General features: G+C 37.3%; 4 protein-coding genes, 1 long non-coding RNA gene, 1 other non-coding gene and 1 pseudogene across 24 annotated transcripts; 3 read left to right on the top strand and 4 right to left on the bottom strand.

Moving 5' to 3' along the window:
- Positions 1-8034: 8034 nt before the first annotated feature.
- LOC104609147 (pentatricopeptide repeat-containing protein At5g48910 pseudogene) lies at positions 8035-10446 on the bottom strand (annotated as a pseudogene). Its single transcript, XR_016079559.1, has one exon. The product of XR_016079559.1 is annotated as a pentatricopeptide repeat-containing protein At5g48910 pseudogene (transcript).
- A 2126-nt stretch (positions 10447-12572) lies between these two features.
- LOC104609146 (extradiol ring-cleavage dioxygenase-like) lies at positions 12573-37737 on the bottom strand. 4 transcript variants are annotated; one of them, XM_088893344.1, is made up of 6 exons: positions 37465-37737; positions 37281-37358; positions 34614-34682; positions 15750-16244; positions 13131-13501; positions 12573-13007 (listed from the first exon to the last, which is right to left on the bottom strand). In XM_088893344.1, the coding sequence occupies exons 4-6, from the start codon at positions 16080-16082 to the stop codon at positions 12815-12817; spliced, it is 897 nt and encodes a 298-aa protein (XP_088749470.1). In that variant the 5' UTR covers positions 16083-16244; positions 34614-34682; positions 37281-37358; positions 37465-37737; the 3' UTR covers positions 12573-12814. The 4 variants fall into 4 exon arrangements, with proteins under 4 accessions (XP_088749470.1, XP_088749472.1, XP_010273681.1 ...); XM_088893346.1 differs by lacking the exon at positions 15750-16244; XM_010275379.3 differs by lacking the exon at positions 34614-34682.
- A 45601-nt stretch (positions 37738-83338) lies between these two features.
- Positions 83339-96293, top strand: QWRF8 (QWRF motif protein (DUF566)). Of its 3 annotated transcripts, XM_010275377.3 has the most exons (8): positions 83339-83653; positions 83841-83906; positions 85408-86868; positions 89086-89205; positions 90070-90186; positions 90310-90399; positions 94949-95056; positions 95901-96293. In XM_010275377.3, the coding sequence occupies exons 3-8, from the start codon at positions 85534-85536 to the stop codon at positions 95976-95978; spliced, it is 1848 nt and encodes a 615-aa protein (XP_010273679.1). In that variant the 5' UTR covers positions 83339-83653; positions 83841-83906; positions 85408-85533; the 3' UTR covers positions 95979-96293. The 3 variants fall into 3 exon arrangements, with proteins under 3 accessions (XP_010273679.1, XP_010273680.1, XP_010273677.1); XM_010275378.3 differs by lacking the exon at positions 83841-83906 and having other exon boundaries at positions 83368-83653; XM_010275375.3 differs by lacking the exons at positions 83339-83653; positions 83841-83906 and adding an exon at positions 84637-85272.
- Positions 96294-108452: 12159 nt separating this feature from the next.
- MEF29 (Pentatricopeptide repeat (PPR) superfamily protein) lies at positions 108453-124016 on the top strand. 5 transcript variants are annotated; one of them, XM_088893892.1, is made up of 5 exons: positions 108454-111438; positions 112243-112282; positions 112530-112634; positions 112857-113001; positions 123815-124016. In XM_088893892.1, the coding sequence occupies exons 1-3, from the start codon at positions 109201-109203 to the stop codon at positions 112565-112567; spliced, it is 2316 nt and encodes a 771-aa protein (XP_088750018.1). In that variant the 5' UTR covers positions 108454-109200; the 3' UTR covers positions 112568-112634; positions 112857-113001; positions 123815-124016. The 5 variants fall into 5 exon arrangements, with proteins under 5 accessions (XP_088750017.1, XP_088750018.1, XP_088750019.1 ...); XM_088893891.1 differs by having other exon boundaries at positions 108453-111438; positions 112243-112634; XM_088893893.1 differs by lacking the exon at positions 112857-113001.
- Positions 112669-112774, top strand: LOC148789742 (small nucleolar RNA snoR97). The gene has a single exon (XR_016079896.1). It is a non-coding gene; the product is annotated as a small nucleolar RNA snoR97 (small nucleolar RNA).
- Positions 124017-124177: 161 nt separating the features above from the next.
- On the bottom strand, positions 124178-125422 carry LOC148789741 (uncharacterized). Its single transcript, XR_016079756.1, has 2 exons — positions 125068-125422; positions 124178-124985 (listed from the first exon to the last, which is right to left on the bottom strand). It is a non-coding gene; the product is annotated as an uncharacterized LOC148789741 (long non-coding RNA).
- Positions 125423-132060: 6638 nt separating this feature from the next.
- LOC104609140 (L10-interacting MYB domain-containing protein-like) lies at positions 132061-141411 on the bottom strand. 9 transcript variants are annotated; one of them, XR_016079853.1, is made up of 7 exons: positions 141055-141327; positions 140711-140772; positions 137743-137796; positions 137006-137356; positions 134646-136916; positions 132899-133279; positions 132061-132823 (listed from the first exon to the last, which is right to left on the bottom strand). XR_016079853.1 is itself a non-coding variant. In XM_088894016.1 (5 exons), the coding sequence occupies exons 4-5, from the start codon at positions 133262-133264 to the stop codon at positions 132134-132136; spliced, it is 1056 nt and encodes a 351-aa protein (XP_088750142.1). In that variant the 5' UTR covers positions 133265-133279; positions 137743-137796; positions 140711-140772; positions 141055-141411; the 3' UTR covers positions 132061-132133. The 9 variants fall into 9 exon arrangements, 4 of the variants coding, with proteins under 4 accessions (XP_088750142.1, XP_088750141.1, XP_088750143.1 ...); XR_016079852.1 differs by lacking the exon at positions 137743-137796 and adding an exon at positions 140920-140982 and having other exon boundaries at positions 141055-141315; XR_016079854.1 differs by lacking the exon at positions 137743-137796 and adding an exon at positions 140920-140977 and having other exon boundaries at positions 141055-141315.
- Between the last annotated feature and the right edge of the window lie 2768 nt (positions 141412-144179).

The raw sequence follows: 144179 nt of genomic DNA, 5'->3' as shown, positions 1-144179 counted from the left end.
CATTTAATCAAGAATGAAATTATGAAGAAAGACTGAAGAAAATCCAGAAGCCTATCTTAGCAAGCAGGATGTAAATATAGTCATTTTCTCTTGGCTCGACAGTTACAACTTATAAAGCAAAGAAAATCATGTACTCTTTGCATGAAAGAGAATTGACCAAAAGAGATTATCAGTGCATTTTTTTACCAGAGTCTAACCTCATAGCTTTGGTTAGCAAAAAGATAAAAGAATGAAAAGAGGAAAATGTCTTCAGAAAATAAAAAGAAAAGAAAAGTTTAAGAACTCCAATTTGTAGTTGAGAAAAAAGGTTTGTTATCCTTCACTTAGGCTAATGTCACCTCGGTAAGTTACATTTCACTTCTCAAAATGAGTATTAAACCAATTATTAAATTGACAGACAATGAAACCTAAAGTTATGCCATTCAGAATTTGAGCCAAAAATATTATGAAATTTAATGGTTTGTGCCATCTGTCCACTTGTGAAAGCAAAATACTAGCCATACAAGCATTCAAAATTATTGATCAGCAAATCACAAGTTTTAAAGTCTGATATACCCCTTAGTTACCAAAGCCCCTGACCCCTGCTTTATTCTGTCATGACATGTATGTGAGCTGCTAGCATTGCTCAACTGTGAAAGTAATCCTCTGATTGTATACAAAATTGATTGATTTTCAGTTGATCTTGTGGGGTGAATTTGAAAACCACAAGTAAGAAGATCCCTGGTGAGGGCCGATAGCCTGAACAAGCCTGTGGCACTTTTGATTGAAGGGGAGTTGGAGAAGTTTGATACGTTGGGGGAAAAAATAAAAAAGGAAAAAGGGTGATTGTGATTCCTCAGGAATAGGTGATAAGCCAATTGTTATGATGGAGGATTCGGGTGGAAGTCTGGAATTAAGAGTCTTGCGGATAGGGACGTGCAGGTTGCCTAGGCTTGGGCTTATTTTTCTTAGGTGGAGAAGCTTTTGCCGGAAAAGCCTTTGAAGAATTCGAAAGAAGAAATGTGGAGAGCTGAAAGAAGACACGAGAGAGATGGATTGAGGGAGAAGGCCAGGAAGAGGAGCTCAATGGGGAGGAATAATTTTGGCGTATGACAGTTTTCTGGAGTATTTCTTTGTTCTTTTTTGTGAAAAGAGGTTCATCTTCTTTCGTTAGTTCTTGTTGTTTCACTTGGGTTGGATTTCTTGCTGAAGGTGAATTGTTTCTGTTGTTGGGGACTCTTGCTCTTCTCTCAGGTGATCTCTTATCAACTTCCTCTTGTATTCTCTTTTTTCTTTATTATCAAAAAAATAATAATCACAAATAAATCAAAGCCTCACATTATCTGGGATCAAAATGACAATGTTGGGAAGAAATCAGTAACTGCGACCAAGAAAGCTCTGCAGATCACCAAATCACTAATTCAACCACCTGGTCCTGTCCTAGTTTGACAGCACTGGTTGGAAGAGGAGCATAGTAAACACAACCCCAATCTATTATAATTGGACTGAAAACGTAGACCTAGAATCAACTTTATTATTAATTAGTGGTTGGATCAAACATTTCTTCAACAATAAGCACTTGCTAAGATTCCCAATGGGTTCAGTAATCGGAGATGTGGCAACTAATGGTGAAAGAGCTGAAGCAAGACTTGCAGCTTATCCACTCGAGGGAAGAATTGCAGAGAAGATGTAGGAGTAACAAAATAATCCAACTTTTGAATACTTCTCATTATAGAAGATTAAGCAACCAAATCCAAGTTATATAAATCACAGGTATTTTTTTATTAATCTCCATCTGGAGGAAAGTCCAGAAATACATAATAAACACCAACCTCAAATTTAATAGGTAAATTTTATAGTTAGAAATACCAACTTCTCAATCTTGGGAGTCCCTTTTTTCTTCTTCGAAATTAGGTTGTTTCTCTTAGCATCTTGCAAGAGATCTACTTTCCTTTCTCTTTCATTCTTAAGAAACATAGCTTTCATCAATAATTGAAATACTTATTCCTTAGTTTCCAGCTAGGTGATACAATGAGTTATTTCCATTATATCATATACACAGAGAGCTATGAGTTCTATATGATGTCATTGAAGGTAACCACCCAGAAATTGAAGTCGTGTCACATAAGTAAAAGCTAAATATGTGCAATACGGTGAATCTATTGCCACCAGAGAGCAAACAAGTTTAGAAACAGACAAAATGAACGGACTATCTGAGAACAATAATTTACATTATAATACAAGTAAAAGAACTGATATGTTCAGGAAAGAAAAAGCAATAAAGCCACAAATTGAACTTCATATTGAAACCACTGTCTCTGTTGTTTTAGAAATAAATTTTGAAAATAATAATAACACACCTCAACACATCGGATCTGTGCAGAAAATAAGAAATTCTGCCAACAAATACCTTCACAGAAAGGGAACCAAGGGCAGTTTAAGACACCATTACTACGTTCTCCAAATATATCATACATTGCACAATACTTTTCTAACTAACAAATATTTGAAATATAGAACAGCACCAAAACTTTTCTAACTAACAAATATTTGAACCTTCTTCTCAATGGCATATAAATTATACAAACCCGATAACAAAGGCCAGCTCCAAAATAAATTACAAGGCTATTAAGTGACACTATTTTTTTTTTCTTTTTCAGGCTTTTGATTTCAACACCACAATCTGCATCTCAAATGATTTCTTTTCCACACTCGTATCAGAGGAACACTTCACACATCTTTGCAGCAGTATTCCACCATGAAGAACCACAAATAATGAGCAAAAAAAAAAAAAATCTGGTAGCATGATGGAAAAGAATTCATAGAAAGGCAAAACAATATATAAATTACAAACTCATACACAAGGAAACTCCCAGGGTATGAAAACAGCTAAAGCCGTTTAATTTTGCATAAATGTGCTAGGAGTTTGCTTACAAAATTTGTTCCTTCCCCTGCTATGTACCTTTAATTTAATCAAATAAGATTATGAGTAGTAGTAATAGCCACAACTTAAACTGGACATCAAAAGAAGCTGTGCACGAGAGTTCTCTACAGTTGGTAAAGGTACAACTGTCTCTGCATAAATAGGACTTCAAATTAAATTATACCAAGAATCCAGTATCTCGATATATCATGGTATTATTTAATGATGCATACTATAACTACTTTTGTACAACATGTAAAATGAAGTATTACAAATTTTAGGTTCATCAAATTAGTGAGATGCTATTCCATAATCCAAAAAGCTAAGCTGAGAAATAATAAGACCATGAGCTGAAAAACACCGTTAAGGAAACCTTCTGCAATTCTTTCCTTGTCTCTTTTCTCTAAAACAGTCTCTTCCACTTCTCTCTACTCAAATTCCTGTATGAGTTTAAGAAAACCCAACCATTTCTCATATTGATCTCTTGTTATCAAGGCCAAGGAGGAAAAGTTTATGAAGAATACTGTAGTGAGAATGGGCCGAATGGGCCCTAGTGTTCTTTATTTCTTTTAAGTAGTGTTTAAAAGTTATGTTTCTTAGTTGTAGGCCTTATGGGCCTTCTTTTATTTTCTTTAATTATCTCTTTAGTGCTGGCTGCCCCATTAAGGGCATCAAAGTAATTGTCTCAGACTTAGAATTATTAATAAAAGTGATGAAAGGGGGCTAGAGAATTATTAATAAAAGTAATGAAAGGGGGCTAGAGAAAGGTTTGAATTTTTCTTTTCTCTCTTCCCTTCTTTTCTTCTTCCACAACCTATTGCTGAAACTTCTTTCCTTCTTCTTTCTCTTCTTTCTCTTCTTCTTTTTTTGTATTATCTGAATTACTGTAGGTGTAATTTTCAACTTCGTATCAGAGCGGGTTCTCACTTTCGACTTTTTTCTCCTTTCTTTGCCCATACATAGTGTGTATGGAGAACTGATTGATTGATCAATCAGCTATTTATGTAGCTCAGTTAGGAAGGTTTTTGAGAGTTTTGTGGAGGCTTTTCATCCTTAGTTGAAGCCCAGGGCAGGTTCTTGTGAGTCTTTTGAGTTCTCAAAGCATTGTAAGAGCATTTATCCTTTAAAAAGATCAATTATTCCTTTTAATATTGATTACTCTGATGTGTGGGGGCCTTACCATTTACTATGTATGAGTGGGTATAAATATTTCATCCTATTTATTGATGATTTTTCACAATATATTTGGATTTACCTTATGTTCTCTTGGGCTGAAGTAACTAAACTTGTGCAGTAGTTCCATGAATACACTCACTCAGTTTAATACCCGCATCAAAATATTCCGATCAAATAATGCTAAGGAATATTTTGAGAATGACCTTACCTCCTATCTTGAGAAGCTTGGGGTTATTCATCAGAGTTCTTGTGCCCACACTCCACAACAAAATGGATTAGCAGAGAGGAAAAGCAGACACATTGTGGAAATTGCAAGGAGCATTCTTTTTGCTACCCATGTTCCTGTGAAGTTTTAGGGTGGTGCAGTTTTAACAGCTATATACCTTATTAACCGCATGCCTTCTCGAATCTTAGGGTTAAAATCTCCCTTTGGATTCCTCTTTCCTAATGTTGAGATTTTATCTATTCCTCTAAAGGTCTTTGGTTGCACTTGTTATGTCCACATTTCCAATTCCAAAAGACACAAGTTTGACCCCAAGGCTCAGAAGTGTATCTTCCTTGGTTATGCCTCACAAGTTTGATCCCATTAGTGGCACCCGGTTTGTTTCCATGGATGTCACCTTTGTAGAGTCAATTCCTTTTTATAGCCATCCTTCTGAGGGGGAGAGATCTATCGAGTTGTTTTCTTCATCCCTTCTTTTGCCAACTCCAGTTGAATCTTCCATTGAGCCCTCCACAGTTGCCCCCGTTCCCGTAGTGAGATCTTTTCAATTGAGGTCTTCCACTCCTGCTCCTCCCCTCCTCCTACTAGTCCTCTAGTTGTTTCCACTCATCCTATTCTCTAGGGGTGGTACCAGCGGCAAAGGCTAAAGCGAATATAGGTTGATCCCACACCTCCAGTTGAGACTCAAGCACTCCTCCCGATTACTAAAGAGAGGCAATGTCCATCACCTCCTCCACCAATACCCTCGTTTCTAGACCTTGACCTACCCATTGCTTTGAGAAAAGGTAAGAGGAAATGTACAACTCATAGTATTTCCAAACACATTTTCTGCAGCTTGTTGTCCCCATCCTAGTACACCTTTCTAACATCCATTTCCTCCCAACCATCCCAAAGTCTATTTCAGAAGCCTTAGCCACACTAGATTGGAGGGATGCTATGAGTACTGAAATAAAATCCCTTCATAAAAACAATACTTAGGATATTGTTGACTTGCCAGATGGGAAGAAACCTGTTGGGTGCAAGTGGGTTTTCACTATCAAGAATCATGCAGATGGGTTAATTGAGAGGTATAAGGCTCGACTTGTTGCTAAGGGATATACCCAGGTATATGGGAAAGATTACATTGAGACCTTTTCTCCAGTTGCTAAGATGACTTCGGTGAGAGTTCTTTTATCCTTAGTTGTGAGCTATGATTGGCCTCTGTATCAATTTGATGTTAAGAATGCATTCCTGAATAGTGATCTCACTGAAGAGGTATATATGTCCCTTCCACTTGGTATATATGGTAAGGAAATGCAGGGGAAGGTGTGTAGATTGAAGAAATCACTTTATAGTCTAAAACAATCTCCACGTGTTTGGTTTGACAAGTTTAGGGTTGCTCTTATTCAGTTTGGCTACACTCAGACTCAATCAGATCATACCCTCTTTGTTAAGAAAAAAGACACTCTGGTGATATTCCTTATAGTTTATGTAGATGATATTGTGGTTACTAGCAATGATATAGAAGAAGTTAGTGCTCTCAAAAAGTTTCTCAGTTCTAAATTTGAAATTAAAGATTTAGGGGAGTTGTGGTATTTTCTGGGCATTGAGGTTGCTAGGTCCAAGGAAGGTATCTTTATTTCTCAACGAAAGTATGTGCTAGACCTTCTTACTGAGACTGGAAAACTTGGTACTAAACCTGCCTCTACCCCTATTGATGTGAATCATAAGCTCTCAACTAATGATGGAGAACTTTTAGCTGACAGGGGAGTGTTTCAGAGATTACTGGGAAAACTTCTTTATCTATATATGACTCGTCTAGACATTTCATATGCTATGAGTGTCATCAGCCAGTTCATGCATGCTCCTAGAGAGACACATATGACTACTGCAAAAAAGGTGTTATGCTACCTTAAGGGAACCCCTGTGAAGGGTATATTATTTGCTAAACATAGACACATGAAGATAGAAGTATATACAAATGCTAATTGGGTAGGAAATGTGGATGGCAGGAGATCTACATTAGGATATTGTGCTATGGTAGCCGGAGATATTGTTTCTTGGAGTAGCAAAAAGCAAACAGTGGTTGCTAGATCTTCATCTAAGGCAAAGTATAGAGCTATGGCCCATGGTGTTTCTGAGTTGATATGGCTTAAATCTCTCCTTAATGAGATGGGTGTTTCATGTGGTGAGCCACTAATGTTGTATTGTAATAACCAAGCTGCTATTAACATTGCTCACAACACAGTTCAGCATGATAGAACTAAGCACATTGAGGTAGACAGACACTTTATATGGGAGGGAGTGGCTTTAAGAGAGGTGTGCCTACCTTTCATTGCATCAGAAGAGCAACTAGCAGATTTTCTAATTAAGGGAGTCCCAAAGGCAAAGCTTCAACATTATGCAAGCAAGCTGAGCATGATTGACATCTATGCTAAGGAGTGTAGTGAGAATGGGCCGAATGGGCCCTAGTGTTCTTTATTTCTTTAAAGTAGTGTTTAAAAGTTATGTTTCTTAGTTATAGGTCTTATGGGCCTTCTTTTATTTTCTTTAAATATCTCTTTAGTGCTGGTCGCCCCATTAAGGGCATCCAAGTAATTGTACTCACACTTAGAATTATTAATAAAAGTGATTAAAGGGAGTAAGAGAGAGGTTCAAATTCTTCTTTTCTTCTTCCACAACCTGTTGTTGAAACTTCTTTTCTTCTTCTTTCTCTCTCTCTTTTCTTCTTTTCTTTCATTATCTAAATTACTGTAGGTGTAATTTTAGACTAATATAAAATGAAATTTGTTGCACATTATCTAATTCTTCTTGGCCATGCAAGGGCTTTTGAGATGATCTTTATCAGGTACATAAATAGAGTTGCATCCGCTATAAACAATGTATATGTACAATAGGCTAGGAAGCCCAACCAGAAGTAAATACATCAGCCATTTGTACTGTTGGAACTTGGAAGATGTAACAGCAACTGACGCTTTTGCTACTGATTGGGTTTAGTAGCCCATTGTACACAGGCAGTCCTGTGTTGTTCACGAATCACATAGGTGGTTACACATCTGCTCAGCCTGTTCCAAATCAACATGAACCAAACCTGTTACAAGAAAATAATGAACAATAAATTCCTGTACGGATGTACCTCACTCAGCTGTTCTCCTACTTGCCTTTGACATCTCTGCTCCATATGCCATTCATTCTTTCACTGCCCCATAAAACTCTTCTTCATCTATGTCTTTGGAGGATGCTAGAAACTTAATTCAAGCCTGAGCTGTCACAATATTTGCATTTGCTCAACCTTTTCAAATCAACCCCAACCAACTACGTACAAAAACTACTTTATTTACGTTTATTGGATTATACATTAAAAATTGGCCCAAGACCACAGATAGCCAGGACCAACGTTCAGAAATGAACCCTTTTAAGATTTTATACACTAAAAATTGACCTAGTTCTCTGCTGTCTGCTCATACGGGTGATCCTGGCAACCAGGTCGATCAATTCCTTGGATAGTCAAAGAACAATATTTCAAACTGAGTACATAAGTGATATGAATAAAACCAGCTGTATTAGTTTTTAGGTTTCCAAACTTCAATAGTCAAAAACAATATAAGAAAAGTTCCAGATGGTTACAAGAAAGTCTTTATGACACATGAGTAATGAGTAATACTGAGCGACTCTTCTTGAGAAGAGTTTGTCACTTGTTCACATCCATATCAGACAACACTTGCAGCAGTTCAACTTTAGAGAGACCAATGGTGAAAACACAACAATATATAGGTGCACTTACTTACATGGTCACTTATTGTCATGCACATACCACAATTTTATGTATCAACTAAATTTACGATTCAAATCGACAAAACATATAATAAGAAGAATTCTAGATTGGCTTTTTATGTCATGTTTACAATTAAATAATAAGGGAAGGTGAAACAGGATTCATGTAGCCAACCCTATATGGTTGGCATAAGGCTCAGATGATGATGATAATAATGTTTCTGACCATCAAGTGGTGCATTAGGAATGCTAAGAACTGATATATGAACACATTCTTTTATCAATTCAATGACCTTGTGCCCAAATCTGTGTTCCCATATTCATGTACAAAGGAGGAAGTTGTTGAAGCTAAATGAATGGCAGCTAATTTCTGAACTTGTGGTCACTCAAATAAATATCTTTTTATTCATCAATTTGTTCTGTACAACTCACTTTGCGGCAGGCATGTATATGAGCTACTGTTCAGGCTCATAGGAGATGTGCCCTCTCATTTCACTTTCTATCTTATTCAACATTTTATATATCTCTTTCCTTCGTGGGTGAATCTTATCACCCACAACAAACTCATGGATTTCACCATCTACCTCTATCCAACTTACGCCAGGGACCTTCCCAACTCCCCTATCCCCCATCACTCTCCTCATTGCACTGAAGTCTTCCCATCTGCCAGAGCTGGCATATAAATTAGAAAGAAGAACATAACCACTTCCATAATCTGGCATAAGCTGAATTAGTTTTAGTGCTGCAACCTCTCCAATCTCAACATTTCCATGGTTCCTACAAGCAGATAGCAATGTGCCCCAAATCACAGACCCTGGTTCCATAGGCATATTCTCAATAAGTGCTTTTGCTTCTTCAAGAAACCCTGAACGACTGAGGAGGTCTACTAAGCACCCATAGTGCTGTATCCTGGGCTCTATATTATAAGTACTTCTCATAAGATTGAAATGCTTCAAGCCTTCTTCCACTAGACCCCTGTGGCTACAGGCATTCAAAACACCTATGAAGGTTATGTAATTGGGCTTCACGCCAGATACCTGCATTTGGGAGAACAACTGTAAAGCAGCCTCAGCAAATCCATGGACAGCAAAGCCTACAATAATTGAAGTCCAATGTCCCACATTTCTATTTTGAATGCCAACAAAGACTTTCAAGGCATGGTGGATGCTCCCACATTTCGAATACATATCAATTAATGATGCACCGAGAACACCATTAAGTGATAATTCATGACGGATTATATATCCATGGACCCGCTTGCCCAAGCTGAGGATACCCAGATCGGATATTGCAGAAATGGCGCTGACCAGGGTTGATTCATCTGGCCTCAGCCCTGAAACTTGCAACTCTGCAACGAGGCTAAGGGCCTCATAGGGTAATGACTCTCGTGCGTACCCTGAAATCATTGAATTCCAGGAAACAAGGTTTCTCTGAGGCATCTCGTCAAACAACTTGCATGCAGATTCAATGTCACCTGACTTCAGAAACCCACCAATCATGGAATTCCAAGAGACAATATTCCGACCCGAAATCCCTTCAAACACTCCACGAGCACTTCTAATCTTCCTACATCGAGCATACATATGAATCAGAGAATTCTGCACAAAGAGGTCTGATGCAAAGTCAGTTTTCAACACGAAGCAATGCACCTGCTCGCCTTCTTCAATAGAGGCCAATTGAGCACAAGATTTGAGTACAAAAGGAAAAGTGAACTTATCGGGAGCAAGGTCGTGAAGCATTTCGTAAAACAGTAAGAAGGCTTGCTCGGGTTGATCAACCTGGGTGCATGCTCTGATGAGAGTGTTATAGAGGAAAGAAGAGGGTTCGATAGTGTAATCAAAGACGGAGAGAGTGTAATCGACATCTCCTGATTTGGGAGAAGAAGATTGAAATGAGGAACAACACGACTCAACAAGTTTCGTCGCCACGGTCGGGTCGTATTGGAAGAGACCGGTTTTGATCGTTTGGGCGTGAAACTGTTGGACTTCTTTAACGGTGGTGCAGCGGTGGAGAAGTGGAAGAAGCGGCGGTGGTAACGATGGGAAGGAAGATGTGTTCCATGGAAGAATGCTTTCAAGCGCCATACTTTTGGAACCGGAGCAGTGGCCATGGAGAGCACTTAACTAACCAACGACCACGAAACAAACATGCACTGTCTTCGATCCGAACCACTGGATGAAAACTCGGATTCAACTCAACCGAGTTGTTGAGTCGACATTTCTATTTCTTCATTTTATTCATTTGTAATTCTTTGAACCTTTATTGTAATTCTTTACTCATGAATCTTTATTAATCCGAATTGTCTTGTTCATGAGTAATAATACAACACGTAACAATTTTTCGTGACTAATAAAGATTCCTGACTAATACACAATTGAACGACATTGTCGGACTCCACTGATGGCCTGATGTACTTTTTATTCTCAATAAAATGGAATAACAAATGACATATTCACTTTATAGCTGTTTATTCAAACTTAGAAAGTTGGCCTGATTCAATCTAATGTTATCCAAGTTTCAACTAATGCCCAATTACTTAATGGGTTAATTATAATGCAGTAGTTAAATGCAGAATTCTGAATTACAATCCCCCATAGTCTATTAATAGCCCCCCTATAAATCTCATTCTGCCCTTAGATTTGGCATTAATCCACGGTCTGGATTCATCCTTCATACGGTGGGGCTAAAAAATTCTTACCTGAACTGAACTAATCAATCATTCTCCCGCAGTTAATTGATCAAGCAATCGAAGACCACATCAACTGTATCACTATCTAGTCAATCAATATTAGGGGTGTAATTAAGTTATGCTGAATTGAGTATTGGGTTACTCAAGCTGGTTTTGATTCAAAAGTTCAGAACTCGAAATTTGACTCAAGCTCGATCAAGTTATAAGTTTCCTAGACGAATTTGTTTTAATTATAAAATAAAAATAATAATGTATTATCTAATGCTAGGTATTACAAAGCTTGAATCCAACTCGAACTTGATTATCTGCAAATTGAGTTTGAGGATTTAGTGGACCAAGCTTGAGTAGCTCACGAATAGGAGCCCAACCCTAGGCTCGCTTACACCTCTTATCCATAGTCATGATCTGATTGCTTGGGATGGTTGAGTATTTTGAGAAGTATAGCCAAACTCATATTTTCTTGTTTTTCTCTCTCCTCTTCTTCTACATCCTTCCTACCCAAAGCAAAAGTGAACCAAAATTTACACTTTGTTTGATTTGTGTTCCCATGCATTTGTATTAATGCAAATAAAATTGCACTGCAAACAAACATAGCCTAAGGCTTGAGCTCAGTTTGTTTACAATGCAAGTTTTATTTGCACTAAAGTAAATATAGGGGAGTGCAAGAGGGATGAGTGCAAATTCTTCAAAGTTGATTTTGTATTGTTTGTTTATGATAAATAAAAGGGTAAAAGACTTAAATATACCATAAATTGACTTATACGTGCCCACAGTTTTTCAAATAAACTTAAATATACCTTGTGACTTTTACCTTTCATTTTCTTTTAAATTTTTAAAATATATTCTCCGCTTTTCAAACTCATGTGGATGGCAGGCATATGGGGATCCCCCTCTCTCTCCTTTCATGTGGGTGGTGGTTGGAGTTTACTGCAAGCTTGTAAACTCCACGTTTCAATCTTAACGCTTTAAAGCCTATTAAACTTCTGTTTCAATCTTGTAACCCATTTATGTTTAAGCTTTAACTCTTGTGAATTGAAAAGCTCTGTTTTACTAGTTTTGCCTTGCATTTTTGTGCGAGATCAAGTTGAAGTTTTGAAAGATTTAAACTTCAATTACCCCCTAAAATGCAAAGGACACATAATTATGTTCAAACCAATTATTTACTTCTTTATTACTTGGAGCATGATTCAGTTAAACAGAAATGGGCCTGAACTCCAATATCACCAGAGGATGAAAGAAACGGTGGAAAGCTCTGTACCAAAGAGGAAACCAAAGTTTCCTGAATCATGGTTATTCCTCATTCATTTTGGGGAAGAGGATGTCTAATGGCAGTTTAGCTTTTGATTATGTTACACATCCTGATTAATTCAATGTGGTACAATCATTCTTCATTAAATGAGCTAGAATTTTCCCAATTAGGTCCCATATGTTAAAAAGGAATAGAAAGGACAAAAAAGAATTTTAAAAATTTAAAATGAATTTACAGGTGACTGTTTTATGATAGAGGGTATGTTTAAGTCTAATGGATCATCCCACAAGGAACATTTTAAGTCTGAAAAACCCAAGATATGTTTTAAATCAATTTATAAAAACTAAGGGTATGTTCAAGTTTTTTAATTACCTTAAATAAAATATGAAGTAAAATGATGCAATCATCACTTTATGTAAAAGAGAATGGAGACAAGATGAAAGACGACTGTTTCAGAGTAAAAGTAGGATGTGAAATGATGTGATCTCCACTAATGATAGAGAATCAACGTAGGAGGAAGGCGGCTCAAATTTTGCATCAGCTTTGTAGATAAAAAATTTGCAATACCAACAGGTGCAAATGAGAAAAAAAATGCAAATCTTTTAGAAGGTTGAACCGCAAATCATAATCACAAATAATGGATGCAAAGTTGAACCAGTTACAAATTTTCCATCCGGTTCAGATAAAAACTGCAAACAGAGCCTAAACATTGCTTTTCAGGTGGGCGCTTCGTCCAAAATGGGCACTTAACAGATTTCAAATTTTATCTATTTATCATACAAGAACATAAAGGCACTGAATAACATTAGCAACCAACGAACATCACCAAGCTGTTGAGAACCGATAAGAGGCGTAAGAAAGAGAACCCATACTCCAGCTATGGTGGATAAGTTCTGCATCGGCATTTTCACCTGTGGCTCCTAGAGCCACATGCAAAGGGTACAAATGGTCTGGCCGTGGATGAGCCATTTCCGCCCTGGGTGCTTTCACCATGTAGTGATTCACGTCTTCATGTCTGTAAATAGTTCGTCAGGGAAAACCAGAAAGAAACCATTCTTAAAGAAGACATTATAAATGCCATGACTAAATCTGGTTAGTTACTACTTAACAATGGTAATTTTTGATGAATGCAAATTACCTTCCGTCTATGAGAGATTCTTTGAGCCATGTATCGAAGTTCAGTGCCCAAGGAACAGCCGAGACATCATTAAATTGAAGGGCCCTCAAGTTATGTGTGGCACTTCCAGAACCAATTATCAGGACCCCTTCGTCTCTCAAAGGGGCCAATGCCTTGCCCATTTTGTAGTGATAGGTTCCATCCTGATTTGTTTGGATGGAAAGCTGACATATTGGGATATCAGCTTCTGGGTACATGAGCATGAGCGGGACCCAAGCACCATGGTCAAGCCCACGAGCATTGTCTTCCATTACATGTTTGAAGCCAGCCTCTGTAAGCAATTCCTTCACTCTCTTTGCCAAGTGAGGTGCGCCTGGTGCCGGGTACTTTAGCTGGTAATGTCATGATGGGAGTTAGAGTTTGTTTATAAAGTGTAATAAATTCATAAGATTGCTCAATCACAGAACATGAATTCTTTACTTTTACTAATTGTCCACTTATTGCATATCAAGGCCATTACAACCACGACCCATTAAATGTATCAAATGTTTTACCAAACAAAATGTAGGCTTAATTGGCAAGTTATGGTGCCTTTGACTTTCGGTTGTACAACTATACATTCAACATCCAATTTTGTGGCCCTCTGATCGGTTTTGCTTGAGAGAACTCAGTTACCTACCTGCCCATGAAGCCATCAGTGGATGACCCAACTGCCCTGTTTTTACAAACAATTATGATATTGAATTTACTACAAGCTGCACAGCCAAAAGGTCCCATGCTAACGGACGGATCAGATTATCAGAATTCAAAAATATCACATTGTTTACGATTATTTCTAAAGAAAGTTTCCAAAATGGGAACCATCTGTCATGGGCGCTCTGTAATAGGGAGAATACCAAACGCAATAGCAAGGGAAAATGAAGAGGATCCCACTAACATGTTCTTTGACAGATACCTGTATCAGCCCTAGAGGTGTAAATCGGGTCGTGCTACCTGTGGCCTGGCACGATTTTCGACTAGCCCAGCACAACAGCACATGAGCCGTGCTAGACCAGGGGTTTCAGGTCCATGGACCAGCATGGCATAATTGTGCATACCATGCCGCCTGTGTGTCAGCATGGCCCAGCACGTGGTACAGCCCGCAACAGGCCAAGTGCAGCCCGTTCAAGAAACTAGCCGTTGGGGCCCTTGAGGCACCCCCCAAACGGCTAGTTTCAGCTCTTTTAGGGGTTTTTACAGAAATACCCCCTCAATCAATAGCTATAAGCCTATAAACAACTATATGGAGGGTATTTATGTATTTTGGCTTTAGGGGAAAAAGACAATAATGCCCCTCTAATAACTATATCTTATATAGCAGTTAGTTTGGGACTTTGGGGGCATTTGAGTAAAGTGATAAATGACTTTATAATGACCAAAATACCCTCCAAATCTCAACAACTAAAAAACGACTAGTTTTTAAGGTATTTTAGGCAATTGAATTATTTTCAATTCCTATAAATAGTCATATCCTCCACCATTCTCATCACACCAATTCAGCAATTCTCTTCTCAATTCTCATACTCTCTCAGTCTCTCATCCCATATAGTCTCATACTATCACAAACTTTGTAATTTAGGAGGAGGTTTTGAGGCTTCAACCGTTGAAATCAAGTTGAGATTTTGAACTGATAATCCAATCATCTGGGTAAGTGCAATTAGGTTAATTTTTATTTTTTAGAATTAAAAAAAATGGCCGGCTCCACTCCTCAAAACCAATTCCCCAACATTAAGTTCACTACTTCACTAGCCCGATTTGGAAAATATTTAAATTAGAGGAGGTTGAGGGAAAGGGAAAAAGATTCGTTTGCCAAAAAAGTAGGATTGGCTTTAGCTTCAGTAGTAAGGGTAGTACTGGCCACTTGGGCGGACATTTGCTATTCCATGAGAAACAAGAAAAAGACATCTACTTTAAAGATATGCTTGATGCTGAGGATAAATTACAAGATAAAGGAGGGCATAAACACTTACTACACCTGATGAAGTAGATGATTAAAGTCAAGGAGATGGAGTAATTTTTTCAATTTTATTTAAATTATTTCAACAATGTAATTTTTATTTTCAATTTGTAATTTTTTATATTTTAAATGAAAAAAATCCTATTTTTTTCCAATTTGTTGTCCATTTTGTATTTTGGCAAGTATTTTTTTCATTTCTTTGTTAGATTTTTTTTCAATTTGTTCCAAAAGAAAGTTAAGTATTTTAGTTTTACTAAACAAAAAATTTAAATATCAAAAAAACAGTCTGGGCCTTTTTGGCCCGATCCGGCCCAATCCATAACCCCGCCCGACCCAGACCCACTACATGACATGACATGGGCCCGCACAGGCTCGTGACGTGGGTTGTGCCAAATTGACCCCCAAAAATCCCAGGGGAGGGGAGCATGGACCGACATGGGCCACATGCGGGCCGAACCAGCATGGCCCGATTTACACCTCTAATCAGCCCCCAAGAAGCATTCACAACACCCTTCAACAACTTTTGACAACTGAATAAAATTTGAAGGGGCATATCAGGAAAGTAAATTACAATAGTTCCAACAAGTATGAGAGAGACACCAACTTCCCATATTTTGACACCTAGAACATGGATGGGGGGATACCTGATACATGGGCTTAGGAAAGCCATAGAAATCATAGATGGTATTATGGGGCCCAGAGATGACATTAACAGTAGGTACAGAGGTTTCCCAATGACCAGAGATGACCAGAATTGACTTCGGTCTCGGTGTGAATATCTTCTTCTGCCATGATTTCAAAAAATGTCGTGCTGGTAGTGAATCATCAATTGATAGCATTGGCGATCCATGAGATATGAAGAATGTATCCATGACTCGATTCTGTGATGATCTCTCACTCTTATGAAGAAGAACCAAGTGAGAAACACAAGCAAATAAAGTGATGAGAACTAGAAGAGTGCAAAAGCTCACAGCCATGTCTATGGATTCAAAAGAACGAGGCAGGGCTTGTGTAATAGTTTTGGAACTTGGAGAAGAAGGATCTATGACTTAGATAGGCACTTTGTTGTTGAACTAGTTGAGCCACTGGAAAGTTGGTTCAAAAACTGCTGGTACCCAACAAGTTCCACCTCAGATCATCTGTGTTTCCAGAAAAACAGAAGACTATTAAACCACTTAGGCTTGCATACAACCTTCTCTCTCAGAATATAAGAAGGAAATAGAACATGTAGGAGGTTTAAATTAGCCCTTAGAACCTTCAGTTAAACCTCATTTTGATTATAGGACAAAAAAAAAAAAAACAGAAACACAGCCACATATGCAAAGGACAAAACTATGCAGTCTATGCTTGGTAAGTTATAAAAGAGCACCAAACTAGACAGCTACATGCAAGCAGGCAATGAACTGGAAAATAAAAACAATTTGCATTTAGCTAGAAATACAGAAACACAAATTTCTAGGCTACTTGCACATGCACCATAGACTGAGGTAGATCATGAAAAAACATATTAGAAACTTGAGGTTAATTGAAACACATCCATGTAGAAAAGAAAACAAGCAGTACACACCTGAAGGAAAAGGTTGAGATAACACAAAATGTAATTTCAAACCACCCCCCCACCCCCACCCCAAATTCACAAGAAAAAAAAAAAGAATAAGAGGAAAAAAACTCTAGAGCTGTATTGAAGCTCAAAGAGTATGACACAGGAGATTCAACATGTGCCTGCACTTGGAAGAGCAAAGAAACAAAAGGAAATCAGGCCAAACCAAATATTAGTTCTCCAATTGTCAATTCTGTGCATCAAGGGGAAATATTAATGGATGAAGAAAAAATATATTAATTTCTGAAAAAAGGATGTACTGATAGGCGTTTGATTCCTAGAAGCTTTCTGATTCAAAACAAACTTGAAATGACAGGTACAAATTAATAAAATAGAGGATTAACATTACTTCCTCTTCAACTGTTTTGGGAAAAAGAAATGCCAAGCAGAAAGTCGGTGATACAACTGTTTGAGCAACTGTCCAACTTGAAGGTTAACCTTGGGAAAAGCTGTGTAGTGGGGGTGAATTTGGAGGAGGGAGAGATCAGGGAGAGTACTGAAGTGCTGGGGTGTGAAGTCACGGGGTGGCCTCTGAACTATTTAGGATTACCATTAGGTGATAATCCCAAGAGAGAGAGCTTCTGGAACCCGGTGATGGAAAGGTTTGAAAAAAGATTGGTATCCTGGAAAAAGAATTACCTCTCTCTTGGCAAGAGAATTACATTAATTAAGGCCACGCTTGCTAACTTACCCATCTTCTTCATGTCGGTGTTTAAAATCCCAGTGAAGATTGCTAACAGATTAGAGAAGTTAATGAGAGATTTCCTGTGGGAGCCGGGAGAAGAGAAGAGGAATCATAGAGTTAGTTGGGAAATAGTGTGCAGGAGTAAGTCGTGTGGTGGTTTGGGGCTTGGGAGTATTAGGAGAAGGAATATGACTCTGTTGAAGAAGTGGTTGTGGAGGTTTCCTATGGAGAAGGAGAAGCTATGGGCTAGAATAGTGGCAAGTATTCATGGGCTGGAGCACAACGGATGGGACGCTGGAATCAGAGCTAGGATCATAAGCAATTCTCCTTGGAAAGCCATTCATGACCTGCTACTAGTTTTCATTCCTAATATCAGGTATGACTTGAATTCCAGTAATTCCATAAAATTTTGGGAACAAACCTGGGTGGGGAGCGCCCCTCTAAAGGATCAGTTTCCGTCTTTGTACGCTCTTTCTGATTTGAAAAATGAGCCGATCTCGCCTTTCACCACCCCGTCCTCTTCCACTTCTGGGATTGGGTGGAACTTGGGTCTAAGAAGGGATTTGAGGGATTCAGACTTCAACTGTATTTCAAGCCTTCTTGCAATTCTTGATAACGTTGTCTTAGACCCCACTAGGGCGGATTCTAGAATTTGGACACCTAACCCCAATGGCATTTTCTCTTGTGCTTCTCTCTTCAAAGTCTTAAGTCAGTCCACCAGTCCTACCCTGTCCCCTTTTCCTGTTGGTGAGGTTTGGTGCAAAGCTATACCTCCTAGGGTTGGTAGTTTTTGTTGGGAAGCCTATCTGGAAAGAATCAACACTGGTGATCTACTCCAAAAGAAGAGACCCAATACTTGCTTGTCACCTCAGTGGTGTGTTCTGTGCAAAGCAGATGGGGAGACTGGTTTTCACCTAATGGTGTCGTGCCACTTCGCGAGGTCGTTGTGGGATTGGGCTTTCTCCTTGTTTGGATGCAGCTGGAATCCCCCATCAGACATGCAGGGCCTTTTCGCCCCCTCCTTCTTCAGGTGGCGGTTAAAAAGGGGAAGGACAATGTGAAGAGGACTAAGGGCTGTAGTATGTTGGGCACTGTGGGAAGAAAGGAACTCCAGGATATTCTCAGAAACTCAGAGAGGGACAGCAGATTTGAGGACTATCATACAGTTTAGGGCGGTACAGTGGCTGAAATCTCTGGAAATATTCACAGATTACACTGTGGATGACATGTTGAGGAAGTGGGGTGAAATTGCAAGTTGCACGCAGACCAAGTCAGTACTGAGTGTGGCTTGGACCCCCCCCACCTAGTGGATTCTTGAAATTAAACTTTGATGGATGCAATAGGGGAAACCCGGGACAATCAGGGATCAGGGGTGTTTTTAGAGATGAAAATGGGGCCATCTTTGCTATGTTCTCAGGCCCAATTGGAGTGGGTGACTCCCTTAGAGCTAAGATATGTGCAGTTATGGAAGGAGCCCGGAAAGCTAAGGAATTGAACATCAAGAAACTTATAATTGAAGGGGATTCAGAGGTGGTGATAGGGTGGCTGACCAAAGAACAAAATGATCTTTGGAAGTATAACAATGAGAAGAGGGAATTCAAATGGCTGGTGCGGGAGATGGAAGTTAAGACATGTTGGATTAAGAGATCAGCTAACTCCCTAGCTGATGGTTTAGCAAAACTAGGGGCAGAAAGGGATTCCTTGTTTTGGGCTAAGTTGTAATGTTAGTGTCCTTGTATCTTTGTATTTTCTTCTTTCCTTTCTTGAAGTTCTTTGTGACTCTTGGAAGATAAGTGTGTTTGTCTTCCACTTGTAAATTTTCTACTGATGAATTAATGAAAGTGTTATTGATCAAAAAAAAAATGCCAAGCAGAAAATTCAGTGGAGACCTCATAGTTTTCTAGAATTACAGTGAGAAAGTAATTTCAATTAAGCATCACATAACTTCTATTAGACAATCTAGTAAAAAGTCCAATAGTCCCATTAAAAAAGAAAAACATGATTCTGCTAAATCAGTTACTCTTCTATCTGTGTGTGTGTGTGTGTGTGTGCAACTGCCCAATGCAAGTGCACCAGAGGACTTTACTACTTTGTTCAGCCAAAATTTTTCAGGCAAGCGAAGAAGAGAGGAAGATTACTATGGAAAACAGCTAAGGCAGCAACTATCTGGACTCTCTGGGAGGAAAGAAATGAAGGATTGTTCAAAGAAAAGTCAAGGAGCATGGAGGACACCATTGAAAGCATAAAGATCAAAACGGAAAACTGGATAAAAACATTGGAAGCCTTCAAATTGGTGGCAGTGGATGATGTTATCAGAGCTTGGTATTGTTTTCTTCCAAGAAGAGAGAGAGAGAGAAGAGAGAAGAGAGAAGAGGGATGTTAGAGTGAGCCGAATAAGGGCAGTTTAGTCTTTGTACAAGTAATTAGAGACTAATTACTATTAAGGGGTCGACTGATAGGGTTAATCAATCAGATTCGACAGTCCCTTCATTTTCCTTCTTCTCTTCTTCTTCTTGCTGGTTCGGGTTACTGTAGCAGCAGTCGAAACATGGTATCAGAGCAAGGTTCCTGACCTACTTCAGTTCGTGAACATCTCAGCAGTGTCTGTGACCTCTCTATCTTCGTTTCTGGGCTGTCAATGGAGAAAGCTGGTTCGTCCTAGGTCTGAAACATCTCAGCTTGTCTCTCTCTGCTGCGCATAACCTTCTTCATTAAGAAAATGACTTCAGCAGTGAATGGTTGGTTGAAACTCTCAAAAGAAGGTCAGTTATTCCTTCTCCTTGTGCTGCTGGTATTTCTGGGTAGAAAACCTTCAAGAACCTGCGAGTACTGATCAGAACCTAGAGAACTAGGTTTATTGTTGCCCTAGTTCTTGGAGAAAATCCCAAGAACGGGCTGTGTTTACAGTAGCCGAATGGTGTAAGGGCTGCTGTAAGTGGCCGAATTGTGCAAAGTGTAATGCAGTGACCTAGCTGAGTTCTTTGTGGTCGTGTAGTGCCCTCTTAAAGGTGTTAAACAGGTCTGTACCGGGTGTAACAGATATGACTATGTGGTGGTGCTTGTGATGCACAATCCTTGTTGAGTGGTTGTAAGAAGACTTGCATGTGATTAGTAAGTGTTGAATTGATGTTTATGTGGTTCGTGGTGTTGTGAAATCAGTAGTGGTGTGAACAAGAACAAGGTTAGTGTACCTATTATTGTGCTTAGGGACTGCTATAGGTGCTGGAACATCAAACTCCTAATAACAGCACTCAGTTGGTTGTTGGGAATTCAGGTTAGAAGCAGCGGTGAAAGAGTATCATGGCAGCAATGGGAGATGGGTATAATGATCAAAAACCTAGTGTGGTAGTTCCCTTTGACTATCTAGGTGTACAAATAACCTCAATTAAACTGAATGGTGAGAACTATGTTCTATGGACCAAATCGGTGGAAGTTTTCCTCAAGGCAAAGAGGAAAGTGAAGCATGTAAAAGAAGATAAACCATCGGCTGACTCTCCAGGGTTTGATGATTGGGAACAAGTGGATGCTCAAATCATCACCTGGCTATGGAATAGTATGGAACCAAAAATTAGTGCCAACTTCATGTTCCTAGATACGGCTAAGGATATATGGGAACATGCTAAGAAGCTGTATTCTGGACAAGATAATACTACAAGGGTATATCAACTTTATCAGTAATACTTTGATTTGCAACAAGGAAACAAAACCCTAGAAGAGTACTATGCCTGCATGAAGAATATAAGGAATGAACTCAATGTTTATCATCCCCTCACTCCAGATGTTAAAGTTCAGCAACAACAGAGGGAACAACTAGATGTTACAAGATTCTTAGTGGGGTTGAAATCGGAGTATGAACCAGTTAGAGCCCAAATATTAGGGAGGTCTACTCTTCCTACACTTGAGGAAGTATTTGCACGGCTTCGTAGGATTTCTTTGGGGCAGATAGAGAATCCCACACAGTTTGATAGATCAGCACTTGTGCCATCCAGAGGAGGTAGACGTGGTGCAGAGGGGGAGGACATGCCTCTAGAGGAGGCCGTGGTAGTTTCATGTTTGGCCGGGGTGGTGGTCGTGACTCAGGGGGAGGCCGTGGCAAAGGAAAGAGTAACTCTGCAAGGAAATGTACCCATTGTGGCAGGGAAGGACACTCGGTGAATTTCTGTTATGATCTACATGGCCCTCCCTCTAAATGGGCTAATCATGCTGTAGCTGGTGAGGTTTATATCAGTGATAGTAAACCGGAAGACCTAACTCCCTCCACATCTACATCTGCTTCTGGGAGAGAGATGGTAAGTGTACCGCGTGATGAGTATGAACGGTTCCTTCAAACCACTTCACAGCATACCACTGCTACTCTGCCCCACTCAGGTATTGCTTGCATGTCATCTAAAACCTCTCCCTGGATTATTGACTCTGGAGCCTCTGATCACATGACCGGGACTCCAGGTGTGTTCTCTTCTCTTTCTGAAACTTCCACATCACAAACTGTTACACTTGCCAATGGTTCTTCATCTCCCATCTATGGTGTTGGTAACGTTGACATGGTTTCTCTTTCTTTATCATTTGTTCTATATGTACCTAAGTTTCCCTTCAATCTTATGTCTGTTAGTAAATTAACCAAGACTCTTAACTGTTCTGTTACCTTCTTTCCTTCCTCTTGTGTTTTTCAGAATCTCAAGACGGGGAAGAAGATTGGTGGGGGGCATGAAGCTGGTGAATTGTATTATCTTGACAGTGGTGGATCCTCAATTGCTCTTCAGACTTCACTTACTCCTCTACAGTGGAATTGTCGACTGGGACATCCTTCTCTCAAGGCACTCAAGATATTAGTTCCGTCTTTGAATCATTTGTCAGTTTTACAGTGTGAGTCATGTCAGTTTGGGAAACATCGCCGTGTTTCCTTCAGCCCTAGAGTTGAAAGTCATATGTTGAGTCCTTTTTCTTTGGTTCATTCAGATGTTTGGGGCCCGATCAAGATAGAGTCTTATAATGGGTACAAGTATTTCGTCTCTTTTATTGATGATTGTTCAAGGATGATATGGATTTACTTAATGAAAGAAAGAAGTGAATTATTCTCCATTTTTAAACATTCCATGTTGAAATACGTACACAATTTGGTGTTCCAATCAATGTTCTTTGTTCAGATAATGGTCGTGAATACTTTCTTACTTCGTTTCAACAGTATTTAGAACAGCATGGCATTATTCATCAAACCTCATGTGCATCCACTCCTCAACAAAATGGGGTGACTGAACGAAAGAACCGTCAGCTCCTCGAAACTACTCGATCTATTCTTCATCATATAAGTGTTCCTAAACGGTTTTGGAGTGATATTATACTCACTGCATGTTTCCTCATTAATCGGATGCCCTCCTTCATTCTTAATGGTCGGTCCCCCTTCTCTATCTTATTCCCCACTTTATCTCCATTTCCATTAACTCTTCGTGTCTTTGGTTGTGTGTGCTTTGTTCACAATCTGAGTCCTGGAATAGACAAGCTAGATGCACGCTCCATTAAATGTCTTTCTTGGCTACTCTCAGACTCAAAAATGATACAAGTGTTATAATCCCATTACTCGGAAGTGCTATGTCTGTCCAGATGTCACCATTTTTGAGTTTGTCCCCTTCTTCTCAGGACCTGAAGCACCTTCGTCTCCACCCTTACCTCATCTTCCACTTCCTGTCAGTGATCCAGTTCCGGATGTTCCTATTGGAGTAGACTCATCTCCTCATTCAGTGCAAATCACTACTGAACGACCACCAATCCGGAAAGTGTATACACGTCGAACGACACCGGCCCCTCCTCCAGCTTCTACCTTATCTGCGGATCCTGTCATGGCTCCTGTTGCTGAACCCTCAGAACTTGACCTACCCATTGCCTTACGGAAAGGTAAACACAATTCTACTCTCCATCCCATTTCTAATTTTGTTACATTATCTCGTCTTTCCGCCTCACATCGTCAGTTTGTTTCACTTTTGTCATCTATTTCCATACCTAACAATATCCAAGAAGCTCTTACTTCACCTGGGTGGCGACAGGCAATGGAGGAGGAACTCTCTGCTCTTCAACATACTCAAACGTGGGAGCTCACTACTCTCCCACCTGGTAAGCATGTCGTGGGCTGTAAATGGGTGTATACTGTTAAATACTTGCCAGATGGTAGTGTGGAGCGTCTGAAGGCCAAACTCATTGCTAAAGGTTACTCACAGTTGTATGGAGTGGACTACATGGAGGAATTCTCTCCGGTAGCTAAGATTGGCTCTGTTCGTGTGTTAATTTCCCTAGCAATTATGTATGATTGGCCTCTGTTTCAGCTTGACATCAAAAATGTCTTCCTTCATGGTGACCTTGTGGAGGAAGTATATATGGAGCAACCACCTGGGTTTGTTGCTCAGGGGGAGGATGGTAAGGTGTGCAGACTGAAGAAGGCAATTTATGGGTTGAAACAATCGTCGCGTGCTTGGTTCGAGAAGTTTAGTGAAGTGCTGAAGAGTTTTGGAATGAAGCAATGCCAGGTTGATCACTCAGTGTTCAGCTATGACTCAGAAGCTTGAAAGATTTTATTAGTGGTCTATGTGGATGATATTGTCATTACTGGCAGTGACAAATTGGGGATTGACAAACTAAAGGTATTTCTGCAAAATCATTTTCAAACAAAAGACCTTGGGACATTGAAGTATTTCTTGGGCATAGAAGTTGCCAGGTCAAAAAAATGTGTAAATTTGTGCCAAAGAAAATATGTTCTTGATCTACTGGAAGAAACAGGACTGTTAGGTGCAAAACTGGCTGAAACCCCTATGAAACCAAATGTTAAGTTGAGCAGTGATACAAGGGAAGTATTTGAAGATCCTGGAAGGTATAGACGAATAGTGGGGAAGCTGAACCATCTGACTATCACGAGACCAGACATCTCCTTTGCAGTCAGTGTGGTGAGCCAATTCATGCAGAACCCTCGTATACCTCACTGGGATGTAGTTCTTAGAATTGTAAGGTATTTGAAGGGAGCTCCGGGCCGTGGGCTAATGTATAAACCAGGAGGAAAACTTGAAGTAGTTGGGTACATAGATGCAGACTGGGCAGGCTCAGTGAATGACAGAAGATCTAATACAGGCTATTGCACATTTCTTGGAGGAAATCTTGTGACGTGGAAGAGTAAAAAGCAGACGGTTGTGGCTAGAAGCAGTGCTGAAGCCAAGTATAAGGCCATGGCACACACTACCTATGAATTAGTGTGGTTGGGGAATCTCCTACAAGAAATCGGGTTCCACATGGACCTATGAAATTGTACTGTGACAATCAAGCTACACTCCATATCTCATCCAACCCTGTTTTTCATGAGAGAACAAAGCACATAGAAGTTGATTGCCACTTTGTGAGGGAGAAGGTTCTTGCTGGAGAGATAAGCACAGAACATGTGGGCTCGAGTGATCAGTGGGCAGATTTGTTTACAAAAGCTCTAAGCTCAGGGAAAGTGAACTATCTATGTAACAAGCTGGGATTATATGACATATATTATCCAGCTTGAGGGGGAGTATTAGAGTGAGCCGAATAAGGGCAGTTTAGTCTTTGTACAAGTAATTAGAGACTAATTACTATTAATGGGTCGACTGATAGGGTTAATCCATCAGATTCGACAGTCCCTTCATTTTCCTTCTTCTTCTTCTCTTCTTCTTCTTCTTCTTCTTCTTCCTCTTGCTGGTTCGAGTTACTGTAGCAGCAGTCGAAACAAGGGAGAATGATGTGTGAGAGTCAAAAGGTTGGGTTGGCAGTGCCCAGCTTCTCATTTATAATAGCATGATGTAAAAAATAAAAGATAAAGAAATTACAAGTATGTCCCTAGCGGCACACCCTAAAAATAAAACTTAAACAAGAGAAAAGATCATGCTGACAGCAGCCTAGGCTGATAGCATTCTAACAGTAGAAATAAAAGAATTAAATCCAATAATACTCCCCCTCAAGTTGGGCTGAATATATATATCATGCCCAACTTGTCACATTGTGCCACAAGCATGGAAGCCCTTTTGTGAGAACATCAGCAAATTGCTCCTTGGATTTGACATAAGGATTATAGATTTCTCCCTTTTCCAATTTTTCTCTTATGAAGTGCTTGTCCACTTCAATGTGCTTGGTCCTATCATGTAGGACAGGATTGCTAGCAATTTTAATAGCTGCCTCATTGTCACAGTAAAGGGACATAAGGGTTGTGAACAATAACCTCAAGTTCCCCTAAAAGGTTCTTCAGCCAAAGAACTTCAGCCACCCCATGTGCCATAGCCCAATACTCCGCTTCAGCACTTGACCTTGCAACTACACTGTGTTTTTTACTTCTCCATGTCACTAGATTTTCTCCTACAAATGTATACTACCCACTTGTGGACTTTCTATCATCCACAGCACCTGCCCAATCAGCATCTATATAGACTTCCACTTTCAGATGATTATATTTGTTGAATAGCAACCTTGTTCCTAGATACTTCTTCAAATACCTAACAATCCTCTTTGTTGCCTCCATATGCGGTCTCTTAGGGGAATGCATGAATTGGCCTAGGACCCCAACTGAATAAGCAATATCTAATGTATCATGGACAAATAAAGCAACCTTTCCACTAACCTTTGAAACTGTTTCACATCTTTCAGTGGCTTATCATCACAATCTCTCAGTTTATGATCGACATCCATAGGAGTATTTGTTGGTTTTGCACCTAACTTGCTTGTGTCCTGTAACAGATCTAGGATATACTTCCTCTGAGAAATGTAGATTCCCCTTTTTGAGCGGGCAACTTCAATTCCAATAAAGTACTTTAGGGGACCCAGATCTTTCACTTCAAATTGAGAGACTAGGAACTCCTTCAACTTTTGTATTTCTATGTTCCAATTTCCTGTAATGATGATATCATCCACATACACTATCAACACAGCAACGTGTTCCTAACATCTCTTCACAAAGAGTGTGATCAGATTAACGTTGTTTGAAACCTACTTGTTGAACTGCCATATGAAATTTGCTAAACCATGCTCTAGGAGATTGTTTTAAACCATAGAAAGACTTCCTTAGCTTGCACACCTTATTTTCACTTCCTTTGGCATAGAAACTGTTGAGACCCAAACACCCCCTCCAGAACCCACTAGGGGAGTGGAGCAGGCCGCCACCTATCAGCCATTCACAAGAAGACAGAGGAGCCAGGCAGCAGAGCCCCAGAATTAGTTACACTCAGAGTTGGTTACTCTGCCACCTGAAGATTTTCAACCCAAGTTATCTGCCAGAGTTAGTTATTCAGAAATCAGAGAATATTCCCTATGATATTACACCTGTAGGCCAGCTATATAAGGCCATCATCACATAATGAAAGCAATGAATGATTCTCCCTAAATTTTCCTCTCCCTGATTCCAGTTTCTTCCTTCCCTCCCTTCTCTCTTTTCTCTCCATCTTCTAATTCAGAAGGTCAAGCCTCCCTCGAAGAGGTTTCCGAGGTGAGCGGAAACTCACCAAGTTGGTATCAGAGCAAGGTTGCAGACCAGCTATGCCGCAGACAAGATCCTCTACCATGGAAGACAGAGTCGACCAACTTGAGATTGGGTTCCATCAGGTACTGAACGAACTCAGGGATCTCAAGGTGGTCATCTCTAACCTCGCCTCCCAACAACAATCCGGCGAGACCAGTCATCCAACAGGGGCCGATGCCTCTGTTTCCGGTAGCCAGGGAACTGGGGGTTACCCCGCCGGAAAGGTTACTAAAATCAATTTTCCCAACTATTCCAGTGGAGATCCCATTCCTTGGATTTTCAGAGCAGAGAGATTCTTCGAGTATCATGAAACCCCTGCACACCAGCGCATCGCCATCGCTTCCATTCACCTAGAAGGAGATGCTATTCTCTGGCTTCAATGGTATCGACAAACCCATCCTCAGGTAACTTGGGCGGAGTTCACAGAAGCCCTGTGCATCCGTTTTGGGCCGACGGCGTTCGTGGATTACGACGAACTCCTCACTCGACTAAAACAGACCGGGACAGTAGCAGACTACCAACTCGAGTTCGAAAGAATGGCGACCAGGGTACATGGATGGTTGGAGAAGGCTCTGGTAGGGTGTTTCGTGGGAGGTCTCAGAGAAGACATCTGCCTGGAAGTGAGAGCTCTTCGACCAGCGACAGTCATGGCAGCGGTGGGAATGGCTCACTTGCAAGAAGAGAAGATGGATAGCATGCGCAGAACCAGCAAGCCTTCCTAACCGAATGTGAGGGCTCCCCAGCGGACCGAACAGCAACCCATGAAACAAATTGGGGATTCTCAGAAGCCCATTCTGTCCAGGCCCACTGTGCCCTTCAAGCGCCTCTCATGGGCTGAGATGCAGGCCCGACGCGAGAAGGGCCTCTGCTACAATTGTTATGACAAGTTTGGACCGGGCCATAAGTGTCGAGTCCAGCGAGTGTTTCTCCTTCAAACAGAGGAAGAACCGGAAGAAAACGTAGAAGACTATGAATTGATCTCAGTTGAACCAGAACCGGGGGGAGCCGAGATCTCCTTACACGCCCTCATGGGCCTCAACCCTCTTCAGTCCATGCAAGTAGAAGGTTGGTGGGACGATCTGTGATGATCTTGATTGACAGTGGCTCAACCCTGAATTTCATCACTTGCCGATTAGCAAGGCAACTAGGTATGTCTATACAACCCACTCCACTCTTTTCAATCTATGTGGCTAATGGAAGTCAGTTGACATGTGATGGTGTGTGCAAAAAGGAAAGGATCCTTATACAAGGCCACTATTTCGTGGTGGATCTCCACCCATTGGATTTCTCAAGGGCTGATATTATTCTGGGAATTCATTGGTTACGTGGCCTAGAGCCGGCACTATGTGATTGGGCCAAAATGACAATGGACTTTTATCAAGATGGTCAAACTTGCCATCTCCAAGGGGTGCGACCTCCGAGTCCCCAAGGTGATACTGTAACTTCCATATTACGGGCCTCCAAGGATACTGGACAGCCCTTATTTATGCACTTAGGCATGCAGCCCACAGCTCCAACTTTAAACAATCAAGGCTGTGACCAACCCACGGAAGCCCAACACGAGGCACTACGATCGATACTCGATCAGTTTGTTGATGTGTTCAAGGAACCAAGCCAATTACCTCCACCCCGGGCCCATGACCATCAGATACCCCTCTTACCAAATTCTAAAACGGCCAATGTGAGGCCATATAGATACCCCTATTTCCAGAAGCTAGAAATTGAGAAGGCGGTAAGAGAGCTAATGAACAAAGGGCATATACAAACCAGCACCAGCCCATTTTCATCCCCTGTACTCCTAGTAAAAAAGAAGGATGGTAGTTGGCGGTTTTGTGTAGATTACCGGGCCCTGAATCAGATTACAGTGAAGGACAAGTTCCCGATACCCCTCATTGATGAACTGCTGGATGAGTTAGGAGAAGCACAGGTGTTCTCCAAACTGGATCTGCGATCCGGGTACCATCAGATCCAGGTTCACCAGGCCGACATCCACAAGACCGCTTTCCGAACCCATGATGGCCATTATGAGTTCCTGGTTATGCCGTTTGGGCTCACCAGCCCCCTCCACCTTCCAGGCCCTTATGAATGACATTTTCAGGCCTTTCTTAAGGCAATTTGCTTTAGTATTCTTCGATGACATTCTGGTTTACAGCAAGGATTGGGGCACCCATATGGAACATCTGAGACTTACTCTCACCACTCTAAAGGAACATCAATTACATGCCAAAATGACCAAGTGTTCTTTTGGACAAAAACAGATACAATACTTAGGCCATGTGGTTGCAGCAGGGCGGGTCATGGCAGACCCAGAAAAGATAGAGGCCATCCAAAAATGGCCCAAGCCCACTACTGTTAAGGCTCTCAGGGGTTTCCTTGGGCTTGCAGGGTATTATAGGCGTTTCATTAAGGGGTATGGGCTCATGGCCGCCCCTCTAACGCGCCTGTTGAAGAAGGATTCTTTCAGATGGGCTGATGAAGCCCAACGGGCCTTTGAAGACTTGAAGACAGAAGTTTCGAGCCCTCCAGTCTTTATTCTTCCAGATTTCACTCAGCCCTTTGAGATTGAGTGTGATGCCTCAGGTGCAGGGGTGGGGGTCGTCCTGATGCAGAAGGGATAGCCCATTGCTTACTTCAGCAAGGCCTTATCAGCCGCCCACCAGAACCAGTCCACTTATGTCAAGGAGATGATGGCAGTGGTAATGGCAGTCCATAAATGGCATACCTATCTATTGGGACGCCAATTTATCATAAGGTCAGACCAACGAAGTCTGAAATATATAGTAAAACAAAGAGTGCACACTCCAGAGCAGCAAAAGTGGCTGAGTAAACTGATGGGCTTCGACTACCGAATAGAGTATAAACTTGGGCCTGCTAACAGGGTAGCTGATGCCTTATCACAGGTAGAAGAGCTGGCCCAACTAACCTACTCTCAGCCCAGTTTTCCCTTGTTTGAAACCATAAGGCAAGAAGCAAGGACTGATCCGCAGCTACAAGACATTAGGGAAAAATTAAGGCAGAACCCTTCCCAGGTTGCAAGGTACCAAATTGTGGGACCATAACTCTTCTTCAAGGGACGGTTCATGATTGCTCCAAATTCCAGCCACAAAACTGAACTATTGAAGTTGTTTCATGATTCCTCCTTGGGAGGACATTCAGGAGTGCTAAGGACTCTAAAGAGGCTCAGCAGCCACTACCATTGGGTAGGTATGCGCAAGGATGTGTTACACTATGTATCTGAATGCCAGACCTGTCAACGGCAGAAATACTCCTCACAGTCTCCTACGGGCCTCCTACAGCCCCTCAAGATTCCAGAGCAAGTATGGGAAGACCTCTCCATGGACTTCATCACCGGACTTCCCCGTTCTTTAGGGAAGGAAGTTATCATGGTAGTAGTTGACCGTCTCACAAAGTATAGCCATTTCTCTGCCCTGCCTCACCCTTACACCGCAGCAACGGTGGCTGACATCTTCATACGGGACGTCACCAAATTGCATGGGACACCAAGATCCATTGTATCGGACCGTGACCCTGCCTTCCTAAGTTCATTCTAGAAGGAATACTTCCGATTGCAAGGAACCCAACTGCACCCATCCACAAGTTACCACCCCCAGACGGATGGACAGACTGAAGTTCTTAATCGGTGCTTAGAAGCCTACCTGAGGTGCTTCATAGGGGAGAAGCCCAAACAGTGGGCTCACTGGCTTCCGTGGGCAGAATACTGGTACAACACAACTTATCAGTCAGCAGCAGGAATGACACCCTTCAAAGACTATATGGCAGAGAACCTCCTCCCATATTACCTTATGAATTTGGGTCGGCTAAGATGGCAGAAGTAGAGACTCGCCTACTGGCTAGAGATGAGATCCTTAGACTGCTCAAGGCCAACTTGACTAAAGCCCAGCAAAAGATGAAAGCCTACAATGACTCTCACCACTGCCCACTAGAATTTCAGATAGGTGATTTTGTCTACCTTAAGCTCCAACCTTACCGCCAGGTCTCAGTGATGAGATAGGCTTGGCACAAGCTAGCTCCCAGATATTATGGGCCTTATAAGGTGCTGGAGAGAGTGGGCCTTGTTGCTTACAGATTGGACCTCCCTGCTACCTCAAAGCTACACCCGGTGTTTCACATTTCACTTCTCAGGAAAGCTGTGGGGAATCATACCCCCATCTCACCGAACTTACCCCAATTTACAGATGAAGGGGACATTTACACGGAGCCTGTCAAGATTGTGGATTTCCGATGGGTTCGGCGAGGAGGGCAGGTGGTGCCAAAAGCCAAGGTTGAATGGGCCGGTCTGCCTCTAGAAGAGGCCACATGGGAACCTTATCTAAGGCTGAATGAGAGGTTTCCCAACCTAGACCTTGAGGGCAAGGTCAGTGCTAAGGGGGGAGGAACTGTTGAGACCCAAACACCCCCTCCAGAACCCACTAAGGGAGTGGAGCAGGCCGCCACCTATCAGCCATTCACAAGAAGACAGAGGAGCCACGCGGCAGAGCCCCAGAATTAGTTACACTCAGAGTTGGTTACTCTGCCACCTGAAGATTTTCCACCCATGTTATCTGCCAGAGTTAGTTATTCAAAAATCAGAGAATATTCCCTATGATATTACACCTGTAGGCCAGCTATATAAGGCCATCATCACATAATGAAAGCAATGAATGATTCTCCCTTAATTTTCCTCTCCCTGATTCCAGTTTCTTCCTTCCCTCCCTTCTCTCTTTTCTCTCCATCTTCTGTTTCAGGAGGTCAAGCCTCCCTCGAAGAGGTTTCCGAGGTGAGCTGAAACTCACCAGAAACCTAGGGCTTAAACCATGTGCACCTCCTCCTCCAGATCATCGTTTAAAAAATGCATTCTTTTTTTTTATCAATAACACTTTCATTAAATCATCAATAGAAGATTTACAAGAGGAAGACAAACACACTTATCTTCCAAGAGCAACAAAGAACCTCAAGAAAAGGAAAAAAAGAAAAAAACACTAAAGTTACAGCTTAGCCCAAAACAATGAATCCCTTTTTGCCCCTTGTTTAGCTAAACCGTCAGCTAGGGAATTAGCTGATCTTTTAACCCAACGTGTCTTAACTTCCATCTCCCACACCAGCCACTTGAATTTCCTCCTCTCATTGTTGTACTTCCATAAGCCATTGTGATCTTTAATCAGCCACCCTATCACCACCTCTGAATCCCCTCCAATTATGAGTTTCCTGATGTTCAACTCCTTAGCTTTCCAGACTCCTTCCATAACTGCAAAGATCTCAGCTCTAAGGGAGTCACCCACTCCAATTGGGGCTGAGAACATGGCAGAAATGACCCCATTTTCATCCCTAAAAACACCCCCAATCCCCGATTGTCCCGGATTTCCCCTACTACACCCATCAAAGTTTAATTTCAAGATTCCACTAAGTGGAGGGGTCCAAGCCACACTCATTACTGACTTGGTCTGTGTGCAATTTGCAATTTCACCCCACTTCCTCAACATGTCATCCATAGTGTAATCTGTGAATAGCTCCAAAGATTTCAGCCACTGAACAGCCCTAATATGTATGATATCCCTCAGATCTGCTGCTCCTCTCTCAGCTTCTGAGAATATCCTGGAGTTTCTTTCTTCCCAAAGTGTCCAACATACTGCAGCCCTTAGTCCTCTCCACATCGTCCTTCCCCTTTTTATCCGCCAAAGAAGGGGAAAAAAGGCCCTACAAGTCTGATGAAGGATTACAACTACATCCAAATAGGGAGAAAACTCAATCCCAAATTGACCTCGCAAAATAGCAAGGCACCAGTAAGTGAAAACTAGTCTCCCCATCCGCTTTACAAAGAACACACCACTGAAGTGACAAGCAAGTATTGGGTCTCTTTTTTTGAAGTAGATCACCAGTGTTGATTCTTTCCAGATAGGCTTCCCAACAAAAACTACCAACCCTAGGAGGTATTGCTCTGCACCAAACCTCATCAACAGAGGTATTGCTCTGCACCAAACCTCATCAACTGGTGGACTAACTTAAGACTTTGAAGAAAGAAGCACAAGAAAAGATGCCATTGGAGTAGATCACCAACGTTTAAAAAAGGCAATCTTTATATCCAGTTGATGCAATTCCTAGTCAAAGTTTGCAACCAATGATAGAAGAACCCAAATTGAGTTCATCTTAGTTATTGGAGCAAACGTCTCATCATATTCAACACCATAGACTTGAGTGTACCCTTTAGCTACCAACCTTGTTTTCTACCTTTTAATTGTCCTATCCGCCTAGTGTTTCACTGCAAACACCCACTTACACCTCACTGGGTCTTCCCCTTTTGGATGATCCACCAACTCCCATGTTTGATTCTTATGGAGGGCATAAATCTCCTCTTTCATAGCATCTATCCATTCATGAAATTTTAAAGACTTTGCAACATTTCTAGGTATGGGGGTGCTACCAACTGCAGATAGGAAGGCACAGTGAAAGGGAGAAATGTGATCACAGGAAACATACTAGGTAATGGGGTGTTTGGTAGTGCATGACCTGACTCCCTTTTTATGAGCAATATGAATGTCAAGATCATCCACAACCGAAGTAGGAGCCAAGGCATCAATTGGTGTAATAGAAAGTGTTGAACTTACCTCCTAGAAATCTGAAGGTGTTGGTTACTCAATGTTTGGTGGCTCCACATCTTTGTCACCTTGCTAATTTCTACGGTGTGTACGTTGAAAGACACGAAAAGGAGCAAGGTCCGAAATAGAAGGAAGAGAGACTTGATGGACCTGGACCTACTTCTCCTCTTTCACGTTACTCTCCCCATGAGGAGAAGTAGGGAAGAACAATTTAGACTTAAAAAAACAAGCATCCATTGAGACAAAGAACTTATGAATAACGGGATCAAAGCATCGATAACCCTTTTTGTGAGGAGGGATACCCCAGAAAGATACAAGGAAAAAATCAAGGGTCCAACTTAATACGAAACGGATATAAATCATGGACAAAGGCACGAAAACCAAACACCCTCATGGGAATGGAAAATAAGGAGACTAAGTTAACAATAACTGATGGGGGCCTTATAGTTCAACACTCTGAAGGGCATGTGATTTATGACATTAGCAGCAGCAAGTACAGCATCAACCCAAAAACATTTGGGAACAAACATTCATATGTAACATCATCCCTCAGGCTACCTCAATGAGCTGTCTGTTCTTTCTTTTTGCAACACCATTTTGTTGTGGTGTTCTTGTACATGAGCTCCTATGAATAGATCCATGAGAGGCAAAGAACTCATTAAGCTCACCATGGAAATATTCTTTCGCATTGTCCGATTGAAAAATCTGAATTTCAACATGAAACCGTGTAAACACCATCCTCTGGAAATCTCTGACGATCTTTGGAATTTCATCGCTGCTATGCATGGGAAATACCCATATATAGCAAGAGAAATCATCAATCAATGTGATAAAATACTTATACCCGCTCTCCGAAGTTATGGTAATACCCCCACACATCAGAATACACAATATGGAAAGAAAAACTTGATCTTTTATTACTTGAATGAAATATTGTTCTACATTACTTGATCAACTGACATGTTTGACAATGGAAATCTAACACTGAACATGACTTAAATAAGTAAAGAAACAAAGACTTCACTATTTCAAAAGACACATGACCTAACCAATTATGCCACAAAAAAAAAATTAACTCTTAGTTGACTGACTATGCAACTCTAAGGATGACACCAAGAAACCGGCCTTGTTGTCAAGAGTGTAGAGAGCATCCACTAAGCTTCCTCTACCAATCGTCCTCCCATAAGTTAGATCCTGAGAAACACATGAATCAAGAAAAGTTTACATTCAGTTTAAAGAGTTTGTGATACTACTATTAAAAAGAAGATTAATGAGAAGCTGAAGGATATGCAAAACATTATTCAAGTTAAGTCCATGAGGAAGGGATATTGATCCTTGACCTATAATAGAGGAGAATGATCCATCTACAAGTCCCACCTTATCACTTCCTAACAAAAGGTTATAAGACTGGAACAAGTTTGGCTTACCGGTCATGTGACTTCCTAAAATCTGTACTCTAAGAGGTTCATATACAAGGTTTAATCCCAACAAAAAGGCAAAAACCCACTACTGAAAAACCAGCTTCTTATAGGCTCTGGTATTATCATCATGTTTCCATTCTATAGCCTGATAGTGGTCCAATTCCTCCTATACTGAGATAAGGGATGAATAGTAGGCTAACAAGTTATGGTTCCCCTGTTTACAAATTAAGGATTCAGCTTGTAACTAGTAGATCTTGGCATAGTGCCTTGGCTCATAATAGGTGGTTTTGGCATGTACCCATATCTCACTCGCATTGTCAGCACACATAAAGTTCTTCTTCACATCAGGTTCCATGGCTACAACAAGCCAAGACATCACCATACTGTTTTCTCGGTCCCACCAATCATGTTCAGCAATCCCACTCTTGGGTTCTTTCACTCTTCCATTTATGTAACATTCCCCTTGCTATTACATAAAGTTTAACACCTTAGCCCACTCCAAGTAGTTTAGGCCATTTAAAGGAGTGATTGGCATAGGATACATCATAGTTTCAGCTCCCATACCGGCTGTACTACGGGTTGATGTAACCCCAGATGAGGCAGAATCATCATTTGCCATTGGTAGAGGCAAGTCTACAAGTCAAAAACAAAGACTGCAGGTGCAAAAGACCAGTCCTCACACAACTACTACCTCTCACAGTCACAATTAGGGCACTAAATCCCACAAACTAATTTAGAAGTAAAGAACTCATTGCTAAGGTCTACTGGTAGAAACTAAACAGTCCAGAAACAAAGAGAACACTACTGTAATCTACTACCAGTCCAAAAAATTTAAAAAATGGTCACCATTGGACTATACACTTCACACACCAATCAATCACAGCACATACATGTGACAAAGGGGATCACCACCCCTGTACAGCACCTGTAGGAAGGTGCAAAACCACGACTAAGCCTTCACAGCATCAACCAAAGGAAAAAAGGAAGCTTCACAGCATCAGCCTCCTACTACTAGGGTTGCCTTGGTGCTACGACCAAGGAAGAACCCAGAAGAAACAGAAAGAAGTGGTTAATCAGTCCAATTAGGGTTTCTTGTCTTCACTGTTCAAGAAATCGGAAACTGGGTTGAATGGATATGATTCAGAGGAAAAAACAATTCGTACTGCCCAAAGTTGCACTCTAATACCATGTTTTCTTCCTAGAAGAGAGAGAAGAGATAGAGGAGAGGAGAAAAGACAGAAGAGAGGAGAAGAGAAGAGGGAGAAAGATGTGCGATAGTCAAAAGGTTGGGCTAGCTGCGCCCAACTTCTCATTTATAATAACATGATGTAAAAAAATAAAAGATAAAGAAATTATAACTATGTCCCTAGCGGCACACCCTAAAAATAAAACTTAAACAAGAGAGAAGAACATGCTGACAGCATTCTAACAGCAGAAATAAAACAATTAAATCCAACAACAGGTATGAAGTAGCAAATTCAGCCACTGTCAAAGACAAGGTAGTCTTGGACTGGAAGCCTCCTCAGCCTAACAGACTAAAGTTAATCTTTGACGGAAGCTCTATAGGAAATCCCGAACTATAAGGAATTGGAGGAGTGTTCAGCGATGATGAAGCCATGAAGGGAAGTGGTAACCCTGTTTTCAGGGCCAATAGGAGTAGAGGACTCGGCAAGAGCAGAAATACAGATTCACCGGCTTTGGTGCAACATAATAACCGGGAGGAAGTTTTGTATCATGGTGATTATCAAAGGCAAGGGAGAAGGAAGAGGAATCCCCTACTCTCCAGCTCAAGATCACATAAATGAAGATGAAAAGCCACAGATATAAAAGAATAGAATGGCAAGAGCTCTAAAACACAAATAGATAAACGTTGCAGACTCAAGAAAAAGAAAAGGTCAGGAATAAATGGAGAAATTAATAAGACACCAAAAAAGTAAACCATTATGTCATGGAGTCCATTATGAACTGTTAGATTGGAAATTCTCAGAGGTGGCAGAAGCTCTTAACCTCCTCCCTTCTTTCTGGGATAACCATTTTATATGATTGAACAGAATAAGAAAGGGAAAAACCTAAAGTTCAGGGATCCAAAACCTCAAAGAATCAGACCCAGATGTATCAAAATAAAAACCTTAAAGCTGTTGAAAATTACTCAAATAGAAGACTGACTAGAAGAGAAGGTAATCAAGATTTAACTAGGACATGCAAAGTAGTAAGAAGCAGGAAAAAGAATGTCAACAGCATATAAAACACAAAAAGTCAAATGTGAAGAGACACATATCAAAACAATTGTAATATAGAGCTAAAGAAGATGAATCAAAATGCCAAAAACACAACAGATAGGGGTACAAATACCATGGGTGGGCACACTTACCAATCCAGAGCCTCCGGAATATGCCATCCTAATATAATTTGAAAAGACATATCCAGAAAAGTTCAAGCTATCGAATACCTAAAAATCCAGAAGGTTCAGATTATAGTTAATGATTTTTGTGCTCAACAAAAAAGGAAAGAAAACAATAAAAAATCAACTTTTGGGAATGGGAGAGGTGAATCACCTCTATTGTATGCTTGAATCCGAAGAGAATGTTTCGAATGGCTAGAAGTTGAATGTACGGGAGATTGCTCCTCGGATCTTCCTTTTTACTTTATTTCCGGAGACGCCGAGGCAAACCAAAGCTAGAGTCTCCTTTTATGGCTTCTTTCTGTTCAAGAGTGGAATAAGACCGGTGGCTGATCTTGGAAGGATGTATAGAAGTGAAGACGCTATTGAAGCGAGAAGTTGGTCAAAGTAGAACAAAATGAGGGTCTTACCAAAACAACAAAATGAAGATGGTGAGGTAACTCGAGATTTAAGATTTTAAATAGCAAACTAAGGGAATAATTAGATAATTAATAATTATTTTTAAATAGTTATTAAAAATAATTAATAATTAATTAATTGTTTTATAATTTAATTTTTTAAATAATTAATAATTATTTATATTTTATATATTATTTTTAATATTTGTTTTACAAAAATAACAATAATTAATTTTAAACCAATGAACAACCCTAGTAGGGACCCATTCGATAAAACCAACCAAACTAACCAACTTGACTCAACTTGACCCAAGTTGGTTAATTTTCTAGTATTTTTGGTGGATTTTGATTTAATAATTTCTTAACTTGACCAAGGTCAATTTCGTTTTGACCATTTCAACCAAAACCAAATTAACCCAACCATAAATATATATTAAATATAAATTTTTTAATATGAAAAAGTGAGAAATTCCTATATTTCTTAGTCTAAAATATTTTATTTTGTAAATTTAAATTTTTAATTTATTTTTTAATTATATGTATTTTTTAAGCTTAAATCTTTTGAACCAACCAACCAAACCGATATAACCCGAGTCAGTTGGTTTCACTAATGGTCAATTGATTTCGGGTGACCTTTCCAACCCGACTAGGTCAATTTTATTGGCCAAACAAACTACAACTAAACAAAACCAACCCGTGAACACTCTTAATTTCAACTAAACTAATAGTCAATCTCTAATAAATAACAATATTTTAATATCCAATAATACAAGGTTTCGTAGATTTAGGTTCAAGGCTGGGGTTGAAGGGGCCTTTCTAGTTAAAATGCTCTCAAATTTGGGGCTTTAAAGGATCGACTTTAAAGGGAAGCTACCGACGTTCAGCGGATTGTCTCAATTGGAGTATGCTTACTTGGGTAATAATGAATTTGATACGATCCCTTCCGACTTTGTCAGCCTTACTAGTTTGTAGGTCCTCTCTTTGGATAACAACCAATAAAAAGGCATCTTATGGCAAAATCATCTTGCCTAAACCGAAAAGGGCATTTTCGACCATAAAAGGGTAAGTTAGGGAATTTTGAAAAATATAACAGTCATATAATGTCACATATGAATGGTTTAGGCAATTGTCATAAACAATAGGGGTGGTGCAAGACAATAGTTAAATAGTAAGGTAGTAGGGTAGTTTAAGAAATTTGCCCTATTTATAATTACGTTCTCCCATTTTGATTCAAGAGTAGAGTATCGGCAATGACATCAATTATAGCATGGAGATATGTAGAAACTATATTCCCTTAAATGTGATGTAAGCTAATTTTTTAAGGAAAAATTCCCGATTAATACCTTGTACTTTGGGCCTAGTGCCACTTTGGTCCCTAAACTTTAAAATGCAACAATCCAATACTCGAACTTTCAAAACATGACAATCCAGTATCTGCTATTAACTAGCTGTTAACCAGCCGTTAAGTGGCATTTGAAAAAGACACAAATGCCCTTCAAGTATCATCTAATTTTCTTTATCAACCATCTAAACATTGACAAAAAATTAACAGTTCCAAATCCTTACCTTTTCCATTCAAGAAAGTTGGGGTCACCAGAATGCCAACTCAAGCATGACCCCAACTTTCTTGAATGGAAAAAGGCATCCGAGTCTTTTTCAAATGCCACTTAACGGTTGGTTAACAGTTAGTTAACAGTAGGTACTGGATTGTCATATTTTGAAAGTTCGGGTACTAAATTGTCGCATTTTAAAGTTCGGAGACCAAAATGGCATTAGGCCCAAAGTACATGGTACTAATCGGGAATTTTCCCTTTTTTTAAAGCAACAAAACTTAACTAACTTACCTTAAACCAACATTTTTTTCATTAAATTCCCTCTTTAGCCTTTTAATCACCAATCAATGACTTCTTTAATTTATTGGTAAATTGTAGAAGACCTCATTCCAATTTTTCGAAAAAAACATAATTAATAATCAATAAAAGAAATAATAAAGTAAATATACAAATTGCATATCTTAAAAAGACCATAGACTTTGTTAGCAATTATAATTAAAATGCATGTTTTTATAAGATATCCTAAAATACCTCCTTATAAACAACATTTTGTGTGGAACCATTTGATTCATTTTCTTTATTTTGTATTAAAATTTCCAGTCCAAATAGAAAAAGTCACATGAGATATAGCAACATATAGAGTTGTCCACGAAAAAAATATGTTTTGGTAAATAGACATCTACATGCTACATTATGTGATCCTACTAATCACAAAGAAAATTGCAATCTTTTTAACATGAATAGTCATTTTTTATTAGTGAGTGAGAGAACAATTCTTGAAATAAATATACTATTCCATGCATTAATCCCTACACATGATGACTCTATTTCCCATCTTTTCAATTATTAAGCAAGTTTCATTGTGTAAACCAATTAATTTATTTAAATTTCATAGAAGGAATACAAGAGCCTCAATTTTTAATTTTAAGTGGTGGTTTGGAAAACCGGCTTTCATCACTTATTTTTTCAATATGAATGGCCAAACAACTCTGTGAAAGTAACTTAACCGAATAACTTCTTTCTTTGATGGGTCTACAACTAACTATTTGTTTGAAAAATGTACTATGAGTGTTAGATGTGTTATTATTTTTATTTTCTTTAATTAATTATTTCACAACTATCATAAATCTTTTACCAAAATAGGAATATCATATACCAATTTTTGCATACGCTTAGAAATTGGTCCATAAACAAGGAAGTTAGTTTTGATTACAATTGAAGATCTAGGTGTTTTTGATTTCTTAGTGAATGAGCATTTAAAACAGCTAGTCTCTTTATGATAAATAGAAACTAATATGTTTTGTGATTACTTTATTTTTATTGTAAGGGAGGATAGGACATTGCAAGTTGAGGCCGTTTTTTCTTTTCAAATACTTGTAGTAAGGATGTAGTTCAGCTATTGTTATTGATATTGTCCAATCCAAGGTGCGCCAAATTGAGGATGCTGTCAGATAGCTAATTGGACGAGGCTGAGGTAGAATGATGAAGTCGTGTACTGAGGCTATCTACAAGTACAAGGAGGGTTAGAGGCCTGAGGAGTTGTTCCCCAGATAGGCATTCTAACTCTCAAGTCAATAGAAAGACAGGAAATTGGGACGAGCAGAAAAGAGTAGGTTTGTCTAAACCGAGGTGAATGCAATGGATGCTAAAGTGAGTCGAGGGTCAAAAGTCCTTTATCTTGAGGAGGATATGCCTATATATAGCCGAACACCCATTTGTAGTCAGATTAGGCCTGTAGGGTTATCGGGATGAGGTTACTCACCGATGTGCTTAGAGGGCTCCCCTTTTAATTTCCTTGGTAGAATACATTTCCATGTCCGTGTGAAACTCTTTTCCTTGGTCCACCCATCTGCAATGTGGCCATGTTGTACGGTGCTAACATGGTCTAAGGAGTTCTACTATAGAGATTGACATGTGGCATCCTAGAATACCTCAAACACTACCCGAACAATTATTTCAGTAGGAGTTTCCTTTCTTCTCTTAGGTGATGTCTTATCACCTTTCTTATGTACCTTCTTTTTCCTTTTTTAATGAATTTTTAGTTTACTTGAAAAAAAAAATTCCTCGACGCAAGTTTATATGTCATCCTAATAGGTAGCGGTTGAAAGTGAAATGACTAGAGAAGGAAGGAGGTTTCACCAAGGCTATGTTTGGTTTGAAGGAAAAGGTAGGGAAAGGGAGGGAAACCTTTAGGCTCCGTTTGGCTTGTGGGAAGATTTGGGTGGGATGGGAAAAGATGGGATGGGACGGGATGGGAAAGTGTAAAAATTTAACTTTCTAGTGTTTGGTTTAATATATGGAAAATAAAGGAAAAGCACTGTTGGTTCTTTGCTGGAAGAAGAAGAAGAAGAAGAAGAAGGTGAGGGAAGAAGACGGGAAGAACAGGGAATAGGGAAGCATTGTTGGTTCACCACCATAAAAGACTATTGGTTCTTTGCCGCTGCCTGGTTCTTCGCCATTGCCTGGTTCTCTTTGCCGCTGCCTAGTTCACTGCAGATTTGGTGAAGACGGGAAGAATAGGAGTGCCCCTCGCAGATCGCCGCAGGATCTGGTGAAGACGGAAAGAAGGTGAGGGAGAAGAGAGAAGAGGAAGATGGAGGGAGATCGCCACTACCCCTTGCACTGGTTCCTTGCCAAGTGAAGAAGAAGGCCAATAACGGTGATTCTTTCGATTGTAACAATGCTTTTCCAAATTTTTCCACCAGGGTCCACGGTTTTGGTGCAACCCCAAATTCATGATTTGGGATCTGATATCCCACATTTTTCTCATCCCATCCCTCTCTTTCCCTCAAAACAAATGAGAGAAAAAGGAATATTTTCGAAATATTCCATTTTTCTCATCCTCATTCCACAAACCAAATGGAGCCTTACCTTGTATAGGTTTCCCTGTCTTTTCCTTCCTTTCCCTACCTTTTCCTTCAAACCAAACTTAGCCCAAAGGTCTAAGTAGAACGTATTATAATAATGAACTTATTTTAATTAATAAAATTTACGATTATGTTAAAAATCTACTTAGAGATATTAAGCTAGATATAAAACGAGTGATGATTGAAAGTGAAAATGCAAAAGGAGTGGGAATGGGTCTTACAGGCTAATGGTTAATTGTTGATTTATAAGTCCATTGGAAACCTTGTGTTTACATTTGATAAGGTCATTTCATTTAATTAATTATTAATTTATTTTATTTGATATGATTTTTGTTAATTAAAAACCCAAGACAATATAAATTTCTTACTCGGGCCAACCCAAGTTGCACCCCTAATTCAATGCACTGAAACCCTCCTAATTCCTAAACGGGCTCTTATCACTACTCCGCCACTGTGTCAGCAGGAATACTCAAGTCAAAACCTTGGATTCCGGCTTTGAGTCATCTGATTGGTTTTACCATCTTGAATTGGGATCTGTTCCTCACACAGGGTGTCTCACACCGATCTTACATGTACATCTCATCATGCATTGACAATATTTCCTATAAAAAATAATATATAAATAGGGGAAATATTCCTAATGCATGGTGAGAGATATGCCCATAAAATTGATGTGAGGCACCCTGTGTGAGGAGCAGATCTCTACCATCATAGGTTTTAGAAATGTTACTGATTTTTTTTTAATGGCACGAGGAATTACACAAGATGATGGTAGAATTTTGTAGGGAGAATGACCAATCAGCCCATATCAGAATTTTATAGCCCCAAAATACAGGAAGAATGCATCATGAACGGAATTAATGTCAAATTCACGAGTAGGATGTGGTTTAGGGGGGAGAGGGCTAGAAGTGAGGGAAGGGGGCTGGAATTCAGAATTCTGCATCGTGTGTATCCGTACTTGTTTGAATTCTGTAATCTCAGTTTATTGAACGTTTTAGTTGATTGAGGGACATCATCACCACCAACTAGTCAATCAATACTCATTACACGGTTGGTTGCGATGACTGAGCATTTTGAGAAGTGTTGCCAAACCCATAGGACCCCAGCTGAGCTCTCTCGGACCTTTTCTGACTATTTCCCAGTCCAACTGGATTGGCCCAGCACTTGTCTAATATAAGGTAGACTTGATCAACCCATGATTCCTGGATGTATAAAACAATTATGAAGCTTTGTCGTCTTATATTCCTATTTATTTTTTCATGGAAGAGTTTCATTTTTTTCCTCTTTTTTTTTTTTTAATTTTTTGCGCGATCCACCCATATTTGTCAAAAAAAAAGAAAAAAGAAAAAAGAAAAGAGGCCTAACAATGGCAGGCTACTAGGTTTTGGGTCGGTTTGCCAAGTCTTGAACAATAACCCAAGTCCATAGTAGAAAATACTGGCCCAACCCAATCTAAGAATGCTTAGAATTGAGATTAGCTCAGTTCTTTTCTTTTAAGTACTTAATAGCCCAAATCCATATTCGAAATTACCGGCCCAACTCAATTAAGATTGTTAAAAACTAGGTACAAATAACCCTTTTGGATGAAAGGTTTGTTTTGTCCATTTGAATAAAAAAACAATTTTGCCCAGTTTTGCTTCTTAATACATGTAACGAGTCCATTGCCCAATTCGGGTACAAGGGAAAAATCATCCAAATGTAATTGATCCAAATCTGGTTTTATCAAATTGTATCTTGTAACTTGGACTAGGGTAATTGGGTACTGTTGACAGTCCTAATCCCAATTTCTCTATCTCTACATATTTTTCTTCTTTGGACTACAAATTGTAAGTATGTTTAAGGGGAGGACACTGACAAGAAATGAAATGAATATCAACACCCTGGATGGTCAATGTATATTTTGAAACCTAAGGATGTTTCTGAGTGGCGTTTTCATATACAACTTGGATTTGATGCCGCCAATTAGGGATGCCAATGGACTGGATATTGGTCCAATATAATTTGGTCCAGTATGTGTCCATTATAGAAGGACCAGGTCCAATTCAATTCAATAAATATTTTGGACCATTCTTGACTGTCCAAACTGTTCAAAATGGTTTCAATTTAGTCCATTGAACCTGTATTCTTATCTTATGTTAATGGACCAGATATCGGTTCAATATGATCCAGCCTAATATAAATTCATTAATGGATCGAGTCCAATCCAATCCAATAAATACTTTGGACCATTAAATCTGGACTGCTTCGATTCAATATATTTTATTGGTCTGTCCAATCCATTCAAATTGATTTTGATTTAGACAGGTCCAAATCAAACCTGGTCAGTTGACACCCCTAGCCCCAATCCAAGCCCAAACTAGACTAGAATTTTTATACTACTTGGGCATGGACTTTCACCCATTAGGCTGGGCCTGGGCCATAAACTCCATGTCTATTACTTATGGGATAGGCCTAGGTCTAGCCTTTTTATAAACAACTCAGACCAAGCACATCTCATACATACATACATACATACATATACATATACATATACATATATATATATATATATATAATAACTACCCTATGCACTGTTATATTGTACTTCCTAGGGAGAAAGTTGATATTTACATCACAGAAAGAAGAAAAAGAGTTCTTCTATTGTTTGCACATGCAATCTACATATATTAGGGAATTAATTCAGATCAATTCGGTTATTCTAAGAATCTTATTTTTAGGCTTGGATATATAAAAATTACTGGAACTATTTTTTTTTCTGGCTCAAAGTTCATTATGCTTTGGAATTAAAAGAAATTTAGCTTAAAAAAGAATCATTTTTTAGCTTAAAAGTTATCCTTTTTGGACCTAAGGGTGTAAGCGAGCCAAACCATTCATGAGTTACTTGAAATCGGCTCTCAAAATACTTGGTTCAAGTTTTGCAATACTCAGTTCGAGCTCGAACAAGCCTAATGGAGCTTATAATAAAATATGTTTTTTAATTTATTTTATTCATAATATAAATAAATATTATTTTTTATATTCTTTAATATATAATCAAGCTTCCAAATAAATTTTTATTTTTAATATTTTAATGTTAATTTATTTATAATTGGTTCAAGTCAAGAATTTGCAAGTATCATCATGTAGGAAACTTGAAACTCAATCAAGCTTGAGTTGAGTTATAAGGTCCAAGTTTTTTGAATCGAGTCAAACTCAAGTAACATAATACTCAACTCGACCTGGCTCGATTACGACCCTAATTGGGCCCAAAATATAATTCTCAACCACATTTTCTTGGCTAAAATTGTGGCGGCTGAATTATTTTTTTCTGCTGCTTCTTCCTTTTTTAGACAATACCGCTAAGAAAATCCCATGGGCTTCTGTAGAATTTAAATGGTCTGGGCTTGCATCAATTCTTACATTGAGAATGGGCCTCAACCGCATCAATACATTCTTAAAAATTGAATTACCGTAAGTCTTAGTTTGGAAAGAGTACAAATGTGAATATGTACAGCATAAATACATATAAAATATAAGGTTTTGCACTCTACATATTTGCATTTGTTTGTACTCCTTTCAAACTCAGCCTAAATAAATAGTTAACTAGTATGTTTCTAGATGAAACAATGCTTTACATGTTGAGACTCTTCACTTGTAAACTTCAATTCAATCTTGGATCTCTCCTCGGAGAGTTAGGGCCTGTTTGGTTTGCAATCGGAATCGGAATCATCTATTCCTATAAACTGTTTGGATTAGATAAGAATGGAAATGAGAATTAGAATAAGCAGAAATAAGATTTTATTTCCAAGAGAGAAATAGGAAAAGACCATTCCCTCAAATGAGAGAATGTCAGCAAGAATAAAAATGAGTTTCAATTTCACCCAACAAAATAGTTGGAATCACACTAACCCATTATGAATCCGATTACAGAACCCTATTTCCGCGAACCAAACGTTGTAAATTGGTCTTAAGAACTTTTTAATTTTCTAATCAAATGGTCAAAGAATCAAATACGTCCTAAGCAAAAGCAGAAACATGTATTCAGTTTTGGTCGGCATCCACTGAATTTTATAGTTTCTCAAAACAAGGCCCATAATCTTAATTTAATCCATATGAACACGGATGGATGTCTTTTCCATCCCATGTTACCCCCCCTCTCTCTCTCTCTCTGCTTCCCCACTCGATCCAAACACACCCTCGTTGATCTAACGAGACTACTAGTGACAAGTAAGACAAACGGTTAGCTCCTTAAAAATGTCAATGAACAGCAGTGGGACGTGCAGAACATTGGGAAGCGTGTTATGTACTGCCACCATGATTGGGTTGACATTGTTCAAGCACATGTAAGGCCCGTCACTTGGCCCACCTGTTCTCTTCCGTACAAGCTGTCAGTGTGAATCCCATTGGCCATTTCTATGACTCCGGATTAGTCTGCCCTCGTCTACCCATAAGCAAGGTTCTAAATATCGGTAGAGAGAGTATCAGTATTGTTTTTTTTTTTTTTTTTTTTTCTATTTTTTTTTTAAATTGGTTCAGGGGCTGATTTAAGGTTCTTTTACTCTTGAATCGATCAAAACCCTGATACATTTTTTATAGAAATGTATTGAGGTGCTCCCAATACGATACATATTAACCGATATGTATCGATACTTTGAACCTTTCTCACAACACACTACCCCTATATTGGAAACATCTCCCTGATACTATGTAGGAGATGAGATATTCTCCTGACTGCATTGATATATGGGTAGATGTGGGCAAGAGATCCGGACTCCATTTCCATACCAACAGTTTTAGAGTTTGATAGAAGGTGGAGTAGATCCAGATGTTTGAGCGAGATTCCAATTTGGTTATAAGCAATGTAAGTATCTCAAAAGTGGTGATTCCTTTTTTAGACATGTATTTATACATGGTAGTTAATTCCACTCTCAGAAAAGAAAAGATAGAAATGGTTACCTCCACTAAAAAGGAAAAAAAATAAAAATGCATTTCAAATGATATAGGACCGATAAAGTGGGATATCATTGAGAAATAAAACTTAATTTAATCTCTTAAATTAATTAATAAATCTATATATAAAATTATAAAAATATCAAATAAAATAATAGTCTAAGTTTACAACATAGAAAATGAGTGTCAAACAAAATTTATTAGAATATGTAAATAAAAAACATATAAAAATTCTAGCCCCATACTTACTACAGGGGCTCATTCTGTAATTTTAGAGGTAAACTGTTCGATCCGTGCAGACCCAAAACAATCTTTAGAGGTAAACTAGTTGATCCAATCAAACCCATAGCAATTTGTGTTATCGCGTGTGACTTAAACTACGTTCCTAGCTCTATCATTTGGTTTTATATCATTTTTTAGAGAAAATTATTGATTCCCCCACCTCCCAAATTTTCACTGTTTGTAATAGTGATATGTGGGGGAATCGGTTACAATTCAAGGAAGATAGTGGGTGATAAATGGGGTTGTAAAATAAAATAGAAAAATAAATAATATTTATAAGGCGGCGTAGAATATAATTTTCACTTTTTTAAGAACTTTGAATTTATTTTAGGAGGATGATTGTACAATTATAATTAATTAAATTCTGGATGGACCTGTGCTTATTCAAACTCAAACCCGACCCGATGGATTTTTCTACGAAGGGGCAGTCGCTTTAAATTTTATTAATTAACTCCAAGGGACCTTTCAACCTAGGAGTTCCTCAATAGTTTTTATTCTCTAATATGCCCCTTCTTGTAAAAGTCCATTGAGCTTGAAGCCTGTATAAGCATAGGCTCATTCATACTTTGTGCTGAAATTTAGGCCTTATTCGTTTCTAACACCTACCTAGGTAAATGTTTCCTGCAACATTTACTAAGGTAAATATACTTGCCCATGTTCTTGATTTTTAGATTCGCAAGTAAATAATAAAATGACATTTTTATTTACAAAAAATAATTATGGATAGCTTTACTATGGGACCCATTGCTTAATGCAAAAAGAACATGGGAAGTTGGTCAATAAGAAAAAGTTACTCATTGACCAACTTTCCCATATATATTTACCTAGAAACAATAGGGCCTTAATTGATTATAATGAAGCGGCAATGATTGAATATTTAATCACTTAGTTATCATCTCAACAAACCATTCAACCTAAAAACTTAAAATGTTAAGTGGGGTTCTTGTATAGATTTTTTTAACTATCACTAATTAACCATTATCAAAAGAGAAATAGATTAAAAGAGGGGAAAACATAGCCCGCCCTACCGATAATACATAATACACAATGTCACCATCTCAACCCAATCTAAAGTCCCTTACTTAAACAGGAACTCATTGGCCCTACTTGGCGTGGACCCAAAATTAAAATGTTACTTGTTCTGCACTTTCTAATCCAACCCGGTTTTACCATCTCAACCCGAGGTTGTACTTAGAATCCAGCCAAATCTAAAACAATCTAAGCTAACTTAATAATTGAATTGGTCCGAAATATGACCTCATATTAAGTTTTCCAATTGGGTATAACTTGCATTCAGTTGCAAAAAGCCAAGTTTTATCTTGGTAGAAAGATTCCTATTGCCTACAACCTTCAAGGGGACAGGATTGTCTTAGTGTATATAATCTCCGATCTAATTAGTTGTATTTCTGTCCATTTAATGTCAGTAGAGGGTTCATTAACTCATCTCATCTAATCTTCTTTCTTTAATACATTTGACCAATTATCCACCGGTGTCTAGTCACTAAAGGGGTGTTGGCCAACGTGTATAATTTCCATGGTTTTTAAAACTGACTTGGTGATTGAACCGGCCAGGGTCCGGTTACTGGGTCAAATGATCCGTTCGTTCGAGCTGAAGGTTCGGCCCATTCTAACAAAAAGATAAAAAAAATAGAAACAATTAGAAAAAATAAAAATGGTCAAAACTGTTTGAACGATTAACTGTCCGGTTCAGTGGTTCCTGACCAAAATCAACAGTTTTGAAGGAAATCCGGTTTTTGGGAAAAACAGAATCGGTCAGGTGACCCATTCCTGGTTTTTCCGGTCCGACCGTTTGATCTAGTCCGGTTTTGAAAACCATGATAATTTTGTTTAATAAATAAAAAGCAATTACTTATAGGGGCAATTATTTTCTGTTTTGAAAACAAAATCAATCATGTTACCAAGCACCACTAAAAAGAGTAGAATGAAGCAATTATAATTGTACAGATGAAGTGATTAAGTTGAAGTTGGGTTGATTACAATATCCTTAATATTTTATTATTTAATTATTTGATCCACCGAAAGGCAAAACAATGTTTACTCAGATCAACAAACAGCCCCTTTTTCTAATGCGTTTAGTCATATTGATCTTTCTTTTGGTAAATTAAGGGACAGGGACCATCATTTGCTGCTATGTAGAAGAATCTCAGACGGACAAATATAAGAAAAACAATTTTGATCTAAGGGGAGGCATTTCTATTCGTTTTCTGGCCCACTCTTCAGAATCAAGCTCCTATGACAGGTTAGTAATGGAAATAATTTTTTTTTTATAGCAAAAGAAGAGTTACACACAAAAAGGGGGGGGGGGGGGTAGATGTGCTCTTCCAATAATTACCCTATTGAAGGGGCTTACTTAATTCCTATCATGGTTGAATGCTTTCATCTCATCTGACAATTCTTGATTTTTAATATTTCCCTCGTTGAACCTTAGGTAGTCTTCATTCTTCAATCATGATCTTCAAAACTAATTGGGTCATAATTCAAGGAAAAGCATCCCTATGGATTGCCCAAAACTTAAGTTAATAGTACTTCTCAGAGATATAAAACCCCATTATACACTGAACTTCACCCATATTCTAACTAGCTTTATTATAACAGATCATGGTTTAGCATTATTGGACATTGAGGGTGAATGATAAACCACGCCTCTTTATTTCTGAAAAGTTTTCTTCATATTTACCTTCTGAGTGGTTCACCATTTTTCCCAGTGTTAAACCAAAATGTTGCTTTGGTATCTTATGGTTCTACTTTGGGGTAAAAGCCTGAAAGGACGAAGGAGCCAGCCTTAGCAGTTTTGACAAGGAGAAAAAACAAAGGAAATCAATGAGAAAGAGACTCACCTCAGGGGTCAGGGGTATTGACATCACTGTAATGGAATGAGTGAACAAGTTTGTTGGCGAGTGTCGCCAGTTTAATGCTTATTCAATGACAATAACCAAACAGATCGGTGGTTCCCAGATGGGCAGAGTCTCATGAATGAAACTGTTGTCCTGAAAATTTTTGAGAGACATTCATTTATTGACCAAACAGCTTGAAGGCTGAGGAGGAATTCTAGGGAAAAGACCTCCATAGGTGGGCCAACCCACCTATTTCTCGAATCTGGTCCAACGCACCCCACAATTATGGCTCAAAGTATTGATGAATATCAGTTTTCATGGTCATAAATATACTATTGTAGCTTATATTTATTTTTATTTTTAATATATTTTTTGGGAATTTATTTAAATTTATAGTGTATTAATTGGTATCTTAATTTTTCATTCATATTTATGTTTATCTAAAACGTATTTTAATGTATCTCTTAGAATTGCCTTTATAATACATTTTACATTTTTCATACTTTAAAATAGGGTGCAACTTTTGTGGGTTAAGGTTGTAATTCTGTCAAAATTTCTATAGGCATAACCTGAAGCCCGAGCCAAAAAAGTGTAAACTGTTAACTCGGACCAACCCGATTTGCATCCCTATTTTAAGCCTTATTAAATACTAGGATTTAGGTGGATTCTATAATTTTAAGTAGTAAGGGGAAAATCTATGATATGGGAAAGACATGGTAATGGAAGAGTTTTGACCAATTAAAACCCATCCATGATTTTTGATAAATAATATCTGATTGACTATCATGTTTATGATTCCAATTGACTGGTTAGATGTTTTTAAGGTATCATATGTTTTCCATATCATAATGGAACCCAATATTAAAACCCCTTGTGATACCTTTATTTTTTAAATACTGAATTGCAAAACAATTAAAAATTAAGTAACACTGTTTGTTATATGCAATGCGATTTTTACATGCCAAGATCATAGATACTTTGAACCTTGCCGACAACTAATATCCCTATACTCAGCATAGCTATCTATTTTAGAAAATTTTCAGTTCCACTATGTCAATAAATTGATTTGTTGAGAGTCATCTTCAATCCAAAGTGACTGAAAACCGAACAAGCATGACCTAATTAACATTAATTCAAAACTTAATAAATTTGGAAAATAAACATTTTGGTCAAAAGTAATTGAATGAGTATTTTGGATATTTTCATGTCTCTTTTTAGAGTATTCTAAGTCTACTTGCAGCTACGTTAGAAAGTTTAGGGGGGTAATTCGAATTACCAAACTTCGGGAAAAGTTGTAACAATAACCATAAACTTTAGGGGAGGTTTCACCAATTTATCCTAATATTACCTAGTGCAAGAGCATGTATTATGTATAAAAGTGTATGACATGCATCAAAATCAAGTTAAATATCTATTTTATATAGTAATAGATAATAGAATAAAATTATTAAATCTCTCCTTCAAATCTTCGACATGAATGAATTCAAACAAAACCTTTTGAAAGTTGGAGTGCATATTTTGTTCTTACAATTTTCCTTTTGAATCTTGCAAATTAATATTTTAAAATTTTGCCTTTCATGGTCAAACAGTCAGGGAATCAACTAGGTCGGAAACAAAAGCGAAAAGAGACAAAACTTCCAAAATATCTAAATTAAGATTCCAAGCAAATCAAAGCCAGGCCACTTGAGGGACAACAAATAGCTTTGTGTGTTCTAGCAACTGCTCCTGGATCAGTGCATTCAGTGTGATCGGATTGAATTGAATCTATAAAAGCTTATAGATCTCTTTCTCTCTCTCTTTAACTATTTAATAATTCAATAGTTTCATGTTGCCATGGGTATCTATCCAATATAATTTAAAGAAAATCTGAGAGATAAACCAAACAAACTAACATTCGGTGAATTAAACGATTTAATAAGAGATAGGGTGTATCATGATCTATATTTATCTATTTATTTTAATAAGTTTCAATTCATGTTTGCACCAGGATTTGCCACATGGGGATTTGTGACATAGAATCTAGATTTGATCCTGACAAAATTGGGCCTGACCTCACAGCACTTCTAACCGTGGTCCGTAGATTAGGAACATGTCATGTGAAGATGTTTCTAATGCATGACTAGGAGTGCTGTGAGGAGCAAATCTGGGTGTATTAATGATAGAATACAAACAGGATAAGTGGGACCTTATTTTGAAAGGACAAATATTTTTCTAATTTTTATGCCCATTGATCTCAAATGCTGCTAGAATCCAAGATTTAGGATGGTAGAGCCAAAAGAATGCGATATAATTAGATACTCCTTGTGAATCAGAGAGGAAACACTATATAGTTTGGATCTAGTTCCAACACAGCGTCCCAACAACAACGCCATTGCATTTGTACATTGGCAACATCTTCCTTGTTCTTTATGTTGAGATGTTCTCAATTTGCAGTTAAGATGGCTGTTGGGACCTGATCCCGGCTCTGCTGCCATATGATTAATATTCATCACAAATTAGGGAATTTACATCTGTGCCCCAATGCATATCTCAGCATGCATCGAGAGTATCTTCTCAAATTGTCATTAGAAAATGTTTTCAATACATGGTTAAGATATGCTGTGAGGCGCAATTTCTGTGGGACACAGATGTGATCACCTAATTAGGTAGGTATTTTGTCGAAGGGTTTGATTTGTCAAAATCATTTTTCAATATTCATTAAGCTACGTAATGAGATTGAGGGGTTCATGAAATCACCTCTTAGGCATGGATAATAAAAATGATGCCGACAAGGTGATTTATAGAAAAAACAAAATGCAACTATCACAACATTATTGGTTTACATATTGATTTGGACATGCCAATGACAGGTCAAATTTCAAATTGAAAATCATCTCTCAATGCCAAGTGGGCATCCAGAATCATAAAAATTAGGATTAATCAAATTTTCTAAAATAAATTTAACTTTTTTAACCCCAACTTTACTCCAGATGGAGATGGAGGGGCAGTTACTCTCCCTTTCCTTTTCTTACAATTCTTTCAAACCAAACACAACCTTAAAATTCCACCACCACCCGAAAAGGGCCAGGGTTGCCACAGGAAGCATCTATGCATTTTATATAATGTAACCTTGTAGAGGTGGATTTCATTTTACCCAAGAAAATTTTTTCGAGCTTTATTTTTTTTTCCTATTTGCAATATGGGAGCCAAAGCTGGTTTTTCCCTGTTTGATGTGGCAGAGGAGCTAATCTATTGAAATATTGAAGCCAGGACCTAAATAAAATGGAGATGGGAGGGGCTCCCCACAATGGAGCGCCCCAGAGCCTATTCCTCTTGTGAATTAGGAACATCTTCCTATGACAAGCACCAGAGATGTTCCCAATGCACGAGGGAATAGGTTGTGGGGCACCTGTGAGGCGCACTCTGTGGGAAGAGGAGATTTTCTTGCTTATAGGAGCCCCTAGGTATGTAAAGGGGAGATTTTCTGCCGAAGCCATCGCATCAATTCTTCTATTTAGAGGGTTAGTAGCCAAAAAACAAGATTTTTGATTATTGATCTTCTGGCTTAAGGACTCATAGCAAGGAAGAATGTCAAATTTGTCAGTTTTTTTTCTTTTTTTTTTTTTCTGACTTCTAGCAAAGATAATAGTATCATCAACAAACAAACTATGGGTTAGAAAAATCCTTATTGTTTCTATCTGAAACATATAAATATCAATACAAATGTAGCATACAACCAATCCACTCCAAATGTCTTTGCATGGCATCAATTAATTGGGATGCAAAACTGGCTGGGGAAAACTTATGAAAAAAAGCTTAGAACTCAGCAGATTGAAGTGTGTTGTAAAAGATAACAAACTAAGAACAAGAAAACAAATGGCACATAAAGAAACAAGAAAAAATATAAAACAAAGCAACTCAAAGCACAAAGAGAGAGATTTACGTGATTCAACTTATAGCCTACATTCAAGAAGAGCGTCAAAGGAAAAGAAATCCATTATTATAGATCATAGCGTTTTCACCAAAGCCCTAACTTCTAATACATCCAAAGTTTTCTATCGCTATGAGGGTGTTTGGTTCCGTTTATATTTATTCATTAAACGTTTTGTACTTGTGTGATTGCAAAACCAAGAAACACATTTAATGAGGGAATTTATAACACATAGGCATTATTAGGCACATCAGCAAAATACCAACAAATACCTACCCGTTTCAGGAAACTCCAAAATGAAACTTCCTGAAATAGGAGAGACGCACAGAAATTGGAATTTATAAAAGTAAACTTCGATACACACAGATGCAACTAATGAGGCATTTGCTGATGGGGCGCCCATGTGGCACCACCAATAAATGTTTACTCAAACGTTTACTTAATAAACGTATTTGGCTTACGAGATGCAAGATAACTTTCTATTCAAAATATAAGGCTATTTCTATGAGAAACCGTAAACCGGGTTGGCCCCACAGAAAATTGCTATATAACGGATTTTGCGATCCTGCGAAGTCCCTATTAGAGTCCATAGTCCGGCAATTTTGAGGTTTACAAGTTTCACATACGAGTCCAGTTCGCAATTCCAAGTTGAAAGTTCGAAGTCTCACTTGGAATTTGGGCCTTTGTTCACTCTTACCTAGATGGATGAAACCACCTCTTGATTTTTATATCTAAATTCTAAATTTTAAATCTTAAATCTTAAATCTTAAATTTTTAAACTCTAATTTTTAAATTTTTAAATCCTAACACTAAACCTTAAAACCTAAACTCTAAATCTTAACCCTAAACCTTAAATAAACCTTAAAACCTAACTCTAAACCCCTAAAACCTAAAATTTAAGTATAAAACGCATTTGATTAGAGGTATTCCCTTAATGAGAGGTAGGAGCCAACATTCTCTCCTTGAATTTGTTGTTTGTTTGTTTAAACAAAGGGCTTTATAGAACGGAGCAAAAGATCTTCTGAAGTAAGATGCTCCTCCACATTAGAAGTAATTCTCCGGATATTAAAGATAAGATTTTCTTTCCTAGTTTTATAAAAAAAAAATAACAAAAACTACAAGGAATGGGGAGTATAGCCTGAAGCCAAAATTCTTCCCTGACGACAACTCTCCAATACTACATTTGACATGGTTCAATGGAGCTCTGTGACTGTATAAAAGCCCAATCTAACTCAATTACTTGATTGAAAATGAATGTTGCATTGAGACGTACGCTAAGCTCAACCACATTTTTTAAAACCTTGTCGAGTTCAGCAACCAACCATTAAGGCATCAACCTTGCAGAAGCATGGGCAGCTGGGAAGCCCATAATGTGGCGCTCAGTTTTGCTAACACTCCTATAGTCATCGAGGGCGATTCTATATTGATAATTTTGTTTCTGAACAGGAAAATCATTATATGGAAGAATTTAGCAAGTTGATCGGGGCAATCGATGGCAGCATCACTTACAGTCACGTCTTTCGATCGAGATGCCAATCAAAAGCGGTTGATTGGGCTGCTTGTCAACCTCTCCTCTCACGTGACTCTCTGGAAAATCTTTAACTGTTGGGGGCTAACAGCATGGCTGTTGAGACAGTTTCTGGAAATGTCTTGTTACCATGGGTAAATTAGTAATTATATTTTAATTTATTTTGACTAAATACCAAAGTATGAGCGTGAATAAGTGAACTGCCGTGCCCAGCCCAAAAACTGTCTCAACAGCCTATACTGTTGGGCCCCAACAGCCAAAGTTAACCCTGACTCTCCTATTTATTTTTGTAGTTTTGACATCTCTTATGATTTAATTTCTGTTTGTAAAGCATCCAGAGATTCCTAATGTTTTAGTGGGTGAGATTCAACCAAATTAAACGTCTCTTAATTTGAAACTTTTGGCTTGGTTTGGAAAAAAGTATAAATACAAATATATATAAAATAATATAAATTTAAAGCAAAGATTTTGCACATTATATATTTGTATTTGTATTCCTTCCAAATTGAGTCTTTGGCTATGTTTGATTGTAATGCAAATAAATTTGTACTGATGCAAAATCATGACACTACAAATGATTTGAGTGTAAATTCTGACATATTTTTTGCTTATTTTGTTTGGTTGCAGTACAAATGAAATAAATTAAGATATGAAGAACAATGAAATAAAATCCAAAACAAAATTAAACAAAAATTTGCATATTTTACATTTACACTCTCATACATTTGTGCTAGTTCAAATAAAATTACACTACAACCAAACACAAGCTATAGGTCTAATTTATCCACGACAAAAAAAAAAGTAAAAAAAGAAATAAATCGATAATACAAGTTTGTTAATGTGATTGTCATATAGTACAAATGCAACGATAAAATTTCGTTAGCGTGATATTTAGGCTTTTGTCAGTCATATTTAACTGCTTGTCATTCTTTAGGTTGAGCATGGGTGCAATCGGGCAGGCTCGGGTTCAGTATCTGCTAAAATTTGAATGAACCAGCAGGCCCAATTAATGCTTAGTAAATTCTTCACATTGAGTACTGGAATTGCACTCGAGGGTTGATGAGTTTCCAACCAAATGACTTTTATGAGCCTGGATCTCTTGAGTCTTGAAAGCAAAATCTCTATGAATATGGAATTCAGCCCCATATAGGGAACATCTCCCGTACATATATCTTAAATTTTCAAGGAAATGTTTTCAATAATGTGTGTTAGGTTGTTTTCAGGAGATCCTATCATAACTTAACCTAGATTTCTTGAGAGAAAAAACTCTAATAGCAGACTTCATTCCCACGTGGGGAACAACTTCCCTACATGTATCTTTTACATCTACTTTATTGCAAGTGTCGGTTCTAGTGCGGCACAAGTGTGTCCATCCACATGTCCATATCCTATGTGGTAGGAGAACCCGGATTTCCTGCACTTGGTATGGTGTGGGACGTAGTACACTTCCAATGAGATTCAGCCACGTCCCACTCTACATGCATTTCCAATTCACATGTGTAAATTTGGTCTAACGGTAAGGTTAGGGGTGTTAGTCTTCAATTTTCTTTTGTTTTTTTTTGATATATTGAAAATAAGAAAAAGGTGAAGAAAAAATAGGAAAGTTGATTGCCCAGTCAAATTAGGAAAGAGGTAAACAAAAAAAATCGAAACTGAAGCTTTTTCAAATCCAGACGCCATTAACAACCAATTTTTAGAAAAGTGAAAAGTGTTTCTTCTTTGGGCGGCATTGAAAGAAGAGATTTGCTAAGAACGGTGGAGAGTGGTTCAGTACATAGTGACAAAAATCATAGGTAACTTCCCACCAAAATTGTGACATCTCACTCCTTGTTATAGATTGATTCTGTATACATCTCTACTTTAAACCCATCGAACCACTGCTATTAAGTTTGAATTATTTTAAGAGTACTAAATCTGTGTTACTGTGATAAACAATTCAGAGACTTGAAATTTCAGCCCATATTCTTAACCATTTGATGGGACATGTTTAGAATCAATTTTGTATTAAATAGTTACAACTTTATGGCTACTATCACTTGGAAGTCTTTTTACAAAAAAAAAAAAAACTCAACACAGGAATAGAGATTTATCAATAATAACGTTTTAAAAAATGACTCAGAAATGTAACTATTCTGGCCACTGGTTTTTGGGTCGACGGTCCAACCATCCAGTTCGAACGAATGGCCCATTTTAACAAATAAAATAAAAAATAATTAAAAAATAAAAAACGGTCAAAAATTGTTGAATGGGTCGACGGCTTAGGTCAACGGGTTGTTGACTTTTTCAACAAATTTTGACCAAAAATCGGGCTTGGGGTAAAGCGGAACTGGTTGCCTAGATGGTTCCCAGACGAACAGTTTGACTGTCGGGGTCAAAAGCAGTTTGAAAACCTTGGTCAATAATAACTATGTTGCAAAGCATCCATGCTCTTAATTGTCAAAAAATCTTTGTATGTTCCATGCATGTCTCTCTGTCACTGTTAAAACATCCAATGCTCTTAAACTATCCATTGAAAAAACATGTTTTATAACGATCATTTAATGGATGGTAAAATGGGTCATGATGAATCATATAACTATGGTTTTCAAAACCGGACCGGATCGGAAAAATAGGAACCGGTCAGGTGACCGGTTTCAGTTTCCCCCAAAACCAGCAATTGGTCAGGTGACCGATTCCAATTTTCCCTCAAACCAAATTTTCCATAAAAACCGTTGATTTTCGTCAACAAACTGTTGATCCAGACGGTTAACCATTCGAACCGTTTTAACCAGTTTTTATTCTTTTAAGTTTTTTAATTTTTTTGTTAAAAAGGACCGACCGTTCAGATCAAACGGTCATACATATAACAGTTCACTCAAGCAGATAAAGTTATATGCCAATTAACCATGTTAGCCTTCAAAAATCAATAGCATTCGGACCGTTCAACCCGACAACCGGACCCCTGACCGGTGCTGTGTCACCACTTAATTTCAAGCAAGTGTCATCTCAAATTAAAACTAGTGGATGCCAATGTCTAGGAATTATTTGAGGTCCATAGTTTTAAGGGGACCATTTCCTCCCAGTTTCTTTCGCATACAGCTGAACAAGGTTCTTCAGGCATTTCGCATTATTCCCTCTGATAGCAACAGAATGATCAGTTCATTTAGTAAGGTTCAAATATCGATACAAACTGGTACGTCGTATCAAAACTCACCCACCCGTTTTTTTCCTTGAAACTAATTGAAAGGGGCCGGTCTACCCCGTGAACCAGGTCACACCCTGATACAACCCCTATAGGGACATCTCGTTAAGCCCCCAATACGATACGATACGATACGTTGAACCTTGATTCTTCTAGGAAGGTATGAAACATTTAATTCTACAGTGCAGCATATTAATCAGACATCAAAAGCGATCCCTGAACTCAGAATATGACCAATTAAGATCTCCCTAGTCCCTGCTCATCTTTTCAGAATTTCCCCAATCTCTTCCCGTACACCCTTTATAAAATAACCCATCTAAGGTTTACATTGATGGCTTCTCTGCAAGCCCAATTATACCAACCGCTATTCTGCAACTGGTTTCCATGCCACTCAACGCCATCGACAAAAAAACAGAAAAAAAAAAACAGTTCGAGTTGGGAGCTTCAATTAGTGGAATCTTTGAAATGGTGCTTTATGAAATACTGAGATAGTATTTAAATTGTTCATTCCATTCCATTCTTTCATCTCTTTTTTCCTTTAGGCTGTGTTAGGTTTGAGTTGTTATTTGAAGAGTTTTTTGAGTTTCTAGTTTAAAACTAGATCAATCTCAAAGTAGGAACTTGTTTTTTTTAGTTGTCTGTCTTTTATTCTCTCCAGCTGACAGGTCTTCTTATTGTTCATATTTGCAGGAATGGAATTATGGAAGACCTCTCTCTGTATGAAATCCTAACTGGAATCCCATCCACACAGTTTATACAAACGAGTTAAGTGAAGGCTATGAAGCAAAGGATGCTCAACCCTTACTTCATGCTGCTATATACAGACTGCACAGTCTTTCCTTCACAGAATTTTCATTCATGACTGTATATGGTTCTGTGTCGTTGTTGTCATCATTGCTAGAGCATTATCAATTGGTTTGGCATCTTTTTTGCTCCTCATAGCTAAATCGTACCCATTAATTGTAGTCATCACCAATCCTTTTCCAAGTCTTCTCGAGCTCCTCCTGCAAAGAGTTCGTTGTGGTGATCAATCTGATGGACAGATATGGATCCAATCTGATTTATCACCACTACGAACTCTTGGCAGGAGGAGCTCCATAAGACTTGGAAAAGGATTAATTATGGCAACACTGGGTATGCTTTAGCTCTGCAGAGAAAAAAAAGAAGCCATTAAAATATACAAGACTCATGGTGATGTCTGATGGTGCAAGGAAAAAAAAAGTGGCTAGCTGGAGCTGCATGTCTCGGAACAAATGCTGAAAATATAGAGTGAATTAACTTGGGAGTTGGGAATATGCTGGAGCCTGGAATTATTACTGAATACTCAACTCAAGGTTGAATGCTAATATGCGATTCAAGTATTGGTCAAGGAAGAATAAGGCAGTAGCAAAGAAACCAAGCTAAATTAAATGTGTTGTTACCTTAGATTTAAGAATTTCTCTGTATTCCTGTGTTATATTCTTCTATCACTGAACATACATAAAAATTGTATGTTGAACCAAATATATCTACATAAAATTAATATTATATATTATTGAAGTTTTAGAACAGCTCCTCGTTGAACTGAACTTTTAATTTTGCAAACTTGGGGAAGAGAGAAGGTTCCCCGTTGGACCAGTAGACAGTGTTGAACAGTACACCAAAATTATATAGTTCATATCTGTTTTGAATTCAAACATTATATGCATATAAAAAGGGATTATATTACATTTTTTCCATTTTATGCGTTAATGAACATTCATTTAATTTATATCAGATAAGCCAGGAACTAGAAGGAAATGTTATGTGGAAGTGTCTCAAGAGTTCGTAGAATAGTATACTATGATGCATGTTCAACATGTACACATTGTTCTGTGCATGGGGATCTGGGCCGGGTGGTGGGAGTGCTGCCAACTAGGGGTGTCAATGGATTGGTTTTGGGTTGAACCCCCTTCGTATGAAAATCAATTTGGACGGGCCATTAAAACATATTGAATTGGACCATTTCAGACTTAATGGTCCAAAGTATTTATTGGATTGGATTGGACTTAGTCCATCTGTAGTGGATTTATCTTGGATTGGGTAAGATTGAACCTATGTAGTCTATTGATAGAAGATAAGAATAAAGGTGTCAATGTAGCAGGTTTTGGTTGGAACCAATATGATTTAAAACCAATTTGAACAGATTGGATAGTCGAGACATTGAATTGGACTTGTCCAAAATGGTCCAAAGTATTTATCGGATTGAATTGGACCTGGTCCATTCATAATGGACTCGTATTGGATCAGATCCTATAAGAGTCGTTACCTATTTTTTCATAACAAAAATTAGGAGAAAGAGAAGAAAAATAGAGGGAATGATTTTGAATAATATTTTGGTCTAAGATAAAGCAATGTTGGTCCAAAATCATTTAAATGACTCCAATTAGGGGTGTCAATTGGGCTGGATTTGGTCCAATCCGAACCAGTCCAATGTGAGTCCATTATAAATGGACCAGGTCCAATCCAATCCAATGAATGTTTTGGACCAATTTGAACCGGTCCAATTCAATGATTGGACCATCCAATCTGTTCAAATTCATTTTGATTTAGATTGGTTTCAACCCAAACCCGGTCTATTAACACATATATTCTTATCTTATATCAATGGACCAAATATTGGCTTAATCCAACCCAACCCAATATAAATTTATTATGGACGGATCAGGTCCAATCCAATTAATAAATATTTTAGACTGGATTAGTCCAATCTAATATATCTTGTTGGTCTGTCCAATCCCTCCTTGATTTTGGACTGGATGGGAGTCCATTGACATCCTTAACTCCAATTCCAATATCTCATTTTTTTTATTGTTTGTTTGCCTTTTAGACTTTCAAAGTGAATAAAATTGCAAATCTTTTAGCCAAATATATTTTAGCAATAATGGGAGATTCCTTAGCAGCTCTCTTCAACCCATCCTTTGGATAAGGATAAAAGGGTAGGAAGAGATTACTCGTTGGATCCCATAGCTATTTTTCTAACCTACAAACCTAAATAATGCAAGCTACATGACATGTTTTGGAAAAGAAATAAGAGATAAAGAAGTGAATAATAAAACATTTTATTGAAAAAAAATGAAGCATGAATAGAATTACATGATGCACGAGATGATACCACAACTATCCAGACAATTTAAAATAAGCTATTCTGCTTCATGTCTTAATTTACTTCATTTGCAGTGTAATCCAATAAAATAAGATAAAATGTAAAACAAAAATAAGTCAAAATTTAGACTCAAAATCATTTACACTGTCATGGTTTTACATTAATGCAAATTTATTTGCATTACAACCAAACACAGCCTTATGAGAAAATTAACTATGGGAATTGAATTCCTCTACTCACTAAATCATACTAATCCTTAGAATGGGCATGAGGTAATGAGAAGCTTCTCCCAATACCTATTTTGGAGTAAAATATGAAGTTCAAAGGCTTTGTTCGCTTTTCGGTAAGTTACTTATATGAGTAAATGTACTTACCCGAGTTAGTGTTTCCTAGGAAAGATCCCGGGTAAGTGCATTTACCCATGTTCTTTTATTTCCTAGGTAAATAAGGCAATTACCATTTTAGTCATAAAAATTCATTATTAAAAGGGGCATTTTTGTCCAATTCAAGTACTAGTGACTTTCCCCCTAAGATCTCGTTTGTTTTTTTAGTAAGTTACTTATCCGGGTAAATGCACTTACCCGGGTAAGTGTTTCCCAGGAAAAACTTACCCAGGTGACTACATTTACCCGTGTTCTTTTATTTCTCATGTAAATAAGACAATGGCAATTTTATCCATAAAATTCCATTATTAAAATGGGCATTTTTGTCCCATTCAAGTGTTGGCAACTTTCCCCCTAAGTGGGAAAATTATTTACCCACTTAGGAGATGGGGATCCCTTACCCGGGTAAGCGATACCTAGAAAAATAAACTTTCCCTGGTCCCTAGATAAATCTGAAAAAAGAACATGGGATTCTTGGTCAATGGGAACCAAAATCCCATTGGCCAACTTTCCCCCCTCTCAAAATCCAAAAAATTTGATGAACACCCCCTAAGTGGTTAAGTTATTTACCCACTTAGGAAGATAAGTGATACCTAGGAAAATAAACTTCTCCTGATCCCCACATAAATCTGAAAAAAGAACACGGGTTTCTTGATCAATGAGAATCAAAACCCATTGACTAAGTTTTCCCTCTCAAAATCCAAAAGAGGGATACTCCAAAAGATCAAACTAAAATCAATATTAGATGCTAGAATCACTTGTGGAGGTGAATATCACGACCTAAAGTCAGCTATTTGGACAATTAGCCTCTACAGGTTGGTCAAGTAGACCTCTTGGAGAACTTCCAATGACCTCATCATGCCTCCAATTGATTTGAAACTTTGCTGCTGCGACTTCTTGACGACTTTTGAATGGAGAAGGAAATTAAACTAACTGAAATGCTACACTCTTGAAGTCCCAGCTAAGAAAACCGGTCATATGGTTCTGTTTGAATAAACCGTATTTGTTTTGAGCTTTGGGGTGAGGTGTGTTAAAGTAAAAATGTGTTTTGTATGTTTGATAAGAATTGTTTTCAGAAACATAACAATCTAAAGCCAAAATTCTTTTAATCCCTAAGACATTAAGTCTAAAATTAGGGCTTTGTAATTTTTAAAAATACAAATAATAAAGCTTGTCCAAATGCAACCTTCAGTCGTTGTACAGCCATTTAATTTTAGACAGCTCTCTGATAAATCTCTTTCAGTAGCTTCTTTGCAGCTGGACCTAGGGAAACTACTTATAAAAGCTAAGCCCTCCCAAATAGGCTCTCAATGTTCTATATCAAAATCTATTGGAATTGGAATATGAATGGTCTTTTACCTTATTTGTTTGATTCATAAAGGAATCAGAATCAGAATTGGATATAATTGAAATGAATTTTCATTCTTAAGAGGAAGGAATGGCCATTCTCTCAAATGGCGAATGCCATTCTATCAAGAATGGGAATAAGATTTCAATTCCATTCAACCAAACAATTGGAATATTTAAATTTTAAATCTCTATTCCCTAAAACCAAATGTACCCTAACTAATTAAAATCCTTGTGAGTGTATTGGAATCATGTTCAGATATTGACAACGATTAAAATCTTTTGATTTTACAAGTAATGTGCCCAAAAAGGTAGATTGTGTATTAAAAATAATTAATCTTCCAATAGGAGGAATTAGTAATACCCACTACATACCCTATTACTCAACGAAAATAGAAATTAATTGCAATCCAAGGTACAAGTTGTATGAAAAGGTTGGGTTTGGAGACATAGAACCCATTATTGGTAGGTGCTCCATAACTTGCCATCTATCCTATATTAGATGATCAGGACCGGTCATCTATTGGGTCATTCCTTGAAGATTAATTGGATGGTGTGGGGTTTTACGTCAATAATCAATGTAAAATCTTATCAGCTTTAAAGTTTTACATCAATAGTCGATGTAAAAATTATATCGATTTTATCGATGTAAAACTTTACACTCTTCCACCTATTGCTATTTTCAAAACGCAACGATCACTTTTATGGTTCAGTGTAAAACGTCGTCAGTGTATTTATATTGATTCCAAACGCAACCTAAAAGTATGTGATTTTTTTTCCCTTTTTAAGCAAGGATTTTTGGATTACATTTAGGGGTGTAATTTCTTGGGCCAGGTCAGCCCAAATCAAACCTTAAAAATATCAGGTTGGATCATGGTTGAGGCCTTCAGCCACCTAACCCAACCCACATTTCTTCATATTTGCACTTATAAAAGACATACTAATATGTATGCATAGACCACATATTCACTGCTATCATGGTCGAATGCTTTTGTCTGTCTAGATTTTTATACGAAAATCCTAAATTTTAAACCTTAAACCCTAATCTTCAACGTTAAATGTAAATCCCTAAATATATAAACCCTAACTTTAAAAACCTTAACTTTCAACTAAAAATACATTTGATTTTTAGTATGGCATAGATTTGGTATTCCTTTTAACATTCATTACAACTTTGGCTTGATATATGATCAACCTTAATTGGCTTATTTTAAGACCAAAACAGTTTAAGAAGTGAGGATACTTTTAAAACAAAAGAAATAATTTGACTAAAGTGGACTAACCTGATCCCAATCGAGTCATGTTAGGATTAGGGTTGAAGGTCCAAAATCTCAGGTTGGGCTAGAATTGACCTAAGCCCAACTTAACCCGGCCCACTTGCACCGCTAATTACATTGTCACAATACAATGCTTTGTGAACTGTTTTTTTTTTTTTTTTTCAATCCTAATGAATCTCAGTACAAATTAACAAATTCAGACTCCACACTTGCAAATGTATTGAAATCAGATTAACGTTGCTTCCCTTCTTGTTCTTTGGGATCTGAGTATCGACCGTCCTGTTTACATGAATTGGTCTTCTGAATTTCAGCTTTTCTACTTGATGTCTTGTTGTGAACTTGTGATCAAAGTAGTCAGAGATTCCGATAATGAAGTCAGAAACAAGATCTGGAGGAGAGGCAAAAATACAAAATACCTGAACATGGATCAAATCAGTCCCATCTGGGGAACAATAACTTTGGAAGATACTCTGAACGTGTGTTGCAGCAACTGTTTATCGGAACGTGAACCCAGTTTTGGTCGGTACCTATTTCAACCAAGATCCATGACCTTGATTTAAAACAATGTCATTTTCTATCATTTCCTATATGTTTATTATTATTAAACATTAATGTTGTATAGAGTAGTTCTGCTAGTCAGGTTGTGAGTAAATTATATCCTCAACAACCAAGGAATCTTGTTTTCATGAAAAACAAAAGTTGGGCCAAAATACTTTGCCATGTCTGTCACATGAGCCTACTTTTATTGGTAATTTTTATATTATGAATTAATATTCGGAATAGCTGATATTAGTGGTTAAAAACTACAGAGGTAGGGTAATAGGATGACATGGACAATAGGACCCAACATTTTAAATGTCAATCCAGTGGGCCTCCTATCTGATGGCGATTTGGATGGGCCACAAGTCCGTCCAAATGCAGTTGTAAGGTAGGATGGTGGCATGGTGCCAATTAGCTCAATTGGTAAGGGTTGGGGGTTATGGCCTTATAGGTAGGCCAAAGCTACTAATGGCTATGTAGAAGGTCCCCACTCCCAACTGCTTCAATTCGTAAGGTCTCCATTTGGTTGTAGTGGAGGCTTGGGTTGAATCCTTGCTTTATTAGGGCTGGGAGTTATGGATTTGGTGGATGGGTTGTACCTTCATTGTTAATGGTCGCGTATGTTTTGTGGCTATATCACACATTTTGTATGTGTTTGGCACGACGCTGCAACGGTGCTGTATATATATGTGTGGGTTGGAAGCACCGTTTCTAAAAAATGGTGTTTTTTTTTTTTCTGTTTGAAAACATTACTGGTAGGTAGGACGTTTTCTAGGGTAACAACAATATCTTTTGTTTGGTACCAGTGCTCTATATCTGTTTTCAGCACTGATACCCATTGTAGGAAGTCCATGCCATTGCCACATCATATCCCCATTGGCAGCAACGAGTCCCAAATTGAGAAAACGTCGAATTCAACATTTTCCCCAGACCATGCCTTCTTAATTTCCAAGGCATGATTTGGGACACCGTTTTTATAAAAAAACAGTTCCAAACATATTACCGTTTTCTGGAACACCGATTTTTCCAATATGGCACTGATGTATCACTGTTTTCTGAAACAATGATTTTAATTTGGTTGAATGGTCCTCTTTTCTGTTGGGAATCTTGGGATCATATGCTGGTTGGCTATTAGCACTAGGGGTGCGTATTTGGTTTCTTCTGTTAGAAATCTAATCAAATAAATCAAAGTTTTTAACCAAAAACTGAAATATCTAATCGAAAACTTTTTGTTCAGTTTTTTTTTGTTATTTCTGTTAAAACCAGAAAAGAAGAATTATATAATATAAAATATATTATATATAATTAAATTAGATTATTTTTTTCCATTAATCGAATTAGCATTTGCAAAACACAAAGCCAAAACCAAAACCAAATTATCTAAAAACCAATATAATAAAACCAATTTGACCGAAAACCAAAATAACTGAAACGAAAAACCAAAAGTAAAATTTTTTGGCTCGATTTTTCAATTTTGACCAAATAATGCTCACCCCTAATTAATAGGATCCTCGCTGGAATGCTCCTTTGAGCGTATAAGTTTGCATATTGTATTTATGTGGCAATTTGTACTTACATGCTCAAAGGTGAATTTCTATTGGGCATCCAATAACAATTCCACTTAAGTAATTTTCCCACAATAAATCGATTTTCCCATGGATATAATTTCCCAAGTATGAACGTAATTTTACCACATGGGGGAAGTTGCCTAAATATTATGGACAAAATTACCCCTCTAAAAATGAAATTTATGGATAAAATGGTTAATTATTTAACTTGGATAAAATTTAGTGTTTTTTATAATTCAGTCCACCCCCATAAACTTTAGTACAGTTTGTAGAGTTGGAACAATGATAGGTGGGGGAATGAATCAAAGTTCACAAGGGATAGTGAATCATAGGTGGAGGTGTGGGTAAATAAAATTGAAAAACTACTAGAAGATTCTAAGGTAGATTGAACTCCAACATTTCTCTAAAATTTTATAATCCTAAGAAATGCTTACCTTGGAAAATAAATTTACTTAGGTAAATGACTTACCAAAAAATGACTGGGCCTTACTGGTAACCAACATTCTAGAGTATCATGTGAGTCTATGTTTTTTAAACTAAATCTATGGTGGTGTTTGATAAATCTGAAGTCTGAAATCTAAAGTCTAAAAGGTTTAAAAAGCTATTATTCAAGTCTAAAATCTAAAAAGAAGTAGAAATGTTTTTCTACTATTTAGAGGCTTTGAAAAAATAAGATTGTTTGAATTGGAGCAATTCTCCAATATTTGAAATTCTGAAGTTTATTATTTTACACTTGGAAATAGATTGTTTGATAAAATTACAAACAATAAAATTAATATTAAATAAAGACATAGTTATATTAAAAACAAATATTATGATTTTTAAATACAGAATTATTTATTATTTAATTAATAATATTATTTATTTATTATTATTATTAACTAATATTAAAATTTTTATTATTATTACTAAATACTATTATTTATTTAAATAAAGATGCAAAAATAGTTTTTAATTAAATAACAATAATGTTTTAATATTATTAACTAATAATAATAAAAATAATACTATTATTATTAAATAAAGATTTCACAATAATATTTACTAATATTATTAAATCATATTTTTAGTATTACTAAATAATATTATATAGTATATAATAATATTATTATTTTTTATAAATAAATAGGTGTTAATAATGAAAGCATTAACATCATTTCAGCATATACATCTGATTTCTGGTAAAAGTCACAAGACACGAGACCATTTCATACGCCTTTTCTCTTTATAACACATTAGAAATAAAAGTAATCTCCCTAAAAAGCAAGTTTTTAAGATGTTAAATGTCTGAAAAATGTTATCAACTGTCACTTACAACTTAATCTTCTATCAATCCCAACAAGACAAAGAGATGATGATGATGACTTCTTAGAGTTCGTTTTCAGATCATTTCTACCTCTCATCAAATTATACCATTTTTTGACCCGATTCAGTTTCTAGAATTGATGATGGGTGTGTTTCAGACCAAGGTAGGCAGTAGCAGCCTATGGGAAAATATCACTTTGCCCCCCTTCAAGGAAATACAAAGTGGCAAATTAAGACCCAATTGGCTCCCAATTATTACAACTGCCGGACATATCAGTTAGGCTGTGTTTGTTTTGAATAAAAATATAGAGAAAAATAAAATAAAAATTGAGGGGAAGTTCTTAAGAGATTTCACAAAATTTGTTAACTTTTTTCAATTTTATCTTTTTTATTTTTTTATCAAGGGAAAATTACTGATTAGTATCTTATACTTTGGGTCTAGTGCCACTTTGGTCCCCAAACTTTAAAATGTGACAATTTAATACCCAAACTTTAAAATGTGTCAATCTAGTATCTATCGTTAACCAGTTGTTAACCAAGCATTAAGTGTCATTTGAAAAAGACACAAATGCCCTTCGAGTGCCATCTAATTTTCTTTATCAAACATCCAAATGTTGATAAAAAATTAATAATCCTAAATCCTTGCCTCTTTTATTCAAGAAAGTTGGGGTCCAGAATGTCCACTGAGACGTGACCCCAACTTTCTTGAATAGAAGAAGAAAGGATTTAAGATTGTTAGTTTTTTGTCAACATTTGGATGGTTGATAAAGAAATTTAGATGACATTTGAAAGGCATTTGTGTCTTTTTCAAATGCCACTTAACGGTTGATTAACAGATGGTTAACAATAGGTATTGGTTGATTGACACATTTTAAAAGTTTGGATATTGATTTGTCGCATTTTAAAATTTAGAGACCAAAACAACACTAGGCCCAAAACACAGGATTAGTACTAATCGAGAATTTTCCCCTTAATCAATCCAAACATAGACTAGAATTGGACTTTGCTACGATGATGGTCACCGTGACATTAACATATGATAGATTCAGTCTGCCATTGAGAACAGATGCCACCGATCGAAACCATGCTGCTGCATGTATTTCAATAGTTCCGTCCCATTTCCCATGGCAATCACCATAACCTTAGCTTGGAGCTTTCGTCTAGCATTACAACAGAACTTACATTATGATTCATTGAAAGACTAGCGGCAGTTTGATAATGGCTGAAGTTGCATTTTCTTTTAATGGAGATAAAATAATTAAAATAACATATGCAAGGGTATTTCTTTTTGGCAATTAAAAACGACCCAACTTCAGCTTCACCCAATTAAGAAAGGCACACCCATCTTATAAACTTATTTGCTAAAAGAAAATCAATAAACTTTTAAGTTCAGCCACTACTTCGGCCCTTATGAAACTGCCCTAAGAGCTGAAGTGGCTGAATTGAATTACTCAGTACTTTTTCTTTTAGTCAATAACTCATTAAACAAGTAGTGATGGGCTCTTTATAGGCTGAAACTGAAATTTGTGGTTGATTGCCATGCCCTCGAATATTTTATTATTAAATTACTTTATTTGCTATAAAATGAGAGAGAATAGATGAAGATGGTTTGATCACGGGCATAGAAGATCATCTATAACACCTGTTAAAAAAAGTGATCTATCACAAGTTAAAACTTGAATGAGACAGTAGAACTAAAGAGAGACCAAAAAAGAAAAGGACTCGACCCGTGGAAATAATAGCAAATGATTTAAATGCTTATAAATTAACAATGAATGGTAAAACATGATTCATATGGAGGACTCCATATACTTGAGACAAAGAAAAGAAAAGCTTAGATGATGATAATGATGAATTGCCTTATTCACTAAATAAATGATTCAGTTTTAACCATTTCAACCATTATCAAACGGTCCCTTCTCTTTTTAGACACCTCTTAAAAGAGCCAGCTATAACTTGTGATGGCAACTGATGAAATCACCCATCTGCATTGACATTTTAGAGCTGTTTGGTTGAATTGCACGCTAGATGTCTCAATCATGTCATTTGCCAACCATCAAAGCAGAGAACTCAAAGAAACACTTCTAGCCTCAAATTCCACAGTTCATCTCTTCATACTTTCATCAATAAAGTACGGCATATTTAGCTTTGTCTCGCTCAAACAAGCCCTGAACAGACACTACGCAGTTCACAATAATAAATGTACTTTGGAGCTGTTTCATATCTTTTTTTTTTTTTTTTTTTCATGTTGTCCATTTTGCTTTCATGGTTAAGTTTCCTGTCTCGTGCCAAAAGCCCCAAAACCAACAACCATGAATAACCATACCTTTTAAAACCTAAGAACTTGACTTTCAAAGTACGTGGAGTTGAGTTTATTATTTGTTGGCAGTTGAGTTCATCCAAATTTGATCAGACTGATTCAGCTAACAAGATGATTTATAGAAAGGACAGTCCTTTTATTCACTGGACCCAAAACTCTATCTCCACTGGTCAATTTTGAATTGGCCTAGTTGTGTTCAATTTTGAAATTGCTACATTAGTGGGAAAAGAAAACAAAAATGCATGTGTTCTTTAACTATGTTTTTTGTTTTGAAAAGTAAAAATATAAGTTGGTTTTATTTAAAGAAACAAATCATATTTTACATATCAAATAAAAATATCAAAACAAATGTTATAGTACAGATATTAATATAAAATTAATAACCAGATGGAAACATACTATTTAAACCAGAAAAGAAGGCTCAGTTCGGAAATAGTACAAATACAAATATGTATAGTTATTAGGAATAGTTTAGAAGGAGTATAAATGCACATTTGTAGAGTGCAAAACCTTGTATTTTGTATTATTTTTTATGTATTTGTACACCTTCCAAGTTAAGCCTAAGGCTCCATTTGGAAGGAGTACAAATACAAATATGTACAGCACAAAACCCTGTATTTTTGTATTATTTTATATGTATTTATACTGTACATATTTGTATTTATACTCCTTCCAAACTGAGCCTAAAGAACATATATATTTGGTTTCAGTTTTGGAATAAAAAATTGCAAATGTAATCTCTAAGAACATGTTTTCTATGTTTTTGTTTTGGAACCGTATGATTTTTTATTTGATTTTAATTTGGAACTTGAAACAAGAGAAAAAAAATTCACATTAGAGAAACAACCCTTAATTAGTTGAAATACAGTAATTAGTTCATATCAGATTTTTGTCATTTTGTTCTCAGGGCTCAGTTTTGAAGGAGTATAAATGCAAATATATACAGTATAAAGGCATACAAAATAATACAAAATACAAGGATTTGCACTCTACATATTTGTATTTGTACTCCTTCCAAACTGAGCCTTGGGGAATTCATAGCCTTCTATATATATAGCCACCATTGCTTTCTTGCTAAAATCAAAGAGAACCATCCAAAAAGCTTTCTTTGTGGAGAACAACAAAATATCTACCATGAGGGGTAGGGGTGTCAATGGCCAGTTTTGGGTTGGATCCAATCCGATCCAAACCTTATCAAATCGGATTTGGATGGTCTGTATAATTATTGGATTGGGTCAATCCAAAATAAATTGGTTCATATTCTTATTGGTCTGAATTGGACCTAAACCAAATTTCCAATAATCTGATCATGAGGCCAAACCTTTGTCCAAGTTAAAATCGATCAAAACTGAAACCGGCATAAAATCACTTTTATGAAAGTACTTTTACAAAAGCACTTTTATAAAGTAATTTTATGAAAAGTACTTTAACAAAAATACTTATACGAAAGCATTTTCACAAAAGAACTTTTATGAAAGTATTTTTATAAAAGCACTTTTATGAAAATTTTTATGAAAGTACTTTTATGAAAGAATTTTTATGAAAGTACTTTTATAAAAGCACTTATACAAAAATACTTTTATAAAAACATTTATACAAAAGTACTTTTACGAAAGCATTTTTACAAAAGCACTTCTACGAAAGTACTTAAGTACTTTTACAAAAGCACTTATACAAAAGTAATTTTATAAAAGCACTTTTATGGAAGTAAAAAGTACTTTGATGGAAGCATTTTTGTGAAAGTATTTTCATTAAAGTAATTTTACAAAAGCACTTTTATGAAAACACTTTTGCCAAAGGGTATATATACTTGTAATTTTCAGATTTCTTCATTTTAATATATTTTTTTGTAATTTTTATATGTTCTGTTTTTTATATATAATTTTTGATATTTCATTCGATTTGGATTGGATCCAATACAATTTATTTATATTTTAATGGATTGGATTGGATTTAGTTTGTATTGGATTGGGTCCAGTCCATTTGTAAGCAGACTCACATTGGACTGGATCTGGCTGGACCAAATCCAGTCCAATTGACACCTCTAATGAGAGGAGTCAAATGTGATAATGTTATTGCGAAGAAGGAAAAGTATAGCATTCATGGTGGGGTGGTTGTAGTGATCCAGTCTTGTTGGGACCAGTTGAAACAGCTTCACCATTTACCACTTGTAGTCAATGGATGCATAACTCTCCCATGCATGGTTCCCAACTTTTTTATTATTTGGGTTCAGGCTTGAAATTGACAAGCTTCAAGGGGAGCTCATAACCCTCACAACCAAATCCAAGAAGGCTCCCAGTTATATCTCTGAGATCTCAGTAGTAGTTGTTGATGTAGTCTCATAAAAATCTAAAGGGAGGGTGCATCCGTGCATGGTTTTGCTATATTTGCTCTAATTAATTAATGTACCTGATAAGTTGGTGCAATGGTTGCACCCAAGTGGTTGCACATGTAGAAAAGGCCAAGTGATGTAACCAAGTTCAGTAACTCCTTTGAGGCCCACATAGCAATAAAGCAGTCACATGCTCAGGTCTATCTTGCTCACCAATAAAAAGAGAGCGCATAGGAGAAGAGAAAAAAAAAAAGAAATGAATGATGAGAATTCAGCAGTTTGCTTGAAGTTGGCAGCCTGGCATGATACAATCTCAACTCTCAAGTTGGGCTTGGGCTTGAATCCCTAAACAAATGTATAATTGAAGAATCAACTAACTTTAACCAACATTGATGGTGTATATCCACATGTATATATAAAAGTGATTGTGAACTTTATATTGCTTTAAGCTCATATAATAATATCTTCCAAATTGCTGGCCAACCTAGCCCAAGTCTGCAAGTTCTTTGTTTGGACAAAAGCAGCTATAAAACCCTATTAATTATGTGTTTGATTCTAATTAAGATGGGTGGTTGAAATTCCATCTCACTTTTTCTCACATGGTAAGTTTCGATACAATCTTTGGATGACGTGGCAAAATGGGTCATCTGAAAGAAAAAGAATTTAGAATTTTCTAAAGTATATATGTATGTATATTATGTATTAACATATTATAAATATACTCCAACCTAATATCTATTCTTTTCATGATATACTTGTAATCTATACTATATTCTAATTAGATTGCAGTTGTCGGCATCAGACTTCTCGTATTACTTCCCAACTTTTTTAGATATTTTATGTTTTTTTTTTGAAATTTTAAAAGTAAAAAAAATTAAATATTGGGTTATTTAAGCTCATCCACAACAATTAAAAAAAATAAAAAACTGAATCTAACATGGGCAACTTTTTTAACACCAGCATGTACATGGCACAGGTATCTTAGTATTGTTGAATTCTTTGAATTTAACAAATAAGTAGATTTACTATCAAATTCAATGCTGTTGCTCTAGAAAATGGTGACACATTAGCGTTATGTTGGGAAAAAAGTGTTCCAAGAAGCGTCTGTTTGTTTAGAACCATTTTTTATAAAAAACGGTGTTCTAAACTACACCTTAGAAATTGGGAAGGCATGATTGGAGCAACACCGAATTTGGCGTTTTCTAGATTACAACTCATTGTTACTAACGAAGACGTGATGTGACAGTGACGTGAACTTCATATAATGGGTACCAGTGCTGAAAACAAATATGAAGCACTTGTACCAAACAAAAAGTGTTGCTGTTGCTCCAGAAAACGTCGTACCTAGCAGCAACGTTTCTAAACAGAAAAAAAAAATCATAAAAAAACACTATTTTCTTAGAAAACAGTGCTTCCAAGCTACACATCAACAACACTGCAGCATCCATCAGAAACATATACTAAAATTGCGTGTTTGGAGTTTCCAGCATATGCTACTTTTTTTTATAATTTTTTAGTTTATTACATTTACACATGAATAATAACCTGAATATTAATATTTTAACTTCTTTAAATATATTAATTAAAGGGCAACTTAAAAAGTAGCATATAAGTGGTTCAAAAATTGATACAAAGAAATAGTTTGAACCTTGATCAAAGTATAGGTTAAAATTATAGCTATCAATTATAATCGGGTATTTTTGGGTCAGACCCAAGTCTGGTTCGTAACTAGTTATGCACACCCGGGTCTACCCTGATGCGAACTTAACCCGACCCATTGACAGTCATGTTGCGGTGGGGTTCTTGGGCCAATCAAACGATGAGTAAAGATTTTATAGAATTTGTTTCCGAAATTGGGCTTGGGCTAGCTTTTGCAATGAGACACATGCCAAGTAAGGGATTCACAGTCTCATCTCCTCTCTCAGTCTTCTTTACCCGAAATAATAATAGAAAAAGACCCTCTCCAAGATCAAAAATTAACCTGGCCTAGTACTCAAAGTACCAAATTAATCAATCCACAGGACCACAGATTTAAATATATAGTCAAATCGACTTTTCCAAAGCTGCTAAAAGAGGATGATGGATCAAACGATCTTGGCCACAATTCACCTTTGAACCTTCATCAAGGATGTCTGTTAGACTTATCCTAACACATTATTATATTCTTGATTCAACAATAACACCCTACATGTGCATTGAACCATAACCCTAAAATACATAGATTTATAGCAAATGGCATGATGAAGAGGGAGTATGGGTTGGCATTATTCGACTTCTTGAACTAGAAATAAAGAGATAAAAGAGAAAAGAAACACTAAAGTACAAATGTTTATTACTTTCTTCTAAAGGGTTCACTCTTTTCTAGCGTGTTCAACTTTTCCCCTACTTTAGTACCCCTCACATTAGCATCTACTAGATGGAAAGGAGTAGGCCAGCCTTGCAGCCTTGCAGTTGAGAAGGGGGAAAAAGGTACAGAAGAAATCAATAAGATTAAAGTGGACCTCATGTGAAACCTCACCCTATGACCACTGGATTGGAATAAGTGAACAAGTAAAATTGGTGGGTAGGGATGCAAGTGGGTCGGGTTGATTGGTAAACCCACCTTGACCCTATCCTATCGGGTTGTGTCGGGTGAGCTTTAATTGGGTTCGGGTCGGGTTTGAATTGAGTACAGGCCACGGGGGTACTATTTATAGGTCAGGTGCCCATATCGTCGGGTTTAGATTCTGGTTGGTGGGATTGTTGTCAGGTTCGGGTTGGCCAAAAGCCATGCCAAACCCGACCAGATGACATCCCTATTAATGGTAGGTCTCGAAACTTGATTTCAACAGCGGTCACCATTCAGACTGGTGGGTGTATGTCCTAAAATTGTCAGTGGACCCCATTATTGGGTTGTTTCTCATGCATGTAGACATTCTTTTTAGCCGTTGGATTAGTTGAAAGTCAAATTCAAGGTGTGGTTTGGGGTTAAAGGAATAGGAAAACATATAGAAATCAAATAGCTTCACATGGAGGTTACTTAGTTGAATACTTGAATTAGAGTCTTTATATTCTTTTGCAACGTAGAGAAGAGAGAATTCTAGGGTGGACCAATGATAACCTTTTCACTATCTCTCGACAAGGGAGATAGCTCTCATTGACAATTGCACTATTATTTGGCCCCATTGACAATTGCACCATTTTGAGACCTATTCTCAAAATGAGTTGGGAATGAACTAATGAAATAATGGTTCTCAAATGTCCTTGTAGAGGCTTTGAGGGTTGACATTTAATACCAATATCAAGTGATATCAATTAGGGGTCTACATGGGTAGGTTTAGCATGGGTCCATGTACTCTTAACCCAAATTTTATTAATATACATTGGTGTTCCATGTTTTGTTTGGACTCTATCTAGCTATGTATGAAATAGGCAGTTGGAGATCATATATACTTGTCAAGGTAACACAGCTTAGATGATATAGTTGGGACAGGACAAGACTTAAAAGAAGAAGAAGATGATGATATGGAATGTATAATTTTAGGTATAGTATAAATAATTATTGGAACTGAACACATAATGAAGGCCATTGAGTGTATAATAAGAAGTGATCTATTTCAATTTGAAGGATATGGGAAGATGTAGTAAAAAATGATTTAAGTGCACGCTAATAATAATTTGACAATGGATATAACATTAAATAAAACAGAATGATGAAACAGGATTAATTTATATAGCCAAGCCCATATAATTGGGATGAGTTTTGGGTGATGATAATAATTAAACCATATTCATTTTAGAGAGGTTTAAATTTCTTTTCGGTAATATAAGGAAGATAATTTAGACTAAATAGGTAGTAATTCGGCCCCATTCATCTTCCCATATGACCCTACTAGTTAATTGCATGAATTATGCTGGAATGCAATAAAATCTGCAGCTTGATTATCTTCCCTGTATTTGTCACTGATTATAGCTTGAATTTCTGTCTCATATATGAACCATCTTCCCAATAATGTTGCTATGACAAACCATAACAACAATCAGAAAGTAATTTGTTCACTGTAACAATAAAGCTTCAAACAGTAGCTTTCATCATGTCTTTTTCACAAAAAGGCTTCTACTTGTTTATACCCTCAATTTTCCTGAACAAAGCTAAATTTCATCATGCATTAATTCCTATCTTTCTCAAATTTACAAGAAAAGGAGCTCCACCCACCAATCTTTATCCTTTGCAATTAACCACCTCACATTGCATTAATAGGTCGTTGCCCAATGTTGTTCTGGATATCTGGGGTTTTGGGAGGGTAGACTAGTTATGATCCTAACTAGGGGTGAGCATTGTTAGGTTAAAATAAAAAAAACTGAAGTGAAATTTTCGGTTTCAGTTTATTTGATTCAGTATTTTTTGTAGTTTTTGGTTTTTTTGGTTCGGTTAGTTTGGTTTAAAAACATCAGTTTTGGTTTCAATTTTTAGGAATAGAAATTTGGTTAACCAAAAAAGTCAAATTAACCAAAATTTATTAAATACATAATATAATATATATTATAATATACATTAACATATATATATATATATATATGTATATTATAATATACACATATATATTTTAATATATGTATATATAATGTATATAATATGTATTAGTATAATATTAATAAAATTTGGTTTCAGCTTTTCGATTTTTTAGTAATTCGATTTCGATTCGATTTTATATTTTGTAAGTACGGTTATTAAAAATTCAATTTATTCAATTCAATTTTTAACTGAATGCTCACCCCTTTCCTAACTTTTAACATTTTTTTCTTTTATGAAATAGTCACTCTCAAACTCAAACTTGCATTCTCAGATTTATCATTCCGAGATTTTACCCCTTTGGCCCCTTATTTGAGACTATATAAGTTGCTTTATTATATTATAGTACTTTAATTGATTCTGCCATCTTTTCATAGTGTTAGGAAAAAGATATAGTCCGTTCAAACTGTGAGTGTGAAACACCGGATTACTGATTCAATCATCCGGTGGAGCCGACTACTCTTACAATCCTTGTTGTAAATTTAATGTGGCTTAAAACACACTTCCTCTAGTCAGACTCAGAATGTTCTTTGGACACCGTCGGCGGGATCAACTGCTTGATGGCATTTATCGTTTCTTAAATACTATATGGACCAGAATTTAGCACAATCATGATCCGGACTAGTGCCGTGGACCCAAGCCCAACAACAAGGTTATGACTGTGATCCACTAATAAAATCTTCTGTCCATCCATTCATATTCTTTGAGTGTAATGTGGACTTGTTCTTAAGGTTTTGTTTGGTTGCAATGCAAATAGTGCAAATGATTTGAATACAAATTCTGATCAAATTTTTGCTTTTATTTGATTGCAGTACAAATGAAGTAAATTAAGGCATGAAGAAGAATAAAGTAAAATCTAAAATAAAATTAAACAAGAATTTGTATTTTTTTCATTTGTACTTCCATGCATTTATATTAGTGCAAATAAATTTGCATTACAACCAAACACAGCCCAAATTGTTCAATCTGATGAGATCAGGGTCTCGTCAGCAGAAAATGGTCAATTAACTGAAAGGTTGTTTGATAAATGCTGAATTGGCTGAATTGGAAGGCTTACTTGTTTGTCTCTTAGTGGGTAAGAGCGTGTGTACCCTGGTGAATTGCTCATTCATCGAAAGACAAACTGATCAGCAATTCAGTCATTATCAAAAAGAGTACAATAAAAGGTTCGAGTATATGGTCCTTCAGATGTATTTGCCAATAAGAAACAATACAAAGCAAAGACAAAGTGTCGGCATGATGTATCATGTTAAGCACATGGAAGATTCAATGATAGTACATTTCACTAGATGTAGATGTTTATGAAGGATCGCGGAGATTTAGGGTAGGTAACTTTCTTATTAAGTAAGTAATAAATGCAAATTCTATGGTATAGAAACATTTTTTTATGCCATTACTCAATTATATAGGGTCTTGAGAGGGATAGAGCAGATGCAATCCTAAGTTTTGACATTTTTATTACAGGCAGTTCTTATCTTATTGTAAAATTGATGATGTAATTAATTACAGGTCCATATGTATATTTGATACCATTGTCTTGACTATAATATTCAAAGACATGCTATTGGAAAAACTTATAATCAATTAACTGGCATCATAAAAACAGATGATTAATCAGATGGTATTCATCAAACTCGCGGGGAGTGTTTTGATTGGTCAAAGCTTTTTCTGATACTATATCTTTCCAGTGACATAGATTTTCCCTTTATCAAAATAAATACATTGCATTAGTGCCATGTATGTGTGATTGTTCTACTCTAACTTTTTCTTGTTTGGTTGAATCATTTTAAGTAACATTGTCTAAAAAACGGTCATGGTACCAAACATTGCCTCAGAGTATCTCGATCGACACGGAAAAATATATTTTTGTTTAATATAGAATTGTTGTTAATGTGAGCTAAAATAGAAAGGTAGGTATTTGGTGGCCATATATATACGTGATGTTTTAGACATGATCTCTAGTGTTATTTGGGGCCTAAGCTCTAAGGTTAGGTTAACTCTCTCTATTAACAATAATTTAGTAAGGAGGAGTTTCTCTAAAGACATAATAAGAAGATTGTTGGGTGACACCCCAACTGCCCAAACTGGCAGGCTCATCTTCCATGCCTGTTTGCTGGTTGTTGGAATACTTGCAAAAGGGAGTGATGAGTGATGACAACCTCGTCATCTCTATCATAGCTCTGAGGCATCCTCTCAACCTCCACGTGAAGGTTGGGTAGTAAGCAACTGCACAAGCAGGAATGAAAGCCAAAGTACATTTCCAGATATATGTGCTGTTTGATTGGAGAAAGAAAGAATTGAGAATTCCTTACTACACATTTGTGTGTCATCTCCCACATTTTGCGCAAGAGAGGGTGCCTGGAATGAGAGCACCCAGATTTTCTATTCACTTTTTTTATCTATTCTTTATCCGCCGTGAATTGCAGTTACACATCTCTTTATTTGATGCGAATAAAAAATCCCGGTTGAGAATGAAAACTATATATTAGGCTTTCCTTCTACCTCCAAAACTCTAAATTCTCAACCTTATGCCTTATTTTAATATTGGGTTTAAGGAACTCAGACCTGGAACATGCTCAAATGGAGCAATAAAAGTGAGATTAAATCTCAAAGTTTCAAAATTCCAACTCCAAATCCACCACTTTGTTTGGCAAAGTAAAGATTAGGCATGGAATTATGGGTATGCATGTAATTAATTAAACCATCTATAGGGTTTTAATGGGTCAATACTCCTTTATCTGCCCATAAAGTTCTTGTAAATGACTTCAATACCCTTTTGTAATGAGCTTCATGCCATAAGAAAGCATATTCAGTGAATTCAATTTAAAAATATTTGTCAGCACTCTGCACTCATTTATCTTGCATTGGAATCTCTTATCTTGATGCCATGGAATTCAACAAATTTGTCAGCATTTATGTATCTTGGCTTAGAATCTTTTTATCTTTTATGTTGGTTGAAAGAATTATGAACCTACTTCCAGATTCTATTGTCCTTCCCCATAACAAAAATATAACTGGCCACAGCAGGTATTCATAAAAATCAAAAAATTAAACCGAAAAATGCAATTACTTAATCAATATAACCATAATATATTATATATTTATATTTTATTTTATAATACTTTTTATAAATATAAAAAACTAAAATACCAAAAACCAAAAACCAAACTAATCAACTGGTAAACCGATTGATTCAGTTCGAACATGAAACCGAAGAGACTAGTTCATTTTCAAAAATATACCGACAGTTTGTTTAACCCTTGTGGGCCACTTTGAATTCTTCAATGATCTATTGTCAATTTGTCAATATTACAATAAGGGTATCAATGGACCAGTTTTGGATTGGACCCTGTATAGTCTAAAATCAATTTGGATGGATTGAATAGATCAATAAGACGTATTAGATTGGACCAATCCGATCCAAAATATTTATTAGATTGGATTGGACCTGGCCTGTCTATAATAAATTTATATTGGATTGAGTTGGATTAAACCAATATCTGGCCCATTGATATTAAATAAGAATATATGTGTCAATGTACCAGATTTGGGTTGAAACCAATCTAAACCAAAATGAATTTAAACTGATAGGACGGTCTAGACATTGAATTGGACCGGTCCAATTCAAAAATCTTGGTCTCAATATTTCCAAATGGGGGCACTACTGTTCTATATCAATAGGTTTTATTTCAGATTTGTCATCTATTTTTACAAAAGAGGGATGAAACAGCCAAACTAGTCATCATCTATGGGTCTCCTCTCAAACATGGTTCAAAATATTGCAACATATCATACCATATCATATGAATTGGAAATTACGCTAAATAAGATGATGTAAGTAGTGTGTGATGGGCCTTTATCCAATCAGGATTTCCGACTCACTTTTCATACCCACTCTAAATCTGGGCTCTTCATCAGTAATCACTCAATTGGTGATTTTTATATTATCAAGCATATCAATACTTAAAATTACACTCCCAACTGATTGGGACAGTCTTTTTTACAACCCAGAAAGAAGTCTGTTCCAATCTCTTACCCATACGTCACTACAGCCTCACATCGACTTAGCATTAATGAGGAAATATTCCCAATGTACAGTTGTAGTATCTCATTGATAAACGTGGATTGGATTCTTATAAGTAGGAGATCAGACCGGAAAAAAGGGCCCACATGGTTTTTTTATTTTTATGCTGAAGATTCTTGGGTTGTTTAGATTACTTTTGTAGGTGGGCCCTATAACAATCCTTATAAAGTTGACATATTTGTTGAAGATTTGTGCTAGGTGCTAACTACGTATGAATTTTTTCTCTCAAGGACTAGAAATCCTACTTATAGTGCTTTGGTCTATTCTTCCAAAGCATAGATCTAGAGGAGCTATCAAGAAAAGGACCAGACTAAATCACCTTAGGACCTACAAAAAAGAGCATGGACCCATTACAGAACCATCAGATTCAAATCTCTTTCTAGGGCTACAAATGGATCAAACCATAGGATATAGGTGGATTCAAATTTGATTTGTTTATATTAGAATTCAAATAGAATCATATTCATTGGGATTTATATCAGATTTTAATATTGAATAGTTTTAATATATTAAACTATAAATGATCAAAATATCCAATATTATAAATAAAAAAAACTAAAAATCACTTTAATATTGCATCTCAATAACAAAATGAGGAAAAAAAAAATGAATCTTTGACAATTTGGTAAAAACACAACATTTAAACCAACTTTATCGAATTCGGATCATCATTAATAGGATCGAATTCGGACAAATGGATACTATTTGCAGCCGTATCTCTTTCTTGGGGATTGATAAATAGAGTGACATTCCCCCTAATCTAGGTAGGGACCAATTAGCTCACAAAATCTTTTCTGGTCAAGTGGGTAATTTTATTGTCAATTGGGTAAAACTTGAGAGATCCATTGGACTGCTTTTTTTTATATGTATATTTAAATTTAACCCATCTACCATTTTTTACTGTAAAAAGCCCAACTGTCAAAAAAGAGTCCAACCCCATTTAACCTAGACTGTAAAGCAGAGAAATAATGGAGGACAAGCTGATCCCTACTTATTTTAATTTAAGATAAGAGTCCAAACCCTAAACACTGTCCACACTTTAAATGAGATGCTATCCATTTGTGGGTTCGGTCCCCTACCATCTCCTTTCACATGTGGGCCCTTCCCTAACTGTTATTATAAGTTATTTAATTCATTCCCCTAAACCTGTACCAACGACCCAACACTGAATGGGGCCCATATTTAAAACGGCCCTCATAGTTGCAACAACGGTGCATGCAAGGCATGTAATGCCAAAGGAATCATCAGATCTGAATCCGCTTTTGCTTTGCAGTTTAAACCCACATTATCGGATCGGATTTCCTAATGGTTCCATTTTCCGAGCCAGTAAGATCAGAAACATATTAGCTAAAACTAGTAATGGCAAAGGCGGGTTCGGGGAGGGGACCATATTCTCCGTCCAATCTTCGTTTCCGACCCGATATCTGGCGGGGATAAAAATGATTAAATGATCCTCCATCCGTGAACACTATATATTACAGAGGTACGGGTAACACCAGATCATCGCGTTTTTTCTTTCAAATGAATGGTACGACAGGGTTATCAACAGTGCAACACAACAGTGTACTTGCTGGTTCGCGTGTTGACGTGTTGTACCAGACAAGAGGATTTAGATGTCATCAAATGAGTATATGCAAGGGTATTATCGTCATAAAAATTTAAATAGTGTCTTTTATACTCTTAGTCTTAGCGTAGAAAGTAATCTCGTTACGAGGGAAAACCAGAGCATTAATCAAGTAGGTGGCGCGAAAACATAGAACGTTAACAGACTCCTTCCCAACTGACTGAAATTTGTCCCTGTCTCACATTTTTCCTTCCTTTTGTGAGCTCCATTCTTCACTTCTCGCGTGCTTTGGAGAGTCTTTGCTGCTTTCTCGCCGGAATTTTTGGTGCTTTGGGAATTCTCGGCAAGCTGACTGCCGGTACTCGTGATCAGAGTATGGATTAGCTGAGCTTCAAGCTCTTTTGCCGGGGAATCCGTAGCTTCTAGATGAACATAAAACACGAGGTAATTTGGTCCAACTTCTGAGGTCTGAGATGTTGTTAGGAACTGAAAATTTTGGAAAACCCGTTCTTTGTCGTTAGGAAGTTGATTTTTGAGTGAAACTGCTGGTTGAAGTGGTTGGGAGCTATGAAATTAGGTTTTAAAGGCTACAGAGTTTGCAGTTTGAGTATGTGGTCATTTTGATGTGCAGATGTGTGGTTGTATTTGGGGAGGAGAATTGTGTTGTTGTGTTGTGCTGATGCAGCGTATCTGTGAGGTGAGCCGATTGCTTGAATTGGATTCACTTTGGTGCTGCTAGGATTTTTTGAGTGATTTATTAATGAATTATCTTCCATTTTCTTTTCATAATAGAGTAGAGGATCTTTGAATGAAGATGAAAAATTCTGTCTGTTCTTTCGTTTCTCCTTTTGATTTTCCGAACTACATTTTACATTCAATCGAATCATTCTCTTTTCTTTAATCTCTTCTCAGTCTTCTGTAAGCTTTCCTATGGAATTTCACGTTATTAGCTAGGTTCGTAACTACGAGATTTTTTTTTCTTAAATCATATATTAATCCGGAAAATAAGGAACATTAACCAATGAAATACACAGTTAACGACGAATTATTTACGAAAACCCGTAATTTGACTTAAATTAAACTTCTTTTCTATTGATTTTCGTTCGCAAATATAAAGTAATCAAAATGGTCAAAACTGAAAGATTATTAAAACCAAACCTCTGGAAACAGTGATTACCAGGAAAAACTCTAGAAACAATTTTTATAGATTTTAATTTTTATTTATATTATATTCTTTAAAGGAGTTTTATTCTTATTTGTTTATGCTTTTACTGTAAATTCATGGATTCATTGGGATGACAATGATCTCTGTTGCACGTGGACGTCCATGTCTGATGCCACAGCCTAATCTCGACTGCCAAATCTTCAAATCCAACAAAAAAAAACTCCCAGAAACTAAAATCTGGAAAATGCAGACAAACAAGAAATTTGTTGAGTGCATTTTTTTTTTCATCTCATTATAAGGTATACACACCAAAAACGGTTAAAACCGAAGCAAGAAAACCATTCATCTTTCTCCTGGAATCTGGTCGATCCCAAGATAAAACCGTTGCTCTGTTCTTGGATTTTAGTACATTTTTACCCACCTCTTTCCCCTTACATCACCATTACTGTTACAGTAGAGAGAGAGAGAGAGAGATCTTCATTTCACTATCATGCAATTCCTTTGCTGGAAAGGAGTTGGAGGGAAGTAGGCCAGAGGGTGTGCACCCACCTCCAGCCCGGACGACCATGGCACTCCCGTGAGAGGTACAAAAGAGAAAAAGAATCCTCTTATCCTGCGCTCCATCCACCTCTTATCATACACCCCCTTCTCCAATTCATCAGTCTACCCAAAGTCTAAGGTCCAATTCCCTGCTTCTTCTCGTTATCCAAACGGACTCCCTGTGTTCGTTCTTTGTTAACAACGGAATGATGGTTGTTCAGTGCACGTCGTAGCCCTCTCGGTTATTCTCTGCAATTTAGAACAACAGATGTCTCCGAACTCACTAGGCTCCTTACCGTCGCCTGATCTGCTTGGATTTGGGCTCCGAATGAGCAGATTGGAAGACCCATTTTCAGCGGTGGGTTACATTTCTGAACTGCATTACTTAGCAGATCTATGTATCTGTAAATATGGCCTCTTTTTATTTATTTTTCTTCTTCTATGGTTACTTCTTGTTTTTCATTCGTTACTTTTGGCTGTGCGTTTGTGGCAGATTGTTTGCAGAGAGGGGGATCTTCTTTCAGGGGTTCGATTCCATTCCTTTGAGGAGGAAAAGATGAAAGTCTGTCATGTTTGTGTGTGGGATATATGAAGAACATATCAATGTGGTCTGAGTTTGATGATGTGGATGGATGTTTATGAAGCAGAGCACGCACCACGGAAGGGGATAGAAGAGGAAACCACAAGACCACCGCTTGTTCCATCTGAGAAGAACAATGCAGCCAATCGCAAGCCTAAGACGAGGGAAGTTACATCGAGGTACAAGGTTGGGATCACATCGCCTTCTCTCTCCACACCAGCTGTGCCCAGGAGGTTTCCATCTCCTAATGTCACGCGCACTGTTGCTACATCTTCTCCTTCGGTGCCTAAGCGAGCCCATTCGGCTGAGAGAAGGCGTCCCTCTACACCACCTTCCCCACCAAGCCCTTCAACTCCAGTCCAAGATTCCTCTGCAGAAACACACGTCTCTTCCAGGAGGATAATGGGTGGCAGGACCCCGGAAGGCTTGTGGCCCTCCACAATGCGGAGTCTTTGTGTTTCCTTCCAGTCTGACACTTTCTCCCTTCCTATTACTAGGAGAGAAAAACCAGTCAGCCACTGCTCTGATCACACCTTAAAGCCTTCATCTAATGTGGCACATAAGCAGGCCGAAACACCTGCTGTTCAGCGCAAGGTAACACCTGAGAGAAAAAGGACCCCCCTTAGAGGGAAGAATGCCCCTGATCAGTCAGAGAACTCGAAACCTGTAGATGATTCACATCTTCGTGTGGTAGATCAGCATCGATGGCCTGGCAGAACGGGTGGGAAGCTATCTGCTAATGCCTTCACAAGAAGCGTGGATCTCACTGATAAGAGCAGCCAAATGGCTTCTTTAACACTTCCAGGACGAGGGGTTTCTCCGCTGAGGAGAACACCAATATCTGATGGCTTGGACAAGCCATTGCGAAAAGCTATTTCTGATGTTACAAGACGAGTATCGTTCGATGAGAGTGGCATAGTAGAGTATGAGAGGCGTGAAATTGATACTTCGTTGCAACCACATGGAATTCACAAGTCTGTTACATCTAGCGTTGGGTTTTCTTCAGTTTCATCAGAAAGAACATTGTCACTAACTCGCGCCAGCAGAACTCAGTCCTTGCCTATTCATGGATCTGCTCGTCTTCCATCACCCAGTAGAGCCCTATCAGTATCATCCATTCCTTCTAGAGGAATGGTCAGCTCAGCACGGACAAGGTTATCTAATCCTATTCCTTCAGTAAGTTCCTTGGCAAATCGATCCAGCAATTCGGCTTCTGTTCTCAGCTTTATTGCTGATGTTAGAAAAGGAAAAAAAGCGGTGGACCACATAGAAGATGCCCATCAGCTGCGGCTGTTGTACAATAGATACTTGCAATGGCGATTTATCAATGCTCGAACAGACGTTGCTCTGTCTATACAGAGATTTACGGCAGAGGTAGGATTCTTTATTTGCATGGCACTGAGAAAGGATTTTGCACTCTCTACAAATCTTAGGCTTTTCCTTGTCAACATTTCGTGTGCTGACTTAGATCAGTTGCACTCAATTGGAAAATCCTTTCTTCAGTGGCATGAGGCCATTAGTGATTTAAAGATTTTGTTCATGGATTTGAAATCATATTATGAAATCAACTTGATGAACTTTTCTGTTGGATCACCTGTTCTTGAAGAGTTGAGGACTTGAGGTGGATCCTTGTCCCTTATTTGCTCTAGGAAATTTTAACACTTTTTTTTTTTCTTTTGATCAGTAATTAAAACACTTGCATTGAAATCGACCACTTACAGTATTCTATACAATTTCATAGTCAAAGGTTCTAGATTTGTGGCTGATGAAACATAAATACCTCTGAAGATGTTAAATAACAGAATTTGATAGGAAAGTGAAATACCAGTAAAATCAATTTACAAGCAGAAAGAATATTCCCTTCTATGGTTCAGATACAGAAAACTTTCATACCAAGCATGATTACAGAGTTTAAGATTGAAGGGTTACCACCTCATCGTTTTTTTTTTTTTTTGAATTAAAATAAAAGTTTCTTATTATAATGGGACCTGCCTAATGGTCAATCATGTCAGAGTCCTGACAGAAGACTCTTTGTTTGAGCTTTCTAGGTTTCTGAATTCTGAAAGGCAACCTAGGGTTTGACTTACTGGTAGTCTATGTCAACCTTCAATTTCTTTCTGCAGGCCATATTTTCATGAAGTACTTTATTTTCACCTTAACATCATCTCCCCAAGGCCTTCCATAGCCATCAGAGATAAAAATCACCTTTAACAATATATGGATTCATTGTCATTTGATACAAATAGTTGAAAAGAAATTAGTGCCTTTTAATTAATTATTTTCTGTGAACTTTCCATTGACAGTCTTTATGTTCTCCATGTGGTAATGTATCTCCTAGCATATGATCATTAAAAGTATTTGTGGCACTGTTTGATAATAGTGAAGAGTCCTCGCCCATCTTTTTCTTGTTTCCTGTTTCCCTCGAGATCATGTTCTACTTCATTGGACTCGTATGTGTTTGTGGGTATCCCTTGATCTGCCCGCGCTCATTCAAGTATAGCTGGTCTGTAATTTCAGTGTCAGGGAGAGTATTTTACAGAACCTGGCTTCCTTTGTGTTTTACAGACACCTCCTAGCAGAGTAACTTGACTCAGAATTTTTTTGGGTTATGAGATCTGCAAATGGTATGGCCAAAGGCCTGGCCAAACAAGAGGTAAATAGGAATACTTATTTTGGGCTCAATTGTAATTTGAAAAGCTAAGTGTGGTAGGTGGTTGCTTACCAGCCTATGCTAGGGACACTTGGCATATTGTATTTATCTCCTTTTAATAAATTTAATGAAATTTCAGGTTTACCTGTCAAAAAAAGAAAAAAAAAAAGCAAGTGGCTAGAAAAGCTGCTAAAACTATCCTTTTCTATGCTTTTTTTGTCAGATTTCCATGGTTTCATGCTGCATATTTCTCATTGTCAGGATCGGATCCTGTTTGATTCATCCTTTGATGTAGGGCGCATGTGTTATATACGACCTATACTAGCACACTTTTTCCTTTTGTAACTATTTTCTTTGCCCTTTCTTTACCTACTCATGATTTACATTACCTATCAAAAGTTAAGCTATTTTATTACCAAAAATTCAATTATGATATATGAGCATGACAATAAGGAATCAGTGGATATTTCCTACAACATAGACAAAATGATCTTGTATGAATAAAAGAATTGATGTATGCTTTCTATAACTTTGTCTAAGGAAGATACTACTCTTTTGGGTTATGCATGTTCACTATGTTTCATCTGGCTGTGATGTGTTAGTTGTTTAAGAAAACGAATGATAGAATGCATCTCACACCATGACTTAGCTGAATAAATTAATGAAGTATCCTTTTTATTATGTTTTCATTATTTTAGTGTACCCTTCAGATATTCTTGAAGCTGGAATATAATTTTCCAAATAAAATATTCTCCAAAAGTTCATATTATTAGTACCATAATATTGAAAATTCATTTCATACTTCTGTGTTTGTGGTTATGAATTCAATGGTTGTCTGTATTACATATCGTTTCAGTGGTTAAGGATTTCAGATTTACCTAACATTATATAAAACATGATGCCTTCCTCCTCACAAAATATTCCTAATTTTGACTTTGCAGAAAACTCTGCACAATGTGTGGAACACCACTTCAGAGTTGCGGGATTCTGTTATCAAAAAAAGGATAAAGCTTCAACAAATGAGACAAGAGCTGAAGTTGAAATCTATTCTGAATGGACAAGTAAGGTCTCATTTAGTTATCTGTGTGTTAGACATCATGGATGTATCCCTTTTAGCACCTAATTTCTCTTATTGAGAATGGAAATTTGGAATGCTTAAAAAGACGAACAACAGTTAAAAGGACAGAATATAGTGATAGAACTGTATGTTCTTCCATGTTGTTAGTACATTTGTTTTTCTCATAACCAATATTTTTTTTTTTTTGGAAAATGAGAAGGGAAGTAAAAAAAAGAAAAGAAAAGCAGAGTATATAAGAGAATAATTGACCAAGGGAAAGGATTGTAATTGGTAAACTAGCTTCCAAATTTGCTTTTGTTCTAGCCTCTGTAGCCAACCTGATCCCTTTCCTGAAAGAATCTATTGGCATAGGAAAGGGAGGCTTTTAGAATTATATATGCCTTTATGTAGATGAATTACATCCATGAAATTAGAATCCCGCTTACCAGCAACGTATGTAAAATCATGTGGCCTTCTCATCACTCGCAAACTTTGTCAATCACAGAAGGGCTTTTACCTAAAGTTCATTCATCAATGTTTGGATTCACCAGATCTGGATGGATAGGATGTTTGAATAGTCTATCATTCTACCATTTTGAGTAAGAGGAACTATGGTTGAATACTTGATGGAAAATTTTGGAAATATATTTTTCCCCATTCCTCGGAAGCTCTGAATCTATTTTGGGAATTTCTTTATTCTTTTTCATAAGTCATTTAAGCCATAGCAACGTATATATTCGTGGCTTGTATTTTTTTCAATTTATATTCACATGTCTTTATGCTGAACACCAAGCTTCACTAATTTTAATTTTTAAGTTTCTTGGGCAATGTCATTTACTTACACATAATGAAATATTGATTTATTCAGTTGGCCTACCTCAATGATTGGGCTTTATTGGAAGGAGACCATCTTATTTCTTTATCTGGGGCAATTGAAGCCTTGGAGGCCAGCACTCTCCGTCTTCCAGTCACTGGAGGAGCAAGAGTATGCATATATTTACTAATTTTTTCCTACAACTAAATTTATTTAGAAAAATTCGATATGTTTGATAAAGACAAATTGTAGATTGAAAAATCATTTGAATCTTTACCATCTGTATAATTGCAGGCAGATGTTCAGACTGTAAAGAATGCTATTAGTTCAGCAGTTGATGTGATGCAGGCAATGGGTTCCTCCATATGTTCCTTACTGTCAAGGGTGAGAATCGTGATTTTCATATTAATTGCTACTATTTCCCAAAATAATGCAGTGATGACTAATCTATGTTGCTATTTTTATTTTCTCGTTTACCTCTTTTTTTTTTTTGATAGTTTTCTTGTTTAAGCCCCCCTACCAGTTGAGGTTGACATTCTACTTAGCAGCATTAATTAGATTTTATTAAATGTTATCTTCCAATATGCTTTCAATTTGTTACAATTTACTCATTCTCTTTATTCTTGTACAAATTTGTCTTGAGCTAGAAGGCATCATTTTCAGGGGATGCATATTTGAGAGAGAAACATGTGATGATTTTTTTGTGTTTTTTGATGTCAGCCTTGCTATTTCAATGGTTTCCTTTCATTTCACTGCCCAACACTCAATAGGGTTCTCATACCTTTCAACAGAGAATAATTCAGAAGTAAACAGATTACTACCATTATTTTCCAATCGTATACTTTATTATCAGTATCATTTCTCTTTGAAACATTTATGAAGATTTGGGAAATATAAAATATTAACTTGTCCAAGTTATGTACATGTACCAGAGTGGCAGCTGAAGAATTATCACTAAATAAGCTCAAAGTAATGGTGAAAACTCAAAGTAGGTGTTAGACTGGCTACTACATGTTTCCCAAGAAGCAAATAAGCATAGATAAAAGCTATGACTACATAAGATTTTATGCCACTAAATGTCGTCTGGAGGTGTACATCCTTATAGATGGTGTAACTACATTAAAGGACTGTTAGTACATGACTGCTACTACTCCTTTAACTATTGATGCAGCATAGTACCCAAGACGAACTGATCATATTTGCAAAGACTTGGATGGTAACACAAGTGAGATATTTGAAGTGAATGAAAAGAGAAGATGAAGGCTAGAATCTCAATCCTTTGCGACGTTGGGGTTGGATTCTTATGAATCCAAAGCATGAACTAGTGGGATTTCCATGCTGTCTTAAGGAGAATCTCTTCCAATAAAAGGTTGCAAAGCCAAAAACAGATTAATTTTCATTAAACTTGGAATAAGAGGTTGAGGACATATGTAAGAAAAGTATTTACTATTAAAGAAATTGAATATATTGTGAACCATAATATGATATACCTATAAGAAATTGCACAAGTAAATGTGTAAGTTTAATTATTTGCCACCTAAGAACAGCCTATTATAAAAAATGTAATTGATTATTTTACTATATGTCCATTATATCAACCAAGAGGGGAAAAAGAAAAATAAGTTGAAACAGACAGAGAAATGGGAAAAGAATGCCTAGAGAAAAAGAAGTTTCTCCCAATTCCTTATTGAGTGGGAATTTTGTAAGCTTTTGGTGATTTGAATTTTGGTATTTCTGAGGTTTTCAAATTTATTTTCTATTTTATTAGTGTCCTAGGAATAGGATTGATTGTCTAAAAGTGTTAAAATAATTTAAAGAGTTTTATTTAGGGATGTAAATCAGGCTGGGTTGGATCGAGTTGAGGTCAACCCTAACCCAACTGAAGTTGTTGAACCCCCAACCCTGATCCAGGTTAGACTCAGGTTGGCCCAATTTCTTTACTTTTCTTTTTTTGCTTCAAAAAAATTGTTCTCACTTATTATCATGCTTAGGATTAACCAACTAAGGTTGATTTTAGCATTAAAACATTTAACTGGAAAAAGTTATGATGCTTTAGGAGTTATATAATAATGTTACACTAAAAAAGTCTTCAAAAACCTTGCATGCAACATACTTGTCTAACATTTCAGGTTTGGGTTGGGTTGCTTTATGACCTCTACCCTAAACCAACCCAGAGTTAAGTCAGGGTCACTTTTTCAACCCTAACCTGGCCCAACCCAACCCGGCATTTTTGGGTTGGGTTCAGGGTGGGTTTGGGCTAATATGGCTGATTTATTACAAAGTTTTGGAGTTTCAAAAAGTTGAAAGTGTAATCACATCACTTTTATTTTATCTTTTTCAAAGGTCAAAAATTATTTATTTTCCTTTGTTTTGGTGGAGACCATAGTTTATCTAGTGGCTTCGTCAATACCTGTGGCCTTATAGCTTTGGTGCATGGGACCAAGGGTGAAAGATATAGAGGGTTGAGACTTGAGAGAATGTTATTGGAATAACTTTGTGAAACCATTGGGATACCAACAACCACAAGGCTTGGATTATACGTTTTTGTAAAGAAAAACTAAATTTGATTCGCAAATTGTCCAAGTACCAACATTGCATACTAGTGCATTAGATTATACATCTTTGATTCGTAGATTTTTTATACAATCTAACAATTTATCACAAGATTCAGACATTCTATCAAAGTTATCATTCACTGATCGGACAACTACTTCAACCTCATCTAGCAGGTATTTACATTTCCATACTTCTCGAAGGTCCTGCCCCATCTCCTTTGATGGTTACTCTCCCCGTGTTATGCTGGACATTTTCTCTCCCCAGTATCCATTCAAAGAACCTACATTCACCTGCATCCTAAAAAAATGTGGATTCGGCATTTGAAGGTTTAACTAAATTGTACAAGCAAATGCATCTTATTTGGGGCTTTGCGCAAGCCCAGAATTGTCTCACTTGTGTACCAAAGTTATTCCAATAACATTCTCTCAAGTCTCAACCCTCTATATCTTTCACCTTTGGTCCCATGCACCAAAGCTATAAGGCCACAGGTATTGACGAAGCCACTAGAACACATTTGGAGCAGTGTTGCATAGACACAAACACAAAAATCAGAACCCAACAAGATCCAGGAGAGGCCTGTCAATGGAATCCGAAAGTTCAAAACCAAATTCAACATCCAATCAGATTATTTCAGATTTGGATCTTGGAACCTGCATTCAACTAATAATTGGATCAGATGCAGATTTGAACCTATCTGATCTGATTAAGATACGAGTCCATTTAAAGTTATTATATATACATATATATGTAAACTAATTATGTACATATAGATATTAGATATTTTATAAAGTTTATGATCAATAAGTTCAATATTTTATCTTTATACAAATTTATTATATACATATAAGTTAAAAAGTAATTTTTTTTCTCTTTTAATTTTCTTTGTTTTAAATGCAACAAAGCATATTCAGATTAAATATGAATCCCATCTCAATCCAATATATTGGACTTTGGATCAGATTCAGATATAACGTTTCAATAGCTGGGCAAGGTTAGGGTATGACTGGTTCTGATCCAAATCCAACCAGATTAAGGTCCTATCCAGGAGTCTAACTCAACAAGATGGAAAACAATGAGTTGTATACATATAAATAAACAAATATAAACCATTAAAATACTCAAAATTTTTGTTGAATTTTAACGGTACAAATCCATAAAAAAAAGATTTTAAGAGATCATCTATTTAACTTGATAACATTTGTAGTTTAAGTGGCATTTGTGTACATTAATTGTTTATTTATGTCAAATAAGAAATTGAGAAAGAAAATGTTACATATAAGTGTCCCTCAAGAACGCATGGAGTGTCAGATTCTGGCATTTATCAAACACAAACACATCATCCATTTGGGAGATATGGTTGTTCTACTGCTAATGTATCAGTCTGATGGGAGATGAGTTTCTCTATTTTCTGGGTCTATCCTGTGGTTATTTTTGGTCTATCCTGTGGTTAGTAGAGTGTTATTAGAGTTATTTTAAGCATTTAAGTCCTTGTTTTGCCATCCTTATGGATTACCTATGAGTTTGCCATAGTCAAAAGATAATTAGAAGTTCTATCTGGTCATTGTTGTAGTTGAAATTGGAGTCTATAAAGGGAGATCCGAGCCTTTATGTTGAGTCTGTAAATAAATTCATTGTAATCGAGATTTTAGATGAGATTTTTTGGAAAGGCTTTTAGACGAGAATTAATAGAATAAATTGTTTTCAAGATACTTCTGGCCAAAAGTGTGATTTTTCTCTTTTCTACCATTATTAAAGTTGTAATTTTTCTCATCTATCTCTTATCTATTTCATATTTGAATCTCTTCTTTTCATAATTTAGATTCTTAACTTCACTTCATCCACCAAATTCACCTTTATAGGACTTTCTCCTTCCATCCTGCATCATAAGTATTAGGCTCCCTCAAAGATTAAGTGTCAGAATCCAATGTGTCTGAGATAAACATGTGGCCAAAATAGGAGGGTCCATGTTACAATGCTTGCAGAACAAGAAAAGTAGTTATTATCTGGTCAATAAAAAAAAGTAGCTATTATCTATAGAACATTTATTCAAGGTATTGTCTTTCTAGTCCATTTTGTTTCTTGTAATGTAGTGGTTAGGTTAGGCAGGAGAAGACTGCATGTTGTCCATTTCTTTGGCTAGGCTGCAAAGTTGCTTTATGTTTTGTGTGTCTTTCAGCTTGAGTTTGTGGCCTTTGTGTTTCTCTAATAATGCTCACATGCTCTTAAAATTACCACAAGTTAGTGTTTGTTTATTTAATTTTTTTTTATCTGAGACCATATAAGCCAGTGTTTGTAGAATTTATAGATGACTTTATAAGCCAGTTTTAATATTTTATTAATACGGCTAGAAACACCAAATTCTTTCTTCTATGTACAGGTGGAGGGGATGAACCATCTTGTTTCTGAACTTTCTGATATAGCAGCACAGGAAAGGGCCGTGCTTGACGAGTGCGAAGTTCTATTAGCTTCAACAGCAGTAATGCAGGTAAAACAAGAAAGTGTGCCTATATGCACAAAAAATGGTTACAAACTTCAGATATCTATATTAAACAAATATATCATAGTATCAGTTTTAGGCTCACCTCTTTTTTTTTCTAATTTGGGCACATATCCTTTTGAAAATACTAAATTTTTATCTTCATTTATTACAATAATGATAAATATGGAAGGTTTATTTTGTCCTACAAGAAAAGAACTCTTGGGATATTACTTGGAGAGGTGACACATTTAACAAAAATAGAATGTGTCCAAGTCAACATCTTTCTTTCTTTCTTTTCTTTTTTTTTTTTTTTCTTTTGTGGGGGGTGGGGAGGAAATGAGCCCCAACATAAATTTCTTTTGCACCTTACTTGGGGATCATCTGATGCCAGGTAAAATGATTGTTGATGGAAGTTTGGTAGTGCCACTAATCGGGCATTATTTGTCATTTTGTTTTATTCCCATCTTCACCAGACCTGAACCTCCACTTCTTTTTTTCTCAGTGAGTCTTTTGTGTTGTTGCCAATGATAAAGAACATGTACATGGTAACAAGCTTATAAGCTCAGTCGGACTAGTTTTAGTTTTAATCCTTGACTCCCAATTAACACCCAATTCTCAATATTGTCATTGTTATATGCTATTTTTGATAATGTGGAAACCTGGTAATTGTTAAAACACTATGGCCTATAAATTCATAGCAGAAAAATGTTCTTCTTTGCATCTTTTCATCTCTCCTTTCAGTAGTAAGTGGTCACCTAATAGATGCATATTGGCACGCATGCACTCAAGTACAAGCACTCGTGCCTTGTAAAATGTAGACTTTAACCAGACTGATTTTTACTTCAATCAGGTAGAGGAAAACAGCCTGAGAATCCACCTCATACAACTGCAACAAGCTTTTAAGGAGGCAAAGCAAACTTGGGAGTGAGAACACGAGTGATCTCTCCAGATGGCCAAAAGAAATTCGTACTTGTCCTTGTATTTGGCAGGGATGGTGTCATGCCCGCTTGATTCCCACTTCCAGTGAGTGTAAATTGATCTGTTACTGCCATGGGAATTTTTTTTCCTTTTTTTTTCTTTAGTTTCATTTCATATTTTTTTCCTTTTCCTTTTTCTTTTTACCCTTTCTTTCTTTACTTTTCAACAGAGGGCAATAAGTGCTCATCCCCCCATGTAATTTTTTGTATCACTCAAATGAAAAAGAAAAATGAAAAGGAGAAGCAGAGGATGCAAAATTAGTGCAGGGGTCAAGTGCAATTGATGTGTGAATCTGACTGTCAGGTAGGGCTGTCAAAGTGGGCCAGAACTTACCCCATAAAAATAGAGACCTGGACCCGATTCAGAACCAACCTTACCATCCTGCTTATTGGGTCTGACCCAATAAGACCCCATTATATTTGACAAGCCTTAAGCTTGGTATTTTGACAACAATCAATAAACCTACAAATTTTCTTGTTTTTTCTTCTCAAAATATCTTATATATCCCCTATGAAATGATAATTTTACACATCTTATACCAAGTTATTACAGGTAAACCATGGGAAGCATTTATAAAGCTTTGGGGGTATTATTACTTAATCGGTTCATGTCTTAATCAGGTCTTACCAGGTAAAAGTTTAAAACCAGTCCCAAACCTATTATAATTGGAAAATGTGGGCCTAGAGCCAATTCTATTAAAAGAAATGGAAAGGGTTAATATGGCAAATCAGTCCCAACTGAGGGGTAGCCTAGCTGGTGCGCTGGATGAATTGTCCCAGTAGTGGTGTGGTTTTGAATCCCACTATTATCAAAGAAAAAAGCTGTTGATGTGATCAAGGACCAAAATTTCATCACATATCGGTCTGTATCGGCCAATATATATTGTATCAGAGCCTTTCCAATATGCCCTTACAAGGGGTGTTTTGGGTCGGCAAGTGGTTCAGGGAGTAGACTGGCCTTAAACTGGCTCCTCTGAACCAGTTTTGAAAAAAAAAAAAAGAAAAAAAACATAAAAAATAGTATCGATACAGGCCGATATGCCTTGTATCGATATTTTGAACCTTGGATGTGATGTTGTACTGTTCACTTAAAGAGTAACGACCCCTAAGGGAGTATTAGGCAGTGAAGTCAGTGATTAATACCAAAATGAAAAAGGTTAATATAGAAAATCTAGCAAAATAGTTGGAGAATCCAGAGAGAGAGAGAGAGAGCATGGAAACATGTAGATGCAAAGTCTTATATTTTGTATCATTTTGTATCTATTTCTATTGTACATATTTGTATTTATACTCCTTCCAAATTGAGCCTTAGAAGTAAGAAAATATTTGAAAGTTTGAACGAGAAAATTTCTGAGCAACAAAGCCAGTAAAAACTGTTCGTGGGCTAGGCAGGGTACCTCCAATCTGAGGGACCTTCGGGAAGTTTTAGGTTAGCAAGTGGAAAATGGTAGAGATATCTGGTTTTGGACAGATACTTGTGTACTCCTATTGTGCATAATGTTCCTGAAGATGATATTGAGAACATTGATAGAAAATGTTGGTATCACCAAAGAATTCGAAATATAGTACCAAGGGAAATTTGGGAAAAGATTAGAGACATTGTCACCACCATCAACCGATAAAAATGATTAAGCTTGTTTGAAAAATGGAAAACAATGGTAATTTTTGCACTAAAACAAACAGATTATCTTAGAGTTTGCATCAGAGCCCCAAAGAGAGTGCCCAACATGCACATCTCAGCATGCATTGCGAACATCTCCATAGTTGTCATTAGGAGATGTTCCCCATACTGTTGGGATGTGTTGTGGGGCTTAGATGCGAATTCTTAATCTTGTTGGCCATTCTGAGGTTGGGGATGGACCCAATGTTAGGGTCTATAACTAAAATTTGAAAGATGTCATGTCCACCAAATTGGAAAGTTCTTTACTTTCTTCTAAATAATAGACTACCTGTAAAAAAAAATTAAATAGGAGGTCGAATGGGTGCAACCATACTAGCACTAATGCATCAGATTCAATCAAAATTTAGAAGTTAAACTTGCTTGGACAAAATTAGTACTATGATGGCTGATCTAAAAATCCTATTAAGAAAGAGATACCCTGGAGAGGCCCACGGCAGCTACGGAAAAGCAGAAATAATTCAAGTTTCTCCAACACATGGGCCCCTCCTCCAACTCTGATATAGAGCTCGGGCTGGGCTTATTGAGGAGTTGGACTGTAACTTGTCTCTAAAAAATGACTGTAAAAAATGCGTTCAAATTTCAATGCATTCCTGGAAATGTTAAAAGAGAAACTTCCCAAGAATCGAAGCTTTTTTGGGACATCCTTATGGGAAAATTGGCAATCTGGAATATCCATCCCATCATCAAAGAGTGGAATTGGGATCTGTTCCTGACAGCCACATCCCACTGTGTATTAAAAACATTTTCTATGAATAATAATATACAAGTACGAGAAACGTTCTAAATGTATGGCTGGTACAGTGAGATCGGCATGAAGAGAAGATGCGGACTCCGAGGAGTGCATTGTCTTAACTTCTTCAAAATGGTTGCATCTTAATCAGAATTTAGTAGATTAATTGGGCTTTAGGTTGCATTGCTTTTTGTGATTTTTTTTTTTTTTTTCCTTTTGAGTTGCATTACCCCGTCTTGTGTAGTCCCTTTCATAGTTAATTAGTTATAGTTACAGTAATCAGAGTCCCCAAGACCTAGAATTTTGGGATTCTATGCCACTACCCTGCATTAGTTAAAATGGGTCTGTCATCTACCTAGTTCAACCTAAATGGTCAAATAACCCTCAAACTTCCCACTTCAAAGTTTAATGAGATGTGAGCATAATCAAATTTTATAGCAAATTCAAAGTCATAAATCTAATGCTAGAAGAGCTGCTATTTCATTGATGATGATCATTGGTGACTTTGACCTTGAGCTGAGTTTCTCCATTCTTCTTTTTAGCCTTTCTATAGGCTTTTTTGTCTCCTGTTGTACGACTAAGCAGGCTTTGAGTAATGTGGAGAACTTGGAAGTCCAATGAAATAAAAACATGCACTATGAATCGGCTGCTTGATTTGTAGGGTTGTCAACAGGTCGGGTCTGAGCCGGGACCAATTAGAACTAGAATTGACCCAATAGAAAATATTAAGTACTTAAAACTAAATCGGACCTAATAGGGTCTGTAATTATTAGACCCAAAACTGAATATATCAGTTCTCGAGATAATCGGATTGATCCGACAGACCCAATTATAATAAATAAATATATAAATGTGTTTTGTATATATTAAATATTATAATATATATATATATATATATATATATATATATATATATATATATATTATGTATCATATGAATATAACTTGGGTTGAGTCTGAATCAGTTCGGGACTGGGTGGAACCGATTCCGAATCAATAATAATTGAGACACTATATCAAGACCTGGAACCGATCCATCAGTTTCAGTTCCTAGAACCAGAATCAGCCCAATTGGATTCGAATTCAGATATTGCTTGATCCAATTCGAATTCAATCCATTTGCACCCCTACTTACACCCACCCATGCCCAGCCCCGTGCACTTGAGCACTCCTTCGATACCATGAAGATTTTCTACCCATGTGGTGGTGGAAAGTGTGTACTTGTCGTTGCGTGGAATGGAAAGGCTAAGAATGTTGGGTAGGAGTCCTATGGTCGTTACTACTACATGGGTTATACATTATGTTGTGATTTTGCATTCGGCATTTGTATAACGTATCATCTAACCCAAATTTTGGTTATTGTTGTAGTTTTCCCCTTATAGAAGATGTATTTTCTTCTCATGGAAGGATGAGGCAAGGAGCTATCCATGTGGAAATAGGGTTTGTAGGGTCTTCACATCTAAATGGTTTGGTACACATGTGAGACAATTATGGATTTGCGCAAAGCCCCAAATAAGATGCATTTGCTTGTACAATTTAGTTAAACCTTCAAATGCCGAATCCACATTTTTTTAGGATGCAGGTGAGTGTAGGTTCTTTGCACGGATACTGGGGAGAGAAAATGTCCAGCATAACACGGGGAGAGTAACCATCAAAGGAGATGGGGCAGGACCTTCAAGAAGTATGGAAATGTAAATACCTGCTAGATGAGGTTGAAGTAGTTGTTCGATCAGTGAATGATAACTTTGATAGAATGTCTGAATCTTGTGATAAATTGTTAGATTGTATAAAAAATTTACGAATCAAAGATGTATAATCTAATGCACTAGTATGCAATGTTGGTACTTGGACAATTTGCGAATCAAATTTAGTTTTTCTTTACAAAAACGTATAATCCAAGCCTTGTGGTTGTTGGTATCCCAATGGTTTCACAAAGTTATTCCAATAACATTCTCTCAAGTCTCAACCCTCTATATCTTTCACCTTTGGTCCCATGCACCAAAGCTATAAGGCCACAGGTATTGACGAAGCCACTAGATAAACTATGGTCTCCACAAGAAGCTACAGATTTTTAAATTAATAAGCCCCAACTGTTCACCACATGTGATCCGGGTTTTGACAGTGGACCTATTGACCGATTTGCAAGTTGAATTGTCTAGGCATCCATCCCTTCTACTCATTATCTTCTACTCATGAGGCAAGTTTGACTTTGAAATACAAGGAAAAATGAAATAGATTAAAAGAGTGAAATATAAGCCTCTAGCACAACTCTTGGGTTCTAATTCAATCTTGACAAAAGTTTTTTCTATCCATGGCTTATTTCAGTTATTCTTCTCTCGTGTTGGTGCATGGACAAAAATAAATGACTATTCACATTTATTTTATGCTATTAAAGGATCTTGACGTCTTCTGTATCTTGGAATGATATGATGACAGTTTTGTCTTTTATGTTGCTGGTTTTACAGTGATCAAAAACCCTATTAATTTGGAAAAGAACCAGGCAAACCCCAAGGTGGCTCCAATCATAACAAAGATGATGAGCAAATTTGCAGGTTCCAAATAATCAATGTTAGAGGGTGAGGTAATATCCATAACTATGGGGTCTTTGAGCCATCACCTGATTATAATCCTTAGCAGAACTCCATCTCACATGTTTTTGTTATAGATTGGGAAAAGAACTTTCTTGTTTTCATGTAAGAATAGCAGAACCCAAATTTTGACATTTAACCAAATAATATAATCCAGCAACCTAGTCTGTAATTGGCCTTCTTAACTACTATACCAGATGTGGTATCTTTAGTTGTAGTTGAATCCAATAACTATCATGGTCCCCAAAACTGGCTTAGCAAGACTCGTAACAATCTTTGGGATCATGGGTCACTTGATTATAAAATAATAAGAAGTAGCCATTAATAATCATCTTATTATGTATTATGTGGAGGCATTTGCTTGGTATTACTAAAGCAACACAAGCTAGTAAAGAGAAAACTAATTAATAGCAATCTCAATTGATATCTAATCTATTGTTTGATGAAGGGAGCACAAAAGCAATTGCTTAATTGCGTTGGACCAGAAGATAGAGTTATCAATCATTTGAGACTGAAGAGACAGATAAAATGTGATTGCAGCAACTTAACACAATAGATAGAGTTAAGTAATTTAAATTGGATAGCACCTTTTTGGTGTTTGAGATATTCTCTGGGTTTGCCTTGATCCACAGACATTCATCTGTCTTACACAAGTTGGCAATGTAAGTAACCACTATACAGGTTTGCTATGAGACATTCGTCTGTCTGAAAGGTTTTTCCTGATTGTTCAGTATAACCTAGAATTCTATCTAAACTTAGTGTACAACTTGGTAAGTTTTGTTTTATAGATACATTAGGACATTGATTACTGTGTATTCAAGAGAAAATAGTATTGAGATGGTAATGTATATAGGAAAATGTATCTACCATCTTAAATAAGCCAAGATGCCCAATTTAGTAGTGTTGGGTTTCTGAGACTTTACATAATAAGCCTACAAAAATAGAAAAAAAAAGACCTAAAAACCTTACCAAATAAATGTTCCTAGGATTCCAAACTTAGCCTACATGCCAAAAATAGGATGTAAGGAGAATTTATGGTCCATGCCAAAATAGGATCTAGTATAACAGATCTGCTTTTGGGTTTTCCTGTTATGCAGAATATAATGTATCAAGGAGCATCTAGGATTCCAAACTTGGCCTACATGCCAAAACTCTATGGTCCATGCCTATGAGACATTTGAAATTGGTACGATAGTTCCAAGCTATCAAACTGTTAGTCCAGTAAGCAGAATTATACCAAATAAATGTTCCTAGCTATGAGCCAAATAACCTTTTTTTTATCAAATCAAGAGTTATTGATAATTTTACCAAATAACATTTTTTGGGATCAATCAAGAGTTACTGGTCAGGTAACCAGGATTTTCCAAAAAGTGAAGTTTTGCAGTTGGGATGCACCATTTAACAGTATGAATTGATAACAATGAAGTTTCTACTACAACACAGGTTTAGTATACCCTTTTTTATTCTGTGTTCTCTCAATGCATGGGCACATGCAAAATTAGATAGACTATATCCAAACAATAGGGACCCTCAAATATTGAGTCCAACTACTAAATCTGAAAACAATCATTTATTCAACATCTCTAGTCCAATGGTTTGTTCATCAACATTTACAAAAATCAAGTGTTATATGATGACTAGTATATTCATTAGTCCATGGTTTCTGCATTAAGAGTGTTGATCAAACATGAAAAAAATAAGTGTTGTACGGGATGTTAACCACATAGTCCAAAAAAATACCGTCATATACAATAAATACACAAAATATTGTGTATGTTGATCATCCACATGGTTCCTGCATTGAGAGTGGGATATGTGTTCATGCACAATAATAGTTAAATGATGGGATATGTGTCCAAATGCATAAGTGTCAAGTATACTATCAACAAAATAGATCATTCTCAAGCTCTCATGCCTGTATCAAGGTTGGGAATATCTAATCTCCTGGTTATTTTGTTTTTCAACCTACACACATCAAGAAAATGAGTCATTTATCTATTCATGGCACAACATATATTAGAGAACAATGTGCATATGGATATTATTACCTGTCTGACTGGTGGGCCAGTGTGAGTATGGTACAACTTCCCTTTGCTCCCCTTCCTAAATTAATAGGCATTCCTCTAGCTCCCCCACCTGATGAAGAACCTCCTGCATATGTTGGTGGAATAGGGGTTGCTATAGAAGATGATGTCACCTCAGTGTGCTCTAAACAGTATGAGAAGTTGTACCACCCCTTCTAATATTCAGCAATTTCCTCCTAACAAATCAGGTACTTCCAGGTTGTTCAGGATTAGCCCTCTGCACCTGCAATTTCAACTTTAGACATTAGAGCTCATCACTAAGGGAATGTTTAAGGGACTTTTAGACACTTGAATTAACATTAATGGGAGTGACTAAATATTATCTCTGCATTAACATTAGTGGCACTGGGGGGTGGAGCACGACAATTCCTCCTATTGTGCCACATACCATTGCATATGGAACATCTAACAAATTTGCGCTCTAATGGGACATGATACGATAGTCCTGATTCATCTTCCTCTCTCCTTTTACTGATTAGAGGTCTACCTGGTTTTCTTTCACTGTCGAAGGTCTAACTGGAATTTAATCAATAGGTGACCAATATTTCTCACCAAGTAGGGCATGTACAAAGTGGTTGTATACTTTGATAAACGTGTCATTATGAAAGGCTTTGCTAGAGTTCCTCTACTTTGCTCCAAGTATAAGTTAGCACTGCAAGAGCATGAGCACAAGGGATGCCACTAATGTCCAAAATCCTATATGTGCATGTCTTGGCATCCATCTTTGTGACATTCTTTACTAAATCATTCCTTGAGGTCTGATACTCATATTGCTTGGACTAGAAAAATCTCACTGATTTGCAAATACAATATACAATTAGTATCATGTACAATGAATTATACAACAAAGCACAACAAAGGTGGAACAAATGAACATGTCATCATTACCTAGCTTCTCTCCTATCAATTGTGGACTATACCTTTGGCAGTAGCTCACCCCCTATGATCTAGTAGTGACAAACCTCTTGAATATCTTCTGCATCCATCTCTTCCTTATGTCCTCCAACATGGTAAAAATTGGCATTGCTCTAGCCTCCCTTATCCATGAGTTAAATGACTCACTCCAGTTGTTAATGGTGTCACATTACTTAACAATGGAATCAAACCCATGTCTAGACCATGTGCCAGGGGGGACTTTGCATGGTCAATCTTAAGCCTCTCTGGAGCTTCTCTTCACTACTTCCATATGGTGATTAAAGTCAACCTATGTGTTGGACTTCTCGGCAACCCATACAACATATTCCAATGCCTTTCCCTTATATGTTTTCTTGAAGTTTCTATATAGGTGCCACAAACAGAAGCGGTAGTTTGCCCTGGCATGCATTCTGAAACACCATCAATTATACCCTACCAATAATTAATGGGTTTGTCAGGGATCAATATATACACAGTATAATAATATAACAAATATAATCAAATTACAACATACATACACACCTTCTGACTGTTAGACATAATTGTCCATCTATGTGGGTCATTAATACTCAAAGCATCTTTCAGCTCATTCAAAAACCACATCTACCTCTCCTTGTTCTCAGCCTCTACTACAAAATAAGTAATTGGGAATATACCATTACAAGGTTCAAAGTATCGATACGTATCGGCCCATATTGATCGATATGTATCATATTGGGAGCTTCCCAATATGCCCCTACAAAGGGTGTATTGGAGTTTTGACCAATTCAGGGGGTGGATGGACCTTAAACCGACCCCTTTGAACTGAATTTGAAAAAAAAAAAAACTACTGATAACCTTGTACCATTATTCCTATCAAGTTCTACAATTGATAGACCCCTCCGATAGGACCAGCCTTCGTGTAGCAACCATCTAATCCAACAAGTTTTCTACAACCATCTAGGAAACCAAGTTTTGGTCCTCCAAGGCATATGAACACTCTCTTGAAAGTTCCAAACTTGTTATTTATTGTAGCCATCAGAGCATGCAACTTAACAATTGACCCAGAGTTGCTGTAGAATAATGTTGTGCAATATTGGGGCAGCTTTGCATATGATTTAGCCAAAGATCCCCTAATCCTATTGATAGCTTTGATACGAGCTCTATGGACCTTCTTCCATGAAGATTCTATCCCATAGAGTTGTCTGATCTTAGATTTAAGTACAAGGACTAACATGCTAGGATCAACCCTTAAAAGACCCTCTATCTTGGTGAACAAATAGGTATTTGTTGCCTCCCTATTTGTGGTCACCCTTATACAAATATGTGTCATTTAGGGTTTTCACTATGAAACTACCCCCGTCATGACTGATGAGTGCATGTATCCTCCAGCTACATGAGCTATTGGCACAAACACCGGTAAACCTGCATTTCTCATTCTTCTTTCTTTGGATTTCAATACCCTCTACCATACAATATTGCTGCAAAGCCTTCCTAAACTCATTAACATTTGCAAATACCATGCTGACTAGGAATTTTGGCTTAGAGAAGTAAAATTCACATAAGCCTTGTGTGTTATCCTTGCCCCTTCTGAAACTAGATTCATCATTATCACACGGACTATCAAAGTCACTTGTTAATTCATAGTTTGATAGGTTAGTTGTAACCCCATTCCCACCTCTGTTTCCTTCTCATCCATAGATGTACCACATTGTACACCATCACCTTGCCTCCATCCATTTCCTACATCATGGAAACACAAAATTCAGCCATTTGACATATCAGATGCCAAAACAAGTACATAAAATATACAAGCATTCAGTGCCAAAAAAAAGAAACGCATCATATGCCAATAAAGGTACTTAGTCATTTGAAAGCTAAATTATCACTTAAACACATCAAAACCCATTAAAGAGTAAACATATAAAAGTATTCACTTTCTAGTTAGTTCAACAAAAATTCAGCCATTTCACATATCAGATTCCAAAACATGTATATGTATTCATCCATTCAAATACCAAAACATGAGTTGGGGCAATTACTAAGTGAGTTCACAACAGTGCATTCATCCATTCAAAATTTTTTCCCTTCAATTTCTAGTTAGTTCAACCAAAATTCAACTATTTCACATATCAGATTTGAAAAACATGTACAAGTATGCATTCATTCAAATACCAAAACATGAGTTGGGGCAATTACTAAGTGAGTTCACAACAATGCATTCATCCATTCAAAAATTTTTCCCCTTCAACAAATTTGAATTAGATGTACAAGAGAATCCCTTCCTAAACAAACTTTTATCTTCTTCCTGGTTTTTCATTTGGTTGGATTCAAAGGTTACATTGGTGGTTCAGGCATTAAACTGAACAACTAGTTTTATTCTCAGGAGGCCAAATATGTCAGCACTGCAACCTTGGTGGTTCAGGCATTAAACCAAACACCTGGTGTTGTGTACACCACAAATAACACTATGAACCAATGTGTTTCTTTGAGCTACACACATGTGGAACCCATGTGGTTATTGTAGCAAACACATGGATTGCCACATGTAATCCTTTGAAATACTGATGAACTGGTTGGTTCCCATAACCCTAGGCACTTTACCAGAACCAAAAAAGGAGGTTTGAAAGGGTCAATGATAGGTACCCATGTCTATGAAATGGTCCCCCCAGCACTGACCTACAAAACGAAACACGTCAGAAAAAAAGGTGTACAAGAATCTCTGTACATATCTTATTGTTCGAAGATTACGAGAAGAAATATATTTGATTTCCGTTGATCTCATTGCAAGAAAAATATAAAAAAAAAATCCATGTAAGATAAGAAAAAGACACAAAACTCATATTTAACTAAACTGGGTTTAGGGTTTACCGCCATTAAAACTCGTTTTAGGGTTTAAATAACATCACAAACTATCAAAATATGAGATTCAACACAAGACAAATGTAAAAAACCTAGTATTTCTCACTGTATTCCTGTCAGACCGAGGTTAAAGTGATGTATGTTGCAGGTGACGCTAATGCTCTTTGCCCAAGGTTTCCTCTTCGCATCTTGTGTTAAGTATATGGGCAAAATAGTAATTTACAATTTCGTGCCCTTTCTTACTATAAGGGCAAAATAGACTTTTTGTATTCCTCAATTATGATTTAATGGTGACGACAGTTGTCAGGAATAATAGAAGCACTTTAAGACAATACTGAAACAATAGGAGTAGAGTTGGTCAATTTCATAAACATTTGGGGTAGTTCAAGAAATTTGGTCTAATTTAATGTCTATATTTAAGTATGGATGTTATTTGGGCTTTTTAATTGGATTAAGCACGATAAAATGACTCAAACAATATTACAAACTGAACCAAATTGCAATAGAAGAATTTAATCTAATTTGCAGGGTGTTTGATATGGCTTTCGTTTATTTGATAAACGGTGCAATATCATTACCAAATCAGCATTTGTCCCCTCATAGAGTTTCGTATGCATAATATGAAAAACTTTTGGTCTTGATTTACATGCATGCCAACCATACTTCATTTTAATACTTCTCCCAATTGTTAAACATTTATTTACTGTTACATTGATCAGCCCTAATGATATCTTTGTGGTGTCTAATACAAACATTTATTTAATAAACAGAAGCCATGTCCAAACATATACATTTCCACATAATCGTTGAATTGTTCCAATGGAACAAGACAGTATTTGAAGAGTCAGAAATTTTGATGGGGGGATCAAGAATGGAAAATCAATCCCCCTTAGTTTGAGAGTTTCTCAAACCGTAATATCTTCACCAAAACAAACCAAACCGGACCGTGTACTGACATTAGACCTATTCATGGGCCGGGCCGGGCTAGGCTTTGACTCTTTATTAACAGAAAAATGTTAGGCCCGAGCCCGAGCCCGGCCCGACCAACGGGCCTACAACTTGGGCTCGAGCCCGGCCCTGATAAAAAGCCCGAAGCCCGAGCCCAAGCCCGAAGCCCGACCTAATAAAAGAAATTCAAAATTTTCCCTATTCAAATAGACATTATCTATTTTAATTCAGATGTTTTCTCCCCTATTTAAATGAACAATGGGCCTACAAGTGAATCAACAACCTTCTCAAATCAAAAAAATTATTCAAATGGACATCACATAGGGTTTTTACTTAGGTTTAACTATAGGTCGGGCCGGGTTTACTTAGGTTTAACTATAGGTCGGGTCGGGCTATTTTGGCAAAGCCCAAGCCTGACTCAAATTTTATACGGGCCAGGCTTTTTGGCCCGATGTTAAGCTTGTGGGCCAAAAAGCCTGTTCAAGCCCGTCCAGGGGTGGGGCCGGCCCGTCGGGCCACCCGGCCCATGAACAGGTCTAACTGACACTCAGGCACTCCGGACTCAGCCTTGGGTGCACAAAAGCCTTTGTCTTCGTTCGTGGCTCCGTCGCCCTAGAGAAACCAGGAATCTTCTTATTTGTTGCCGCTCAGTCTCACTGCTTCAGCAGCCAATCGGTGACTGTGGCTGGGTTTTAATTGAAACAATTTACTTGTTTAGGTTACACGAACAACCCTAAATAAATCCTCTCTCTCTCTCTCTCTCTCTCTCAAAACTAGAAGCCATTTTCCAAAGTCGCCACTTGCTACCTCAATCCTAATTACCAGCAGCCACTGAACATTTTACTAAGATGCCATTTGTATCCCTTCTCTCTTTTCTTTTCTTTCCTTCTCAAACTAAATCGCTATTCTTGGAAGTAACCCTTCTTCGGTGGGGTTTTTGGTTTCAACTTTGTTTGAAAGTTTGAATAACAAAACCTCTACCTCTTTCTCTGTCAAATACTCGCCGTTAATGTGTAAATCCCTCCCTCAAGTCTGCAAGTAGTTAACCAATTTGCGTCCTTTCTCTCTTTCATTCTCCGACTGGAACTGAGGATAGGTCATTCACTTGGAAGTATATGATATTGGAAATCCAAATAAAGCTTTGTCATTCGTTCGTTGACAAGGTTTTCTAGTACCATTTGAGATGCAGATTACTGGTTTCCCTCTCAAGGATATAGAGCTTTAACAAACAATGGTAGTGTGTTTCGTGTAAACCAAAGCAAGAAAAAAAAAACAAATTTTGATTTTTTTTACGTCCATGAGGTCATTACCGTTTATAAACTGTGAAATTTGAATAACTTTTAATGCTAACGTGCTCTGGTCTGAGACATCATCAGAACAAAATAGATGATTTGCAGAAACCTGATTTCTTCTACTGCGCCAAGTCGGAATATCTTCCTCAACCTAATCGGCAAGGCCTCCACCATCAACCAATTCAACCAAATCCATGCACAGGTCATCCTCAACGGTCTCCATAACGACCTCATAACTGTAACCAAGCTCACCCAGAAACTCGCTGACTTTGGCGCTATCGACCAAGCCCACCTCCTCTTCTCCACCATTTCAGAGCCCGACCTGTTTTTATTCAATGTCCTCATCAGAGGGTTCTCTCTCAATAGCTCCTCTTCCTCTGCTATTTCTCTCTATTCCCATCTCCGGCGGAACACCTCCCTCAAGCCCGATAATTTCACCTACGCCTTTGCGATTTCCGCGTCGTCTTCGCTTGGTTCTAAGGAAACTGGCCGGATCCTTCATGGTCATTCCATCGTTGATGGGTTTGAATTCGATCTGTTTGTGGGTTCTGCTGTTACTGACTTCTATATCAAGTTCTCCCAAGTTCAGACGGCGCAAAGAGTATTTGATAGGATCCCTGATCCGGACACTGTCGCTTGGAACACCTTGATATCTGGGTTGGTTCGGAATTGTTGTTTTGATGAATCAATAGAAGTGTTTGAGAATATGTTACTGAGGGGAACCCCATTTGATTCGACCACGTTGGCTGCTGTTCTTCCGGCATATGCTGAGCTGCAAGAATTGAAAATAGGGATGAAGATACAGTCTCTGGCAATGAAGACAGGCTTCCATTCCCATGCTCATGTTCTCACAGGTTTGGTATCTTTGTATTCTAAATGCGGTGAGGTATCTACTGCGACATTCCTGTTTGAACAAATTGGCCAACCAGATTTGATTTCTTGGAATGCAATGATATCTGGGTACACTTTCAATGGCAAGACCGAGTCGGCAGTGAGTCTCGTTAGGGAATTGCTCATATCTGGGGAGAAAGCTAATTCTAGCACAATTGTAGGTTTGATCCCCGTGTTCTCTCCCATTGGTCATCTTGATCTTACTCGTTCCATTCATGGACTTGCTATAAAATCTGGTGTCGATTTAAATGCTTCTGTTTCTACTGCCCTCACAACTGTTTATAATAGATTGAATGAAGTTGAATCTGCAAAGCAACTTTTTGATGAGACTCCAGAGAAAAGCCTGGCATCTTGGAATGCCATGATATCTGGTTATGCTCAAAACGGGCTGACAGAGATGGCAATTTCTCTTTTCCAACAAATGCAGATGTTGAATGTCCACCCAAATCCTGTTACTGTTACAAGCATTCTTTCAGCTTGTGCTCAACTTGGAGCTCTCTCCCTCGGGAAATGGGTCCATGAGTTAATAATTAGGGAGAATTTTGAGTTTAATGTTTATGTATCAACAGCTCTGATTGATATGTATGCTAAATGTGGGAGAATCAGAGAAGCACAATTTATATTCAACAATATGCAGGAAAAGAATGTTGTTACTTGGAACACTATGATTGCTGCATTTGGACTCCATGGGCAGGGAAATGAAGCACTAAGGCTCTTCTCTGAGATGTTGAATGCTGGGGTATCCCCTACTGGAGTTACATTCCTTTCAGTTTTGCATGCTTGCAGTCATGCTGGATTGGTGAGTGAAGGAGATATGATCTTTAAATCAATGATCCATGATCATGGAGTTGAGCCAGGACAGGAGCATTATGCCTGCATGGTTGACCTTCTAGGTCGTGCTGGGCAGTTGGACAAGGCTTTAGAGTTTATAAAGACAATGTCTGTTGAGCCAGGTCCTGGAGTGTGGGGTGCACTGCTTGGCGGTTGCATGATACACAAGGAAACAGACCTAGCTCGCATGGCTTCTGATAAGTTGTTTGAATTGGACCCAGACAATGTTGGGTACTATGTTCTTCTCTCTAATATATACTCGGCTGAGAGGAACTATCCAGAGGCTGCTGTAGTTCGTCGGGTAGCTAAGAAGCGGAAGCTGACAAAGACACCTGGGTGCACCCTCATTGAGGTTGGCGAGACTATACATGTCTTTACAGCTGGTGATGTGTTCCATCCACAATCAGAGGCAATCTATGCGATGTTAGAGAAGTTAACAGGAAAAATGAGGGAGGCTGGATTTAGAACTGAGACTGATATGGCATTACATGATGTTGAGGAGGAAGAGAGGGAGCAGATGGTGAAGGTTCATAGTGAGAAATTGGCTATTGCTTTTGGACTCATTAGTTCTGAACCAGGGACTGAGATCAGGATTATCAAGAACCTGAGGGTTTGTTTAGATTGTCATAATGCAACCAAGTTCATTTCCAAGATTACTCAGAGATTAATTGTAGTTAGGGATGCTAACAGATTCCATCATTTTAAAGATGGAATCTGTTCTTGTGGAGACTATTGGTGATTCACAGATAGGGTGTAGCACCATGTCTGTTCACCTTGTTTTATGCTTAATTTATTTTAATCAATAGATAAAACATAAACTCAAGATCATTCCCTGCAAGTTAAGGTTTGAAATAATTGAAAGTTACAACCACAAAACATCATCATTTTGCACTTTTAGCTACTCCTATAAAGATTACATTCTTTCTCTCTCTCTGCTATGTCTTCTCCTCCCTCCCCCTCTATCTATCTATCTATCCCTGCCCCCTCTCGTCTTGTTGTTTTTGTTAGGGTTTTGTAGGTTTTCATTACAAGGGCTGCCGTTTCAGCCACTCTGCTGTTGGTTTGTGCTGGTTGTTTGGGTTTTGCTTTCTTGGGCTGCCCCTCTCTACTCAGTTCTCAGTTTTACCATCAGGAACCCTCTCTCGGACTGTCAGGGTTAGGGTTTCTCTTTGAGTGTTTTTCCCTTTGAGGGTTCTCTCCCCTACCATCTCTCTCTTCTCAGTTCAGGTATTCAACGTCCCCCTCTTTTCTTCTTCTCAGTCGATCAAGGTTTCTGGGTTATCTGGGTCTTTGTTAATATTTGTATCTTGTTACAGATCTGAAGTAATAGATTTTGGCTAGATTCTTTTTGATTTTTCTTCTTCATTTTAGTTTATTCTCCTGAAGTGATGTTTTGATTTCTTTGGGTTCTTAGGTTTTTCACTTCAAAACCGGTACTGCAAGCTATTATTTAGGTAAACCTACTTCTCCCAGTTCCTTCATAGCTTCTCCTTTGGTAGGATTTGTTTTATTATTTCCTAGTTTTCTTCATTGGTAGGAGAGAGGACGCATATCTGAGTGGAAATGAAGCTTCATTTCTTGAATCTTTTGTTTGTGGCTTTGTGTTATTCGTTTGATTAGGGAATTGGGTTCTGTTTTTCCCTTTATTTGTTGTTCTATTATACTTTTTGGTTTGTTGTTTCCCTCTTTGATTTGTAACAGGTTTGGTGAGCTGTTCATGCGTTACGGAACAAGTTTGAGGGTTTCTGTGAATAACTTGTGGAAGGTTTCAGTAAGGCTGTGCAAAGTCTTTTCCAAAAGTCCAAGGTGAGCATTTGAGTTTAAACCATCTTATCCTTTTACTAAGTTGTGGTTATGGAGGTTGATAAACTCATATATTATTTATTTTCATCAGCTTCTTCTTTGGCATGTTTACAAGGTTGGAGTTAAATAACAGCACTATATTTGTGCTATTTTAATTAATAAATTGCTTTTGAAGTTTTGAAGTTGTTCATTTTTCTATGTATGGTTTTCATTCTTCTTTTGCAGGTTAGTTGTTGGACAGAGATTCTCTGGTTAGGAGAATTGAGGTGTCATAGGCAATTTAGGTTTTGGGGAGGGCTACTCCGGTTTCTTGATTTCAGATTTAATGTCAATTGAAGTTAGGCTTCTCTTCATCATTTCTTACCCATTAGTAAGTATTTCTTTTCCCTTTGTGTACTCTATCTATGTTTTCGAAGTAATAAGTTCATAGGATTCTGGGGTCATTGCTTAGTGTGATGGTAAGATCTTGGAGTGACAAGCATGTAAAGACAGATTCAAGTCTGAGTGTGGCCAGTGGCCACATCACACTAAAAATGCTGCAGCTAAGTTCTGTATCCTGTTCACCCCACCCAGCCAGTACCCTGGATAGCTAGGACAACATTTGTTGGTGACCTTTAACAAATTAATAGAATTTTGTTTGTCATACTTTCATCCTAACAGAAAAAATACCTAAAGAAAGTTTAAGCACATAAAAAAACAAAAAAACAACGGCCATCCAAAGTGTCTTTCTTTTATATTCTCTATCTTCTTATTTATCATTAATAAAGATTTCTTTTGCTATCAATAAAAGTTAAAAATCAAACTTGAGGATAGGCCTAGGACCATACGACCAAATTATGGATAATGTTATGTTAATCCGATGGTTGTATTTGAAAATATGGTGATTTGTAGTTGCTGCTTGAAAATAATAGATTGATACGTTTACTGGATTTCTGAAACCAACTATTCTCCTTCAAAGGGCATTCCCCACTATTTGATGGAGCAGAAGATCTACCATTTGTAAACACAACTTTTTTTTCCTACTGATCTTAAGCTGATCAAACATCTGATGGGTTTCCTGTCCTGTTTGCAGAATTTTGGACTTCTCCCACCTTGAATCTTTTTAGTTTTCTCTTCTTTTAATTACCCATCTTGAGTTACACCAATAGAATATCTTTTGATGTAATACATGCTAAGAGAGCAGTTTTGTTGAATGAGAATTCGAGGAAGGTCCAGCAGTAATATAGAAGGTTTAACTACGGTTTTCTAGTAGTCTTGCTAGAATGTAGAGAGATAGCGAAATCCATGTCTATATTGTAAAAAAACACATTCAATTAAGACTTGCCGAAGTGTATATTGAAGCTTTCTACATTGAGCCTTGATCACTCATCCTTGAGGGGGATTGTGTGTGTGTTGAGAAAGTGGTAAAGTATTAATTTTGACAAAAAAGTACAAGTAAATGTCAAATATGCTCCATGTACAGCCAGTAAACTATACAGAGAAGCCACCCCAAAAAAATTGTCTCTCAAAACAAAATACAAAACTAATCAGACTGTGACACTAATTGAAAAGGGTGCTATGCGCAAAAAACTGATGATGTGGCATGTTTTTGAACAAGTTGTTGGCAGATAACTAAGGATGCAAAGTAGCCACAGCCCTAGCCACCACATCATCTAAGGGGGTGAACTTTCCCTCAAAGATTCTCCTGTTCTTTTCTTTCCATAGAACCCAGCATACAACATGATGAATGGCACTCCAAAGCACCATACTCCTACTCAAGCCCACCAACTTCCAGGAAGAGAGCAGTTGAGGCAAAGAACTTGGCAAGCACTGTTTAACATTCAGCAAGGACCAGAACAAAATGCAGCCAAGCAATGTAAGAAGAGATGATCAGTGGATTCAACCTCCAACACATCACACAGGTCAGAGAGTCCAGCAGCAGTCCTCCCTTGTCTAGGTGAACCCTTGAGAGGCATTTACCATGAACTGTAGTCCAAGTCAAGAAGGACAACTTGGTTGGAACATGTGGGAGCCAGACCTCTTTCCATGGAAATCCCAGGGTACCACTAGTAAACAGCTTCTTGTAGAAAGGCTTCACAGAAAAACTTCCATCACTGGACCATTTCCAAGCTCTTGAGTCTTGCTGATTTGGATCTAAAGATTTAGACTGAAGTTGCTGAAGCAGATCTAACAGGTTTGAAAACTCCCAGTCATTGAGATGTCTCCTGAATTTGGGATACCAAGTCCTTGAGCTCTCAAACCAATCAAACTGATGTGCCACCAGCACATCCTGTCCTCAGCTAAAAGAAATAGAGAGGGAAAGACCTCTATCAATGCTGAATCATTACACCAAGGGTCTTGCCAGAAGCAGATCCTCCTACCATCCCCAACTTTTAGCCTCACCCCTCGAATGAAATTATAATAAAATTCCTCAATTTCCTTCCAGACTGAGCAACCAAAGGATGAAGAGGCCCATGGGTTCCAGCCACTGTTCTTGGTACCATATTTTTTCCACAATTAGCTGCCTCGACAAGCTCTGAGGCTGGAAGTTAAAAAGCCAGAACCACCTACACAGAAGGGCAATATTGACTTGTTTTATGATTCTCACACCTAGGCCCCCTTCAGCCAAAGGTTTACATATAGTATCCCAATTCACCTAATGGATCTTTTTCTCACCCTCCTTTCCACACCAAAGGAAATCCCTTTCTAACTTCTCCAATCTCTCTGCCACATTGGTAGGGATTGGGAACAAAGATAAAAAAAAAAATGCATGGGCAGGTTTTCTAGTAAGCTTTTTAACAAGTTAACTTAGCTCCCTTGGAGAGTTATCTAGATTTCTAGCCCTCCTGTCTCTTCCCCAGCCTTTCAGCCACCGAATCCCAAATGGATTTAGAGTAGCATTTTGCACCAACTGACAAACCTAGGAAACTAAAAGGAAGGTTCCCAACTTTACACCTGAGCTCTAGAGCAAGCTCCTGGATATCACTAACCTCTCCTATTGGGAAAATTTTACTTTTTTGAAAATTAACCTGTAGCCTTGAAACCACTTCAAATCAAACCAGAAGATTGCTCAATTGCTCCTTTGTCTAAGCAAAAAATAATGTGTCATCCGCATATTGAAGCAAGGGAACCTCTATTCCACCCAAAGACACTTGGAAACCTTCAATTCAATGCACCTTGTATCCATAACTCTTCTAGTCAACCTAGCCAGAGCCTCCACCATGCAAATGAATAATAATGGGGAGAGAGGGTCTCCTTGTCGGAGACCCCTAGAGCTCTTCAAAAAGCCAAGGGAGGACCCATTGACCATAATGGAGAATTTAGTTGTGGAAATGCACACTCTGACCCAATTCATCCACCTCTGCCCAAAATTCGTATTTTGTAGCATAGAGTCAAGGAACTTCCAGTTAGCATTGTCGTAGACCTTCTCTAGATGTACCTTACATATAACCCCCTTGCTACTAACCCTCAACATTGAATCAACCAGTTTGTTGACAACTAAAACACCTTCTAACATCAACCTTCCTAGCAGAAAATCACCTTGTGACAATGAGATGGCATTAGGAAAGCACCTTCTTCAATTTGTTTGCAAGTGTTTTAACTAGACTTTTGTAAAAACAGCCAACTAGGCTTATGGGTCTATAGAAACAGCCAACATACCCAGACTTTCTGCTCATAACCAACCTTAGTCGACAGCTCATATGACAAGTACCCAGCACAGGCACTCTATCTATTGAGAAGAAGCTTGTTATCTCTCAAACACCATGGCAAACTGCATAGAATGCAATCCACTTCCTTCTTAGAAGGGGCTATGAACAAAAACAAACCATTCACTAATTTCTTAACCTTCACCTCCCCTGCTGAACCCCAGGCTTCCTGCACCCAATTCTCCATTGTAGAGATATCAGGTACAGAAGCCGCAAATCTACCCACTAGACAACCCTCTAGGAACTTCCGTCAAAGGTCTACACCTTTCTCTGCTGTCTGGTCTCAGTGACCTCTTTAAACAAGACCCCCTCTCTCCGTTTCACATCGATACCACCCAACCATTGTCAGTCAAGTTTCTGTCAGTCAGTCACCTCTTCCATCGCCTCGATTCAGGTATTGGATATCAACATATATATTTCCTGTTTCAACTTATATTTTGGGAATACTGAGTACTTGTATAATTTTGTCTTATTTTCTTCATTTATCATCATTCAAAATTGTAAACTTGGTAGTTGTCACAAGACATGTTATTGTATCATTCTCATGTTCTCTTAGTTTTGGTGCTTTCCTGTTTTTTCTTACTCTTTTATCGATCATTAAAGAGAAACTTAATTGACAGTTAAATGGAGGAATAGCCTCTGACGAGTTGCACTATGGGAAGATTTTGATTTGCTTATAGGGGTTGTAATGGATCATTCGGGGCATGTTTGGCCTGGGTTGGTAAATACCCAATTTAATATTTTCTGATTGTCAGTTTGGTTAGTATATGCCATATGACATTCAACCCATTTAAATCAAGAGAATGGTTGTTCAAGTCTCAATTGTTGCCATTCATACTGTTATTGTGAGCTTGAGAGCTGTATTCAAAGTAGAGGAGAGGAGAAGAACACCACTGATATGCTGTGAATGTCAACTGAACTGCCCAGTCGACCATGCTATTATTTATATTTGAATGTAGTACAATGATACAAGTAATTATTGGAATGCCCATGATTAGTGATGGGACACCCAGTTAACTTAAAACATTAAACAGGCTTAGGCCCATTAACACAGGCCCAGTTACAGGATAACTTAAACTTAAGTATGGGCTAATAAGAACTCTTATCAGCCGAACACTCCTAGAAAGAGACTTCATTCTAACATTCTAACACTCCCCCTCAAGCTAAGCATATCAATCATGTTTAGCTTGCCAAGTATGTCCCTGAACTTTGTTGTTGCCAGCCTTTTAGTCAATACATCTGCAATTTGCATCTCTGATGGAGTATAAGGCACACAGAGTTCTCCCGAGATAATTCTCTCTCTGACAAAGTGTCGATCAATTTCAATATGTTTTGTCCTGTCATGCTGCACGAGATTGTTGGCAATGTTGATAGCAACTTTATTATCACAATGCAGCCTGAGAGGACCCTCAGCCTTAATACCAAGCTCATTAAGAAGAGTTCTGAGCCATAAGAGTTCAACAACCCCGTGTGCCATAGCTCGGTATTCTGCTTCTGCACTTGATCTAGCCACTACATTCTGCTTCTTACTGCACCATGTGACCAGGTTTCCTCCCAAGAATGTACAGTAACCTGAGGTTGATTTTCTGTCTCCAACAGACCCAGCCCAATCTACATCAGTGTAGGCTTCAATTTCAAGTTTGCTGTTTTTCCTGAATAGAATTCCTTTCCCTGGGCAAGTCTTCAAGTACCTGAGAATTCTTTCCACTGCTCTCATATGAGGGATCTTTGGTGAGTGCATGAATTGACTGACAACATGCACTGCATAGGCAATGTCTGGCCGAGTAAGGGATAAGTATATCAGTTTTCCTACCAATTTTTGGTATCTCTCTTTATCAACTATTTGAGTCATTCCACCAAAATTTTCTTTGAAGTCTTTTTAGCTTCATGCACACTGATTTTGGTAATAAAAAGCAAGACATAGTATAGGTCGGTAGGGAGGAAATGACTGCCTTCAGGAGGACTTCTTTTCCTATAGGAGACAGGAGAAGGTCATACCAATTTTTAGTTTTCCTCTCTGTTCTTTTCACCAAATAATTAAATAAATATTTTTTTGATCCCCCCAATTTCTATAGGAAGTCCAAGGTAAATAGATGGGTATTCTACTTTTCTCATTTTTAGTATTCTGGCCATCAATTTTTAAAGCTTGTAATGAAGATTTCTACTAAAGAAAATCTCAGATTTTGCAATTTACCTTTTTGTCCTAAGGCTCTCTCATAGGTCTGAATAGTGTCCAGGCCTGAATAGTATTCCTCACCCATTGATTCTTATAGTCCATGGTTCGGTTCTATTGGAGTGTCTGCTGGCCTGCACCCCATCATGTCTGTTTCCTCTAGGAGATCTAGCACACATTTCCGTTGACATGTGTAGATTCCTTCTCTTGATCTAGCAACTTCAATCCCAAGAAAATATCTCAGATTTCCTAGGTCTTTGATCTCAAATTCTGAAGCTAAGAACTTTTTCAGCCTCTTCATCTCTTCCAATTCATTTCCGGTAATCACCATATCATCCACATAAACAATAAGTGCCGTAAGTTTGTCATCCTGTCTCATTGTAAACAATGTATGATCCGCACTGCTCTGAGTGTACCCCACTTTCTTCATGGCCATACAAAGTCTCTCGAACCATGCCCGAGGAGACTGCTTCAAACCATATAATGCTTTCCTTAGTTTACACACCTTTCCAACATCACAGCCTGGTGGAGGTTCCATGAATACCTCTTCATGAAGATCACCATTTAGGAAGGCATTCTTCACATCCAGCTGATGGAGTTCCCAAGAGAAATTTGCTGCTAGTGACAGTAGAACATGGATTGTGTTGAGCTTTGCTACTGGGCTAAGGTTTCTTTATTGTCAATTCCTTCCTTTTGTGTAAATCCCTTTGCCACAAGTCGGGCCTTATACCTCTCGATTGACCCATCTTCCCTATGATTTACTGTGAATACCCACTTGCACCCAACAGTGCCTTTCCCTTCTGTCTGGTCCACTAATTCCCACGCTCTTGCTTTCATTAGGGCTTTCATCTCTTCATTCATGGCTTCTTTCCACCTTGGATCAGATGCCGCCTCTGAGTACCTGGAAGGGACACATACAGAGGAAAGAGCAGACACAAAGGAGTGATAGGCAGGAGATAAGTGTGAGTAAGAAACAAAATCAGCTATGGGATGCCGGGTGGTAAAAGAACGGACAGGCTTACGAAGAGCAATAGGAAGATCCAAATCCGAAGTGTGTGAGTCAGAATTACCTTGGATTATAGAGATAGATTGATCTGAGTTCAACTGGTTGCAATCATGAGGTTGAGGGCCCTTCTTCCTTCTGTTGTATGTAAGTATCTCTTTCTCTTGCTTACTGGAACCTTTAGGAGCATCTGCTGTATCAGGAGAAGTAACTGGCACAGTGGGAGCCTTACTAGGTTGACCCGGAATGTCACAGTTAGGAGTAGTGGAAGGTGATGAAAGGGGAACAAAAAAGAAGGGAGAATGAGAATCCTCTTCCAACCCACTAGTCTCCCCCTGAAGAGGATTACGAGAAGACTGGAAATAGGGTTGAGACTCAAAAAAGACTACATCTCTGGTGACATGCTTTTTCTTGGAGACAGAATCATAACACTTATACCCCTTTTGTGTAGGAGAGTACCCCAAAAATATTCCCTTTGTAGCCTTAGGATCCAACTTGGTTTTCTTTGGATCCTTCACATGTATGAAGCATGTACAGCCAAAAACCCGTGGGGGAAGAGGAAATTCTGGAAGAGTGGGACACAAAACAGAGAAATGAGTCTTTATACCCAATACCTTAGATGGCATCCGATTTATCAGGTATGATGCACTGAGTATAGCTTGAGACCAATATTGCTTGGGCACTTTGTGCTAGAATAGTAGGGCTCGAGCTGTCTCCAATAGGTGCCTGTTCTTGCACTCAGCAACCCCATTTTGCTGAGGGGTGTTAGCACAGGATGATTGGTGTAACATGCTTGCATCTTCCATGAATGAGTTCAGGGATCTTTCAAAGTATTCAGCCGCATTGCCTGACCGGAATTGCTTAATCTTCTTATCAAATTGTGTTTCAATCATCTTGCAAAAAGCCATAGTTATCCGTGGTACTTCATCTCGTCCTTTTAACAGATAAATCCATGTGCACCAAGAATAATGGTCAATAAAACTGATAAAGTAACGGAAGCCATCAATGGAAACAATGGGTGAAGGTCCCCAAACATCAAAATGAACCAAATCAAAAGGAGCTCGAATTTCATTACTAGAAGTTGGACACTGTTCTACATTGTTTTGACATTTGACACACATCACAAATTAAACTTTGACTTGGAATTCCCTTAAACAATTCGGGAAACAACATTGCTAAAGAAGAGAAAGACACATGACCTAGCCTAGCATGCCACAGGTGTAGCCTAGTTATTGACTCCACGCTTTCCAGACTAGTAGTAGCAGAAACTTGTAGGGCTGAGCCGATGTCTGCATCAAAATAGTAGAGGCCCCCATACTCATGACCACTCCCAATTGTTCTCCTCGTCAATCTGTCCTGGAAGACACAATGATTTGGAAAAAAAGTTATACTACAGTTCAAATTTTTTGTAAGCTTTGAAACAGACAAAAGATTTGAGGTAAGACTAGGAACATGTAGGACTGATTTAAGAGAGGTCCTTGCTTAGGTCAGCCACCCCCTTTCCAGAGATGGCGGAGAGAGACCCATCAGCCACTCTCATCTTATCCTGGCCAGACAACAAATGATATGAAGAGAATAAAGAGGACATATGTGTCATATGGTCAGTTGCTCAGGAATCAATCACCCAAGAGGTGGAATCAATGGAACTAGTTGCACTAAAGGCAGAGGCTTTACCTGATCTGGCAAGAGAGGTGGAAGCTAAAGAATTGTTCTTCAGACGGGCTAATGCCCGACTGAGAATCTCTACCTCACTAGCCGTGAAGCCCAAAGTACTTGGTCCAGAGGAGTCAGCAGCCTGCCCTGTGGAGGAAGAGGACACTGTCGGAGTACTTTGTGAGTTGTCACTACTGTTGTTGGTGTCAAGATTCCCACTTGCTGTGTGACCCCTATGTTGTCTTTTGTCCTTTCTCAAAGCAGCTGGCTTTAGATGAGGATACAAGACCCAACGTTTCTCCTTTGTGTGTTTCTCACCACCACAATGGGTACATTTGAGGGACTTCTTGTCTGGATATCTATTTCCTTTAGTGGAGATTAGGGCTGAATGTTCTCCAGATAGTTCAGTTGACTGTGTCTGGGAGTCAACTTGCATCTCCCTTCTCCTGACTTCTTCATTCCTCACCAGGTAATAGACATGGTGAAGCTCCGGTAATTCATCTCTCCCTAGAATTTGTGACCTTATACCCTCATATACTGGGTCTAGGCCAGCCAGAAACTCGAAGGCTATGCTCTCTTCAATTTGCTTGTCATGTCTCTCCTTGTCCCTGGCATTTTCCCAATCCAATATCAAGTGATGATCAAGCTCTTCCCAAAGGCCTTCCAGGGTTGCAAAATATGTTGCCACGGACATTTCTCCTTGCCTTAGAGCTGCAATATCTTGGTTCAATTTGTTGATTCTAGCATTGTTCTTTTTCTGGCCGTAGGTCTTGGATACTTTCTCCCAAATCTTAGCGGCTATGGGGAAATGATGAACAGTTCTAGCCACCCAAGGAGTCATGGAGGCCAGCAACCAAGACATGACTGTGGCATTCTCCTTGCGCCACACGACATGCTCAGGACTGCCAACTTCCGGTTCTTTCTTGTCTCCATCCAGATAGCCTGTGAGATCACGAGAAGTAATGAACAGCCTTGCTGAGACAGACCACTCTCTGAAGTTATATTCATCCAGGTTAGAGAACCTTGCGGCAGGTCTGTTATCTCTGGAGGAAACTTCTCCGGATAGTGAGGACATGCTGACTTCAGTCTTAGAGTAGGTTTAGAGCTCGCTGAAGTGTTCACAGTGCTGGACAATCTAGAGCTGGCAGCTCCCTAGGTAATCTTCACTTGAGCTGAAGCAGTTCGGGTACAGCAGTGTTGAGAGGTTCCGGACTGATAACCAACCTGAACTTGGAGCTGTTTACCACTGTGCTATGCTGGTTTTGCTGGGGCTTCGAAGCTGCAGTTGTGGAGAAGCTCTCCCCTTTTCGGCTAGGGCTAGGACTGCTGAAATCAGTCCTCAACTAGGTCTGTCCTATACAGACCTCTCTTAGTAGCCAAATAGCTACTATTTGCTGAAAAAAGAACCTAGTAGGACATCCACTTCTGGGCCTTACCTCCCTTGAGCCCTACAACCAAGGGAAACCCTGGGTTCGAATCTGCTTTGTTCTCTTACAACCCTAGTTTTTTCAGTAACCCAGAAAAGAAGAAAGAAGATGGAAAGAACAGCAAGAGAAGAGAGAGTAGAAGCTAGTGCGCCGGCTGAAACCAAAGAGAAGCCAGTGCTCTGATACCATGTGAGCTTGAGAGCTGTACTCGAAGTAGAGGAGAGGAGAAGAACACCACTGATATGCTGTGAATGTCGAACTGAATTGCCCAGTCGACCATGCTATTATTTATATTTGAATGTAGTACAATGATACAAGTAATTACTGGAATGCCCTGATTAGTGATGGGACACAACTTAAAACATTAAACAGGCTTAGGCCCATTAACACAGGCCCAGTTACAGGATAACTTAAACTTAAGTATGGGCTAATAAGAACTCTTATCAGCCGAACACTCATAGAAAGAGACTTCATTCTAACATTCTAACAGTTATTAATACCAAGTCTTCATTCGTTTTGCACAGCTAGCTCCACCTTATTAGGAGTTCTAGCCTATATATCCAATTTGTTACCTTTTTCTGTTTTTCATTGTTGTCCTTGAGTTAATTCTCAAACAACATATGTCCTTTTTCTGTTTTACACCCTTGCAAGGAGAAGGGTATACTATTTTGGGTGTTCTGTTTCTTTTTAATTTTTTAGTATTTTAATTATTTTAGTTGGACGCTTATATTTTCTTTGGTTAATTGTCTTGGTTGCTTTGTTTGTTTCTGTGGGGGGAAGAGAGAAAGAGTTTTGCATCAACTTGGTCATACAAAGAAAAGATAGGGAAAGGATGTTTAATTGATTTGTTCTATTTTCTTTCTATTTTATGTATCTTGATCTTTGTAATCATGCTTGAACTTGATTTGAAACTCTTGAAATCCTGTTGCTATTTGTTGGTGATAGTTATGCATATGGTCAATGTTTGGCTTTGCTGTTGGGTTGCTAACTGGGTATGCTATTGGCTTGGACTTTGTTTATCAACTAAAGACCTCTCCAATTTTGGGTTGGTAGACCTGGATGATTTTTCTATCTGTGATTGTTGTAATCATATTTTCTTTTGTAACATTTGAGTAAATTATTGTGTTGGTTTTCACAAATTCAATATCATAAATTGTATCTTACTATTCAATTTAATTGCAAGAATGTTCAACCTCAATATGATTGTCACCCAAATATTAAGGTCTTTCTTTGGATTTCAGGCGGGTAACTCTCTGACCTATCAAAAAGCTAGGCTTCTCTTTTATGGAATCTCAACCACTATCCAAGTTTGGCCACATGAAAGTGAATTGTTCTATCTTTAGATTGATTTTATCTTCATTATCTTTTTCAAGAGTTTTTTTTTTTCCTTGAAACAAAATTTTATGTGAGAAATATTTATTTATTAAATGATATTCACTTCTAGCATTCTTTGACGATGCAAATAGGAAGTTACACCTAAGGCGCTTACTGAGCGTCTCAAGTAATATAAACTGATTAGTTGAATTGAATATATACTTCAAACATTTGAATAATCTACTTATTAATATTTGCACGTTGAATATCAATTTGTGTAAACGCACAGGTTACTTGACCAAATTTCAGAAACTAAGCATTGATAGACAATTTACTTGTCATGCAACACCATTTTTTGAATAGGCATTATTATCTTTACTCAATGATTATCAGATTCATTCTTTTCTTCTATTTCTTCTTAACCTATATGCAAAACATATCGTAGAACACAACCCAAGGTATCAAATACTTTGTACTGCCCTTGTATCGCAGGGGCCTTCCGGCTTCTGTCAGAGCAGGGTGCATACGTGCACCATTCGCATAGGATGAGGATGCGCCACGCGTCCTGTGCCTCGTGTGCATGCTTCAAGCGTGCGATTGGAGTAAACGCTGTTAGGAGACCTGACCTGTTCTCACTAGATTCCTACTGTTTTACAAGGTTCGAGCTTGAACTCGAATAGTACCAGGTTCAAGCTCGGTTGAAACCTAGCCAAGCCAAATTTTTCACGAGCTGAGATCGAGCAACTCGTGAAAAGGCTCATTGCCACCCCTACTTGCCACATCAAACCAAACCTTGTTCATGCTCACTCTCTCCCTCCCCAACTGAAGGCGACTAACAGCCATCACCGGCAACTGGAGAAAAACCCCAAGTATTCCTCTCTTTTCGTTTTTTTCTTCCCCAAACATACATCTCTTACTTTGTGCAGTATATGGGTTTGCTCTTCTGCCAGGGATTTTTGTTCAAGGAGTATAATGTGCTCCTCTGTGTCAACTATCAGCTTCTGGGTTGTTGTGCTTACAGCCAGAAACTCAACTTCGTGCTCCTCTGAATGTCGCTAGTCGCCGGTGAAACAGTTGCGGATGATGCAATGAATATGACTGCATCCAAACTGGTTAGGGTCGGGTCTTTCATGGCAAAGATGCAATGTTTGGGAAAGAAAACATGAAAAGAGAGGAATACCTGGGGTTTTTCTCCAATCGCCAGTGATGGTTGTTGGTCATCGCCGGTTGGAGAGGGAGAGAGTGAGTATGAACAAGGTTCAGTTTGGTGTGGCGAGAGATTGAGAGTGAGAGGAATCTAGCAAGAACAGGGCTCTTAACGGCATTTACTCCACTCGCATGCTTGAAACACGTGTACGAGGCACAGGACACGTGGCACGTCCCCATACTGCACAAACGATGTGCATGCACCTGTCTTCATAGAAGCCGGATTCCTTTGCTAGTTTTTAGTAGTTGCCATCATTGTCATCATCTTCTAAACCTTGTCCCAATCATATGGGTCCATTACGTGAATCCTGTTTTACCATTCCATTATGTTCAGTGTTATTGACAAATATTTTTCATTAATTCCACCTAAGTCCTTTTTGCCTGTTCCAGACTCTTCTAATTGATCTGCATCTCCTCCCAACCAAAAAATGTTTCAATACATTCTAACATGATCCATGTTCATACATCTCATATATGGTGGGTCCTTGTCTTGTGGTGAGATGTGTAGAGACAAATCATGTTGGAAGAGTGAGAAAATTTATTAGGAAGGAAGAAAAAGAGAAAAGAGATGAGACAAATCATGTTGAAAGAAAAGAGAAATTTGTCAGAAATTTATCAAGAAGGAAAAAGAAAAAGAGGAAAGAGAAAAGAAGGGGTTTATCAAGAAGGAAGAAAAAGAGGAAAGAGAATAAGAAGAAAAAGGGAAAAGAAGAGAGAACGTTAAAAGAGTGTTTTGTAGCTGAACAAGAATATTAGGGCTTTTCCACTTTCATTTCAAATTACATTTAAGCCCTTGATGTTAAAAAAGACAAGAATGTCCCTCAAATCAGCGGATTTCCCACACAACACCCCCCTCAAGTTAAGCATAAATATTATGCATGTTGTGGTTGATTAGATTTTCTTCCAGATTAATTAGTCAAATTACCTACAAGATGATTGCATGATTTCACGAAAGGCAAACATATTTCCCCACTAGTTACCCTTTTATGAATGAAATGCCTATCAACTTCTATATGCTTTGTGTGATCATCTTGAATTGGATTATTTGCAATATTAATAAAAGATTGCTTGTCACAAAATAATTTCATAGAACAGTTAAAAACAACCCCAATTTTTGTTGAAGGAGTCCTTAGCTAAAGAAACTCAAAAACCCCATATGGTTTTTGTCTTGTATCCATTGTGGTTTGGATCTATAGTAATGTTTATGTGTTTAGCACCAAGTTTGCATATTTCCTTTTGTAGATCTAGAACATATTTCCTTTGAGATATAAAGATACCTCTTTTCAATCTTGTATCTCAATCTCAAGGAAATGTTTGAGGCCTCCAAGATCTTTAATGTTAAATTCCGTGGACAAAAATTGCTTTGGTTGTTGTATTTCATGTTTGCCATTTCCAATGATAACAATATCATCCACATATACAATCAAGACAGTCACTAAATCTCCATTTCTCTTAATGAAAAAAAGTATGATCAACATGGGATTGAGAGTATCCATCTCTTTAAGAAGCATTTTTAAATCGGTCAAACCACGGTAAAGGAAATTGTTTTATGAAATAGATTTTTGAAGCTTACAAACTTTCCTTCCACTTCTAGGGATAATTACAACAAGAGAGAGATCTATATACACCTCCTCTTGTAAATCACCATTCAAAGGAAAAGCATTATTAACATCCATTTAATATAGAGGCTAAAAGAAGTGAGCAACAAGAGATCAAAACTCAGATAGTGTTTATCTTGGTAACTTAAGCAAAAGTCTCGATATGATCAATGCCATAAGTCTAGATATATCCCTTAGCTATAAGATGGGCTTTTATACCTCTCAATAGAGCCATCAACATTATATTTTATTTTGTATACCTACTTACACCTAATTGTCTCCTTTCCCTAAGGGAACTTGACTAACTACCAGGTTTGATTCCTTTCCAAAGCCTTCATTTCTTGATCCATAACTTTTTTCCAACATGATTGTTCAACAACATTTGAAACATTCTTGGGAATGGACATCGAAGACAAGGTTACAAGAAAAATAAGGTATGAAGGAGATAGAGATTCATAAAACACAGTTATAAATAGGATAAGGAGTGGTAGTAGATTGCAGAATACACTTTTCGCAAGACTATAGGAAGATCGAGATCACTAAGTTCACCACCTTCAACATGGGCACTAGAGATCTCAATATGATCAACAATAAAGTCAAAAAATAATAACATGATAATCACAAGTAAGAACAAAATGAGGAAAAAAGTTACTTGAATCCATGGAAACACACTAAGGTGGACAATTAACATTTAGAGCCACCCATTGACATTCGTTCCTAATATAGGTTTTCCTAAAAGTTTGTTGAGACTTATCTCCCACAAGGAGTAAGAGAAGATATATGCTTCTCAGGAGGAACAAAGGTAAAAACAAGTGGAATTAGGATTGAAACCAAGATAGGAGAAGATGATGAAAAAGAAAGTGACATCTTTAGATACAAAACGTTTTCTAGAAGAAGAATCATAACATTTGTAACCCTTTTGAGTACAAGAATATCCAAGAAAAATACATTTAATGGCTTTTGGGTCGAACTTGACACGAAAAGGGACAGGTCATGAATAAAAAAACACATCCAAAGACTCCCAATCAAAGACTAAAGATGGGAGAATCACCATACAACAACTAATGTGAGTATTTTGACTGGAGAACTTTAAAGGGAAGCCTATTGATCAAATACACTGTATCTTGTACTACACCTCCCCTAAAGCGAGTAGGAACATTCATTTGAAATAATAGACCACTGAGCTAATTTCAACCACGTGTCTTTTTTTTCTTTGTGCAACTTCATTTCGTTGAGAGGTTTGAACATAGGAATTTTAGTGAATAAACTCCCTTCTTCTCAAGAAATTAAACAAAGCCCTTTTCAAAATATTCCTTAGAATTGTTTGATCTAAAAATTTAAATTTGCCTCTCAAATTGAGTTTCCACCATGTAAACATTTTTGATAACCTATGACACTTCATAATATTTGTAGCTTCTCCATGCTTGCAAGAGAATATAGCCTCCCATGCTTCACGAGAAAAAAATTACACAACAATTCAAAGACTTTGTAAGAGAACTAATAGACAATAAATTTACATGAATCCGAGGAAAATGAAGAATAGAACTAAGTGAGAGATCATCAACTAGCTTAACATCTCCCTACCAGAAATAGGGGTATGGAACCCATCTACTAAAGTGATTTTCTCTCTTCTAGAGGACAAATGATAAGAATAGAAACAAGTAGACATGCCTGTCAATGTTGTCATATGGTCAGAGATATTGGAGGACCGATGGGATCTTAGAGGTATTGATTTTGTTGTTAATCTCTAAACTTGTAAGAAGCTAACTGAGTTCAGTCCTAATAGAATTTAAGGACTCTCCATGTCTAGGAGCCACAGGTTAAGTTGTAGTTAAACTCTTAGAGCTAGTGGCAACATGAACACTGCCTTTCTTCCCTTTGTGTTTAGGTCTCATACAGTAGTCACACACAATCTCATAGCCTTCAGTTATCTAAGCACCCTTTGATTTTTTACTAGGCTTGGGCTTAGATGACACCAGTATGATTGAATGTTCAATGGGAAGAGAATGCATCATAGATGCCCTGCTACTTTCTTCACCTTGAACCAAAGAATAAGGAGATAAAAGTGTGATAAAATTGTTACTCGGAATATGTTGACGCTTAAGATCATATTCCGGATTCAGCCTAATCAAGAATTCAAAAACCCTGAACTTCTCATTGTGCTTCCTATACTACTCTCCGTTAAAGGAATCTCTCCTCTCGTAGTGATTGGAGAGTGAAGAAATATAATGGCACAGATTTCTCCCCCTATCGAAGATTGTTTTGGGAATAAGTAACAAAAACTACTATATCCCACATTTCTTTTGCTATTGATAGAAACATGTAGTTCCCAACAATGTGTGGCTGCATGGATCCAACCATCCACGTCATGATTGTGAGGTCTTCTTGCTTCCATCTAGGGAACTTAGGATCTTCAGGAGAAGGCTTCTTCTCATCTGCAGTTAGATACCCATCTTTCCCACAATTGCCAATATACATTTTTGTGAATTGAAACCATTCTAAAATATTGCTTCCATCGAGGTTCACTGAGGTGAGTTGGAGACTAAGACTGTCACCAAGTCTAAACAAGTTTCCAGGTGTCTCTTCACACAAACACCAACCGAGGTCCCAACAGTCACCACAAGTCTAGCATAGCAAATAAGGCTGCGTTTGGAAATGATGCAAATGGAGTGTAAATCCGGTTTAGGGTAAAATTGCACTGTGGTTCATTTTTGCTTGTGTTTGGTAACATTACATTAATGCATTGACAAATGATAGAAAACAAATTTTTCAATGCATATTTACATTGATAATAAGATGTAAAAGTACATTAATAAAAAAGAAGTAAATTTGCATTCAAGTGGGCTTTTGATTAAAAAAAGGCATATGCTTTATTGTAATTTGTATTTAAATCCATTATAGCCAAATCTGTTTGGTAAGAAGGTAAATTTGTCAGTACAAAACTAATCCAACTTTGCAATTTATATGAACCGTTTTACACTCTACATATTTGCATTCACACTTATTTGCATCATTTCCAAACACAGCCTAAAGCGCAAATAAGACTTAGGTGGCAAATATTAAGGAAAAAACAGGTTATGGGAAGCTCAAAACTCCACCAAATCAAGTGAAACCATTTTTGGTGTGCCCACAAATATCATACGGATCACCTAATCCAGAAGCCACTGGTTTAAAAAATCTCAACAGCACCAAGGTTCATCATGAAGGTAACAAGAGTGGCCCTCAAAGTAACAAGATTTCTCACACAACAGAGTGTTGGGACAGTTTTTGTTGGGAGGAGATCCCAAACACTCTTCTAGCCCCCTTTAACTTGCTAATTGTGTCATTTTAGAATTTTAGGAAATTGTTAAATAAAAGTTTATGCTTAGATATATCCTAGGCAATGGTTACAAATATTCAATAGCTCTTTTTTCATAAAAACTAGGAATACTTGTAATAAATAATCAATAAGGAATACTTTGTCATTATAAAAGGGGGTATCCGTTGTTTTTGCACGAGTGTATAAAAAATTGAATGTGCCTAAATCAACTCTAATTTCATTTAGACAGAAATAATTAATTAGTGTTATTGAAATAAAATTAAAATGTCACTAATGATGTTGAACAAACTTGGAGATTTTTGTAAAAAATCAATTTTAATGTTATCCAATACATACTTTAAATAAATCACATTGAGTTCATGCTCCTTTGTATGCTATTAACAAAAAAATTGGGTCATTTAGTTCCACGTGGCAAGTTAATTTGGGGCTGAAAAGAAATCCCCAAATTTCTCGCCTCATCCTTAGATTCATGAAAGAAATTCAGATCAAAGGGTAAAAATAGAAGGCTAGTATTAAACATTAATTGATCTCACTCCTACCTAAGGTTGGAATTGGGCTGAAATGGGGTATGTGGTGAAGCTCTGGCCCCAATAGGAAACCTTCCTCTTTAACAAATTTTCTTTGCCAATACATTTGCATTTTTTCTCATTTTTTTAATACACACATATCTTTGTATGTATGTATGTTAACACATTTATGCATGGTTTATATAAGCAATTATAGGGAATATGAAGCCTAATTAAGCCTGTTGGGTTCCTTCCTAGATGAGAGTGCAGGAAAACTGCTTCAAATGCAAGAAGAATTGTGAAAACTGAATACTAATTTTTACTAGTATTCCTCTTTTCTAAGAGGGTATTCGGTACAGTGATGTATTTTTGGGTGATTAATACAAATTTGTGAGTGGGATTTTTTTACCTGAAATGTTGTGAGACATTTTTAATTGATTAGTACATGTTTTCCTAAAACATCAAATTTGATGTTTCTCACGCATGCATTTTTCTGGTTGAAATGACATTTGTAAATGATGTGGCAACACATATTTCTCAAAAATTTGTATCGATCAATTCAAAACACAATGTCAATATACCAAACACCCCCTAAGTGTCCTAAATTTATAATTTGAAAGACCTTTACGAAGGGGTGCTTATTTAGGACACGTATAAAAGTACTACACTAGAACTTACAGCATGAAAAGAGGAAGGGAAAGAATACTCTTGATGCTTTTTAGGGCCCAACCATCCTGACTATTGAAAGCTTGAAGTTCATTCCTGTCTAACACTGTATTCAGTTACAAAGAAAACGGAAGAAAGGAAAAGAAAACCCATAAGAAAATGGATTTTCTTAGTTTGGGTTACAAGCGAAACCAAGGAGAAAAAGAATGCCGACCAAAAGGGTTCAACTATGATATGGAAAAGACATGATATCTGAAAAACAACAAACCAATAAACTGGAATCATAAACATAATAGCGAATAAGGTATTGTTTATCAAAATTCATGGGTGAGTTTTGATTGATTAAAATTCTTTCCATACCATATCTTTTCTGCATCATAGATTTTCCCCGAAAAGAAAAGAAAAAAAAAAAAAACTACAAAGGCAAATTTCTCTTTAACCTCTTTTATTTTCTCTCCTTAAAAGCAGAAAAGGCAAATAGTGTGAGGTGAGAGGAAGCAAAACTGGCCTTCCTCTCTTCAAGGCTGCATTCAGTTCCTTTAAAAGGAAGTTAATGGAGGGTTCTAAGAAAGTTCTCAAGAGGATTTTGCCACAACTTTCTCTTTCTCACTAATTTTTTAATGAACAAGCACAAACACCTGGTGTCTGCATTATTTTGTTAATACTTAATAATCATAAGAAAATGCTTTAACCATGGCCTGAGCAGATCCTCAAGGTACTCAATTGTGGCATAGGCAAGGCATTGCACTCCATCATTTGGACTCGTGGAATTCTATTAAAAATCTGTCTACCCACCAGCCTTGCAGTTATAGATTGGATATGGATCATTCACTTAGTGAACCACATGATTGGGAGACAAAATAAAAGGGCAGAGCAAATACAAGAAATGGTGAAATGTCATTGTAAATTGGTTAAATCAAGAGCATCTGCTTTGTGCTGCTATAATGCAAATTAAATCAAGTGATTTATCTGAACAAGATGTTTAGCAGACTCCCTATGATACTGTCTAGACAGCCATGCAAGGCGCATTTCACTATCATCCATAGTCATCCAAAGATCTCTTATGTCCCTATTTATAAACTTATCTAACGCAAACAAGTATATATCACTGTTCTTAGGCACCTGAGGAATCTGGTCTAGCAGGGCTTTGCATTCCACTATAGTTGGAATTCGACCAGAAATTTCTGCAGCAATGGTAGGGTATGATGATAGTGCAATGCAGCTCCTCTTCACTGCTTCCATTGCATCACTAATACGTCCTATGTTTGTAGAAATCTTTTGCAAAGCTGACACTTTCCTGCGCTTTACACCTAAGTTCGCTCCACCAATCGCACCCCCACATTGTGTAGGTGGCTCCAACTCATGGTTTCCTTCTCCCAATCCAATAGGATTTTCAGTTTGTTCCTCCTCCATTTGACTATTTGGAACATGTTCTGCTGACTCCTCAGTTTGGTCCTGCTCAGTTTGACTGTTTGGATCAGGTTCTGAGGACTCCTGATTCTGACTTAGCTGAGCCAAAGCTTCTGGGATGACTCCTGTTGGTGCACAAGCTCCTGTAGTTAAGGTGTCTCCAAACATGATTTCATATTCTTTTGCAAATTTCAGGCCAGCAAAACGAAACTTTGCAGCATTGGGGTTGACCTGAACAAACATTAAATTATTAAACCAATTTCAGAAGTATATGCAAAATGAATTCACGTAAGTATAACCCGTTACCTGGAGATGGCTCTCCCACCAATCATTGCTTGCAATAATTGTGTTCTTTTCATTATCCCACTCATGGCCAGAAGAATCTTTTAGTAACCGACACCATGTAGTCCAATCCTTTCTCAAATTTTCCCACTTATTTTTGAAACACTTTCTATCCCATTCAACTCCAAATTTCTTCCTAAAAGCATTCATCAAATTTATATAACCTTCATTGTTTAGATACGTAGTTGGCCTGTTTTGCTTCATAACCTCCTTAACACAAACATCAACAAAAAACCTGTGGTGATCATCTGTCCAATTCGCCTTAACAACCCTTTTCCTGGGAACCTTGTCTAGCTTTAACAATGAGACGGAATTTTGAGTGCCTGACATCCTTTGTCAAATTTTCTGTACCATTAAAATCATCAATGCATATCAAAAAAGGATGTCAAAATTACCTCATTAGTGTATTGTCCAAGTAATCTTGGAAACTATTAAATCCACATGTAATATTTCAACAGCATGCCCACATTCTGCCATAAAAGATCACTATCCACAAATATGTAAAATCAAGAAAAACTGCCAGCAGGTCCACCAATCATTACATACATTTAATTCTATGCAAATAGCAAATCATCACCCCTACAGTAGTAAATAAATAAATAGTCTAAACAACTTTGTCAATTCTAGTAATACCATTTTCTTCAAAGTCTACAAGAGAGTGAAGCCTAAATGCTTGCTTACCAGTCAAATTCATATCTAACAAAAAAAAAATCCAGTTTAAGGGGCCATTTGGTAACAACTTAGATGGCTGAACTGAATGATTTATTGCTTTTAGTGAATAAGTTTTTTGGGAGGTTCTGAACTCTTTAATGGCTGAAGCTGAAGCGAAGTTGATTACTAAACCCTTGAATTTTTATTATTTAAATATTTTATCCAATAAAAGACAAAACAATTGAATGGATTATTGCTTTGCCCTTGGATGAATAACTTTTTAAGTAGATTGTGAGCTCCTTAATGGCTGAAGCTTAAGTTGGGCTGGTTATTGTATCTTTTGAGTTTTTTTATTATTTAAGTATTTTATCCAATAAAAAACAAAGCAATGAATCATTTAGTCCATCCACTCCAGCCGTTATCAAATGACCCTTAAGACCTGGAGCAAAACTTCCATTTATAGGCAGATGACAAAGTGTAGAGAGCAACAAAAGTGATTTTCAGTCAAGTTGACTAATATTCAACCCACATTTTAGTTCAATGGTAGAAAAAAGCACCTCAACCATTTACAACCCAACAAAATTAATGCACTTTCAGTATTTAAACCACCAATTTGGTTCTCCATTAACAAGACCAATGACCTTAAAAAAACAAAAGATACCTAGAATTCTATATAAATGCATTGAACTGATCAGTAAGCTAAGAAAAAGGCCTTAAATAAACAAGAAAAATATGCAAGGTTGAAGACATTGATTCATTATCCTCATATTGTGGCCTGCTAACTTACTACAAACCTCTTATTCTTTTCAAAAGGAATAGACCAGACCTGAAATTATTGAATTTGCATTTTCAAGACATTCAATCCATGAGTTTCTCAACCAACTGAATTTCCAAATTGAAGTGTATCTTCACTCTATGTACAACCCAAAGATAAAATCAGTTGAAGAAATAAAAAAAGAACTAAAAATAAGGAGAGGAAAAGATAAGCTTCATCTCTATCATTATACAAGATAATCTTGTACAAAAATCTCTAGTATTCAATTAAAGATTTTATAAATACCATTGCAGTTAACCAAGAGGTCTTTAATTGCCACCATCCTGCAAACCTCGAACGTAAAAAGCACATTTGATATTCGTGGAATTAATCAAAACCAACATTAAAATTATCAGACTTAGGAAATTCTAAAGGGCAGTTATCCCTCTGTATTAAAAATCTCAAATAACTTAAAGATGAGATGTCTTAAAACCAGTGAGATTAAAATAGGATATATGTGCAATGGAAAATTTAATAATAATAGGAATAAAATTAGAGTAACATAGGATTGGAGACCAAAAGATAACTCAACTGTACTCTTCCATTACCTTGGATCAATAGAATTAGAGCATGACAGGCAAAATGGATAAGTCCATCCAAAGTCTTATGTGATAGATGGATACCACTTATGGTGAAAGAAAATTTTTATAAAACGTTTGTAAGGTAAGCATTGTTAGATCATATGTGGAGTAAAGTGGTGAGCCGTCAAGAAACAACATATCCAAAAAATGAGTGTGGTAAAAATACAAACATCAAGGTGAATAAGTGGGAAAGCAAGAAAGAATAGGATTAAAAGTGAATTCATCTGAAGGAACTTAGGAATAGGTCCAATAAAATGAGGGAAAGTAGACTAGGATGATTTGGTCACATGCAAGACCATCTACAGCACCTGTAAGAAAAACTAGTCTACTACAAGTTGAAGGGGGAGCTAGGGGCAGATCAAAAAGGACATGAGGTGAAGTAGTGAAAAATGATTTAAGATCTCAAAATTTAATAATAGATATGACACTGAACAAAATGGAATGGCAAAACAGGATTCATCTAGTTAACCACAAATAGTTGAAACAAGGCTTAGATGAAGATAATGATCATGAGACAAAAAAGAACACATGTGCTTTTTTAATTTAATATTTTAATAATATAAAAAGCACAAATATGATATTACTTCAACCATGTACTTTAGGTTATTACAACAAAAAAGCACACATAAAATCTCTTTCCCTTCCAAAACAATACTAAATGTGGATATACTGTTTCCCTGAATGTTGGGAAAGGTTTGCTACATCTTATTTAGACTAGTTGTGACCAATAACATTCAATAATATCCCAACTTGTTCATAAACAGTAATATATTGTCCATCTTTGATTAACCCCATTTGTTTCAATGCACCTTTTAACTTAACAAACAAATGCGGAGGCATCTCAAACATTTCCATGCACCTATTATCATTTTTCAAGATGGCATTGCATAAATATTCTGATCCGACCAAAATGTCATCATAGTCTGGTATATTACAATAGCATTGCATATTATTATAATGATAAATATTGTAATTTTCCTTTGTCGTTGCTGCAAGTATTGCATTAATGGCATTCTCTTATTCTTGTTCTTCTAACATGAAGGTCATAGTCACTTTCAACAATATATTCCTGGTTGGACTATCAACCATTGTTCTCTGACATATATAACATGTGTACTTTGGAATCATTAACACAACATGTTTAGATGGATCATCAAACACACAAAAAAAATATATAATCACAATCCCTTATCATATCCTAATATATATAACACATCATCCAAATATATATAATTACAATCCCTAATCATATCCAAGTTTAAGTGGATCACAAAACATAAAACAATTAACACTAAGATGGTCCCAAATTAAGAAACAAACAAATGGTACCACAATGGTCCAATACATAAACTAAGAAATTGTACAAAACTCTCATACAGAAAAAAGGCTACTTCTTAAGGATATCACTAATCCAATTCCGTCTAATATCTGGAGGCATCTTCATGTACCACTCCCTAGCAGATGCTTTCTCGAAAACCTCGAATAGTTTGCAATAGTCAATATGAGTAAGACCTTCCATGGTGTTTATCTCATCCAAGAAAGTAGATATCGAGTACTTGTCTGGTTTATCATTAAAGCCATTAATCGCATCCACTAACTTATCTATTCTTGCATTTGCTGCTTCATTTAGTTTATTGATTATATCAACAAAGTCAATGGTTATCTTCCTACGAACATCTCGGCGGGTGGTTGCAGTAGAAGACCACTCATCATCACTGTCATTAACATCACCAATGTCATGGGCCATAGGATTAAGGGATTCCTCAACAGGTTGATCATTATTAGAGACCTGCACCTCATCTCGAGGGGGGGATTGTACGCCACGTGCTAAGGATGTGCCAAACTGGCCAATAGCAATAGTGCCCCCAAATATAATATCAAGACGATCATACTCTGGACATCCTTTAGTACGAAACCTCTTTGCCTTGGGGTTAACCTAGCAAGTGAGAATAGATAGACACTAATCAATTATATCCAGAAAAACTAAAATAAAAAGACACAATACAAAACGAGTTTGGATAATACCATTAAATAGCTTTTCCAAGTGTCCGGAGAAGCTACAACAATCTTTTTCTCCTCATCCCAACCAAACCCAGTCTGACCAAACCTCAACTTCTTGAACTCTTTATACCTACTCTTAAGATCTTGTATCTTGTTACTGAATGACTTTGTGTTGAACTTCAGCCCAAGTGCCCTATAAAAACCAACCCGAACCTCTTTCCAAGCTTGGGTTTTTAGGCACCCTGCAACCATCCCACCATTCTGGACTTGTCGTACTAATAAATCTATGAATACATTTTCTTGTTGGTTGGTCCAATTAGCTGGACTAATTGGTGCATCATCAAATGGGATAAGGTTGGCCATACTAGTCGACATCTAAAATAGAAATAACACAACAATTAGGTCAATTATAAAACTACTGAGACTTTACATGCTACCATAAGATACGGATATGCTTCAATTACATAACATGCAAAAGAAGGGAAAAAACACTCCATCTAACAGATATCCACATGTGCAAGCAAAACAAACAGTTAATATTTATCTACAAATCCATACAGCATGATTAAGCATAAGTCGAAGAGTTAATTAATATTGCTGACATAGTTATATGAATTATTTTTTTTATGAATGTTATATATATATGAATTATTTTCAATAGCATTAATTAGAAAATTTTAAACAAACAAAAATCTAGATGATGAAAGACATGTTACACCTGTTGAAAGATGAAGTAATGACAAAATATAAAAAAAAAATACCTGAAAAACAATAATTCACATTCATCAACAAATTGCTGGTACTGTCCACCCTCCCTCCGCACACAAATTCAGACATAAAAAATAGCAAAAAATGAGCATCAATATGACATAAGTGAAGTGCGTGTGCATCCAAGACATCAGACAAATATGAATTAGAACAAAAATAAAGCCAACCTAACAAATCCAAATATCATTTACAAAAATTTTAACCAAATCTAAGACATCATAAAATGAATTATAAATAAAATGATAAAAGAAAATCAACTTAAAAAACTATAAAACCCAATACAATAGATTGACCGTATGCTTGATGGTTGCAATAGATCGAAGTACATCAAGCTAATTATAAATCTAATTTAAATCACTTAAAGTTAGAAGGAAAGAAAGGCTTTAAATGGTTTATCTTTTTCAGATTACAATAGTATGTCAGTTTAAGTTATGAGAAAATGCAGATGTACAAATCATGTGAAAACATTTCATAGAGCAAGCTTCAAATATTCTAATTTAAGCTCCCTAAATATCATATTTTCTAATTTGAGTTCATCCTATTCTTAATAAAGATCACACAATCAGATTTGAGTTCAGAAAACCCAGTCATGAGCTAATGCAGAAGAACAAGTCATGAGAAAATATTCTCTGAATATCACATATTCTGGTTTGAGCTCAGCCTATTCTTAATAAGGATCAATCAGTCAGATTTTATTTCAGCAAACCAGGTCATGAGGTAATGCGGAAGTACAAGTCATGCAAAAACATTCTACATTCCTTGAATATCACGTATTCTAATTTGAGTTAAGCTGTCCTAGTGTTCTTATTAAGGATAAATCAGTCTGAGGTCCAATTACATTCAAAAGTGGAAAGATCTATGTTGATGCATAAATGCTAAATCCAGCCAGAGATTATGGTCCAATTATTTTCAAAAGCAGAGCTTGTTTGTATTTTTGTATCACCTTACTTTTGGTATTGCCTTGCTACAAGCAATTAATAAAATGTACGGTTACCCCAAGAATAATAGTACTTATTATGATCAAGAATTAATTTTATTGAAACTACCAAACTACACAAAAAAGTGCAGAAGGGCAAAAGGGAACAAAGCAGCTGACCCCATAGGGGCCCTGTACATCAAAGGAAAAGAAAAACTGAAAGAAAACATTCAGCCCTTACAGGTTACAGCCTTGCCCTGGGCAGCCCCTTTCTAAACATCTCTCCCCACCCTAGCTCTCACAAGAGGTTCTGCTAACCCATCAGCACTCCTAGGCACCCAATTGAACGAGTTATTCAAAGACCCACCTAGGGCTTGAGCCAATCTCACTAGAGGTCTGAACTTCCAAGGACTTTGGTCTTGCAATAATAGGTCTTACTTTTCTTTATATGGATAATTTTCACAATAACATGAGGGTCTCAAACCATATTTTACAGATCTTTTCCTTTTTCTGTTGGTACAAAACATGAAAGATAAAACACAATTGCATTTCTGCAACATATAAAGCAGTCATATTTGACTTGTATATTAAGACCAACCACAAGATAAATATCCAGGTCTGCTAACATGATTCTATTTTATTTTTTAAGCCTTTTTGAATTCCAATTGGACCTTTTTGGTCAATCACATTATCAAGGAACGCACAGGAGGTGCATAGTTTCAATCACCTATACATGTTTAATTTTAGAATAGCTAGTTTCTTATTCAACAGAACCCTTATTCCTGGTACAGTTTTAGTAAATGAGTGTCGTCACCATATGTTCTTGAATAGGACTTGTAAGAGATGCCCAACTTACTCCAAATGCCCCGGAACCTCAGCTCCTTAACATCTAATCTAATCCTAAATGGGCAAATAGATTAAACATTGAAACATAAATAACCTTTCAATAGTAGCAAGTCTAAAAAGCCACAGGTTTCTTTTAGATAATCAAAGATAGAAAACCACCAAAATCAAATGACAGTGTAAAAGATTATCAAAGAGAAAATCCAACAGGTCATAATTCAATAAGGTGTCGTCTGGTAATTAAAAACTCTAATATATGCAAGTAAATGATGGAATATTTGAAAAAGATTCAAGATTATATATTTGATTGCTATCAACAAGTACAAGGTTTATACATCATGGCAAATGGCAATAACAAGAACAACATTCTAACAATTAAGGATGCCCTTACACATCTGTAGATCATAGCCTAGCAATCTTTATTTTTTGCATTGAGGCAGATGCCTCACTTGAACTGCAAGTTTAGTTTTTGGCAGATTGTGTAACTTAAATGCATAGTAAAATATTACAGCCCTAAAGGTTAAATGGAATCCGGATCTACTGAACACAACAAATTGCTGGCCACGCTCAACCCAGTCGCATATATGGAACATCAGTTGTTTTGTGGTCACCGATATTCTCAATGTGCGGCTGGATGAGTGTGGCCAGCAGATCCAAACGCATTTAAATGACTTGATTTGATGTGTTCCAACACTCATAAGGCCTATGGCATATTGGTCAAGCACCAAACAATTGGTATCAAAGACTACCCCGTGTCATAGATTCAAATCACAGAAAAGGCTGCCTAGTAGAATGGCTTTCTGGAGCAGAGCAAGACCACTAGAGGAAAAGGGCTACCTGCTGCCAGAGTGAGAGCCACCGGGACATTGGCTGCAGAAGAGTGGTGGTATGTTTGCTTTGGCATGTTGGTCGAGAACGTAACACAAAATGTGTATCTTAGACAGGCATATTCAAATGAACACAATTTGAAAACCTCTTTTTTATTTCTTGGTCATTCTTCCCAATTCATTTCTTTTTCTTTTTTATTTTTGACAATTAATACTTCCCCACTGGCTTGGCAAAGAATCTTAAACAGGCATCTACAAATCTTTCCATTTGATTAAGAAAATAATCAAACATTAACATTTCATGAGTAGGGCACAACGTTTAGCGAAGAATAAATGAATGAAGGATCAAATATCGAAAACCTTGAAACATAGTACCTGGAAATGAGTTGCAGGGCAAAAGCATGCGAAACCCAATTTGGAAGACACAGGCGCACAGCCTGCAATGGAATAAAAAAAGGACACATGTGCTCACACCAGAAAAGGGGAAAAGACCGATAGAAAGAGAGAAAGAGGGGAACAGATCTACTGAGAGGGGAGGGGAAATCTACTGATTGGAAGATCAATTAAGAAACAAGGCAAAATACAAGGATGGAGGGCCTGGTGGCGATGGCAAGCTCTCTGGCCGGAAGTCGTCCACAATGGCTTCCCTAATGAAACACTTCTGTTGGAATACTTGAGAAGAAGAAAAAGAAGAAGACGAAGAAGAAGAAGACAAATACCTTGCTATCGCCGCGTGAAGATGCAACCGGAGAGCGCCGGAACTGCTCGCCGGGGGAAGGTCCGGAGCCGGAGGTTTTTAGGGTTAGGATTAGCGTTCGTTCTCCCACGTACAGCTGATCGGACAGCTAAAATAATTTTAAGCCCGCTTAAGGAAAGCTGCTTACTTCAAGCCCTTCCAAACGACCCTTGTATGTCGGGCTACAGTACAGAGCGACTACAGAGCCAGACTAATGACCAATGCCCGTTCAAAGTCTGGTCTGACCGGACAGTTGGATAAGCTGGCCCCCCAGCCCTGCCGATAATTAGTGGGCCTCAACCTTGGGCAGTGTCTGGGCTCTGGGCCAGCCCATATGCAAATCACTACTTACTTCATAGGATTCTACTCTCTAGCTGGAAAAACAGACCCCTTTTATTTGGTAAAAGAAAACTTATTACTGCAGCTGCAGCTGGAGAACAAAAAGAAGATGGAGGAGTACAGCGGTTTCATAGATATAGTATGTGTTTGGTATAGCTTTTGTTTATTCACTAAATGTTTGTATTTGATTTATTTGCAAAATCGAGAAAAGTAAGAATAAAACTGTTTATTAATAATTAGGCGCCATTAGGCATCACATTAGCAAAATAGTAAATAAATGTTTACCCATTTGGGGAAACGCTAAAATGAAGCCTCCCCCAATGGTAGGCGTACACATAAACTGAAGCCTGCTTTTGCAAGCCTCTATGCATAGGGATCAATATGATGGGCTAAATGCTGAAGTGATGCCTATGTGACAGCGTTTATTGAATAAACACTCATAGTTCCAAACACCACTATAGTCAAATACATATAGAGGGAAGGGTCTACATCTACCCATTCCCCCCGAGGTTCCATGACAGTATTAAATACATGGGCCTTGCATCTTTTATAGTGGGGCCCATGAATTTACTATTAGCATGGAACCTCATCATTGGTTCCACAGCCTGTTGAACAGCTAAAGCATTCAGCTAATCTGATTTCCCAATGAATTGATAATGATCCTCCAAGCTTAGCCTAGATGTCTCCTAGAATTGCTTAGACTTCAAAACTAACACAATTGCATCCACCCTTCATAATATTCATAAAGGCTGTGTTTGGTTATAGTGCAATCTTATTTGCATTAGTATAAACGCATAGGAGTGCAAATGAAAAGAATGCAAATTCTGGTTTATTTTTGTTTTGAAAAGTGTTTTCAACCTGTCATTGACCCGGCCGGATAAACCGTTGCTCGGCCAGGATTCTGGGCCAAATGGTCAAAAACCATTTGACCCGGCCAGTTTGACTGTTGACCCATTCAACTCGGTGACCAGGCCAGGTTGTAGGTTGCACACTCGATGCATTCAAACTTTCGAAGGCCATAACTTTGCACTCTAGTGTCCAATTGATGTGATTTTTTTTTATTTTGGGTAACCTTTCGAGATCTATGCATCCGTAGGCGCCTTGTCCCGCATTTTTCATGGAAAAAAAAACCTTGTGGCCTCAAATTGCAATTTTTAATATTTTTATAAATAAAAAATTAAAAACTGATTTAAAAAACATAAATTAAATATAAAAATACAAATAACATTTCTAAAAAAATATTTATATATAAATAAATATATATTTGTATACTTTAAATACAAGTGGGACGGTCTGACCCATTCGACCCGGATGATCAAACCAATGACCGTGACCTAGAGCAAAAAAATGGTTTGGCCTCTTGGGTGTTTAAAACATTGATTTTGAATTTTATTCCATTCTGTTTCATGTCTTATTTTACTTCATTTATACTTTTATCAAACAAAATAAGGTAAAGTTTAAAACAAAAATAAATCAGAATTTGCTTGTTTTTTAGCCAGACGAACCCCTAGTAAAGAAGCAAAAAATTCAGAAAACAAGGTTGATCTTGGTTTATCATTAAAAGTTGCAACAGCACATAAAGCTCCATGCATCTTCCCAAATTTTGATATTCTCCCCTCAACCAACACTCCAAAAGCAACTTTTTACAAATACATCCCTTCCTTTATAGAATACTGGACCACCCCAAGAATCATTCTTTCCTGATTTTGTTTCAAAGAAGTTTGTACTGTGGACGTATCTAGCTTTAAGAACCTAAGCCCATAAAGCATAGGGATCCTTAACCAATCTTCAAGCTTGTTTTGCTAACAATGCAAGGTTAAAACCTCTAGGGTCTCTAAGTCCCATGCCCCCCTGTTTTTTTGCCTACAACCCCCCCCCCCCCCCCCCCACCCCCACCCCACCACCACCACACACCTGACCCAATTAATCCCCTTATTATTATGAGAGTGGCCCCACCAAAAGTGTTTTCAGATTTTCATGATATCTTCGCAAATTCTTCGAGGTAAATGAAAACATGACATAAACTCGAAGAGCACTAATAAATGATTTCAAAAGCATTTCTTTACCAGTTAAATTCAGATATTTTTCCCTCTAACTCTTTGGCTGCATTTGGATGCGATGTAAATCAAGAATCGATGTAAAATTTATACCAGTTCGATTTTATAGGTATTTGGAAAGAGGGTATAATTATTATTGACATAAAACTCCACTCTGGTTCAGTTTTACGAGCGTTTGGATAGAGTGAAGTTTTATGTCGATTATCGATGTAAAACATCATCAGCTCTAAAGTTTTATATTGATAATCGATGTAAAAACTACATGATTTTATCGATGTAAAACTTTACACACTTTCATCCATTGCGATTTTCAAAAAGCAACAGTCACTTTTATGGTTCAGTGTAAAACGTCACCTGTGTATTTTTACACCAATGACATTTTACATTGATTCCAAATGCAGCCTTTTGTCTTTTCTCATGACCCTTTTCAGTACAAAATTAAAAACTTCTCTTTTTGACCTCCATATCAGCAGGAAGCCCCAAATAGATTCCAGGTTTATCCACTCTCTTAACCTTGAGCACTTTTGAAAGCATCTTTCTGAAACTTTGGAGGGGTATTTAAACTGAAGTGCAGCTCTGACTTCTAAAGGTTTACCATCTGACGTGAAGCCCTCTCATAGTCTTTAAGAAAGTGAGCTTTCTCATCACACTCTCTAAGCCCAGCTTTCAAGAAAAGTAACTTTCATATGCAAATAGTAGATGGAAAATGACA

This window comes from Nelumbo nucifera, chromosome 8, assembly GCF_055504915.1.
Source record: "Nelumbo nucifera cultivar China Antique chromosome 8, China Antique-T2T, whole genome shotgun sequence".
Classification (NCBI taxonomy): domain Eukaryota; kingdom Viridiplantae; phylum Streptophyta; class Magnoliopsida; order Proteales; family Nelumbonaceae; genus Nelumbo; species Nelumbo nucifera.
Note: the sequence above shows the minus strand (reverse complement) of the source record. Positions and strands in the feature narration are given on the sequence as shown.

What these genes read in the sequence shown, in the direction of transcription:
- LOC104609146 (XM_088893344.1), bottom strand. Translation starts at nt 16,082, where the DNA reads ATGGCTGTGAGCTTTTGCACTCTTCTAGTTCTCATCACTTTATTTGCT. An exon ending in TTCCTAAGCCCATGTATCAG is followed by an intron (nt 13,502 to 15,749) that starts GTATCCCCCCAT and finishes TGACATTACCAG; the next exon opens with CTAAAGTACCCGGCACCAGG. An exon ending in GAATCTCTCATAGACGGAAG is followed by an intron (nt 13,008 to 13,130) that starts GTAATTTGCATT and finishes AACTATTTACAG; the next exon opens with ACATGAAGACGTGAATCACT.
- QWRF8 (XM_010275377.3), top strand. Translation starts at nt 85,534, where the DNA reads ATGATGTGGATGGATGTTTATGAAGCAGAGCACGCACCACGGAAGGGG. An exon ending in CAGTCACTGGAGGAGCAAGA is followed by an intron (nt 90,187 to 90,309) that starts GTATGCATATAT and finishes GTATAATTGCAG; the next exon opens with GCAGATGTTCAGACTGTAAA. An exon ending in CTTCAACAGCAGTAATGCAG is followed by an intron (nt 95,057 to 95,900) that starts GTAAAACAAGAA and finishes TACTTCAATCAG; the next exon opens with GTAGAGGAAAACAGCCTGAG.
- MEF29 (XM_088893890.1), top strand. Translation starts at nt 109,201, where the DNA reads ATGATTTGCAGAAACCTGATTTCTTCTACTGCGCCAAGTCGGAATATC.
- LOC104609140 (XM_088894016.1), bottom strand. Translation starts at nt 133,264, where the DNA reads ATGTCAGGCACTCAAAATTCCGTCTCATTGTTAAAGCTAGACAAGGTT. An exon ending in GGTGGGAGAGCCATCTCCAG is followed by an intron (nt 132,824 to 132,898) that starts GTAACGGGTTAT and finishes ATGTTTGTTCAG; the next exon opens with GTCAACCCCAATGCTGCAAA.